Source organism: Rhinoderma darwinii, chromosome 4 (genome assembly GCF_050947455.1).
Source record: "Rhinoderma darwinii isolate aRhiDar2 chromosome 4, aRhiDar2.hap1, whole genome shotgun sequence".
Taxonomy (NCBI): domain Eukaryota; kingdom Metazoa; phylum Chordata; class Amphibia; order Anura; family Rhinodermatidae; genus Rhinoderma; species Rhinoderma darwinii.
The window spans coordinates 349,215,417-349,359,595 of NC_134690.1; the positions used below are offsets into that span (position 1 = coordinate 349,215,417).

A 144,179-nucleotide genomic window follows, 5' to 3' on the forward strand; every position below is an offset into this window, starting at 1 on the left:
AAATTCACACTTATATTTTTCAAATGAGTTGCAAAATGACTAGAAAATATAGTCAATACATTGACAAGGTTAGAAATAATGATTTTTATTTCAAATAATAATTTTCTCCTTCAAACTTTGCTTTCATCAAAGAATGCTCCATTTGCAGCAATTACAGCATTGCAGACCTTTGGCATTCTATCTGTTAATTTTCTGAGGTAATCGGGAGAAATTTCACCCCATGCTTCCAGAAGCCCCTCCCACAAGTTGGATTGGCTTGATGGGCACTTCTTGCATACCATACGGTCAAGCTGCTCCCACAACAGCTCTATGGGGTTGAGATCTGGTGACTGCGCTGGCCACTCCATTACAGATAGAATACCAGCTGCCTGCTTCTTCCCTAAATAGTTCTTGCATCATTTGGAGGTGTGCTTTGGGTCATTGTCCTGTTGTAGGACGAAATTGGCTCCAATCAAGCGCTGTCCACAGGGTATGGCATGGCATTGCGAAATGGAGTGATAGCCTTCCTTATTCAAAATCCCTTTTACCTTGTACAAATCTCCCACTTTACCAGCACCAAAGCAACCCCAGACCATCACATTACCTCCACCATGCTTGACAGATGGCGTCAGGCACTCTTCCAGCATCTTTTCAGTTGTTCTGCATCTCACAAATGTTCTTCTGTGTGATCCAAACACCTCAAACTTCGATTCGTCTGTCCATAACACTTTTTTCCAATCTTCCTCTGTCCAATGTCTGTGTGCTTTTGCCCATATTAATCTTTTCCTTTTATTAGCCAGTCTCAGATATGGCTTTTTCTTTGCCACTCTGCCCTGAAGGCCAGCATCCCGGAGTCACCTCTTCATTGTAGACGTTGACACTGGCGTTTTGCTGGTACTATTTAAAGAAGCTGCCAGTTGAGGACCTGTGAGGCGTCTATTTCTCAAACTAGAGACTCTAATGTGCTTGTCTTGTTGCTCAGTTGTGCAGCGGGGCCTCCCACTTCTCTTTCTACTCTGGTTAGAGCCTGTTTGTGCTGTCCTCTGAAGGGAGTAGTACACACCGGTGTAGGAAATCTTCAGTTTCTTGGCAATTTCTCGAATGGAATAGCCTTCATTTCTAAGAACAAGATAGACTGTCGAGTTTCACATGAAAGCTCTCTTTTTCTAGCCATTCTGAGAATTTAATCGAACCCACAAATGTAATGCTCCAGATTCTCAACTAGCTCAAAGGAAGATCAATTTTATAGCTCCTCTAAACAACAAAACAGTTTACAGCGGTACTAACATAATTGCACAAGGGTTTTCAAGTGTTTTCTAATCATCCATTAGCCTTCTAACACAGTTAGCAAACACAATGTACCATTAGAACACTGGAGTGATGGTTGCTGGAAATGGGCCTCTATACACCTATGTAGATATTGCATTAAAAACCAGACGTTTGCAGCTAGAATAGTCATTTAGAACATTAACAATGTATAGAGTGTATTTCTGATTAATTTAATGTTATCTTCATTGAAAAAAACTGTGCTTTTCTTGCAAAAATAAGGAAATTTCTAAGTGACCCTAAACTTTTGAACAGTAGTGTATCTGCTTGTAAGACAGGCAGTTATACCACACATAATAATCACTAATTAACATCCCCCATATGTCTACTTTAGATTGGCATCGTTTTTTGAACATCTTTTTATTTAGTGTGAGGGTAGTCAGTGTGCAGGCAGTATGTGAGGGTAGTCAGTGTGCAGGCAGTTAGTGTGGGGGTAGTCAGTGTGCAGGCAGTTAGTGTGGGGGTAGTCAGTGTGCAGGCAGTTAGTGTGGGGGTAGTCAGTGTGCAGGCAGTTAGTGTGAAGGTAGTCGGTGTGCAGGTAGTCAGTGTTCAGGCAGACAGAGTTGGCGTAGTTAGTCTGCAGGCAGTCAGCGAGAAGGTAGTTAGTGTGCAGGTAGGAATTGTGAGGGTAGTCAGTGTGCAGCCAGTCAGTTTGAGGGTAGTCAGCGTGCAGGCAATCAGTGCGCAAGCAGTCAGTTAGCGTGAGGGTAGTAAGTGTGCAGGCAGTTAGTGTGAGGGTAGTCAGTGTGCAGGCAGTCAGTTAGTGTGAGGGTAGTCAGTGTGCAGGCAGTCAGTTAGTGTGAGGGCAGTCAGTGTGAAGTGTGAGGGTAGTCGGTGTGCAGGCAGTCAGTGTATAGGCAGTCGGTGTGTAGGCAGTCGGTGTGCAGGCAGTCGGTGTGCAGGCAATCAGTGTGCAGTTGGTGTGCAGGCAGTCGGTGTGCAGGCAGTCGGTGTGCAGTTAGTGTGAGGGTAGTCAGTGTGCAGGTATGCCATGACTAAGAATGCAGCTAGCGTTTGAAACGCGTAGGCTTCCTCAATCCTTTCATCTCTCTCCCAGCACTCGAGGACATCACCCAGATTGACCTCTTTTAAACATCCTCATTAAACTTGGAACAAGTTCCTTTTTATCTGCAGCTACGCTGGATCCAACCCACCTGTTTCTCCTGTGTGCAGGTAGTCAGTGTGCAGTTAGTGTGAGGGTAGTCGGTGTGCAGGTAGTCAGTGTGCAGGCAATCAGTGTGCAGTTAGTGTGAGGATAGTCAGTGTGCAGGCAGTCAGTGTGCAGGCACTTAGTGTAAGGGTAGTTAGTGTGCAGTTAGTGTGAGGGTAGTCAGTGTGCAGGCAGTCAGTGTGCAGTTAGTGTGATGGTAGTCGGTGTGCATGTAGTCAGTGTGCAGGCAATCAGTGTGCAGGCAGTCAGTGTGCAGGCACTTAGTGTAAGGGTAGTTAGTGTGCAGGTAGTGTGAGGGTAGTCAGTGTGTAGGCAGTTAGTGTGAGGGTAGTCAGTGTGTAGACAGTTATTGTGAGGCTAGTCAGTGTGTAGACAGTTAGTGTGAGGGTAGTCAGTGTTCAGGCAGTTAGTGTGAGGGTAGTCAGTGTGTAGACAGTTAGTGTGAGGGTAGTCAGTGTGCAGGCAGTTAGTGTGAGGGTAGTCAGTATGTAGGCAGTTAGTGTGAGGGTAGTCAGTGTGCAGGCAGTTAGTGTGAGGGTAGTCAGTGTGTAGACAGTTAGTGTGAGGGTAGTCAGTGTGCAGGCAGTTAGTGTGAGGGTAGTCAGTATGTAGGCAGTTAGTGTGAGGGTAGTCAGTGTGCAGGCAGTTAGTGTGAGGGTAGTCAGTGTGCAGGCAGTTAGTGTGAGGGTAGTCAGTGTGTAGACAGTTAGTGTGAGGGTAGTCAGTGTGCAGGCAGTTAGTGTGAGGGTAGTCAGTGTGCAGGCAGTTAGTGTGAGGGTAGTCAGTGTGGAGGCAGTTAGTGTGAGGGTAGTCAGTGTGCAGTCAGTTAGTGTGAGGGTAGTCAGTATGCAGGCAGTTAGTGTGAGGGTAGTCAGTATGCAGGGAGTTAGTGTGAGGGTAGTCAGTGTGCAGGCAGTTAGTGTGAGGGTAGTCAGTGTGCAGGCAGATAGTGTGAGGGTAGTCAGTGTGCAGGCAGTTAGTGTGAGGGTAGTCAGTGTGCAGGCAGTTAGTGTGAGGGTAGTCAGTGTGCAGGCAGTTAGTGTGAGGGTAGTCAGTGTGTAGACAGTTAGTGTGAGGGTAGTCAGTGTGCAGGCAGTTAGTGTGAGGGTAGTCAGTGTGCAGGGAGTTAGTGTGAGGGTAGTCAGTGTGCAGGCAGTTAGTGTGAGGGTAGTCAGTGTGCAGACAGTTAGGCATCATTTACACGAGCGTAATATACGCGAGTGCGACGCGCGTTCTTTTCACGCGTGTCGTACGCACCTATATTAGTCTATGGGGCAGTGCAGGCAGTGCGTGAATTTTGCGCAGCGTGAGTGCGTTGCGTAAAACTCACGACATGTCCTTTCTTTGTGCGCTGTTCGCGCATCACGCACACATTGAAGTCAATGGGTGCGTGAAAACCACGCATGCCGCACGGAAGCACTTCCGTGCGAACTGCGTGATTCGCGCAACAGCTGTCAAACTCTGAATGTAAACAGAAAAGCACCACGTGCTTTTCTGTTTACAAACATCCAAACGGAGTGTCATAATGATGGCGGCTGCGAGAAAATCTTGCAGCCGCGCATCATACGCTGATGACACACGGAGCTAAGTGCCTTTTGCGCACGCAAAACGCCGCATTTTTTTCATGCGCAAAACGCACATGCTCGTGTAAATCAGGCCTTAGTGTGAGGGTAGTCAGTGTGCAGGCAGTTAGTGTGAGGGTAGTCAGTGTGCAGGCAGTTAGTGTGAGGGTAGTCAGTGTGCAGGCAGTTAGTGTGAGGGTAGTCAGTGTGAAGGCAGTTAGTGTGAGGGTAGTCAGTGTGCAGGCAGTTAGTGTGAGGGTAGTCAGTGTGCAGGCAGTTAGTGTGAGGGTAGTCAGTATGCAGGCAGTTAGTGTGAGGGTAGTCAGTGTGCAGGCAGTTAGTGTGAGGGTAGTCAGTGTGCAGGCAGTTAGTGTGAGGGTAGTCAGTGTGCAGGCAGTTAGTGTGAGGGTAGTCAGTGTGTAGACAGTTAGTGTGAGGGTAGTCAGTGTGCAGGCAGTTAGTGTGAGGGTAGTCAGTGTGCAGGCAGTTAGTGTGAGGGTAGTCAGTGTGCAGGCAGTTAGTGTGAGGTAGTCAGTGTGCAGGCAGTTAGTGTGAGGGTAGTCAGTGTGCAGGCAGTTAGTGTGAGGGTAGTCAGTGTGCAGGCAGTTAGTGTGAGGGTAGTCAGTGTGCAGGCAGTTAGTGTGAGGGTAGTCAGTGTGCAGGCAGTTAGTGTGAGGGTAGTCAGTGTGCAGGCAGTTAGTGTGAGGGTAGTCAGTATGTAGGCAGTTAGTGTGAGGGTAGTCAGTGTGCAGGCAGTTAGTGTGAGGGTAGTCAGTGTGCAGGCAGTTAGTGTGAGGGTAGTCAGTGTGTAGACAGTTAGTGTGAGGGTAGTCAGTGTGCAGGCAGTTAGTGTGAGGGTAGTCAGTGTGCAGGCAGTTAGTGTGAGGGTAGTCAGTGTGCAGGCAGTTAGTGTGAGGGTAGTCAGTGTGCAGGCAGTTAGTGTGAGGGTAGTCAGTATGCAGGCAGTTAGTGTGAGGGTAGTCAGTATGCAGGCAGTTAGTGTGAGGGTAGTCAGTGTGCAGGCAGTTAGTGTGAGGGTAGTCAGTGTGCAGGCAGATAGTGTGAGGGTAGTCAGTGTGCAGGCAGTTAGTGTGAGGGTAGTCAGTGTGCAGGCAGTTAGTGTGAGGGTAGTCAGTGTGCAGGCAGTTAGTGTGAGGGTAGTCAGTGTGTAGACAGTTAGTGTGAGGGTAGTCAGTGTGCAGGCAGTTAGTGTGAGGGTAGTCAGTGTGCAGGGAGTTAGTGTGAGGGTAGTCAGTGTGCAGGCAGTTAGTGTGAGGGTAGTCAGTGTGCAGACAGTTAGGCATCATTTACACTAGCGTAATATACGCGAGTGCGACGCGCGTGCTTTTCACGCGTGTCGTACGCACCTATATTAGTCTATGGGGCAGTGCAGGCAGTGCGTGAATTTTGCGCAGCGTGAGTGCGTTGCGTAAAACTCACGACATGTCCTTTCTTTGTGCGCTGTTCGCTCATCACGCACACATTGAAGTCAATGGGTGCGTGAAAACCACGCATGCCGCACGGAAGCACTTCCGTGCGAACTGCGTGATTCGCGCAACAGCTGTCAAACTCTGAATGTAAACAGAAAAGCACCACGTGCTTTTCTGTTTACAAACATCCAAACGGAGTGTCATAATGATGGCGGCTGCGAGAAAATCTTGCAGCCGCGCATCATACGCTGATGACACACGGAGCTAAGTGCCTTTTGCGCACGCAAAACGCCGCATTTTTTTCATGCGCAAAACGCACATGCTCGTGTAAATCAGGCCTTAGTGTGAGGGTAGTCAGTGTGCAGGCAGTTAGTGTGAGGGTAGTCAGTGTGCAGGCAGTTAGTGTGAGGGTAGTCAGTGTGCAGGCAGTTAGTGTAAGGGTAGTCAGTGTGCAGGCAGTTAGTGTGAGGGTAGTCAGTGTGTAGACAGTTAGTGTGAGGGTAGTCAGTGTGCAGGCAGTTAGTGTGAGGGTAGTCAGTGTGCAGGCAGTTAGTGTGAGGGTAGTCAGTGTGCAGGCAGTTAGTGTGAGGGTAGTCAGTGTGCAGGCAGTTAGTGTGAGGGTAGTCAGTGTGCAGGCAGTTAGTGTGAGGGTAGTCAGTGTGCAGGCAGTTAGTGTGAGGGTAGTCAGTGTGCAGGCAGTTAGTGTGAGGGTAGTCAGTGTGCAGGCAGTTAGTGTGAGGGTAGTCAGTGTGTAGGCAGTTAGTGTGAGGGTAGTCAGTGTGCAGGCAGTTAGTGTGAGGGTAGTCAGTGTGCAGGCAGTTAGTGTGAGGGTAGTCAGTGTGTAGACAGTTAGTGTGAGGGTAGTCAGTGTGCAGGCAGTTAGTGTGAGGGTAGTCAGTGTGCAGGCAGTTAGTGTGAGGGTAGTCAGTGTGCAGGCAGTTAGTGTGAGGGTAGTCAGTGTGCAGGCAGTTAGTGTGAGGGTAGTCAGTATGCAGGCAGTTAGTGTGAGGGTAGTCAGTATGCAGGCAGTTAGTGTGAGGGTAGTCAGTGTGCAGGCAGTTAGTGTGAGGGTAGTCAGTGTGCAGGCAGTTAGTGTGAGGGTAGTCAGTGTGCAGGCAGTTAGTGTGAGGGTAGTCAGTATGCAGGCAGTTAGTGTGAGGGTAGTCAGTGTGCAGGCAGTTAGTGTGAGGGTAGTCAGTGTGCAGGCAGTTAGTGTGAGGGTAGTCAGTGTGCAGGCAGTTAGTGTGAGGGTAGTCAGTGTGCAGGCAGTTAGTGTGAGGGTAGTCAGTGTGCAGGCAGTTAGTGTGAGGGTAGTCAGTGTGCAGGCAGTTAGTGTGAGGGTAGTCAGTATGCAGGCAGTTAGTGTGAGGGTAGTCAGTGTGCAGGCAGTTAGTGTGAGGGTAGTCAGTGTGCAGGCAGTTAGTGTGAGGGTAGTCAGTGTGCAGGCAGTTAGTGTGAGGGTAGTCAGTGTGCAGGCAGTTAGTGTGAGGGTAGTCAGTGTGTAGACAGTTAGTGTGAGGGTAGTCAGTGTGCAGGCAGTTAGTGTGAGGGTAGTCAGTGTGCAGGCAGTTAGTGTGAGGGTAGTCAGTGTGCAGGCAGTTAGTGTGAGGGTAGTCAGTGTGCAGGCAGTTAGTGTGAGGGTAGTCAGTGTGCAGGCAGTTAGTGTGAGGGTAGTCAGTGTGCAGGCAGTTAGTGTGAGGGTAGTCAGTGTGCAGGCAGTTAGTGTGAGGGTAGTCAGTGTGCAGGCAGTTAGTGTGAGGGTAGTCAGTGTGCAGGCAGTTAGTGTGAGGGTAGTCAGTGTGTAGGCAGTTAGTGTGAGGGTAGTCAGTGTGCAGGCAGTTAGTGTGAGGGTAGTCAGTGTGCAGGCAGTTAGTGTGAGGGTAGTCAGTGTGTAGACAGTTAGTGTGAGGGTAGTCAGTGTGCAGGCAGTTAGTGTGAGGGTAGTCAGTGTGCAGGCAGTTAGTGTGAGGGTAGTCAGTGTGCAGGCAGTTAGTGTGAGGGTAGTCAGTATGCAGGCAGTTAGTGTGAGGGTAGTCAGTGTGCAGGCAGTTAGTGTGAGGGTAGTCAGTGTGCAGGCAGTTAGTGTGAGGGTAGTCAGTGTGCAGGCAGTTAGTGTGAGGGTAGTCAGTGTGCAGGCAGTTAGTGTGAGGGTAGTCAGTGTGCAGGCAGTTAGTGTGAGGGTAGTCAGTGTGCAGGCAGTTAGTGTGAGGGTAGTCAGTATGCAGGCAGTTAGTGTGAGGGTAGTCAGCATGCAGGCAGTCAGTATGCACATGTCCAGCTGATGAATGTGAGTGTTTCTAGCTCACTGTTGCCTAGTCTCCTGCAATCTGCCAGTGGCGCCACTGGCACATTTGACGTAGTCCTAACGCTACTGACATTCCTAGGGTTGGGCAGCCTGACCCTTGGGGGGGGGGGGGGGATTTATCAATCGGCCTATAACAGTCGTCTGATGTAGAAAGAGCGCAAAAATTGCAATTTGCAGGAAAAATTGACTTTTGCTGCATTTGCGACATTCACTGCACTTTACCAAAAAGTTGGCAGACCTTAATGGAAGGGGCGGAGCCTTCCGCAGCTCGACACATTTACAATAATTTATGTGGCGTAAATTACAGCGTAAATCTATGCCGGTTCATACCTGGTATAGATTTGACTTCCTGGGGTTTCACTATTTACATTCAACGTATTTTATTATATTTTTAAAGGACCAGCGGCAGGGACAAAAATCAGAAGTGGAATTTTCCTATATACTTCCCCTCCCTTTTAAGATCCACTCCTTGTCGCTTCTAAACCTGCACGAAAACTACACTGTGTGAATGAGGCCTAACACCTGCGTGACGCAGCCTGTGGGTATCCATCCTTGTGGAACCACAACTCCCAGCATGCACCTAACAAGCATTCCACACACAGAACTAGCGTAAACGTAAGGTTACCGAGAGGCCCCAGTCATTGCACGCTGAATTCTCTTCAGCTCATCTTATTGGTCCGGTGGCGATGACACTAGAAATCGATTGCTATTGGATGGCGTTGTTGACAGGTCGCTACTCATTGGCTGACGAAGAAAGACCTCCCCTTACCCTATGTGACGGCGCCCGTACAGTACGGTGCCCTTGGTGTGAACGGTGAGGTGCATGGGCAACTGATGACCATGGAGGAGGGAGACGGGCTGCGCCAGAGGAGGCCTATCCGACCGCAGGTTATCACCGACGAGACCCTGGTACAAGAGACGCAGAGCACCAGGTGGGCGTGGGTGATCCTGGGCATGGAGGGGGTAGATGAAGGTGCACGCATGTATTACTGTCCAGTGATCTGACAGAGGTGGGGTCATTGCACGTCACTTGATCGTGATATTATATTTGTGTATTATTCAAAATGGTATTTAAAGGGATATTCCTTGTTAAAGACCCGTTTGACATCGTGACCCTCACAGATCGCCAGAAAGAGGTGGGAATCCGACACAATAGATCAACGATATACAGTGAGGCATGCTTCAAACTCTCTTTCCTATCCAGGTTGAGATTCTTTGTGGCTGAAGTCTCCAGCTGTGACTAATAGGTTCAGTCCCGGACTGACAATCCCTTATTCATCTCTTGACTTGTCTGTGTTACATACTGGATTTTTTTTAAAGATGGAGTTCCTCTTTAAGCTGGCCATAACAGACTGCATGGATGGACAGATGCAGAAACAGTCCCTGAGAGACGGGACTCTGGCACCGTATTGAAAGAGACTGTATAAGGGGACTATATGGGCTCTCATTTAACAACATGTTTAATACTCATTTGCGCTACTTTCGTATTTATTTTTTGTTTGCGTTGTTACATTTTAATTTCCCAGGTGGCCATTCATTCAGGAATGCAGAGTTGCGCTAGTCACTGAGGCTTGCTGCTGTGTGAGCAGTGGGTATGGTATGTCATGTGGGGGTGACACATGAGGGGGTAGATGAGCAATGGCTGGAACATGCTGTCCATGCAGAAAATGAAACAATGACATTGACGCCCCCGCGTACTTGCCTTACATCATGTGTATTTAGGGTGTATAATCATTACATTGCAGGGCTCCATTCACACTGTCCTATCACAGACCCGTAATACAGCACCTATAGAAAGCTATGGAACAAAATAGTACCTCCGCATGCCTTCCGTTTTATAGAGGCATATACATTTTTTATTTTTTTTTCAATTCTGTAAAAAATACTCACGCTCCATTGCATGCTTTCTTATAGATGTATTCTACTATAAAAGTCGGTGGGTTATGGCGGTACGTAGCATGGCGAGACTATATATTTTGTGCGTACTTTTCGTTGATGGAGTGCGCGCTTTGATGTATGTGCCAACAGTAGCTTCGACCATGGAGTACAGAGGAATTGGTCATGTTGAATGTTTCGCCGCTTGTGATCATAGGGCTGTTGTGTAATAATGTTATAACTTACACAATAGTCAGTTATGTTGTAATCTATTACAATGTGTGTACAGTGCTGTTGGCAATGCTAGAGCTATCAATCATTCTGGAACAGAGGATCAGGCAACAGGAAGGCAAGAGTGAATAAGAAGGACTTTACTGCGCCCTCATTTCCACATAGAATTATCCTGGAAGGATTTATCGAGTTTCCAGTAACATTAGTGACTGAAAATATGATCGTATTTATTCACCTTTCAAAATCAAGACCCAGTGTTCAGCGCACGGAACGGAATAGGAGGGAGGAGCGCGGAGAAGTGGGTATGACCGGCCATTATCTATTGATAATGACCACTGTGGTTTAGAAGGATGCGATTAACACCCCCCCCCCCCCCCCCCTAAATCTGCCTCTGACTTTTTTGTCTTGCCTGGTCAGGCGTCCGCTAGATCCAGGTAGCGAATGAATGGGCATGTTCGCAGCTCTCTCATTTCTATGGGAGCCACGGTGATCGCCGCACGGGAAGAGCCAGAGGTGGGACCCGCAGGATATGCCATACATGTCTGCGATGGGAGTAGCCCCTTAATCCACATAAATAGCGAGTGAGTTCGTAGATACGTTATCGTTAGACCTGGTTTCTGCAATTTAATAGCATTACTAGAAGTTGGTATTGGGGCCAAAACCATATCTCTCGGTCATATCTTTAACCAGTTAAGTACACAGTGATTTTTTTTTTTTTTTTTTTCCCTCTGCATTCTGATAGCTAAACTTTTTATTTTTATTTTTTGTTGACGAAGTCACATTAAGGCTTGTATTTTGGGGCATGGTTGTCATTTTAGTTGGCATTGTTTTGGGATACATAGGCTTTTTTTTTTTTAGGGGGGGGATGGAAATAATTCAGTTTACTGTGCAATTTTTATATTTTCATTCAACCGTTTTAATGGGCAAACAATTAACTTATTTTCTTTTCTAAACTTCATTACATTTAGAATGTATTATAGCCTTTCAGAGTTAACCTAAAGGGCACCTAATAGGCCATGCCTGGGATAGGGCCTAAAAGGGACTTCGTGATGACCTGGGGAGTTGATATGACTTAAATAATTTTGTAAATAAAGCTTAAATAGGAACTACAATGTTATCAAACTTTTGATATGTCATAGAGATGTATCAAAAGTTTGGTTCGGTGGGGGTCCGGGTGCTGAGACACCCACCGTTGCTGAAACAAATCATTTAGCTGAGCACTTTGCTCCTTCGAGTGAAATCAGTGCTCATCGCCGGGCTGAAGACGGCTCACGTAGAACGTCTATTTAAGCCGTCATCAGCTTGAGTGAGAGCGCCGATCACAGCTGAAAGTGCAGGGCGCTCAGCTAACCGCTTCTGCACCTTTGTTTTAGCAACGTTGGGGTCTCAGCACTCAGACCCCCACTGATTCAAACTTTGGACATGTCTCTATGGCATATCAAAAGTTTGATGAAAATGCAGTTACTCTTTAATCCCTGTATTAATAAATTCTGCACCATTTTCAAGATATTTGTTTGCTGTCACTGAATCAAAACACCCTTGTTTACATTCAGAGACTGCTAACTGTACATACCTAGTCCTGCTTTCAGCTGAGAAATATATATATATCGGTCTAGGCAATGCTCTGAGAGCTAAACACAGCAGCTGCTGTTATCCCCGGGCTGACTTCATTTGAAAACGGATTGTTGAGGTGAGACAGCCTCTTTAAACATGTCAAATATATTGTCTGACCACCCGATCTCCGTCATTTGGCCGACCGCTATTCCTCGGGACCACCCTATACGCAGCAACGTTCGGTTTGGCCAAACGTGCGTGTATTCTCTATGAGGTAAAGGGAATAAGCCACTGCCTTGAAAATAAAGGATCAGGCATGTTGAAATTGAACATGCGTGATCCCTTTTTTTTCCTCTGCTTCTGCCAAACAAACGTTGGCTGAATCATTCAATACACATTAGACGGTAGGCCGGTCCTGCCGATTTATAGGTGGTTTCCGCCCAGGTAAATCTAGTGTAAATAGTCACCTTAAGAAGCCATTAAGGCTCTGTTCACATCACATCCGCCGGATGTATACTTGGAAGTATTTCCAGAAGGACGCTCTTTTAACATATGTTAAGTCAACAGGGCCTATGGATACGATCGGCGTATTCTCCAGGAGTTTTTCTGTCACTTATTCAGAATGTAGTATTTAAGCGTGATGTGAACACAGCCTTACCTTTGGTGACACAAATTATGTGACCATATGTAAAATGGGAAAGCAGTTGACGTACGTTTTGCTTTCTGAAGATATATTGGTGTGTCTGTGATTGACATTAAAATGTTATATTCTATAATATAAAATCTCCATCTTCTCTTCTATCTTCTGCAGCACATACAGTGGGAAAGTCTTCCGTGCCACCCTTATATGCCTGGCGCTGTCGCTCTTTATACCATCTCTCGCCGCCCTCTGTCTTCTGGAGAGCCCAATAGAGCCACAGTATCTGAAGTAAGTCCAAATGTGACCCGATTGTGGGGGTTTTCTCCCCTGTGAGAATCTTTCTCCAACTTCAGGAGGTCCCAGGCATTCATACACTGATCCTGGGATGTTTCTGTCTCTGAATTTTCTTTGTTATCCTTACACTTTTTCCTAAATTTAATATTTATAGTTTATTCAGAATAAACTTTAAGTACTTAAGGGACATTTTTTGAAAATATATATAACATATTTTTTGGACTATAAGACGCACTGGGCCATAAGACGTACCCATAAATTGTAGCATAAGAGAAGAGAAAAAAAGGTTTTGCCTTTAACTGTATATTTCCTGGATAATACTGAGACAATAGGGCACCACAATACCCCATAACCGTGCCAGCCGCAGTGCCCCATAACCGTGCCAGCCGCAGTGCCCCATAACAGTGCCAGCCGCAGTGCCCCATAACAGTGCCAGCCGCAGTGCCCCATAACAGTGCCAGCCGCAGTGCCCCATAACAGTGCCAGCCGCAGTGCCCCATAACAGTGCCAGCCGCAGTGCCCCAATACAAAACCAGCCACAGTGTCTCATAACAATGCCAGCCACAGAAATACAAGATTATTGTCAGCTATAGTGCTTCTACCTTCCCTTGAATTCAAAAAAGGCTGCCTGCCGGCAGAAATAAGCCCTGTTTTCCAACCATTATTAAAGAGTAAAAATAAAATAAAAAAGTCTTTATTCAATTTGCAACAAGGACAGACTACATGAAATTTAAAAGTTAATGTCCATTTCTGACAGCAATTAGCACAGTGCCAGATGTAAGAGCTCTGTCTAGAAAGGGTTAAGTACCACAACCACAGAGCGCTAGTTATTAGTTAGATTCAAAGGTGTCAATAGGACAATTATTAAAATAAAGGTAGAAGCCCCCCCGACATGTTTCGCTACGATGTAGCGTCCTCAGGGGTATTGGGGCCAATGACCAATGATACCCCTGAGGACGCTACATCGTAGCGAAACATGTCGGGGGGGCTTCTACCTTTATTTTAATAATTGTCCTATTGACACCTTTGAATCTAACTAATAACTAGCGCTCTGTGGTTGTGGTACTTAACCCTTTCTAGACAGAGCTCTTACGTCTGGCACTGTGCTAATTGCTGTCAGAAATGGACATTAACTTTTAAATTTCATGTAGTCTGTCCTTGTTGCAAATTGAATAAAGACTTTTTTATTTTATTTTTACTCTTTAATAATGGTTGGAAAACAGGGCTTATTTCTGCCGGCAGGCAGCCTTTTTTGAATTTAACTGTTGCACGCCCACCAACTATTGAGGTCCGCTCCATTGTATTTTCTACCTTCCCTTGAACTCGCCAGACATCAGAGATGTGGAGAGGCAGTGGTTAATAGTGTTGAATCTGCCCTTCTTGCGGCTCTGTACATAGGAGGGGGCGTGGCTAGAAGGTCCTTGCAGATCAGTACCTGCATAGATTTACTGTGTGTACAAATGTCTGTTATTTACTCACTGAACAGTCCGATTTGACAGAAGTCGGTGCGTAAAGCCTCTATTACACCGGCCGTGCATCTCCCCGTTTACACAGGGAGATGTGCTGCCGACAATGATAATATTTAACTTTTTTAAAATGATGCGATCGGCAGATGAAGGAGCGTTTGCTCGTTTATCTGCTGCTCGCTTCCCTGTTTACACAGAGCAATTATTGGCAACGAGCGTTCTATGAATTCTCGTCTTCCCGATAATCGACCAGTGTAAAACCCCCTTTAGATGTGACTGTTCATTGAGCAGATAAGAGATCTTTTACACACCGCACAGGACATGCTGTTGCCATTACACTGCGCTGCAAGGAGCTTTGAAACTCGGAGCTCAGTCTCCGGCTTCTTCATACAGTGGCTGCTGTTCACCTTCTGGAGATAAGACGCGGCAGAAGATTACAGCACAGATTCTAACATGAAAGCAGTTTTTTACGTGCGTAAATCTGTCACGCTTGTGTGAATGTCGCCTAAGTTAAACTAAGGGTAGATATAAATGTGGATTGTCCCTCGTGTGTGAGAGGCGTTTACTGCTGAACAGAAAGATTTAGTTGTATCTCTAGGATTATCTTCGAGCTTTTTTTGTTAACCTCTTGGTAAATCTGAGGAGCAGCAATGAGAACTTTTTTATAATCTGGGATAAGACTTGCAGTTTTGGAAGAGGTGTCTGATCTTTACTCCCGGTAAGCTATTCATAGAACAAATAAGGACTCCAGGTTGAGGGATATTTTGCGAAGTCTCCGCACGGCTCATCTTGATGACACGCAGGTCAATCGCATTGCAGCACTGTCGTTCTGAGGAGTATCTAGTACATAGTATAGTGCAGTAACATCTCTTCTCACTACCCAGTCCGTATGTCAGGATAAAACTGACTAAAAAGTGTAAAGTTCTTGTTTGGTAACATATACAGACTTGTTCCGGTCATCTCCTCGTGACATACTTTCGCCATATTTTCTTGTTTAATGACTTTATGTTGTGTAAAACTTGTTACCTGGGTGAAAAGAAAGGAGCGGTAGAGAAGGAGTTCATGTTGGTATATTTAACCATAAAGAGTCCGGTTTCTTTGCTTTAGAAAGAAATACAAGTAATAAAATGTGGCCAAAGTTTGTGGGCATAATTTTACAGTGAAAAGGGTACCAAATGGTTAATTTTTCAGAAATTAACAATATAAAATAATTGTTTGAATCTATAGAACTACTGGGTATATAAACAGACCACCATATTCGTCTTCAAGGAGCAGTATACAAGACCACGACTAAGGCAACATTCACACAGGGTGGATATGCTGCGTAAAGGTACACAGCGGATCCGCCCTGGCGGCCGCAGAGAATTCCAGCTGAAAAACCGCAAATTGTGGTGCGGTTTCAGGGCCGGAATATCCGCTGCGGAAAACTACACGTTAAAAAAAAAAACAACACATACCCTCTCCTGCAGACCGGCCTCCTGGGATGACGTTTCATTGCGTGTGACCACTGTAGTCTGTGATTGGCTGCAGTTATCACATGGGATGAAACTGCATTCCAGGAGGCCGGCCTGGACGAAGAAGCACAGAAATCTGGGTAAGTATAAGATCATTTTTTTTGCTGAATTGCGTTTTTGCTGCGGAATTGCAGCTTTTCCGCCGAAAATAACGCAACATCTGCTATTTGTTGCGGGTTTTACCTCTCCGTTGAATTCAATGGGACAAACACGTGACACAAAAGTAGGGATTACGCAAATACAATTGACATCCTGTAAGGCCAGTAATATCATACGAGTGCTATAACCTTAACGTTAGATGTAGTATTATTTTGTACTGTATACTATGTGTTGTATATTTTAGCTTTCCAGTACCACCTCTGATGACCGGTGTTCTGGAGCCAAATTTGAAACTGAGAAAAGCTGAGCGATTGTATGAAGGCCAACTAGTGGGTCCCGAGTCACTAGCAAACATTGGAGGTAGGATAATATTTTTTATTTTATTATTTTTATAACATTTTTTGTGTGTTTTATAAATCACTCCTACAACTCAGGAAACCCAGACATGGGATTGGGATGATTACTTCATTGCATAGATTAAAGTGTAGGAAGGGTTATAAATGGAACCGCTTTTATAGCTGTGGGTATGTAAAGCGACAGGGAAGAGTACAGACGAGTCCTAAGAAAGAAGAGGTGTGGAACGGAAGAAATTAAAAAAACTACTAACAGAAGTATGTAAGCCGGTTTTAGGTCTAAGTAATACAGTTTGTAAGGTTGAAATAAGAAACAAGTTTGTGAAGTTCAACCTGTTATTCTACAATGTTCCAGAGATAGGTGCCGGTCCCTGTGGATATGCCATAAATGTCCAACATGGAGAACCCTTTTACACGGGGCCAGTGATAATCAAATGATAATCAAAAAGATGGCAAAAAACGAAACTCTGACCGCTATTAAAATAATTGCAAATGCATAGAATTGTGTACGTGTTTGGAGGTCAGAGGGAAATATTCAGTTTTAACCTTGCATGAACAACTGATTGATGACCAAATTTAAAGGGGTTGTCAATATTAAGCTACAATAGACAAAAAAAAAAGAAAACCTTTCATTTCCTTTTCACTAGGCTTTCTAAAAAGTTGTTTAGTTCATTACAATACAGCTCCTACTATGGCTTTAACACATCAGGATCGTGACGTGCATTCTTATGTGTGTAGTGACACTTTTCTCTAGATGTCCTGTTTACTGGCACTGCTGACGGACAAATTCTGAAAATTGAAGATGACAAAATCCACACCATAGCAAGACTCGGGAAGCCTCCTTGCGGTAAGGAATAAAATCTAGTTACAGCATATTTTGTAATGCAGCATGTTAAAGCTGATCTGTCAGGTCTCCTATACTACCCTCTAAAGATAGCATAGGATGGAGGGGGGACCCTGAGCTGCCAAGAGTCACATCTCCCCCCCCCCCCCCCTGCCTACATACTTCTGATTGACCGTTCCCCCTGTATATACTCATCCAGGGAAATCTATAATTCACTCACATGGGCGCATTCTTAGTCCTGGCAGCATTTAAATACTTAAGTGAATAAAATCATAAAAAAATCTATCTCTGGGATCAGCCTCTCCCGTCTATCTTATGGTGGCCTCTGATAGGAGAGCATAACAGACCTGATAGGTCCGCTTTAAAGAGTAACTCAGTTCGTAAAACTTTTGACATGTCATCGTAACATGTCAGGAGTTTAGATTAGTGGGGATCTGGGTGCTGAAACCCCCATCAATCACTAACACTAAAAGGCAGAAGCACACAGCCAAGCGCTCTGCCCCTTTGGCTGTAACGGGATAAGTCCAGCTCACCTCGGCTCTTCTCGGAAAGAGGGAATTAGCTGAAGACCGGCTCATAGACTTCTGAGGTGAGCCGAACTTATCCCATTACAGCCAAAGGGGCAGAGCGCTTGGCTGAGCGCTTCTGCCCTTTTCATGTTGGTGATCAATTGGGGTCTCCGCATCTGGAGCCCCACAGATCTAAACCTCTGATATGAAAAGTTTAGTCTAGTGTTTTTAATCTCCAGTCCTCCAGGTCCCCCCAAGAAGTTGTGTTTTTAGGGTGCCCTTAGTACACCATAGGTAATATAGTTATGGTCAGTGGATCTGGAATTGCCACAGTTCTCTCTATGAGATATCCTTAAATCATGAACTGTTGGGGGTACATGAGGACTAAAGTTGAGAAACACTTGTGTAGTACAACCCTTTTATATCTTCCATTCACTTTCTATTCCACCTGTACAAAAGTTCTCATTCATTCCTTCTCTGATTTATTTTTTTAGTTTTTTAATTTACACTATACACTGAAATTATTTTTCAATCTGTTTTTATTTTCTTACTGTATATTTTCTTGTTTTATTTTCTGTACATGGTTATGCGGGCTCCCATGTTCCTTGAGCTTCTGTGAAGGGCAGTCCAGGATTTGCATTACAGCAGTCACATGGACATAAAAAAATAAAATAACCTTTTGACTTCTATAGGAGAGTGTCGTGAGCGTGCTCGGTGACATGTACAGGGAAGGAGAGCTGTCCCCATCACCTATTGTCAATGGAGTGATCCTATTTTTTTCCTTGAACTTTTATCATTAAGGTGTTACCTTTTTTTGTTTTTTTTTTTGTAATCTTGCCCTCTGATGATAAAGAGATGATCACTGAAATTACATTTTCCGGCTTTTTAAAAAAATATAGATAGTTTCAAAATCAAAAATCTAAATGGAAAAAAAAAAATAACCAGAATGTATTTCGTACAAATTACTGCTGTGTTTAAGGAGAGAATTTTTTTTTTATCAGTATTTTATGTCCTTGTTGTTATTTATGCGTTTCCCTAAAGAGCTCATTTTAAGTGTAAAGGGGAAATCTTCCCGTCGGACATAAGGTGCTCAAGAAGGATTTGTCTGTGTAAAGGATCTGTTTGGTGTTTCCATCGTGTATTGCAGACAGGTTTAAACAAGTCATTGCCTGAGGTTATTCTGCTGCACCGTCAGCCGCTCTGTGGGTAAAGCGGTGGTTTTGATAGATGATTGACAGCTCATTGTGCAAAACTAAGTTCGATAAATTACTTTTTATTTGTTAAATAATCCCATCAATATAATTAGAGGTTTTGGAAAATATTCTGTCTATTATTGTGTTCCTGTAATCCTGATGTTCTTGTGGAGTGATAGACAGGAGTAAAACTAAAAACCATACAATAGTAATACCATGTATGCTGAAGAGAACAGCAGCCTATATGTCACACACATTGCATACCTGCACCAGACTGTTAGAAATTATTTAAAGAGGACCTGTCACTAGGTCATATAAGTTCAACTGGTTAAGTGACCTGAATAGCGCTGTCTCCCTGATTCCAGCGCTGTGTTTTGTTCTTTTATACCCCCGTTCCAGACATCTGTCCCACTGTTGTGTTGGCTCTCTCTAAGCTAGTTTGCTGTAGTTAGCCAAAGAGGTAGAGCTAGCTTCCCTGGCTCTGATGCGGACCAATCAGTGCAAGGCAGCTTGAGGGTAGTTCATGCCCTGTTGGCTAACTACAGCAAATTAGCATAGGGGGAGCCAATGCAACAGTGAGTCCTATCTCTGGAACGGAGGGGGGGGGGGGGTCTAGGGAAAAAAAAGCGCTGGAATCAGGGATGCTGGAATTCAGGGTAGCGAACCAGTTCAACTTATATGACCTAGTGCCAGGTCTTCTTTAAAGCTGGATCGGCACTATGCTGATATCGGTGCTGTATCCGCAAAACCTACTAGCTGGGCGTTGTGAATAGAAGTGTATGTCGGCATCATATGTCAGCATCATACACTGATATTCACAACGCCCAGCTAGTAAAACAAGTAAACACGCCCAGATGTTACAAACACAATACACGCCCAGTTGCTAAAAACACAATACACGCCCAGTTGCTAAAAACACAATACACGCCCAGTTGTCCATTAGAAAGGCTCATTTGCATATATATAAAATAGCTCATAACTTGGCCAAAAATGATCGTTTTTAAAAAAAAAAACGTTCCTGTTATCTACATTGCAGCGCCGATCACATGCAATAGGAGATAGGGGTTTGAGAATCTGGTGACAGAGACTCTTTAAGACTGAAATATCCCATTCTGGATAAATCTCCCATTTTTAGAATAATTTTTTATTTTTGGTGCTCACTTGTTGCTTTTGCCTTATTTGTACTTTACACTTGTTTTTATTTTTAGGAACCAGAGACAATGAACCAAACTGTGGAAGACCACTTGGACTCCGAGTTGGCCCTAATGGGACACTTTTTGTTGTGGATGCTTACCAAGGAATATTTGAAGTGAATCCTGCTACAGGTTTGTGATGTGAGAGTATGTTGGGACCTGTGGTGGTAACAATAAATTCTTAAAATAAATTGCCTTCTTATTTAGGTGCGGTGAAACAGCTTGTATCTTCCCAGACTCCAGTTCAGGGGAAGAAAATGGCCTTTGTTAATGATCTTGCAGTGACCAGGGATGGCAGGAAGATCTACTTCAGTGACTCCAGCACTAAATGGCAGAGACGGGATTACCCTTATCTAGTCATGGAGGGCACAGATGATGGACGGCAAGTATTGCATTGATCTGTGACACAAATGTGAGGTGAACTGGAACAACATATAACTTTAGTAGTGCGTTTAATGCCAAAAATAGCAGCGTGCCCAGCGTTGTTTGTGGGTCAATAGGAACCTTATGTCATTTTTTTTTTTTTTTTTTCTTGGCCTAATCTCAAGGTTGTTTTTTTTGCGGAAACGTTGTGTTCCCTAACCAGAAATGCATTCACAATAAGATGATGATGATGGTCCTCCTTTTTTTTTAAATCACAATAGCTATATAATATACCCTGATCAAGCAATATTAGTAGTTGTAGTTACACCCACTATAAAGTCCCCTAGAAGTTTTGGTTGTGTGGTCAATTCGCAATGTATGCAAAGCAGGGCTTCCTATGTGGCCGAAAAGCATCTCCTGCCAGGTTCCATGACTCCATTATGGTGTCCTAATTCAAAGAGGTTGTACAGGATTAGAAGAACATGGTTGCTTTCTTCCAAAAACAGCGCCACCTCTGTCCATAGATTGTGTATGGTATTGCTGCTCCGCTCCATTGTGAATAAGGCTGAGCTGCAATACCACACACAACCTGTGCACAGATGTGGCGCTGTGTTTGGAAGTAAGCAGCCATGTGTTTCTAATCCTGTATAACTCCTTTAAAATTGATTCTTCAGGATATATACGGTCTACGACGGCCATTGTACCGAACGTCTCTTCATGTAAAAATTGCAGTGGCCCTCAAGTCTACACTTGGGGCCACCCTCACAGTCTGTGCAACATTGTGCACAGATGGACATTAAGAGAGGGGGCATGTACGGAACCTGCAGTCGGTGCCGTAGGGGGGACCTTTTTTTTGTTTTTAAATGCATTTTGATTCATTTTATTTAGTGAGCCACCTGGGCACACAAATGTAGTAGGAAGGACCACAACAGGCTATAAAGAAGGCCTTAGAGACTACTGCCATCGATACATCACTGCTAATGATACCTTAAAATGTATCTATTTTACCATTTTAAGGGGTCCAAACAAATAACACAAAGATTTAAGTAATGTCCGCAACTGTAGTGCTGGGGGATCTGAGTAAGAAGAGTGGCATGGAGGGTGCGGAGACCTTGTATAAAGTTGTGTAGAGACATCAATGTAAGCAGCTTCATCCTTTGTAGTCCTAAAGTCCAGCATGTGACAACTTGTATATAGCGCAGGCGTACAGTATGTAAAGATTAGGCACAATTGTGTTTGCTATAAGGAAGACTGTTCAGATGGGTGTTTTCTGACACTGGTGAAGCCCTGTCCATTCATCTACATGACAGTCATGGGATTACGTTAATCTTTCAATTATGTTCCTTTGTAGTTTACTGGAGTATGACACATTGACAAAGGAAGTGAAGGTTTTGATGGGAGGATTGCGATTTGCCAATGGCGTGCAGCTCTCTCCTGCGGAGGATTTTGTGCTTGTTGCAGAAACCACAATGGCACGAGTAAGGAGGTAAGTGCTGCCGACGTGGTGTTTACCGCACTTACTCTCACATCACCCTGTGCCAATAACTTCACACAAAGAAACATAGAACTTTATTTATACAGCTAGCTTGGAACCTGAAAGAAAACAGTCATTGTCTTCCACGTCCTAATTGTAAACACTTGTGTGTGGTTACGTAAAATGAATGAGTAGCTGTACTTTCGCAAGACGTTTGATATGTCCCCTTCGGCTGCGATCGGCTCTCCTCATCAGACTGGATACGGGCTTACATAGAAGGCTTATGAGCCAGTCTTTAGCCTAATAAGGACCGCCGGTCACAGCCGAAGGAGCAAAGCGCTCAGCTGAACGTTTCTGCCCCTTCGTTACAGCGATCATGGGGATCTTGTCGCCCAGATCGCCACCAATCACGACTTCTGATATGTCTGTATGACATATCAAAAGTTTTGCGAAAGTGCAGTTACTCTTTAAGTACAGAATAGAGTGGGGGAGTTGCCCACAGCAACCTAACAGGTGACTTCTTAATTTCTATCATTTTAAAAATGTTAAATTGAATCCAATTGGTTGCTAGGGGCAATATTTTATTTCTTTGTTTTGTCTTTTGTTCTAGTTTTCAGAAATAAGCCACACTTATTTTTTGTTTTTGTTTTTTTTGCAACGTACTGTATAAAGTTTCACGACCAAAATAATAATTCTCTTCTAACATTTGGACAGACTTTTTTTTAATCTTCTTTGTTTGTGAGCTTGGCAGCCATGTTTTTCTCATGCTGGCCTTTTCTATAACCAAGTTCATTGCTTAGAGCCGCGTGAATAAATGAGCGGGCATGACGCGCCACACAAGGAATACAGGACTTCCTCTATCTACATAATTTTGTAGGCAAAAGGATATAGTGCTTCCCATAGCAAGGTGACAACCACTTTACAGTTATTCCTAAGCACAGATGTAAAATGCTGTCACACCGGCTGTTGCTGTGCCCATTAGTACCAGCAGACAAACACGTACACACACATTACAGGAGCCCCCCCTCTTAGGGATCATGACCCTGCCCCCCTTCCTCAACAGGCAGTTAAAAAAAGCCACCTCCTAGTATTTACAGCAAGGCTCCTCCCTGATTTACCTGCCTCTTACATGCTCCCACAGTGCGCCCCCTGCTGGCAGACAGCAGCCTATTGGTATCCACAACGCAGTAATAATATGACAACCACTGTGTGTTTTCTCTGTCTGGCAGCAGTGGCCTGTGACTGTTTCTGTAGAGAGCGATGAAGCTTCATCTAGTGACGGCATTCAGCTCCATAAATTCGGCACTGGATTTTTGTCTTTATTTTTTTTGTTTTTGTCGTTATGGCAACTTGGTTTATGTGGCCTTGCTATGCAGCCTTTGTAAGTGCAGATTCATTGATTTTAATACAGAGAAAGCCAATTTAAATCCAATTAGTTATTCCTTAGTATAACATTAGTGTAAAATTGTTCTCGAGAGCAACCTGAGAACTCTCAGGACTGTGGGAAGTTGAATATTCCGGCTCTTATCATGGCGTCATCCTTTCTTCCCCTAGATCGTTAGTCTTTCGGGAAACATCAGCTTGTATTAATAGCAGTGCATATTCTCTCAGTACATTGCTGACACAGACTGCCCGAAGTGTGGAAATGAGGAGTAGCATCAATTCTCCAAAATATTTAATTTATTTACCCAACATTGTCTGTCTCTCCCTCTCTCTCTGTGTCTCTCTCCCTGTGTGTGTGTGTGTGTGTGTGTGTGTGTGTGTCTGTCTGTTTCTCTGTGTGTGTGTGTGTGTCTCTCTCTGTGTGTCTCTCTCTCTCTCTCTCTCGGTGTCTCTCTCGGTGTCTCTCTCTCTCGGTGTCTCTCTCTCTCGGTGTCTCTCTCTCTCGGTGTCTCTGTCTCTCTCTCGGTGTCTCTGTCTGTCTCTCTGTCTCTCTCTCTGTCTCTCTGTCTCTCTCTCTGTCTCTCTCTGTGTGTGTGTGTGTCTCTCTCTCTCTCTGTCTCTGTCTCTCTCTCTGTGTCTCTGTCTGTCTCTCTCTCTCTCTCTCTCTCTCTCTCTGTGTCTGTCTCTCTCTCTGTGTCTCTCTCTCATCCTGTTGAGAGATTGATTTCTATGGGTCTCAAACTGATGGTAAAGTGCATGAGTCTTCATCAAGTCTGTCGTGATGTTCCATTATAATGTATATTCGTCTTATTCTGTCTAGGTATTATGTGTCTGGCCTTACAAAAGGCGGTGTAGACATGTTTGTGGACAACTTGCCTGGATTTCCCGATAATATCCGTCTCAGTAGTACAGGAGGATACTGGGTGGCCATGTCTGCTGTAAGACTTAACCCTGGATTTTCAATGATGGATTTCTTAGCGGATAAACCATGGATTAAGAAAATGGTTTTTAAGGTATGTATAAAAACCGGTGAAATGAACCTCTGTATAGAGTGGTATAGCATCAACCGATTCATGTCATTCGGCTCCATTTTTGGATCATGAGAGGATATCTGAGAGCCTGGAGAAAACCCACACAAGAAGATTGAGAATAAAAACCAGTGGGCACTTTTCCCTGAGCCCGCCATAAAACACTCTCTGTGACCGAGTGTTAATGATATGTTTTTTTCTGAGAAGCAGCAGCACTGTAAAGTTAAACGTAGTTGATTATGGTCTTCAGACCTGGCACGTTTAGGGCAACATGATCTTAGTTATCGGTTGCCTTTAATCCAAGAGTCCATGTGGCGAGACCGCAACAGACTTCAGCAGTAAGAGGATGCGAGTACGTAGAAATAGGAAGACCCTCAACCTCAATCTGAGATCCAAAATAGTAGAAAAGTCAACAGCATCCTGTTTATTGTGCCCAAATAGTCCTACAGAAGATGAGCAACGTTTCGAACTGTTACAATGTTCTCAAGCAAAAGAATCTCGAAATGGAATAACAAAAGAATTCCAATATTTTTCAACGTCTCTATAGAATGGTATTCGTTTTGTTGCAATGCTTTCTGTATATTATGGTCTATATTATAAGTGAGAATAGGACATGCAGATGTATTTCTGCACCTTCATATCTGTGCAAGACGCATTCAAAGGAAAAATGTCCAGAAGTATACAAGGGTCACACACGCAGTCTTGGTTCGGTTTTATCGATGATATTTATTTTTTTTAGTCAAAGTCAGACGTGGACGTATTAAATCAGAAGTATCAAATTACTTTTTTTGTTCAGTGAGCGACAAAATGTGAAGAATACGGCTGGATTCACACGAGCACATTACGTCTGTAATGGACGGACGTATTTCGGCCGCAAGTCCCGGACCGAACACACTGCAGGGAGCCGGGCTCCTAGCATCATAGTTATGTACGACGCTAGGAGTCCCTGCCTCTCCGTGGAACTACTGTCCCGTACTGAAAACATGATTACAGTACGGGACAGTAGTCTGGCAGCGAGGCAGGGACTCCTAGCATCGTACATAACTATGATGCTAGGAGCCCGGCTCCCTGCAGTGTGTTCGGTCCGGTACTTGCGGCCGAAATACGTCCGTCCATTACGGACGTAACATGGTCGTGTGAATCCAGCCTAAAGGTTATTTACTAAGTTACAGTTCTTCTTATTTATGCACATTTTACTACAAAGTGGCCAACTGCCTTTAAAGAGGCTCTGTCACCAGATGATCAAATCCCAATCTCCTATTGCATGTGATCGGCGCTGCAATGTAGATAACCGTAACGTTTTTGTTTTTTTTTAAACGATCAGTTTTGGCCAAGTTATGAGCAATTTTATATTTATGCAAATTAGCCTTTCTAATGGACAACTGGGCGTGTTCTCTCTTATTTGCAACTTGGCGTGTATTGTGTTTGTAACATCAGGGCGTGTTTACTTGTTTTACTAGCTGGGCGTTGTGAATAGAAGTGTATGATGCTGACGAATCAGCATCATTCACTTCTCATCGTTACCACCCAGATTCTGGCAGTGCACAGACACACAGCGTGATCTCGCGAGATCACGCTCTGACGTCACTTCCTCCCACAGGAACTTCATCGCGTCGGACGAGCGAGGACACGCTGTGTGTCTTTGCACTGCCAGAAGCTGGGTGGTAACGATGAGAAGTGAATGATGCTGATTCGTCAGCATCATACACTTCTATTCACAACACCCAGCTAGTAAAACAAGTAAACACACCCAGATGTTACAAACACAATACATGCCCAGTTGGAAATAAGAGAAAACACGCCCAGTTGTCCCTTAGAAAGGCTCATTTGCATAAATATAAAATTGCTCATAACTTGGCCAAAAATGATCGTTTTTAAAAAAAACAAAACGTTACTGTAATCTACATTGCAGCGCCGATCACATGCAATAGGAGATAGGGATTTGATCATCTGGTGACAGAGCCTCTTTAAAGAGGCTCTGTCACCAGATTTTGCAACCCCTATCTGCTATTGCAGCAGATAGGCGCTGCAATGTAGATTACAGTAACGTTTTTATTTTTAAAAAACGAGCATTTTTGGCCAAGTTATGACCATTTTCGTATTTATTCAAATGAGGCTTGCAAAAGTACAACTGGGCGTGTTGAAAAGTAAAAGTACAACTGGGCGTGTATTATGTGCGTACATCGGGGCGTGTTTACTACTTTTAATAGCTGGGCGTTCTGAAGAGAAGTATCATCCACTTCTCTTCACAACGCCCAGCTTCTGGCAGTGCAGATCTGTGACGTCACTCACAGGTCCTGCATCGTGTCGGCACCAGAGGCTACAGATGATTCTGCAGCAGCATCGGCGTTTGCAGGTAAGTCGATGTAGCTACTTACCTGCAAACGCTGATGCTGCTGCAGAATCAACTGTAGCCTCTGGTGCCGACACGATGCAGGACCTGTGAGTGACGTCACAGTGCTGCACTGCCAGAAGCTGGGCGTTGTGAAGAGAAGTGGATGATACTTCTCTTCAGAACGCCCCGCTATTAAAAGTAGTAAACACGCCCCGATGTACGCACATAATACACGCCCAGTTGTACTTTTACTTTTCAACACGCCCAGTTGTACTTTTGCAAGCCTCATTTGCATAAATACGAAAATGGTCATAACTTGGCCAAAAATGCTTGTTTTTTAAAAATAAAAACGTTACTGTAATCTACATTGCAGCGCCTATCTGCTGCAATAGCAGATAGGAGTTGCAAAATCTGGTGACAGAGCCTCTTTAATGAAAAGTTTTGTACGTTATTTTTTGACATAGTGTTTTTGTGCTCTATTTTGATCTGTAGATCTTCAGCCAAGACACAGTGATGAAGTTTGTCCCCAGGTATAGCCTTGTCTTAGAGCTAGGAGAGAAGGGATCTTACAAGAGAAGTTTCCATGATCCTAACGGAGAGGTGGCAACCTTCATAAGCGAAGCGCACGAGCATGATGGATACTTGTACTTGGGATCTTTCCGGTCACCATTTATATGTAAATTGAACCTTAAAGATGTTTGAAGCTTCCCTTATGTGTAATAGAGGGACATACACTGGACTTTCTTTCTGAACAAGAATGTCATCATGTCGGCTGCCCCAGAAAATTCTCGGCTCTGGATTATAGAGGCTCACTCTAATTTTGGGATATATTTTGAATGATAGAGTAACATGTTGAGTCTTTAGGTTTAAGAGAAGCCTGATGGTATATTTTTAGTTTTTTCATCTGTTTTGGGTAATCTGTAATGAAAATCTTGCCTTGCTTTACTCTTTATAGAAACTGTATACAGTAAGGCATTTTCTGCAGACATACAATAGTATAGATATGCTTGCAGGGAGATCTGGTATTTTTGTGTATTTGTAACATAGACAATGCAGTGTGTAATTTAAATTGTAATCCATTGCGTTCCATCACAAATGGCAGCAAATGTCATCCAAAAATACAAATACTCAAAATTTATTTATAGCCTAGAACCAGTGGATTTTTTTGCTACGATTTTTTTTTTTTATATATACTAATGCTCAGTGACCTTTTTTTGAGCCCATTCTAGTATGAAACGAAATAGTAGGCAACCAAAAGCATGAAATGCAGATTTGATTTTTTTTTTTGTGTGAAGAAAACACCCATATAGAATTGCTTCCTTTTTTGTTTTATATGTATGTATGCATATGTGTAATATATATATATATATATATATATATATATATTATATAATGTATGCATGGGTAATTGCATGAATCTATAGGGTTTGTGCACGCAGCAAAAACTGCTAAAAATAATACATGCTACATTGTATTGCAATAACCTATATAGTAATCCAACCCATTTACAAACAGTGAGGGGTCAAGTGTGTGTGACAGCAATGTGGGATAATTGGCAAGTTGCAGCTGGGTGCCAACTTACCATGATTTTGCTGCAAAAAATATCCTACTGTTTTATGTCTCCAGCTCCTTTGTTTCCATGGTTATGGACTATAAACAACACCTATGTTTAATCTGATCCTGCAGTCCGGTATTACTCCGCTCCCTCTGCCCTTCTCTACTTGCACCTTAAAGACAGCAGAAGTGGGAACGGTTGGAAGAAACTCATGGCTGCAGGATCAGACTACACGTAACCATGGAAACGTATAGGTCTGCATAGCAGCTGTATACAGAAAACATTAGGGTATTTTAAATCAAGAGCATTTGAAAAGTCGATGGATTATTCATTTTAGATCCATTGGAGCAATAAAAATGAAATAAAATTAAAAGCCTAAAATTTTTTTTTTTTTATTTGAATACAAGCACAAATACGATGGCACAAATTAGGTAATGAGAGACCTATTGACAATGTTAGAGAAAAAAATTGAATGCACAGTGCTGCTGAAACAAACTAAATCTACCTTGTGTTAATGATACGATTGGGAAATGCCACTTATTATAGTTTATTTTTTCAGCCATAGACTAGATGGAATAGATTTAACTCCTGTTGTTCGAACACTTGGGCCCCCTCTATTAGTCAGGCTGCATTTCCCTTTGTGGCTGCTGCAGGAGAAATGTGTGTTCTGACCTCCGCTCTGCCCAGCTGATCAGGGCCTTCAGAAGCCTGACCCGCCTCAATCATCTGATCACCCAGGGTGGCTTTGTTTTGGAAAGGGATGTCTTGTTCAGAATCTTTACATTGTTAATGGGGGAATCTCTTCATGGCATGCCGGTAACATCTTTAACCTCTTTTATGTATATAAAATAACACCATGAGTTGGCAAAGACCAAGATTGTCAAGGATCATTTAAAAAAAAAAGAAAAAAAAAAAAAAAAGGCCATTTGTGCGTTCTCTACATTATGAAAATACAGACTTCATGGGTTAAACCATGTCGCTCACACTCTATGTAGCCATGCATTACTACACAAGACTGTTAATTTACCATGACATAACTTATGGCACTAAGGGACATACTATACTCGCTGGCAATCTTTGGTCATTGTTTTTTCTTTTTTCCCTCATGATCCTCCGCTTGTTAGAGGCAAATTCAAAGAATAAGAAAAAAACTGCAATGATATCATCTTTACATTGTTAATCTAATAAAATGTAAATTTTTTTTTTTTTAATGCTTGTTGATCTGTTCTTTGTATCTAATGAATAGATGGTTGAGGGCAGATTGGTGTTGATATTGCATGGATTACATTTTAAATATTCATAGACTTCTCCAATGCTCACCATGATGATGCCCTGGCTTCAAGTTATGCTCATTCTCTTCAACAGCGCCACACCTGTCCATGGGTTGTGTCTGATATTGCAGCACGACTCTATTGAAGTGAACGGAGATGTGCTGCAATGCCATAAACAGCGTGTGGACAGATGTGGCACTGTTTTAGGAAGAAAGCAGTCCTATGTTTCTAATCCTGTAAAGCCCATTTAAAGTAAAAGCCGTTTTTATTCTACAATATGTCTGTTGACAGTGTCTATTAATATGTTTGTAAGTAATGTATTACTATAAATGACTTCCCCTGACATCACAGTAAATTTATTGAATTTCCATACTAATGTCCTTTAAGGAGTGACGCAACTCGTTTGCCTTTAGCGTGCATGTATGTGGCACTCTCCATTCATTCCTATGAGCGTTACGGAAACAAGGGTCAGGTGACGAGTGTTCTGGATATAGATGCTCTGGGACCTGCACCTTTGAGACATTTTATGGCATTGCAACGGGATATGCCATAAGTTGGGAGTATCCTTTTTTAAAAAGGATTTACACCCAAAACATAAAATTTACCCTGTATTACTAAATCAAAAGGTAGAGCAATAGCCAAAGTTTTTAGGTTTATACACTTAGAGATATTGCCAATTTTTTTTATTTATTATTTTTAAATTTTCTTTTCATACCTTTTTAAAGTCTGAAGAGGAATTGGCAAATTATCTGCTTCATAATTCGTGTAGTAGTGACTGGGTCTGTAAGGTTGTATTCACATGGTGCGGTTTTGCAGCGCAACCAAAAACACATGCGTTTTTTCCGCAGTTTCCATGCTAACTCGCAGAAGAGCAACTCTCGCTAACTCTTAAAAAAACACATGCATTTTTGCAGTGCAGTTTTTAGCTGTGCGGCAAAACCACACCGCGTGAATACACCATAAGGGCTGATTCAGACGTGCGTGGCGTTTTAGCGCACGCAAAACACGCGGTGTTTTGCCTGCGCAAAAGCCACTTACCTGCTCCGTGAGGCAGCATCATATGATGCGCGGCTGTGCGCTTTTCACGCAGCCGCCATCATTCTGACACGCCATTCGGATGTTTGTAAACAGAAAAGCATGTGGTGCTTTTCTGTTTACATTCATCCTTTTGACAGCTGGTGCGCGAAGCAGGCAGTTTGCACGGAAGTGCTTCCGTGCGACCTGCGTGGTTTTCACGCACCCATTGACTTCAATGGGTGCGTGATGCGCGAAATACGCGGAGATATTGAACATGTCGCGCTTTTTGCACAGCGGACAAACGCTGCGCAAAAAGCACGGACTGTCTGTACTGCCCCATAGACTAGTATTGGTCTTTGCGTGGCGCGTGAAAACCACGCGGCCCGCACGGACCCAATACACGTTCGTGTGAATCCCCCCTAAGGTACACCATCAATATTTGCAGCAAGACTTATATAGAAAGTAGGAATATTTCCCATAAGAGATACATTATTTTATATAGTGGAAATAAAAAGTCTACACACCCCTGTTAAAATGCCAGGTTTTTGTCATGTTACAAAATCAGTCCAAGATGAATAATTTCAGAACTTTTTCCTCCTTTAATGTGACCTGTAATCTGTACAATTGTATTGAAAATAAAACTGAAATCTTTTAGGGTGGAAAAATAAAGCACTAAAATAATGTGGTTGCATAAATATGTACACCGTTAAACGAATACTTTATGACAGTATTCAGTCTTTTTGGGTAGAAGTCTATTAGCATGGCACATCTTGACTTGGAAATTGTTGCCCACTCTTCCTTGCAAAAGCGCTCCAAAGCTATCAGATTGTGAGGGCATCTCCTGTGTACAGCCCTCTTCAGATCACTCCACAGATTGTCAATGGGATTCAGGTCTGGGCTCTGGCTGGGCCATTCCAAAACTTTGATCTTCTGGTGAAGCCACACAGCCCGCTGCAGGTGTAGTGCCACACAACGCCCCTTGTAGGTAGTGCCGTACAGCCCCCCTTGTAGGCCACAGCACCGGGGATTCCGCTTCAGGAGTAGGACTATATGGAAAGGGACTTCTCCTGGAGCGGAATCCCTGGCCACAGCTTCGGCAATGCTGTGGCCAGGAATTGGGGATTCCACTCCTACAGGGAGCAAAAAAAAAATACCCTCCTCCTCCTCATATGCACTTTGCACTGAGAAGTGAGCGAACAAGCGGCAGAAAGCACGGCCGTCGCTCGGATCACATCCAAGTGACAGCCGTGCTTTACTCGGCCCCATAGAATTCTATGGGGGCCGGGGGAACGGCCAAAAATAGGGCGTGCTCCATTTTTTTGATGGCCTGGTTTACCGGGCCATCAAAAAATCGGCCGTGTGAATTGCCCCATTAGGAGTCTATTGTTCCTACTGCGGCTGTTCAAAAAACGTCCGTCACATGGCTGGGAATCCCTGTTGTGTGAATAGGGCCTTAGAAAAGGCTTCCATCTTGCCACCCTACCCCACAGCTCAGACGTGAAGAATATGGGAGATTGTTGTCACATGCACTACACAACCAGTACCTGCCAGAAAGTCCTGCAGCTCCTTTAACCCCTTCCCATCGTAAACAACTTTCAGATTTTCGTTTTTTCCTCCCCACATTCCAGAAGCCATAACGTCTTTATTTTTCCGTCGATCTAGTACTATGAGGGCTTGATTTTTGCGGGACGAGTTGTAGTTTTTCGTAGCACCATTTATTTTGCCGTATAATGTACTAGGAAACGGGAAAAAAATTATTTGTGGGGTAGAAAATGAAAAAAACGATTCCTCCATGGTTTTTTGCGCGCCGTTTTTACAGAATTTACTGTGCAATTAAAACAACATGTTAACTTTATTCTGTGGGTCAATACGATTACGGCGATACCAAATATATATAGTTTTTTTCTATATTTTACTACTTTTACATGTAAAAAGCTAAGTGTAAAAAAGAAAATTTATTTTGCATCCCCGATTTCCGAGAGCCATAAGTTTTTTTTATTTTTCCGTCGATTAAGTGGTGTGAGGGCTTATTTTTTGCGGGATTAGCTGTAGTTTTTAATAATACTATTTTCGTGTACATGCGACGGTTTGATCACTTTTTATTTCATTTTTTGAGAAATAGACATTCTGGCGTTTACAATTTTATTTATTTTTTTACGGCGTTCACCGTGCAGGTTAAATAATGATATATTGCAATAGTTCAGACTTTTACGGACGCGGCGATACCAATTATGTTTATTTATTTTTTTTACTATGCTCTAGGGGGAAAATGGGAAAAGGGTTTTTTTTTTTAACTTTTAATTGTTAGTTTTTTTTTGTGTAAAACAAAAAACGAATTTTAACTTTTTTTTTTTATTAGTCCCCCTAGGGGACTTCAACCAGCGATCATTAGAGCGCTTGCACAGTATATTGACTGATATAATACTAATGTATTGCAGTATATTGTGATTCTGACAGGCATCTATTAAGCCCTGCCGGAGGCAAGGTTTAATAGGTGTACAAAGATGGTGGACCTGGGGGCGTTCATTAAGCCCCCAGGCAGCCATAGCAACCATCGCCCCCCTGCGATTGCATTGCGGGGGGTGCGATGAGCTGTTAGAGGGGGTCGACCCCCTCTTTCTGATAATTTAAATGCTGCGGTCGGTATTGACCGCAGCATTTAACGAGTTAAACTAGCGGGATCGCGCTCGAGCTGTCCAGTTCTTGATAATTTCACGGTTGTGCTAAATGTAATCCACTTCTTGATGACAGTCTTCACTCTGTTCCCTGGTATATCTAATGCCTTGGCAATTCTTTGGTACCCTTCTCCTGACTGATGCCTTTCAACAATCGATCCCTTTGATGTGTTGTAAGCTCTTTACGGACTATGGCTTTTGCTGTCACATGCAACAAAGAAAATGGCAGGAAAATCCTAATAGACGGGCTGAACTTTATATGGGGTTACTCAGAATCACTTTAACCCCTTCCCTCTTTAGCCACTTTTGACCTTCCTGACAGAGCCTCATTTTTCAAATCTGACGTGTCACTTTTTGTGGTAATAACTCCGGAATGCTTTCACCTATCCAAGCGATTCTGAGATTGTTTTCTCGTGACACATTGGACTTTAAGTTACTGGCAAAATTTGCTCGATATGTTCAGTATTTTAATTGTGAAAAACACCAAAAATTAGCGAAAAATTGCAAAAATTTGCATTTTTCTCAATTTAAATGTATCTGCTTGTAAGACAGGCAGTTATAACACACAAAATTGTTGCTAATTAACATCACCCATATGTCTACTTTAGATTGGCATCGTTTTTTGAACGTCCTTTTATTTTTCTATGACATCACAAGGCTTAGAACTTTAGCAGCAATTTCTCACATTTTCAAGAAAATTTCAAAAGGCGATTTTTACAGGGGCCAGTTCAGTTGTGAAGTGGCTTTGAGGGCCTTATATATTAGTAATATGTGGAGGACCACCTATCACACAGTGATATAAGCAATAGATCACCTTACCTTATATATTAGAAACCCCCAAAAAGTCACCCCATTTTAAAAACTTCACCCCTCAAAGTATTCAAAACAGCATTTATAAAATGTCTTAACCCTTTACACATTTCACAGGAATTAAAGCAAAGTAGAGGTGAAATGTACAAATTTCATATTTTTTTTGCAGAAATAAATTTTTAATACAAATTTTTTTTTTATAACACAAAGTTTTACCAGAGAAATTCAACTCAATATTTGTTGCCCAGTTTCTGCAGTTTTAGGAAATATCCCACATGTGGCCGTAGTGTGCTACTGGACTGATGCACCGGCCTCAGAAGCAAAGGAGCACCTAGTGGATTTTGGGGCCTTATTTTTGTTAGAATATATTTTAGGCACCATGTCAGGTTTGAAGGGCTCTTGCGGTGCCAAAACAGTGGAAATCCCCCAAAAGTGACCCCATTTGGGAAACTACACACCTCAAGGAAATTATCTAGGGGTATAGTGAGTATTTTGACCGCACAGGTTTTTTACAGAAATTATTAGAAGTAGGCCGTGAAAATGAAAATCTACATTTTACCAAAGAAAATGTAGGTATAGTGATTTTTTTTTTCTCATTTCGACAAGGACTAAAGGAGAAAAAGCACCGCAAAATCTGTAAAGAAATTTCTCCCGAGTAAAACAATACCCCACATGTGGTAATAAACGGCTGTTTGGACACACGGCGAGGCTGAGAAGGGAAAGAGCACTATTTGGCTTTTGAAGCTCAAATTTAGCAGGAATGGTTTGCGGAGGACATGTCACATTTACAAAGCCCCTGAGAGGACAAAACAGTGGAAACCCCCCACAAGTGACCCCATTTTGGAAACTACAACCATTGAGGAAATTATCTAGGGGTATAGTGAGCGTTTTGACCCCACAGGGTTTTTGCATGAATTATTGGAAGTAGGCCCTGAAAATAACAATCAAAATTTTTTCTCTTTTCCACAAGGACTGAAGGAGAAAAATCACCGTAAAATTTGTAAAACAATTTCTCCCGAGTAAAACAATACCCCACATGTGGTAATAACCGGCTGTTTGGACACACGGCAGGGCTTAGAAGGGAAAGAGCCATGCGGAGGCCATGTCACATTTGCAAAGCCCCTCAGGGGACAAAACAATGAAAACGCCCATTTAGGAAACTACACCTCTTGAGGAATTCATCTAGGGGTGTAGTAAGCATTTTGACCCCACAGATGTTTCATAGAATTTATTAGAATTGGGCAGTGAAAATAAAAACAATCCTTTTTCTTCAATAAGACGTAGCTTTAGCGCAAATTTTTTCATTTTCTCAACAAATAAAGGAAAAAAAGAACCCAACATTTGTAAAGCAATTTCTCCCGAGAACGGCAATACCCCATATGTGGTCATAAACTGCTGTTTGGGCAAACGGCAGGGCTCAGAAGGAAAGGACCGCCATTTGGAGTGCAGATGTTGCTGGATTGGTTTCTGGGTGCCTGTGAGCCTAAAACAGTGGAAACCCCCCAGAAGTGACCCAATTTTGGAAACTACGCCCCTCAATGCATTTACCTAGGGGTGTAGTAAGCATTTTAACCCTGCAGGTGTTTTGTAGAAATTAGTGTGCACTAGATGTTGCAGAGTGAAAATGTTTTTTTTTTTTCCATAGATATGCCAATATGTGGTGCCCGGCTTGTGCCACCATAACAAGCCAGCTCTCTAATTATTACGCTGGGTTTCCTGGTTTTAGAATCACCCTACATGGGGCACTAATCTTTTTCCTGGACATTCGACCAGGCTCAGGAGTGAAAGCGTACCATGTCAAATTGAGGCCTAATTTGGCGATTTACAAAGTGTTGGTTCACAACTGCAGAGGCTCAGATGTGAAATAATAAAAAGAAACCCCTGAGAAGTGACCCCATTATGGAAACTGCAACCCTCAAGGCATTTATTAAGGGGTGTAGTGAGCATTTTCACTCAACAGGTCTTTTCCATAAATGAATGCGCTGCGGATGGTGCAAATTTAAAATTTATATGTTTCCCTAGATATACCATTCAGTGGCAAATATGTCATGCCCAGCTTATGACGCTGGAGACACACCCCCCAAAAATTGTTAAAAGGGTTCTCCTGGGTATGACGATGCCATATATGTGGAAGTAAACTGCTGTTTGGGCAAGCTGTAGGGTTCAGAGCAGAGGGAGCGCCATTTGGCTTTTGGAGAGCAGATTTTGCTTGGTAGTAGTTTTGTTTGAGTATTGCTGGTGTTTCCGTTTATAATGTGGGGGTACATGTAAGTTGGGCAGAGTATATAAGGGGCATAGTCAGGTGGTATAATAATGCGGTAAAAAAATAATAACATGATCCATAGATGTGTGTTACGCTGTGAAGCAATCCTTTCTGCACAGGCCTGTGTCGCACTGATATATGCCGTCCTTTCTTATGCCCCTTTTGGTCCACACTCCGCATCTTTGCAGTTTGGGGAATTTTGCTGGGAAGTGTTGTCCTGGTATAATGCGGGCACCCTCGCTTCTATTAGATATGTTTGGGCCCTTTCCTTCCTGGTTCCCTAATTTTAGGTCCTAGATAAATCGCCTCTTGAAACTGAAGAAACGTTCCCCTCGGGCCGGCACAACCGCATATTTTTTTTATTTCCTGACTTATTGGGGCCTTAACTAATTTTATTTTTTCATAGACATAGTGGTATGAGGGCTGGTCTGTTGTGGGACGAGCTGTAGTTATTATTGGTACCATTTTGGGGTACATGCAACTTTTTGATCACCTTTTTATCCTATTTTTTGGGATGCCAGGTAAACAAAAAAACGCAATTCTGGCACAGCTTTTTTAGTTTTTTTTATACAGCGTTCACCATGCGTTATAAATAACATTTTAACATAATTCTGTGGGCCAGTACAATTCCGGCGATACCTAATTTATAGGACTTTTTTATGTTTTACAACTTTTTGCACAATGAAATTACTTTTGTAAAAAGAATGTATTTTTTCTGTCGCCAAGTTGTGAGAACCATAATTTTTTTATTTTTTTGTCGACGGAGCTGTATGAGGGCTTGTTTTTTGCGGGACGAGCTATAGTTTTTATAGGTACCATTTTTGGATACGTGCGACTTTTTGATCACTTTTTATTCCAATATTTGTAGGGCAAAGTGACCAAAAAACAGAAACTCTGGTAAAGTTTTTTATGTTTTTTTTTTACGCTTTTTACCGCATGCAATAAATATAATATTTGATACCTCAGGTCGTTACGGTCGAGGTGATACCAAATACGTATGGTTTATTATTATTTTTCAGTAATAAAGGACTTGATAAGAGTAAAAGGGGGATTGTGTTTTATTTTATTACTTCAAACTTATTGTTTTGAAACTTTTATTTTTTTCACTTTTTTTATGCTTTTTTTTACACTTTTTCTCAAGTCCCACTAGGGGACTTGAAGGTCCCACTGTCAGATTTATTTTTTTCTAATACATTGCACTACCTATGTAGTGCAATGTATTAGATCTGTCAGTCATTCACTGACAGCAAGCCGATTAGGCTTCGCCTCCCGGCGGGGCCTAAATCAGCTTCCGTAATGGCAGAGCAGGAGACCATTGTGTCTCCTGTTGCCATAGTAGGAGTCGCCAGTCCTGATTGCCTGTCAGGGCTGGCGATCTGCTAGTAACCGCTGCGATGCAGCAATCGCTTTCAATTGCTGCATCGAAGGGGTTAATGGCAGGGATCAGAGCTAGCTAAGTTTCCTGCCATTACAGGTGGATGTCAGCTGTAACATACAGCAGACTTCCATCGCTGATGACGCCGAATCAGCTCCTGACCCGGCTCCATCTTGCCGGCAGCTACGGAAGCAGATCAGGCTCCGCCGCCGGGCGGATCTTGACCGGCTTCTGTGCTAGGCAGACCGGGAGGCCAGTATTAGGCCTCCGGTTGCCATTGCAGCCACCGGAACTACGGCAATTTCATTGCTGGGGTTCCGATGAGCTGCAAACACCTTAAGTGCAGCGATCGCGTTTGAGCGCTGCACTTAAGGGGTTAATGGCGGGGATCTAAGCTAATTTCGGTCCCCGCCATTACAGCCGGATGTCAGCTGTCAGATACAGCTGAGATCCGGCGATTATGGCACCGACTCTGAGCCGGTGCCAAACATTTGTCGTAAGTATACGACATTTTGCGGGAAGCACTGGCTTTCCATGACGTATACTTACGACAAATGTCGGGAAGGGGTTAAATAATAGCAGCTGTGTAGTGACTACTATTTAACATGAGTTTAAGGGTTTGTACACACTGCTTATTTTCAGCAATTTTTTGGGCCGGAAATGCCCCCCCCCCAAAAAACGGCTGAAAAGATGGAATCTGAATGCCTACAAACATCTGCCCATTGATTTCAATGGGAAAAACAGCTGTTTGTAAAAACGGCGCGTAAAAAAACCTCCCCGCAAAAAGATGTGAATGTCACTAATTGAGCAGTTTTTGGAGCCGTTTTTCATTGTCTCAATAGAAAAACAGCTCCAACAACGGCTGTAAAAAAAACGCTTGATGCATAAAAAACGGCTGAAAATCAGAGGCCATATTCCCTTGAAAACCGCTCCATATTTTACGTCCGTTTGACGTGTGAACATACACTGAATGTGATTGGCTAATTCTGAACACAACCACATCCCCAATTATAAGAGGGTGTTCACATTTCTGCAATTACATTATTGTAGTTTTGCTAATTTTATTTTTGCCCTCTAAATGATTTCAGTTTGTTTTTCAATAGAATTTTACAGACTACAGGTCACATTAAGGCCTTATTCAGACGAACGGGAAATACGTCCGTGCAACGCGCGTGATTTTCACGCACGTCGCACGGACCTATATTAGTCTATGGGGCCGTGCAGACATGTGCGTGATTTTTACTCAGCGTGAGTTCGCTGAAAAAAAGTCACGACATGTCCGTTCTTTGGGCGTTTTTCGCGCGTCTCGCATTGAAGTCAATGGGTGTGTGAAAATCACGCAAGCACTTCCGTGGGACGCGTGTGATTCGCGCAACAGCAGTCAAAAGGATGAATGAAAAGAGAAAAGCACCACGTGCTTTTCTGTTTACAAACATCCAAATGGAGTGTTATAATGCGAAAAGCACGCAGCCACGCATCATACGCTGCTGACACACGGAGCTGTTAAGTGCCCTTTGCGCAGGCAAAACGCCACGTTTTTTGCCTGCGCAAAAACGGCACGCCCGTGTGAATCCAGCCTTAGGGTGAAAAATGTTCTGAAATTATTAATTTTGTACTGATTTTTTGACATAACGAAAACCTGGCATTTTAACAGGGGTGTGTAGACGTTTTATATCCACTGTATGTAACATGTCTTTTATATACTGTATGTAGTGGCAGGATTGCCGGTAGTTTCCCTATACTAGTTTTCTATACTTCACTAAAGACCCTGTCAGAAGCAATAACTATTCGTTTCTCCATGTTAGAACACGTACCTTTCTGTTCTAATTCAAAGGAGCAGATTCAGAAAATAAAGCCAGACCAGATCATGGCATAACATACATACACACACACACAAATATCCCAGCAATCACTCTCATGCACACGACCGTATTTTTGTCCACCTGTAAATACTGGTGTAAATACGGGTCCTTGGTCACACGTATTCGACCCGTATTGCACCAGTATTTACGGGCACGTTTTTGGCTGCAGAATTGCACTGCACTAATCGGCAGTCCTTCGCCTCTATCAGTGCAGGATAGAGAGACGGGAAAGCCCTTTCCGTAATAAAAGTAAAAGAAATTCATACTTACCCGGTCTTGGTGACGCGTCCCTCTCTTGATATCCAGTCCGACCTCCCTGGATGACGCGGCAGTCCATGTGACCGCTGCAGTCAGTGATTGGCCTGTGATTGGCTGCAGCGGTCACATGGGCTGGAACGTCATCCCAGGAGACCGGACTGGAGGAAAAAGCAGGGAGTTCTGGGTAAGTATGAACGTCTTTTTTTTTTTTTTCTTTTTTTACAGCTTCATCTATATTGTGATCGGTAGCCACTGTCCAGGGTGCTGAAACAGTTACTGACGATCGTTTAACTCTTTCAGCACCCTGGACAGTGACTATTTACTGACGTCGCCTAGCAACGCTCCCGTAATTACGGGTGCACACACGTAGTCACCCATAATTACGGGAGCCCCATAGACCCCCCCCCCCCCTTCCATTGATCCTATTTTGTCACATATTGCAATTAAAATGGAGAAATCTGTGAAGAAATCTTCTGTGTCCCAGGAGATCAGTCTCCCCCTCCTCCTCACAATATTGTGTCTAGCTGTAAGGCAATTGGCTGCAGAAGGAGACCAGGAATAATAAGCCCATCACCCTCCGCAGAAAATTAACCCCTCTCTGTTCTCAGAAGCAATTCTATTAGACTGTTTTGGCATACTTCCCAACCGTCCCGATTCCGGCGGGACAGTCCCGGTTTCTCACCGCTGTCCCAGCCGGTCTTCAAAATGTCCCGCTGGGCGCTGCATCAAAACAGCTGATCGGTCAGGTGACTGGACGGGTCCACTCCCGTCCTGGCATCGACACCAATGAGAACGCCGCTGCAAGACTCCTGCCTTCTTCTGACGGTGAGTGAAAGCAGAGCGGAGAGTGGCAACAGTAGGGCCGGCTTCCTCTACCGATCTCCGCACAAAGTATAAGGGGCTGTGTGTTGCGCTACCTACAGGGGGGCTGTGTGTTGCGCTACCTACAGGGGGGCTGTGTGTTGCGCTATCTACAGGGGGCTGTATCTGGCGTTCTGTACAGGGGGCTGTGTCTGGCGCTATGTATAGGGGGGCTGTGTCTGGAGCTATCTACAGGGGGCTATGTGTAGAGCTATCTACAGGGGGGCTGTATCTGGCGCTATATACAGGGGGGCTGTATCTGGAGCTATCTACAGGGGGGCTGTGTGTGGAGCTATCTACAGGGGGGCTGTGTGTGGAGCTATCTACAGGGGGCTGTGTGTGGAGCTATCTACAGGGGGGCTGTATCTGGAGCTATCTACAGGGGGGCTGTGTGTGGAGCTATCTACAGGGGGGCTGTGTGGAGCTATCTACAGGGGGCTGTGTGTGGAGCTATCTACAGGGGGGGCTGTGTGTGGAGTTATCTACAGGGGGACTATCTGGAGCTATCTACAGGGGTCTGTGTGTGGCACTATGTACAGGGGGGCTGTATCTGGAGCTAGCTACAGGGGGGCTGTGTGTGGAGCTATCTACAGGGGGCTGTGTGTGGAGCAATCTACAGGGGGGCTGTGTGTGGAGCTATCTACAGGGGGACTGTATCTGGAGCTATCTACAGGGGGGATGTGTGTGGAGCTATCTACAGGGGGGCTGTGTGTGGAGCTATCTACAGGGGGGGCTGTGTGTGGAGCTATCTACAGGGGGGCGGTGTGTGGAGCTATCTACAGGGGGGCTGTGTGTGGAGCTATCTACAGGGGGCTGTGTGTGGCACGATCTACAGGGGGGCTGTGTGTGGACCGATCTACAGGGCGGCTGTGTGTGGAGCGATCTACAGGGGGGCTCTGGTGGATGATTTTTCCATTGACCGGTAGCAGAGTTACACAACTGGGAAAAAAAAAATCCCCATCATGTAACTCTGCTACCTGTCAATTGAAAAGTCATCCACCACAGGGTCTCCCTCTTGACTTTCATTGTTCTCATCCTTTTGGTTTGTCCTGCAGCTGGTGCCGTGATGAGCAAATGTTATACCCAAGATAGGAAAAGTAACATAAAGACGACATAACCGGATCCATAATATCTGTGATATCCAGACAGTCTAGAGATCCGCAGTGACAATGTGCGCGTGTTATTTGCAGAAGGATCTGGCCGTGATTTTGTGTGTTTATGCCGGATAATAGGCGTGGTTAGGGCGTGGCTTAAAATGTCCCTCTTTTCCGAATTCAAAAGTTGGGAGGTATGGTTTTGGGAACATGCAGAAAATCCTGCAGACTGAGTGCGCACGTTTATCTCCTGTTTACTTTTATCGGTCATTTCTAGGTTAAATGTTCAAGGTAATGTTTGCATATTGGCAATAGCAGCATAAGGGTGCAGTCACACGTGGCAGTTTTTTTTATGCAGGAATTTCTGCAACTGAAAATCAGTTCCATTCATCCTAATGGGCTGGTAGTAAGTAGACATATCGAGAGTGCCGTCTGATTGCACGTGGTAGGGTATGTGCACACACACTAATTACGTCCGTAATTGACGGACGTATTTCGGCCGCAAGTCCCGGACCGAACACAGTGCAGGGAGCCGGGCTCCTAGAATCATAGTTATGTACAACGCTAGGAGTCCCTGCCTCGCTGCAGGACAACTGTCCCGTACTGTAATCATGTTTTCAGTACGGGACAGTTGTCCTGCAGCGAGGCAGGGACTCCTAGCATCGTACATAAGTATGATGCTAGGAGCCCGGCTCCCTGCACTGTGTTCGGTCCGGTACTTGCGGCCGAAATACGTCCGTCAATTACGGACGTAATTAGTGTGTGTGCACCCTCTACTCTGGTGTGCAGTGTCAGAAAATATAGTATAGCTTAGGCTAAACAATAGAGAAATGGGGTTATTGATCCTCACTTTATTTTAAATAAAAGAAAAATATTAAAAATAAAAAGTATAAAAAAAGGATTAAAATAATAGAAAAATACGAAATAAGGGTGTTTCACATCAACGTTCGTTTCGGCTGAGGGGTTCCGTCGGAGGTTTCCATCGGGTTAACCCCCAAGCGGAAAGGCAAACTGAAACCTCAGCTTCCGTTTCCCTCACCATTGAACTCAATGGTGACGGAAAACTAGCTAATGGTTTCCGGCTGTCACCGTTGTGACAGGGTTCCGTCGTTTTGACGGATTCAATAGCGCAGTCGACTGCGCTATTGATTCCGTCCGAAACAACGGAACCCTGTCACAACTTATAGGTCTCTCCTGAATCCAATTCTTGTTCTTCCATGTAAAATCTGCCGCAGACCTGCACTGTGGGAACAAGGCCTATGACTCTTTAGAATAAATCTTTAGAATAAGATCTCATGCACACAGGTTTATTAGGCTCCATACAACCTCTGAGTATTACAGTGTGTAATGTGTCACCGATAGCATTCTGTGGGGCCATACTGTTCCATCATATGTCTCCTATTTCATAAGAAGGCTTACGAATTCCCACTGAAAAAAATTAATGGCATGCTTTATCAGATTCTATTATACGGAGGTTTTCCATATTGCTCATCGCAGTGGCACATGCAGTGCCTACCTCTCTGTAGTAGGGAGTTGTAGGGAATCTGAGTACCGCTATACAGGCTTCATGCACCCCGCTCTGCCATGTGCATCAGGCCTAAAAGTTACGAACTGTTGTGGTGACAAAATTGCACCGAGTCACAAAGTGATTTAAGTGATGTTCAGATACAGTATGTCATAGAGATGTGTGATCTCAGACGCATTAGTATTAATGGATTTCTGTTCACACTGGTGTCAGGGTCTGTTTCATCCTCCCTGATGGCCAGAGAAGTGTATTTCTTTCCTGTAAACCTGAGGACCCATTATACATATTTGGGATCTGTCATAACCGTCATGGTTCCGGTGTAAACGGCATTTTTCAGAGTCTCCGTCTTAGGTTTCTATACGCATACAGTTGTACCCGTCATGCAAAAAAAAAGGTATCTACGACGTATATCGCCCGACAAAGGCCAAAAGGATACTCTTTTGTCATTCGTCGTGTAAATTGAAGCCTGTGGGTACGACGTTGGGGGACGATCGTTAAAGGCTATCTATATCTTTGAAATGGGTTGTTTTTGTTTTTAAATAAAAAGGTCAGTCAGAGTGATTGGTGCAACGTTATAATTAGTTTTTATTAAAATTTCTATTTACTTTTTGAGATACAGCTGCTCTGTATCATGTATATAGAGCAGCTGTATCTAGCGCTGAATCCTGTACCCGTCAGGTCTGCGGGACTGACAGGTTTAGTGAAAGCGGGTCCTGCGTTTCTGACACGCGAGATCCACCGGTTATCCATCACATCTAAGTTCATAACTTAGATGTGATCGATGACAAGTGGCTCCTGCGTGTGAGAGACAGGTCCGTGGGACTGACGGATTCAGGTCTTAGTGAATGATACAGCTGCTCTGTATAGAGAATACAGAGCAGCTGTAACTCCAAAAAGTTTATTCTTTTTTTTAATAAAAAAACAGTAACACCTTTTTAGTAAAAAAAATTAAAAATCCCTTTCGAAATGAGTACATAGCCTTTAAGGGTTGGAAAATCCCTTTTTAAGGGTGAATTTACATGGTGCAAATTTGTAGCAGAAATTTCTGTGACTGTTCCATTCATCTGAATAGGCTTGCAGAAATCCATGAACATTTTGCATAAATAAATAAATACGTGCAGATGAATGGAATCGATTTTTTAGTCGCATAAATTTCTGCAACAAATCTTCCGCATAATTAAACATACCCTTAGGCGCTCTCTGAAAATCCCTATGTTCTATAAATCAGAATCATGGACCTGGGACCATGTATATCTGACGTATCAAAAAAATCAATGCACGATGGGAAATGTTTGTCCATATATAGGCATCTTTTCTTTGCATTTGAATATGTTGCTAGCCTAGTGATACCCAACTGGCAGGCCTTAGGCCCCAGGCAAAGGACTTTGGTGCAGCTGCCATCCTCATGATAATGATCAGGTATGAGCGTTCATGTACACATCGTGCTCTGCCCAAACATAAGGAATAGAAGAGCTTCTCCGTTGTACCACTGTTATGGGGGCACTGTGGTATCTTTCCCCTCTCCTAAACTTATAAGGTATGTGATCCCTATGTTTGTGTATGGGCTTTTAATATTCCCTTATTTGTGGTCCCTGTTCCCTCCATATGTATTTTGCCAAAAAACAAAATATATACCTAGTACAGCTGTGTAAAAGGCCATACGTTTGTGTGCCTACCCCTAGAACTGGCCCTGGTTGAATGTGTAGTGCTGCTGGAGTCAAAGGCCACATTTGAGGACCCCAAAATATGTTGAATTGGTCACCACCGTGTTAGCCACTGAAAACTACATTACAAAATACATTGGGGCAGATTTACTATGCTAAGATTGAAACCATAACAAACCTAGAGCGGGCAGTCTGAAGATGCCCCAAATTTAGCACAGTGGTTCATTCTGTATGAGAAATTTGGCACATCTTGCTAGACACCTTTCTCTTCCTTATACCAAGTCTTGTTGGCTTAGTTTTCGTTTGAAACCCGTTGGTGCATTTTGGCTCATTTTGATCCACGCTTCTTTATAAAAGTGTTTAGTGAGGTGCAAACATCTTTTCTTGAATTAGTATAAAATGTGCCAAAATTTGGTACATACTCTGCCCCATTGTTGCTTACAACTTCAGTCAGCCCCTTCTTCATTCCTCCCCAAGAACTTTACAGAATTATTTTTCTTTCTGCCTGCTGCCCAGTACCCAAACCAGTTATCATTTGTTGACCAGGCATCTTCACATGAAATATGCCTTTTGGATAGCAAAGGAGGTTTCTTTTGCTTTTCTTTATCCCTTTCAAGACCTAGGCCTTCAGATGCCTGAATGTCCATAGCAAAATGTCACCCTATGGATTATCGCCTGCTAAACCTACACTCATTATTAAAATATCACAAAATGTAACATTTAGGCCCCATGCACACGAACGTAAAAACGCCCATAATCACGGGCCCATAGACTTCTATTGGCCACGGATACCTTCCCGTATGCTTACGGGAAGGTGCCCGGGCCGTTAAAAAATATAGAACATGTCCTATTTTAGGCCGTAATTACGGCACGGGCAGGCGCATTGAAGTCTATGGGGCTCCCGTAATTACGGGTGACTACATGTGCGCACCCGTAATTACGGGAGCGTTGCTAGGCTACGTCAGTAAATAGTCCCGGATCATAAGGATATGCCTTTTTTCAACAATATTTACAGGTTTTGTTTTTATTATGTTTTTTTACATCCGGCTTGTCATCGAACAGCAGATAGAATAATGCATTGGTCTTAAAGGAAGTTACTGTGGTCTTGAATTATTGGTGTAGCTGGATCCAGACTACAATCTAGAACAGACACTTTCTCGTAGTGCATCCAGCTGATCTTCCATACCTCAGAGTAGCAGGTGACCACCTAAACAAGGAATATAGAAGAAAGTCTTCACAATATAATAAAATATTAGGTTACCATTTTAATGCATACATCATAGAGGAGGGGTTTCCTGGAGTTGTTTTCTCTGCAAAAAAAATATATTTTTCCTGTGACCCTCATCAATCACTAGAACTAAAGTGCCATTATACACCTTCATACGCCTTCATTAAAGCGCCATGCCCCTTCGTCTTCTCTGAATTTGTTGTCAGACTCTACCATTCACTGCAATGCTACTGCATGAGCATTACAGTCCCATTGTAGTATAAGGAGCACAGTGGCCACTTCCTTTTAATGATTATTGGAGGTCACTTATAACATCTTCTAACATGTCTCAGTAATAGGTGAAAAGATGTCTAAGGGTATGATCACACGGCCTATTTTCAGTCGTAATTCGGACGTTTTACGCCTCGAATTACGCCTGAAAAAATGGCTCTATTACGCCTACAAACATCTGCCCATAGCTTTCAATGGGTTTTATGATGTTCTGTTTCCCACGAGGTGTATTTTTACGCGTCGCTGTCAAAAGACGGCGCGTAAAAAGACGCCCGCGTCAAAGAAGTGCATGTCACTTCTTGTGACGTTTTTCATTGACTCCATTGAAAAACAGCTCCAATAACGACCGTAAAAAACACAGCAAAAAACGCTAGTAGTTACAAAAACGTCTGAAAATCAGGAGCTTTTTTCATGCAAAAACAGCTCCGTAATTTCAGACGTATTTTGCATGTCTCAGTAATAGGTGAAAAGGTGTCGGACAGGTCTCAATAATAGGTGAGAAGGTGTCGAACATGTCTCAGTAATACGTGAGAAGGTGTCGGACATGTCTCAGTAATACGCGAGAAGGTGTCAGACATGTCTCAGTAATACGCGAGAAGGTGTCAGACATGTCTCAGTAATACGTGAGAAGGTGTCGGACATGTCTCAGTAATACGTGAGAAGGTGTCGGACATGTCTCAGTAATACGTGAGAAGGTGTCGGACATGTCTCAGTAATACGTGAGAAGGTGTCGGACATGTCTCAGTAATACGCGAGAAGGTGTCAGACATGTCTCAGTAATAGGTCAGAAGGTGTCTAAAGTTGAACCTTCGCTATAAAAATGTACCCACACACATGGTGGATTTATTGTGGAGTTTTCCACAGCAAAATCTGTGCGTGTTACATGCAGCTTTTGCTTTGGATTGACAGCGAATTTTACATCCTACTACATTGAAACGGGTCAAATCCGCTGTACACAACTGTAATAGAAGGAGCATGCTGTGAATTTTCAAATCCACAGCACGCTCTGATATCTATGTGGAAAAAGTTCCACGGCATGTGGATGAGATTTGCTCTGTTTTCACCCACATTGCTGGTACTGTAATCCACATAAACAATCCAAAGCATTCTTGTCCCGCGTGCAGGATGCCTAACAGTCGAGTGGCAGTATAACGGATGCTGTAGTGGCACAGCTTCTGCCATACTGGCATTGGCTCATGCAAATGTATCCTCAGACAGTGTATCCCTACTAACTAGTCTGTCATATAACTGTCCAGCTTAAAACTGGATTGGCACCAAGCAGACAGCAGAGAAGTGTAAAACACCCTGGCATTAGTCAAGCTATGGCATTTCTAAACTGGACCATTAAATGTGTCAATGAAAACATGGCAACTGGATTTACACTTTTCTCAAAAATGGAGCAGATTTGTCTGTCACACAGTAATACAATTTCTGATATATATTTTGGAAGAAACTCCACAGCACTCCAATAAAGCAATAAGATGTGGTTTATTCAGTCAACACAACGATGCAACATTTCCGTCCTACCATGGGACCTTTTTGAAGCATAGTGATACTTTATATACTACAAGTGTTGTATGTGTCTCATTTACATAATGAGTAATCATTAAAAGATTGTGCATTCTGATATTGTATATATATATATATATATTAATTTTTTTGTACAGTATCTGAATGCACATTCTTTTAATGACTTCATTATGTAAATGAGACACATACTTTATATACTATGTGTGTGTTGTTGTATCACTATGCTTGAAAAAGGTCCCATAGTAGTAAGGAAACATTGCATCGTTGTGTTGACTGAATAAACCACATCCTATTGCTGTATTGGAGTGCTCCTGGATTTCTTCCAAAATATTCTAGAATCCTCGGATCGGGATTACCCACTTGGACCCGCTACCATTTTGGATTTTGACTTTGAGTGCTGCTAGTCTCTGTGTGTGTGTGTGTGTGTGTGTGTGTGTGTGTGTGTGTGTGTATATATGATACATCATTTTCTTACCCTTTTCATGGGCTCTTTTTGGAAGTCACACTTGTCCAATATATATTCAGTGTTCTTCTTACAGACTGTTCTTGCTAATTTTGCCCATAACATATATTTTATGCCTTTCACAACCTATGAAAAAAATATTCAGTGAGCTTGAGGCTAGAAGAAGAAATATCACAAGGACAGGGTGTATATCGGCACAGAAGGAATAACGTTCCACAATTCTCACCTGTATCATGGCTTTCTGGATCTCTGACTCTTTGTAAAGAAAGAGATCATTGGACATGTTATTAAAAGCATAGACAGTTATCCGCATGGCTTTCTTTACTTCTGGGTCATTGGTGCTGGCATTTCTGGGAAATCCAGGGTCCACAGTGGCTGTGCGGTAGTCTAGAACACAAACATTTTTTTAGGGAATACAGAAAAATACTCCTAGTCAACTTCATTATAAGACCATGACCATCCAGCATTGTGAAAACAAATATCTGGAAGCTGATCTATATTTATTTTTGCTATTAAACACTAAATTGAATGCATAACTATTCATCCCCTTCAGGTCAGCATTTAGCAGACATTTCTCTGGCAGCAATGACAGCATTGTGTCTGTGTGGATAGGTCTCCATCAGGTTTGAATACTGCAATTTATTCCTATTTTCCTCTGTAAAACTGTTCAAGCTCTACGAAAATACCATGAATTAGGCCCCACGCACACGACCGTAAAAAATCTCCATAATTGCGGAGTTCTCTTGGCTGCAGACACCTTTCCGTATCGATACGGAAGGGTGTCCGTGCCCTAGAACTGTGCCGTGAATTATGGAGCATGTCCTACTTTTTGTATTTTATAGGCCATGCTCCCATACTTTGTATGGGAGAACGGTCCAAAAATGCGGGATGTGGCCCGCCGTGCCCGCAATCGTGGGCCGTGATTACGGGCACGGCCGGCCCCATGCACACACACACACGCAGCACGCATTTTCGGGCCGTTCTCCCATACAAAGTATGGGAGCATGGCCCGTAAAATACAAAAAGTAGGACATGCTCCATAATGCACAGTACAGTTCTACGGCACGGATAGAACTGAACGGGTCCGGAATTGTGGACCGAATTGCGGTCCGCAATTATGGAGATTTTTTACAGTCGTGTGCATGGGGCCTAAGAGAGATGGATTCTGTCTTGGCAACTCCAGGACATTAGTATTACTGTATTAAGCCACTCCTTAGTTGCTTTGGCTATATGTTTGATTTTGTTAATTATTAATTAGATTCATTAATAGGCAACCACACCTTTTTGCATTTTTCAGCTGGTTGTGCGGCACAATTGTGGTACAACGACCGCGGCAGTGCGCCATCCACTTTCCCATTCCCATCGAACATAAAAAATAAAAGTATAGTCATCTCACCGCTCCTCTTCACTTCTTCCCTCCGGGTCCCCTCAGGCTCTCTCAGCATTCCGCGGGGCTCACACAAGGTGCTGACGCCAAGCAGCGTCAGGGCCTTATAGGAGATGCAGTACTCAATTTCCTGAGTGCTGTGTCACATATAATACCCTGACGCTGCTCACCATGGGCCCCTACCGTTCTACTCCCCACAGAATGAAATCTACGCCAGTTAGGATCTGGCATACATTTCCGAGTTTTCTGGTGTAAATTATAAAAAAAATTGGTCAGCTGCTGTGTCCCCACTTCCTTTTTGAAGCCACACCCCTGTTTATAAAAGTGACAAGGGTGGCTTAAAATGCCCAAAAGTTAAATATTTTCAACATAAAACTCGACTTTCGGGCCCTTTTCTGATTTTTTTGAGAAAACAGAAAACTGATGTAGAAAGGTTGGTAAATCCCCACCCAAGTCTTCTTCAAAGTCACAGTTCTCCTGCATGCTGCAGCAGGGTTTCATTAAGGGTACGAACACACACAGCGCAAACACTGCGGATTTTCCGCAACGGATTCATTGCGGAAAATACACAGCGTATTACAGTAGCAGCAGTGTGGGTGAGATTTCAACAACTCTCGTCCCCACAATGCGGAAAAATGCTGCCGAAAAAAACCGCACATAAATTGAAATGCGGTGCGGTTTCTTCAACCGTAGCATAGAAATTAATGCTGCATAATCGCACCTCTTCTTCTGCGGGTTTTCCCATTGAATACAATGGGGTGCTTAAGCCCGCAACAAAGTGGTGTGTGTTGCGACATTTTCGGCGGAGTCATAGCGATTCTGCCGCAAAAATCGCAAGTAAGAAAAAAATAAAGTTATGCTTGCCCAGAGTTCCCTGCTTCTTCTCCAGTACGGCCTCCTGGGATGACGTTTCATTCCATGTGACCTCTGCAGCCAATCACATGGCTTGCAGCGTCATGCCAGGAGGCCGGACTGCACGTAGAGAAGAGGGTAAGTATGAAAGTTTTTTTTGTTTTTTTTTCTGGCGCTGCTTTACGCAGCGGAAACTCCACCGGAAAATCGCACCATAATGTGGTGCAATTTTTCGGACGCCATTCCCTGCGGTGTTCGGGGCGAATACAAATCCACCCTGAACATGCGGTGTGTGTTTCTATCCCAAGGGGGAAGATTCACATGCGGCAGATTTTGTTTCAGAAAGTTCTACGATTGAAAATCAGTTCCATTCATCTGAATGTGGTTGTTTCTAGAGTAGGTGCATGAATTTCTGTAAGCCCCATTCAGATGAATGGAACTGATTTTCAGTTGCAGAAATCTGCAACAAAATCCACCACGTGTGAGTCCACCCTAGGGGCATGTTCCCACAGGCTAGATACGCTGCAGATTTTCTAAAACAGAAAATGTGTAGCAGTTTAATAAAAGAAAAAATACACGCAGGTAAATCAGTCACAGAAATCCACAGCAAATAATGCTTTTTGGTTGTGCATATTGCAGCGTAAGGCTGGATTCACACGAGCACATTACGTCCGTAATGGACGGAACGTATTTCGGCCGCTAATCCCGGACCAAACACACTGCAGGGAGCCGGACTCCTAGCATCATAGTTATGTACTGCCTCGCTGCCGGACAACTGTCCCGTACTGTAATCATGTTTTCAGTACGGGACAGTAGTTCCACGGAGAGGCAGGGACTCCTAGCATCGTACATAACTATGATGCTAGGAGCCCGGCTCCCTGCAGTGTGTCTGGTCCGGGACTTGCGGGCGAAATTAGTTCCGTCCTTTACGGACGTAATGTGCTCGTGTGAATCCAGCCTAAATGCAATGTAGTTGTGGAAATCATTGCAGGTTACCAGCAGATTTAGTGTCAACCATTGATTGTCATAAACTTTGTGTACCTGCGGACGCTGTACAAACCGAAACAAAACTCAACTTACATATTTTACATTAGGAATGTATGCTCCCCATTCAAGTCTAATGCCCAAACACGCAGCGTCTCCATTCAGCATACAAAGTATAAATTGACACCCTGCAGATTTTAAAGCTGCACCACAGAACACTTTCTTCCACAGCGTGTGGCTGAGATTTGCAGAAATCTCATCCATTTTGATGTTCTGTAAGCATAGTCTGTCTGTGGGAACATACCCTTAGGGTATGTTCACACGCAGTGTTTTCAGACGTAATTCGGGCATTTTACGCCTCGAATTACACCTGAAAAACGCCCCTAATACACCTACAAACATCTGCCCATTGCTTTCAATGGGTTTTATGGTGTTCTGTTCCCGCGAGCCTTAATTTTACGCGTCGCTGCCAAAATACGGCGCGTAAAAAGACGCCCGCGAAAAAGAAGTGCATGTCACTTCTGAAGTTTTTGGAGGCGTTTTTCATGGACTCCATTGAAAAACAGCTCCAATAACGGGGCTACAAAAACGTCTGAAAATCAGGAGCTGTTTTCGCCTGAAAACAGCTCCGTATTTTCAGAGGTTTCTGGTCACTGCGTGTGAACATACCCTAATAGTCCCATCCTTATCCTCTCACTAAAAACGACCACTTTATGAGAAATTTTCTATTATTATGGTTTTAGAAATTGTCGATTGTGCATTTAAAACAGCTCTGACCCGTCAAGGCATGGACTTCAGAAGACCTCTGAAGGTGTCCTCTGGTATCTGAAACCAAGATGTTAGCAGCAGATTCTTTGATTCCTGTAAGTTGCAAGGTGAATGAGACATACTTTTCCAGAACATCCTACAGATGTTCTATCGGATTGAGATCTGGGGAATTTGGAACCCAAGTCAACATCTTGAACTCTGTCATGTTCCTTAAACCATTCCTGAACAATTTTTGCAGTGTGGCAGGGCGCATTGTCCTGCTGAAAGAGGCCACTGCCATTTGGGAAATACCATTGCCATGAAGGGTCGTACATCTGCAGCAATATTTAGATAGATGTTACGTGTAAAAGTAAGACTTTGCGCACATCGCGTCTGAGCCTTTCATTAAACGTATGCGTCGGGTGTATTGACCGACATATACCTTCTTTCGGAGGGCTCTGGTAAGTGATGCACATGCGCCCGGCCGTCCACATGATTTAAATGAAAACATGATTCATAGGGCCAGACCGCCTTCATCCATTGCACCATGGTCCAGTTTTGATGCTTAGGTGCCTATTGTAGACGCATTTAGCAATGGACAGGGGTCAGCATGGGCACTCTAACCAGTCTGTAACTATGTAGCCCCAGAAGACGCAAGCTGCGATGCACTGTGTTCTGATACCTTTCTATGTCAGCCAGCATTAACTTTTTCAGCAATTTGTGCTACATTAGTTCTTTCGTGGGAACAGACCAGACAGGCTACCCTTCACTCCCCACGTGCATCAATGAACCATAGGTGCCCATGATCCTGTTGCCGATTCACCGGTTGTTCTTCCTTGGACCACTTTTTGTAGGTACTAACCACTACATAACGGGAACGCCCCACAAGACCTGCCATTTTGGAGATGCTGTGACCCAGTCTAGTTATCACAATTTGGTTCTTGTCAAAGTCACTCAGATCCTTACGCTTGTCAACACATCAACTTTAAGAACTGACTGTTCACTTGCTGTCTAATATATCCTAATCCTTGACAAGAGCCATTGGAACAAAATATTTAATGTTATTCACGGATCGTGTACATTTCATTACTTATCTTGTACTCGTGTATTCCTGCCCATTCTATTTAAATACATTTTTAAAACTTATCACAAGTTATTTTAGTCATATCTAGAGTACATCTAAATCTAGTCAGAATGGTTTTATTTTTTTTAAAATACAAAATGAACTTTTTGATCAAAGCATTGATTAAAAAAACAACATTTCCCATACATTAAACTAGTAACCATAGCGATACAGATTTTTTTACATGCTTAGATTGTCCACCAAAAAAACAAACTAAATCAAGGTGTTTCGAACTTGTCATATTGTCAGATACATGTCATCATTGCACCGTTAGGATTCAATTTCCATAATCATCAAAATGTTAAAACATATCCAAAGACCAAGTAAAGTAAAAAAGTTCTATCAAACATGGCTGGTTAATTGTAACACATTTGAATTGGTTAAGACTTTCAGAGGTCCCTCTCTTTGCTGTAAATGGCACCAGGACGATGCGTCACTACATAAAGTATTTATAGAGGGGCTGTGTCACGTATCACATGGTTGAAAGCATACTCCTGGTTGGCTGTTTGGTTTTGTGATTTCTCATAGTTAACTCTCAGAGATCGCTGAACCTATGAATGGAAAGATGTCCCTGTGAAACTCGAACCCGAAGAGTTAGTTCACTCAGCTATTCCAGCAATATTACCATTAACCGCTTCACAACTCTTGACCGCCTGGAGTATTTGGACTAGTTCACACTGAGTATTCTGGCGCGGTTTCTGACGCGGAAACTGCGTCAGAAACCGTGCCAAAAAATGTTCGAAATTCAATGGGAGGTGGAGGAGTTTTTTCCCCACGAGTGGGAAAAAGTGCTCGCGCCAAAAAAAGCGTCATGCGCTTTATTCCCTCGGTTCCATCTCTGACCTCCCGTTAAAAGCAATAGGAGGCAGAGAAAGTGTTTTTTCGCTGCGTTTTTTTGACCGCGTTACTCAATGGCCGTGGCCTAAATACGCCGCAAAAACAAAAGTGCAGGCAGGGCAAAATCTGCCTCAAAAGGAAATTTAATGCAGATTTTTCTGCCTGCAAAAAAAACTCAGTGTGAACAGGGCCTTACGGTTTACTCCTTAACCACCAGGGAAAGCGATTGATAGGCCCTCCATTCATTTTTTCAAGGGGCCCTAAAACGGTCGCTGTCAACTAGGGATTTCATGTCTTTATAAGGCTACATTCACATGAATGTGGCCAACCTCAGACGTGAAAAGCTGCGATATTTCACGTCCGAGGTGCACCCGTGCGGGACAGGTTATCACGCATCCCCCATAGACGAGAGTCTATGGAGGGATGTGTGAAAACACAAGAAAATAGGATATGTCCTATTTTTTCACGGACCCTTCACACGCTCCATTGAACAACCGTCGTGTGAACGGCCCAATTGAATTACATAGGTCCATGTGACGGCCGTTGTTCTAACGGCCGTCACACGGAGGAGATGCACGCTCGTCTGAATGAGCCTTTATAGTGAGTACTATAGAAAGCGCTACATTTGTACTCTTCCCTCTGTAATATTGTAGTATTATGCCTTTTAGATTATTTATATTCTTGTTCTGATTAGGGAATGGGGGAAATAGAATAGAATAAAAGAACATCAAGGTCTTTATCTTTTTTATGGCATGTAATAAATGAAGGCAGTGGCATCATGTGCTTTGCAAGAATATGAAAACAGAGATAACTTTGTAGCTCCGCTGGCAGAGCTGTGTAAACCGTGGCGGTTTATCAGTATGTCACAACCTATCTCTGGAACTGAAAATCTGTCTGCGTAGATATCTGGTACCACTCCAAGCCCCAGAGTATTACTAATATACAGATCACACCTGCCTCTCTCATAAAGAGTATCAATATACAAAGTAAAGAATTGTCCTGAAGGTTAGTAAAAAAAATAAATATCTAAATATATATAATAGCATAAAGCAAAAAACAGATGGACACAGAGTACAGTCCTGATTTGTCTTGATAAAGAATAATCATATACGATCATATAGTAAAGGGAAAGTCCTAGTGTGTTACCTGCAATAAAGTCAATTTTATATACATTTACAACTGTTTATAAATGGTTTGTACATGATTTTGCTAATATGAAATATTGGGGGTTGGAGGGTCAGAGCTCTGTATGAGACAAATGGAGCTCAACTCCTTATCATTTCTATCATTAATTGATCATTTATTATGTACACTTAAATAACAGCGTTTCTCATGATATTTACACTTTAAAAGTAACCCACATTTTCCATTTGCGGTCAGGTTCACTAGCAAACTGGCAATGAACGGAATTACCACGCATTGTCTGATTCACACTTTGTAATATAGGACCCCTTGCCACAGAGGAAACCACATCGTGTTACAATAAACATTACCATTAACTGGAAGAATGAATTTCAGAATATGATACCAGATCTATGCAACACTCTGGATCTATAATCTGAAATTCCAGTTCAGTGTAGAAAACTGAAGAAGAAAAAGTTACTATGGCCAAAATTGGTCATAGACATTGCAAAGATCTTTTGGTTAACAGATATGTCTTTAATTTCCTCTACCAAATATGTTATTTTAGTAGACAGAGGGGCATAAATGTTTGGCATACACTTCATTTCTGATCTGCTTATCTTTGTGGGAAAAATAGGACACAGGAAAAAAAAAAAAAAAAAAATACTGGCAGGAATAATTCCAACCTGTCTCATCCATGATTTTCCCAAAAGGAAACATTGAAGGAATGTCTAATCCACCCACACTTTAAATATCTATGGCCAGCTTTTCAGGTCTTCCCTTTCCTAAAACTGTGTAAAATAATACTGCACTTCAATAAACAAATATCCATAAAGTGCTTCAATATTAATGTCATACAGCGCCTAAAAAATACAGCCATGAAGTATCAAATAATAAAACCATTCAATGCCGATTGACATCATAAAGCCATACAGAGTTTAATAAAAAAAAAAAAATAAAAAAAATAAAAAAAAGAAGGATAGCAATAGAATAGTAAATAACACAGCTAAACAGTGCACACATTTACCACTATACAGTGTTTGTTGTTGCACAAGATTTTAGTAATTTTCAGGATTTCAAGTTACTGCATGTAAAGGACCAATTTAGGAAATTCCTTGTAGCTCTGGGGGCCAATGGTATCTATGGGCTGTTTCACTTCTTTAAAAAAAAAGGACCGGTCACCCCTATTTTGCTATGAAAGAAATAAAGTAGCTTGTACAGATCCTACAACATAGGTGTCACCCATTTTAAAAATTTTTACAACATTGTTATATTGGGGAGGTCAGGGTCCCTTTTAAAAAACTTGACATGTCATAGGGACATGTCAGAAGTTGATAGGTCGGGGTTCGAGCACTGCGATCCCCACCAACCGCTAAAACAAAGTGTCAGAAGCACTCGGGTGAGCGCTGTGCCACTTAGTTCCTGATCGGCTTCCCTTGGAAAGCTGAGCGAGCGAGTGTACAGACTCATAGACTTTCTATTAAGCCTGTACACCGCTCCGAGGAAAACCGAGAAGAGGCTATCAGAAATTAAGTGGCACAGTGCTTACCCGAGCGCTTCTGCTGCTTCGTTTTAGCGATCGGTTGGGGTCCCAAGCCGCAATTGGTTCGGCACTGGCTAGACCATGCTTCAGAGTCTATGGAAACTCACCTTTCATCCACAATGGAGGTATGGACTTTACCGGTTGGATTCCCAGGTCAAGGTCCCCAAAAAAGTCAACAACTGGTGGAGTGGCGCTGTAGAGGAGTCCGGAACGTAGCCAGGGCTCGTCAATGGATTAGCAGTCAGGAGGTAGAAACAGAACCATGTCAGGAGTCAGGCCAGAAGTAGAAACACAGGAACCAAGCGACAAATCCAAAGGGAGAGACAGGAGCATAATCCAGGAACAAGGCCGAAGACCAGGTCAGGATCAGTTTTCAGGAATGGAGTCAATTAGCAATAGCTAATTAAAAGATGTACCTTGATCTGCAGGCAAGGCATGGCAGGGTGATTTATTTTTTTAAATACGATGCCAGGCCTAACATCATCAGTGGGTGCCCGTTGCTTCGGCATCCTGACCCTGTTAGCCGTAGTGTAGAGGGAGCCGCAGCCGGATCTAGCAGGGCCGGACAAAACCAGAGGAGGAGGCAAGCCACTTCATGGTAACCATCGGCAGGAGTCGTGGCTGCTTGCCGGGACTCCTTGTTGGTGCCAGGCGAGGTGAATAACAATAGTGTGGAGACAATACCCGACGAGTGTGGGTTCAACCTACATGTTCACCCAAAATGCATCAACAAACTTTTTTTTTTTTCTCAGCATAGGGATTCATGATATTGTTTTTTTTTTTTTAATATTGGAAATCACTGGTAGACGTATACAGTTTTGTTTGCACAGTTCACATTTGCTTTCACAAGAGACAAAAAAATTGGCAAAAATATATTCACCTCCATGTAAAATTCAAAGAAAGATAAAAACAAAAGCTCTAAAGTATATAGTTGGAGTCCATCTTTTGCAGTATATGTTTTTTTCTGCCCCAAAAGTTACGTTTTAAAACGTGGTGTTAATGTAGCCTCATTCACTTCCAGCTTTTATATACAATTGTAATAAACAGGGTTTTCTATTTTGAATTGCAGAGTGTTTTCCAGACTCATTCCAGCGCTGACAATCCGAACACTGCATCCGAGGAAAGTAACATCAATAACATTGTTTAAAAGGGTTTTCTACCTTATATTTTTTTCCCAAACAGGCTGAATATGTTATAAATTACCACAAGGAGATGTACTCAGTTATGTGAACCTCAAGAACGTCACCATGTCGAGTGGTGGCTGCAGCGGTTACATGTTAAGATGACACGTTATCGCTGAAGACAAGCAAAGACTAGTAGGAGACCAAGGACTTGAAAACCCTTTTAAATTAAAGAAAGGGTTTTTGTACCAAAAATATAATCTTCAGAACACATGCACAGTATATACACTATGTGGACAAAAATATTGGGACACCTACACGTTACACCTACAGGAGCTTTTATGAGATCCTATTCTAAATATATTGGCATTAATAAAGAGTTGGTCCCCCCTTCGCAGTTAAAACAGCTTCGACTTTTCTAGGCAGGCTTCCTACACGATTTTGGAGTGTGTCTGTGGGAATTTTTGCCCATTGATCCAGAAGAGCATTTGCATGGCCGGCATTAGGGGGAGAGGCAACCTGGGCAAATGCCCAGGGCCTCCATCCCCACAGGTGTCCTGCCATAGTTGTAAAAATGTCAGCAACCTACCACCTGCAGGCCCTCCTCTCCGGTCCTGGTCGCTCCCCCACATACAACATGACTCAATCGTATCCGTGTCCTTAGGGACGCAAATACAATTGACCACACTGGCAAGGCAATAAAACCAGCGGTTCTCTTCCCTGCCATTAGGAAGGACAGCGCGCGAACAGGGACAGTTGAGTGTAACACTATCAACAGGGAACACGGTGAGTGGAACTATCTACGCTGGTTTTGACGCTACAAGTAGTGCTTAACATTTATCCACTAAGCCTAGCCTTTTATATTAGAGCTTGTAATATAAAGGGCTCAGCTGGTGTATACATGCAGACCCATACTTGTGCCGTAAAAACTAGATGGCAGCGGGAGTATTACGAAAATATATGGAGGTAATATTTAACCGGTTAAGGACTATGCTGTTTTACAGTTAAATGACCAGAGAAAATGTCACAATTTTGCTATGCGCTTCTTAAGATGATTAGAACTTTGCAGGTGAATAAAGTTGATCTTGAATTTTACACTCTTTTTAAGGGACAAATAGGGCTTTGTTTTAATGGCATTTGTCATCATTGTTTCATAACGAGACCTGGGTATTACTGCAGAATACACTGGGGTGGCTTGGGCAGGTCTTGTTGACCAGTAAGACCTTATGGAGGGCTTTTTTACAATACCCATATTGAGGGTGAGCCCCAATTTTTATTTTTATTTTAATTCTTGAAAATTGGTGGGCATCTAATCTCTGGCATGGGTGGATGAAGGTTTCTGCCTTATATACGGAGCGGCATATAAATTTGTTTAGTGGACAATCATATTTAGGAGGTCGTCGGTAATAAATAAATGGAAGTAATCCATTTGGACAAAACTTGCATTGTCCACGGTTATGCCAGGAGTGGCAGTAAATCAGTGGATTTTAAGCCCAAAATATGGAGCAGGTGCCCATATGAGAGCCTGAACTGGAGGGACCAGGCTGTCCTGTGCTACAGCGCCCCTAGGTCCTGCGCTTTTATCTTCTTCAGTTTCAACTGCGTCAGGGATAATGTCCTGTGAAGAGGAACCTGAATCGTAAAACAGGTTCCATTTCTGACGCCATCTCTGATGTGGTCTCAGACTCTGACCACAGCATGGCGTATGCCTCCTCGGCGCTAAATAACTAATGTAACTAACACATTAAAAAAGTATATATATTTTTTTTATAACAGATAGATCTATCTATCTATCTAGAGAAAAAAATTCTTCCATTGAGGAAGTGAAACGTTGCATCTGTTGGGTGAATAAACTTCACTTTTTTCCTTGATCGCTGCTTCCGTGCTCTTATCTTCTTGTTATACACCATGTGGGGAGAAGTCACTCCTACCATCTGAAGCTTAGCACCGACCATTCATTTGGTATATTGCACTAGTGCTGCTCCTACCTGCCTTACGATTGTGTGTGTGTGTGTGTGTGTGTGTGTGTGTGTGTATGTGTATATATATATATATATATAAAAAAAAAAAAAAAAAAAAAAAAATCGAACAGACTATCTACACTACCGCTAACAAAAAATAAATCGCTATTGATATATATAAAATTATATATTCCCTACCTACCTATTCTAATATCCTAGTAAAGATAGAAAAAGTAGCTGGATAGAACAAAAGATAGATGGATAGTGTAATGGCAGGGGGGTAGGGAAACAGACAGCGAGCCCCAATCCACCCACCACCCAGTCCCCGCCCACCCGCAACGACCCGCCCCAGGCGACGGGGGTACAACTGGGCGACGGTCCCTACGCTCAGTAGGTGCACGACAGACAAACAGACAAGGGGACACAAGCAAAGGGAAATGGGGCAGTTGCCCACGGCAACACCGTGAGCAACAAGAGAGGTGAACGAGCCGAGTCAAACCAGGAATGTACGAGGTACCAAACGCAGAGCAGGAGAGTAGTCAGTAAGCCAGGGTCAATATGAAGCAAGGTCAAATAGCTAGGAGCTGCAGCAAGGCCAGGAAACCACACGAGAAGACTCACAAGCAAAGGAGGAACAGGAAAAGCAGGTATAAATAGACAGAGGGCGGGAGCTAGCTCCGTCTGGCCAGGCTGCGATAGGCTCTCCCACTCCTAAGCCTGCCATCCTGAGTGGTGGAAGATGGAGTCAGTCTCAGAGACATAGAACCAGGTGCAGACTGATTACCCATGGGCGTATACACAGAAGTTGTGCCTGGCAGATCCTTTAGGGCAGATTCACACGAACGTTGCGTTTTTGCGCGCGCAAACAACGCAGCGTTTTGCGAGCGCAAAAACCATTTGACAGCTGCGTGTGTCATGCGTATCTGATGCGCGGCTGCGTGATTTTCGCACAGCCAGCATCATAGAGATGAGGCTTGTCAACGCCCGTCACTGTCCAAGGTGCTGAAAGAGCTAAATCTTTCAGCACCCTCGACAGTGAATGCCGAACACAACAGCGAAAAACCTGTAAAAAAAAAAGATAAAGTTCCTACTTACCGAGAACTTCCCGGCCGTTGCCTTGGTGACGCGTCCTTGGTGACGCGTCCTTGGTGACGCGCCTCTCTTGACATCGGGCCCCACCTCCCTGGATGACGCAGCAGTCCAAGTGACCGCTGCAGCCTGTGATTGGCTGCAGCCTGTGCTTGGCCTGTGATTGGCTGGAGCTGTCACTTGAACTGAAGTGTCATCCCGGGAGGTCGGACTGCAGGAAGGAGACAGGAGTAATCGGTAAGTTAGAACTTCGGGTTTTTTTTACAGGTTAATGTATTTTGGGATCGCAAGTCACTGTCCATGGTGCTGAAACAGTTTAACTCTTTCAGCACCATGGACAGTGACTATCTCCTGACGTCGCGTACCGATAATTTTTTTGCCGGGATCGGCCAAAACGAGTTTGGCCGAACCCGGTGAAGTTCGGTACGCTTGTCCGGCTTCGCTCATCGCAAAGACACTCCGTTTGGATGTTCGGAAACAGAAAAGCACGTGGTGCTTTTCGGTTTTCATTCATCCTTTTCACTGCTGTTGCGCGAATCACGCTCGTCCCACGGAAGTGCTTCCGTGTGGTGCGCGTGATTTTCACGCACCCATTGACTTCAATGGGTGCGTGATGCGCGAAATACGCAGAGTTATTGAACCTGTCGCGCTTTTTGCGCAGCAGACAAACGCTGCGCAAAAAGCACGGACTGTCTGTACTGCCCCATAGACTTGTATTGGTCCATGCGTGCCGCGTGAAAACCACGCGGCCCGCATGGACCGAATACACGCTCGTGTGAATCCCCCCTTACAGATAGATTGTATAGATAGATAGAAACCTAACTGTACAGAGAATGTATTGGTGTGTAACACTGTATTTTTTTTGTAACTGTATTCTTCTGGCAGCAATTCTCTCTAAGGGTATGTGCACACGTAGTGACCAAAAACGTCTGAAAATCCAGAGCTGTTTTCAAGGGAAAACAGACCCTGCTTTTCAGCCGTTTTTTGACCAACTCGCATTTTTCGCAGCGTTTTCGCGCCGTTTTTTACGTCCGTTTTTTGGAGCTGTTTTCATTGGAGTCTATGAGAAAACAGCTCCAAAAACGTCCAAAGAAGTGTCCTGCACTTCTTTTGACGAGGCTGTATTTTTACGCGTCGTCGTTTGACAGCTGTCAAACGACGACGCGTAAATAACAGGTTGTCTGCACAGTACATCGGCAAACCCATTCAAATGAATGGGCAGATGTTTGCCGACGTATTGTAGCCTTATTTTCAGACGTAAAACGAGGCATAATACGCCTCGTTTACGTCTGAAAATAGGTCGTGTGAACCTAGCCTAAGTCTCTTCTTCTGCTCACACTGAAACAATGTGTGAGGAGAAGAAAAGAGGCAGGAGATTTGCTGCCAGAACTTTAAAAATAAAAAACAAATGTGATTGCTGTGATTTTCAGAGCGATCACATGTTCAGGGACCAACAGATTGGTCCCTGATACTCTGCCCACTGCCCAGAGCTGTTGGTAACAACGTGAGCACAGGGCTGTGTGCACGTGATCGCGTGCATACTATATTTTACATATAAATGTATGTGATCGATACGATTGGTTCTTATAGTGATCACATGTTCAGAGACCAAAAGATTGGCCCCTGATACTCTGCCCAGGGCTGTTATCAACATCCAGGGCACAGGGCTGTGTGCACGCAATCGCGCGTGCGCGCTCTGGTGTGCCGCCATAATTAGTCTATATGGCGGACTTCGGAGACCCTGAAAGTTGGCCTTAAAAACACAGCCAGCAGTTTGGGAACCTGTTAATTACTTTCTGGTGAAAATATTTGGCCCTGGTATAAGGGTATCATTTAATAACTGTATATGTATATATTTTTTTGGGGTGTGCATGAGGGGGTGGGGGGCATATGCTTTTTGGCTGGCAATATTTCTGGATGTGTTAAAAAAAAAAAAAAAAGCGCTGCAGCTTTCTGCACACCACCTTATAAATTTACTGTGTTGTTGATACAATAATTCAGCACTTGGGGCCCCATTTTTTATTTTGTCCAGGGCCACACTTTGTCTAAAACTGGCCTTGATAATGAAGCATACAATTGTCCAAAACGCCTTTGTAAGCTGAAGCATTAAGATTGCCCTTCACTAGAACTAAGGGGCCTAAGCCAACCCCTGAAAACAACAACTACTATTATCCCTCCTCCACCAAACTTTACAGTTGGCACAATGCAGTCAGGCTGGAAACGTTCTTCTGCCATTCGCCAAACCCAGACTCGTCAATCAGATTGCTAGATAGAGAGGTGTAATTTATCACTCCACAGAACATGTTTCCACAGCTCCAGAGTCCAGTGGCGGTGTGCTCAGGGCCAATTCTAGCTTTTCTGCTGCCTGAGGCGAAACTTGAAACGGCACTGCCCAGATCTTGATTGACATCCCCTGTCTGTTCTACAACACTAGCAGTCTCCTCTAACTCTTGCGGATGCACTGTTGCCTTGTACTCCGCTGGCATTCGAGGTGCAGCGATGGAGCTGGGCAGAGTACACCTCACCGCATGCTGCCTGCCCATGGAGTACAAGGCAATGGCACATTCAAGAATGTTGGAGGAGACTAGAAGTGATGTAGAACAGCCAGGAAGATGTCAATCAGGCATGGAAAGGTGGGTTTGGAGTCAGTACTGTGTGACTCTTTTGAATAGTGGCACTGCCGCATTAGCCTTTAACCCCTTCCCGCCGCAGCCCTTTTTAAGATTTTCCTTTTCGTTTTTTCCTCCCCACCTTCCAAAAGCCATAACGTCTTTATTTTTCCATCGATATAGTCCTATGAGGGCTTTATTTTTGCGGGACGAGTTGTAGTTTTTTGTAGCATGGTTTATGTTGCCATATAGTGTACTAGGAAACGGGAAAAAAAATATTTGTGGGGTAGAAAATGAAAAAAAACCAGCGATTCCTACATGTTTTTTTGTGTGCTGTTTTTACGGAATTCACTGTGCAATTAAAACAACATGTTAACTTTATTCTGTGGGTCAATACGATTACGGCGATACCAAATATATATATATTTTTCTATATTTTACTACTTTTACAAGTAAAAACCGAAGTGTAAAAAAGAAAAGTTATGTTGTGTCGCCAAATTCTGAGAGCCATAACTTTTTTATTTTTCCGTCAATTAAGTGGTATGAGGGCTTATTTTTTGCGGGATAAGCTGTAGTTTTAAATAATACCATTTTGGTGTACATGCGATGTTTTGATCACTTTTTACTGTTTACAATTTATTTTTTTTACGGCGTTCACAGTGCAGGCTAAATAATGATATATTGTAATAGTTCAGACTTTTACAGATGCAGCGATACCAATTATGTTTATTTATTTTTACTATGCTCTAGTGGGAAAAGGTTTTTTTTTTTTACTTTTAATTTAAAAAAAAAATTTTTTACATTAAAAAAAACCCAAAAACTTTATTTAACTCATTTTTACTTTTTTTATTATTCCCCCTAGGGAACTTCAACCAGAAATCATTAGAGCGCTTGCACGATATGCTGCAATACTAATGTATTGCAGTATATCGTGATTCTGACAGGCAACTAGGTGCACAAAGATGGAGGACCTGGGGGGCTTCATTAGGGATGCACAAAGATGATGGACCTGGGGGGCTTCATTAGGCCCCCAGGCAGCCATAGCAGCCATCGCCCCCTGCGATTGCGTTGCAGGGGGTGCGATGAGCTGTTAGAGGGGGTTGCCCCCTCTTTCTAATGATTTAAATGCTGCGGTCGCTATTGACCATAGCATTTAACGAATTAAACTAGCGGGATCGCGCTCGAGCTCGATGCCGCTAGTTACTCTGAAGTGTCGGCTGTAACAAACAGCCGACACCGGCATCGTATGGAGTAGGTTCACTCCGTGAGCCCGTTCCATACTTTCCCTTCCCAACTTTGGTGTATGTATACGTAAAATGTCGGGAAGGGGTCAAAGAGTAATTAGCGTACAGTGCGCCATTTTAAACGTTGATTTTATAGATTTTGCTGCAACTGAAAAAAATAAAACATACAGGGGAACGTCGCTGCAGATCATACAGGGACTACAGTGCTGATTAGACGCAAAATAAACATTTACATTGATTGACTCACAGGTGACGTCTTTTCATATTCTAGTCGTTCTTTTTCTCCTTTCTTCTCTATCCGGTCCAGATTTCTATGATGACTTCTCACGGCCATGGTTCATTTCTACAGTTTGCTGCTCAGATGTCTACAGCTTCTCACTTTTAAAACATTTGCGCACCTATAAACGAAGATAAAATTCTCATGGTGCCACATTACGCCCCTAAATATAATAGTTCCATACACTGGGTCCCTGATTATAATAGCACCATACACGGTGACACACACACACGGCGCCCCCTGGAGATAGTAGCCCCCTATACAGCCCCCTGGAGGAAGTGGCCCCCACAGAGTCCCCTGTATATGAGGCTCCCTGTAGATAGTGCCCCCATAGAGTCCCCTGTAGATAATGCCACTCACAATGTTAAATGAACAAAAAAAAAAAATGTACATACTCATCTGATCCCACTCCTCTAGCAACACAGGCCTGTTCTCTTCTGACCAAGTCTGCTGGAGCTGAATGACGTAAGTGGCGCTATGACGTCAACGTGCCACTTGCTTCATTGAAAAGCGCCGAATGACAGGGTAAGGAACTAATCGCTTTCCCTACCAGAGCTAGTGATCCGTTTAAATGTATCTGCCTCCTGTAGACGCATATACAGTTATAGTGCAGGAGGGGGTGGCACTATAGAAGTTCACCTCGTCTAATGTACGGTGCGGCGCTGGTCGTGCTTTACACCACTCCATCCAAAGCTTGGCATTGTGCTTGGTGATGTTAGGCTTGCAATGCACTGCTCAGCCATGAAAACCCATGCTACGAAGCCAGCGCACAGTTTTTGTGTGGATGTTATTGCCAGATGAGGTTTGAAACTCTGTATTGAGTCAGCAGAGCGTTGGCGACTTTTATGCACTATGCGTCTCAGCACTCGGCGACCCCGCTCTGTAAATTTATGTGGTCTGTCACTGCGTGGATGAGTTGCTGTGGTTCCTCAACGCTTCCACTTTGCAATAATACGACTCACAGTTGATCGTGGAATATCTAGGAGGGAAGAAATTTCACAAACTGACTTATTGCAACAGTGTCATTCTATTATACGCTACAATCGTATTCTTTCACAAATGTTTATAAAGGCAGACTGCATGGCTAGGTGCCTGCTCTTATACTCCTGTGGCAATGGGACTGATTGAAACGCCTGAATTCAATTACTAAGAGGTGTGTCCCAATACTTTTGTCTATATAATGTATATGGACTAAAAATATCACAGACTGTGGCCTATTTTCATTTCCCGAGTGAGGTCAAAGTAACATATTTATCTTACATGTTCATCTACACTCACACTGTCCAACCCATCACAGTTTTGTATATATGAATAACACAATCACCTAAACATCCTGTTAGAGAATGACACAGGCAAAACATGAAAACCTTTTATTGATGAAGGGTCATTAATTATAGAATAGTTCTAGAATTATCTATAACCATTGTTTAGAGGGCACCCCAGGACCTCACTGATCACACATTGATAGTCTATACCAAGGACAGGCCCTCAATGTCAAAACCTGCAAAACTCTTTCGGCTGGGTTCACACGACCTATTTTCAGACGTAATGGAGGCGTTTTACGCCTCGAATTACGTCTGAAAAAATGGCTCCAATACGTCGGCAAACATCTGTCCATTACTTGGGCTTTACGATGTTCTGTGCAGACGAGCTGTCATTTTACACGTCGCTGTCAAAAGACGGCGCGTAAAATTACAGCCTCGTCAAAAGAAGTGCAGGACACTTCTTTGGACGTAATTGGAGCCGTTTTTCATTGACTCCAATAAAGAACAGCTCCAAATTACGGCCGTAAAAGACGCGCCGCAAAACGCAAGTACATGCAATTACGTCTGAAATTCAGGAGCTTTTTTCTCCTGAAAATAGCTCCGTAATTTCAGACGTAATTGCAGTTATCGAGTGCACATACCCTTAAATTAAAACTATTAGGGTATGTTCACACGATTAACAAAATACGTCTGAAAATACGGAGCGGTTTTCAAGGGAAAACAGCTCCTAATTTTCAGAGCAATTCGCGTTTTTTGCGGCGTTTTCGCTGCATTTTTTACGGACGTTTTTGGAGCCGTTTTCAATAGTCTATGAAAAAACGGCTCCAAAAACGTCCCAAGAAGTGTCCTGCACTTCTTTTGACGAGCCGTCATTTTACGCGCCATACTTTGACAGCGACGCATAAAATAAAGGCTCGTGGGAACAGAACATCGTAAAACCCGTTGCAGTCAATAGGCAGATGTTTGCAGGCGTAATGGAGCCATATTTTCAGGCGTAATTCGAGGCGTAAAACGCCTGAATTACGTCTGAAAATAGGTTGTGTGAACATACCCTAACTGCATATTCCCTATGTCGGTACAGGCATATCTTTTTGCAGAACATATCCAAGAGAGATCAGACAATTTACTTCAGGCACATGTAGGAAGTTAGCATAGAGCAGAATCCTTTTCACCCCTTCCCGACCGACCACTGTCTTTTGATGGCGTGCGATAAAGTTCTGGAATCTACAGCGATGTCTTTTGGCGTCGCTGTGAAAAAGGCTTATGAGCGCTCCAGCAAGCGCTCACGCTCTAAGAAGAGCTGCTACTAACAGCTCATGTACTAAGAGATGCCTCCTGAATACTGCTGGAATCAGAGGAAACTCAGACCCCGTCTGTCTTAGGCTGGGTTCACACACCCTATTTACGGACGTAATTCGGGCGTTTTAACCTCGAATTACGTCCAAAAATACGGCTCCAATGCGCTGGCAAACATCTGCCCATTCATTTAAATGGGGTTTACGATGTTCTGTGCCGACGGTCATTTTTTTTACGCGCCGCTGTCAAAAGATGGCGCGTAAAAAAGACGCCTGTGTCAAAGAAGTGCCTGTCACTTCTTGGGACGTAATTGGAGCCGTTTTCCATTGACTCCATAGAAAAACAGCTCCAATTACGTCCGTAATGGATGCAGCGAAAAACGCTGGCAACATGCCACTACGTCTGAAATTCAGGAGCTGTTTTCTCCTGAAAACAGCTCAGTGATTTCAGCCGTAATGGACGCAGCCATGTGAACATACCCTAACCATTTGATCGCCGCACCGCAGGTCAATTTAGGAACCCTTAGTTCCCATGTAGCGTAAACACTGCCGAATTTCCGCAACAGAATTCTGTGCGGAAATTCCGCAGCATTTACAGTAGCAGCAAAGTGGCACAATTGAATTGATTCATATTTTCTAAAGCCACAGCGAAAACGTACATAAATTGACCTGCGGTGTCAATTTATAATGCGTTGTCATCGCTTACCTGTTGCGGGTTTGCTCTATTGAATTCATTGGTGATGTAAAACCTGGAACAAATAGCCAAGTGTTGTCATTGTCATAGCGACGCTATTTTGTTTTTCTTCCAGGCCGGCCTCCTGGGATGACGTTTCATCCCATGTAACTGCTGCACATAGGCTGAAGGCCGGACTGCACGGCAATGGAAGGACGCGTCACAATGACTACGGCCTGGGTAAGTGTGAAAGTTTTTTTTCTAGCGCTGCTTTCCGCAGCGGAAATTGTGATGCGGTTTTTCGGGCGGAATGTGCTGTGGGTTGTAGGTCGGATATGCTGCATAGTTTTACGCAGCGGATCCGACCTGTGGGAACTCGGGCTAAATCAACTGCGATCTGCTACAACAATCATCTGGATGCTATATGCAGAGAGGGCCTGTGTATAAAACTAGTGCAAATGAAAACTGGAGAAATGCTTTCGTTTTAAAGGCTAGAAAATAAAAAGCAGTGATCTGATTGCAACTTCCCCAGTTTTCCTTTGTATTAGGCTTTATTCACACGAACGTGGCATTTTTGCGGACGCAAAAACGCGGCATTTTGTGTGCGCAAAAGCCACTTAACAGCTCCGTGGCGCAGCAGCATATGATGCGCGGCTGCGTGCTTTTCGCGCAGCCGCCATCATTATGACACTCCATTCGGATGTTTGTAAACAGAAAAGCACGTGGTGCTTTTCTGTTTTCATTCATCCTTTTGACAGCTGTTGCGCGAATCACGCTGTTCGCACGGAAGTGCTTCCGTGCGACATGCGTAGTTTTCACGCACCCATTGACTTCAATGGGTGCGTGATGCGCGAAAAACGCCCAAAGAATGGACATGTCGTGACTTTTTTTCAGCGGACTCACGCTGAGTAAAAATCACGGACATGTCAGCACGGCCCCATAGACTAATATAGGTCCGTGCAACGCGCGTACAAATCACGCGCGTTGCACGGACGTAATTCACGTTCGTCTGAATAAAGCCTTACTTCTCATGGCAGTAGTTCCTTTGCATATACATATGTATATGTAGCAGAGCTGTTTATTTTCTATAAACTGTCCGGTGCCCACCCCCAAGCCTGCAGGAGTTGAATAGAGCAGTGGTCTAGCATGCGCTCTGTCGCTCTATTCAAAATCACTGACGGAAACTGCCGGGCGGGTGCCATTGTCCATCAGTGCTATAGCGTTTAAATAGAGCGGCAGAGCACATGCTCGACCACCGTTCCATTCAACTCCTCCTGGCCGCAGGCTTGCAGCTGGGGTACACGGGATACCTCTTTTGGTGGGTTCCCAGCATTTAGACTCCCACCTATCCGTTAGTTATTATCACCTATCCACCGGATAGGTGATAGTTTGTAGTAACCGGAATACCTCTTCAAGGCCAGGATCAAACATGCTGTTTTGATGCAGCTTTTAGCGCACTTTTTTTTTAGCCAAAACCAGAAATGGATCAAGAAGGAAGTAAAGGTACAAAGAAAAGACTGAGGCATCTCCTTTCTTATGTGTCCACTCCTGTGTTTGGCTAAAAAAAATCTGTGTGGTTTACAGGCCGTAGTGTTAGGCTGGGTTCACATGAGCATGTTACGTCCGTAATGGACGGAACGTATTTCAGCCGCAAGTCCCGGACCGATCACACTGCAGGGAGCCGGGCTCCTAGCATCATAGTTATGTACGACGCTATGAGTCCCTGCCACTCCGTGGAACTGCTGTCCCGTACTGAAAACATGATTACAGTACGGGACAGTTGTGAGGCAGGGACTCCTAGCATCGTACATAACTATAATACTAGGAGCCCGGCTCCCTGCAGTGTGTTCGGTCCGGGACTTGCGGCCGAAATACGTTCCGTCCATTACGGACGTAACATGCTCGTGTGAACCCAGCCTTAGAATAAAGGATTTGAGGCTTAGTAATATGGCTAGCAAATTGGCACAATCGCATTAATAAATGTTACCTATTGTGTTATCTATTCCACAGGATTGCTTGTTTACCCATGAGTCGAATTTACACTCAAAACTTTCAGTGTGCAAAAGAAACAGGTAAATCGTCATTTCCAGCTCTGCTACATCTATAAGGATACATCTTATTTTTTTTTTTATAGCTCTTCTATTATCACCATTCTCATTTTCCTCGTGTTGTCAGACTAATATCTTTATTACAATGTTGTACTTGTTTGATTATGGATAATGGTAGAAAATGACATTTTCTCAAAGGAATCAAAATCTAATACAAAGTATAAAGTAATGCTAAGTAAATGACACTAACAAAAACAAATACAAATTTTACTTATAAAAACATTCACGCAACAGTTTGCGTAGCCAGCCAATATATTATAATATAGCGAAGGTAATACTCATACGTCTTGATGTGATAAAGTCCTATAGAGGAGAATCATACACGTATATGTACTGGCTGTGTACTCACCACTGAATGTCCCAGCTGAACCACTCACTGCCAGGATTGAGAGGATTACAAAGCTCCAGGGAGCCGCCATGTTGTCTTGTAGTTCACAGGAGCTGCTGAGGAGAAGGCTGCAGTCTGGGGGGGTATAGAAGGTTCTCACAGGAAGATAAGTTTGTGTGGAAACTTACTGGTTAGTAAGAAATGGTTTGTACTGTACTCTTCCTGTTACTTGCAATGCTCAGCCCTGCTAACCACTCAGACCACTGATAATACAGGCTCCAGATACTTATGAGCACTCATTTACATAATTAGACCATTAGATAAGATGTGTAAGAGATAAACTAGAACATCTTGGTCTACACACGACGTATAAATGCAATATATAGTCATCATGTCCCCTAATTATGTGACTTAACGACTACTATATGGCAGTTACATTTTCTGCAGCTTTCTAATAGAAATGACACAATTGTGTACTAACCACTTCCTGACCAGGTATGGCTGACTTTTATCAGACCTCTGTTACGCACGTTTATAGAGAATTGCCTTTTTTTATAGTGCTCAAATAATACTATATTACATTTACATTTCATGAGTTGTAATTCGCTTTTGCCATTCTTTTGTACTGTTTTTCCACCTCTGACCACTAGAGGCTGCTATTTTTCTGCTGATTTGCTACACCACCAGAGGTCCAATCATGAGGCCCTCTGCATCTCCTTTTGAACTACTTTGCATTGGTGGATTGTTATTTTCAGCTATTTTAGAGATTTATACTTATTTACCATGTATGTTCTGTATGCTTCATGTTGGCCTGAGGATTTCAACAGTGTTTGTCCTGTATCATAACACATCCATTTCAGTCCAATTATTTTAACTCAGAAACCCTTATTAACCCCTTAATGACTATGCCATTTTTGACGTTTTTTTCCATCGTCACATTCCAAAAGCTATAACTTTTTCTTATTTTGGCGTCGACATAGCTGTAGAAGGACTTCATTTTTTACGGGACAAGTTGTGTTTTTTTAATAGCACCATTTTGGGGTACATAATTTATTGATTAACTTTTATTAACGGTATTTTGGGGGTTGATAGGAAAAACCCTGCAATTTCGTCACACTTTTTTGCATCCTAAATTTACGTCGTTTACCGTGTAGTATAAATAACACAATAACTTTTAGCGGCTTGTTTTTACGATTGCAATGATACCAAATTTATATAGATTTTGTATGTTTTACTACTTTAAGGATATGTTCACACGCTAGCTGTCATTTACGGCTGAAATGACAGCCTGTTTTCAGAAGAAAACAGCTGCGTCGTTTCAGCCGTAAAAGCAGCTCCTCGTAATATACGAGGCGTCTGTGACGCTCGTATATCTTGAGCTGCTCTTCATTAAGTTCAATGAAGAACAGCTCAAATTACGTTGCAAAGAAGTGCCCTGCACTTCTTTGCCGAGGCAGACAATTTACGCGTCGTCGTTTGACAGCTGTCAAACGACGCGTAAATGACAGGTTGTCTGCACAGTACGTCGGCAAACCCATTCAAATGAATGGGCAGATGTTTGCCGACGTATTGTAGCCCTATTTTCAGGCGTAAAACGAGGCATAATACGCCTCGTTTACGCCTGAAAATAGGTCGTGTGAACCCAGCCTTACACAGTAAAATCTTCTTTTTCAAATTATTTGTTTTTGTGTCTCCATAACTTTATTTTTACTGGACGACTTGTAGTTTTTATTGGTACCATTTTGGAGTACATGCAACTTTTTGATCACTTTTTATCACATTTTTTTTAAGGCAGGATTCACAGAAAACAACAATTTTTGCATTGTCTTTTATTTTATTTTTTACGGCGTTTACCGAGCGGGTTAAATAATGTAATAACTTTATAGTTGGGGTAGTTATGAATGCGGCGATAGCAAATATGTGTAACTTTTTTTTTTTTTTTTTTTTTTTTTAATAAAGCAATTTGTATGGGGGAAAAAGTGGGTTTTTATATATATATTTTTTTTTTTTTTACCAGTCCCACTACTTCTGTATTGCAGTGTATTACTGTATGTCTGTGTAAAACTGACAGGCATTTGCTAGGCCATGCCTCTGGCATGGCCTTGCAGGCATTAACTGGGGCAGACCTGGGGGCCTTTATTAGGCCCCCCGGCTGCCATAGAAGACACCGAGATGCGGCCCTCGCTATTGAGTGCCGCATCTGAAAGGTTAACTGAGCGAGATTGATACTAATATCGATCTTGCCCGTTCCAGCAGGGATGCTCCCAGCCCTCAGCTACATCTGGTAGCTGAGAGCAGGGAGATTTAATGGCTCCCTGCTCTATTAATTTATTCCGATGCAGCGCCGTAAAAAGGCTACTGCATCGGAATAAAGCCCATTAGTTGCCGCCGTAAAAACACTATAGGGCGGTCACTAATGGGTTAAGGCCAGGATCACACATGCATTTTTTGCCTCAGTTTTTTTTTTTAAATCACACAGAATTGGATACAAAGGAAAAAAGATGCATCAGTCTTTTTTTTAGGCCCCATGCACACGACCGTATTTTTCATCCATCCGTAAATACAGATTCGTAGTAATTTATAGTCATTCGTAAATCATCCGCATATACGGAAGGGTGTCCGTATTGCATCCGTATTTACGGATCCACTAAAAACAGGGAGGAATCTAGGGTAATCCCCTGGCGTCGCATAGCAACGGTTCCTTAATTATGAATGGCTACAGATGCACATCCGTAGCCGTCCCTTATTATGGAAGTGCCCAAAGTCTTCTATGGAGAGTCCGTGCCGTAATAAAGGACATGTTCTATCATTTCTAAGGAACGGACACCCATCCGTAAAAATACGGAAAGGTGTCCGTAGCCCATAGAAATTAGTGTGTCCATAATTACGGATGAAAAATATGGTCGTGTGCATGGGGCCTTATACCTTTTCTACTTCTGGCTTTGGATAAAAAAAAAACTGAGCCAAACACTGCATCAAAACTGTATGTGTGATCCTGGCATAAATCTATAAACATAGAAACTTTAGGCCATGTTCACACGGCTAAATTGTCATTTGCTAAAATACGCTTGAAAATCGATTACAAGCAGCGTTTTATTGATTTTTGTGTTTGGCCCTGTTCACACAGCTTTTTGCAGGTGGAATTTTGATCTGCCTGCACGCCGTTTGCCGCGTTTCTCATGGCATTTTTCGCCCGCGACCATTGAGCACCGCGGACAAAAACACAACGATGAACGCTTTCTCTACCTCCCATTGAGGTCAATGGGAGGTCAGAGACGCAAACGCCCGAAGATAGAGCATATCGCTTCTTTTTCCAAAATCAATGGGAGGCGTTTTCGGACATTTTTTGGCGCATTTTCCTACGCGGTTTCCACAGCAAAATATTTGTCAAAAACTCTGTGTGAACTGGCCCATAGACCGCCCCGTTGTTCATACAGGGAGCAGTTTTCCTCGCACTCGCATTAAAAACTGCATCGCGGAAAAAAAAGAAATGACATGTCACATTGATTGGGGCAAATCTGCGTTTGGGTCCTAGGGGCACGTCCACAGAGGACTCAAAAATCCTCCAGAAAACCGTCTATGTATTTCACCGCAAATTTCTTTTTTCCTGTAGTTTTCACTTGGCGTGTCGCTTTTAATTGATGAGCCTTTGATGCTTTAATGTTTTATGGCTTTGTGAGTAGAATGAACATTTTTTTTTTTTTCAATTCATTTTATCAAATTGTGACATTATTACACTATTGTGGATATGTTCACCTGCTAACTAGGAACTGTGTATTGGGAGTAGCAGATTAGGCAGGAGCGCTTGCCTGCTGAAGGACGTACAAGGAGCCCAGCATAACATCGCTTTCCACAGGTTAGTTTTCGCTGGAAGCAGGATTGACAGTGCTCTTCTGAAGCAGTGAAGTATTTTATGCTGTGATTTATTTATAAAAGGCGGATTCTGACTTATTTACCTTTGCCTCCTCCACTGCTATAAATCTCTTGAACAGATAGTCATTTTTTATTTGTTTGTACATCATATTTGCCTACTTTCATGTTCATACCTCCCAACCGTCCTGAATTCAGCAGGACAGTGCCGGACTCCGGGCGGTGTCCCGGGTGGCCGGTGGTATGTCCCAGTCAACTGCATCTGCGTTCTCAGGATGCAGATACAGTTGAAGCAAGGAGTCGTCCGCTCCCTGCTTCAGCATTCAACTATGGAGTCCCCGGCCCAAACAACGCAACTCTTTGGCAAGGAACGCCTGTCTTGGGAAAGCCCTCGTCAATGTCTCCTCCAGGAGCAGAATCCCTGGCCATGGTATTACCGACGCTCTGCCCGTGGATTCCACTCCTGGTGAAGCCCCTGGCATCACTATCCATATATGGAAAGTGACATCAGGGGCTCCTCCTGGTGTGGAATTCCTGGCCAGAGCGTTGCCGACACTCTGACCTGGGACTCTGCTCCTGGAGAAGTTCCTGGCGTCCCTATCAATATATGGACAGTGACGTCAGGGGCTCCCTCCAGGAGCGGAATTCCCAGCCAGAGCATCGGCAATGCTCTGGCTGGGGATTCCACTCCAGGAGGGAACCCTGACATCACTGTCCATATATGGATAGTGACGTCAGGGGCTCCTCCAGGTGCGGGAGCCCCAATTACGCTATCCACAGTGGGCACTCTGGTAGTATGTGGGCACTGGCATCATCTATGTGGGCACTATTTACAGTGGACACTGGCACTATGTACAGGAGCATTGTGGCATTATACTGTATGGTGGCAGCTACGGGGGCATTATGTTTTATGGGGCATCTGTGTGGACAATATACTGTATAGCGGCATCTATGGGGGCATTATACAATGTGGGGGCAGCTATTTGGCGTTAATTATGTGGGAGGCACTATGGGGTATTCTGTGTGGGGGGCAGCTATAGTGGCATTATACTGTCTGGGGGTTCTATGGGGGTATCATACAGCGGGGAGGCACTATGAGTGCATAATACTGTGTGGGCTGAATGGGGTGTGTATGGGCGGGGTTAGAAGCTTGACATAAAAGGGAAAAAATGTGCGCTTTGGAATTTGAGTGAATTCTGCTTGTAAAAAACCTCCTATTGTGTTCAATGGGAAACCGCTCCGTTGTTTATTAGGGCAGAATTTTCAGAGAGCAGAATTGAAAACCGCCTCGCTAAAAAAAGTAGGAACATATCACTTCTGTGTATTCCACCCAGAAACATGGTCAGGTAGCCATACACAGATTAGCCCCATTGAATGTGGCTAATCTGCGCACAGAAATGAGGACGTTTTCGATGCAAAACAGCAGCAGAAATCAGAGGGTCATCGATGGATTTCTACCATGCATTCTCAAATGTAAGTGAACGCATGGTTGGATGTCCGTGTGCGTGAGTGGTCATATAGGTGAATAACCGTGTGTGTAAGTGGACACCGGGTTGGATGTCCGTGTGTGTGAGTTGGCAGCAGTGGTCAGGGCAGGCAGCAGACAAAATACTTGGTCAGGAACAAGTCGGGTCAATAACCGATATAACGGGACAGAAATACACTAAAGCTGGCATGTAGCGGGCTCCTGGTTATCTCGAAACGCTGCACAACAATGGAACAGATGTCACAAAGATGGTGCAACAAAATGGGTTTTATTCAGGCAGGACTTTTCTCACGCAGAGGTGGGCACTCTTAGGCTATGTTCACACAGGGCAGATATGCTTTGGCTGCGTAAAAGCACACAGGTTATTCGCCTTGTGCGCCGCAGGGGATTCCAGGCCGAAAAACCGCCAAATTGAAGTGCAATTTTTCAGCTGGAATGTCCACTGCGAAAATGCTTCACTGAAAAAATAAATGGATACTTACCATGGCGACCGTCCCTCTGACATCCTGACGTTCTGCAGCCCTGTGATGACGTTTCATCCCATGTGACCACTGCAGTCTGTGATTGGCTGCAGCGGTCACATGGGATGAAACATCATCCCAGGACGCCGGCCTTGACAAAGAATCACAGAATTCCGTGTAAGTATAAGATTTTTATTTTTGAGTTGCGTCTGCTATTTGTTGCGGGTTTTACTTTCCCATTGAATTCAAAGGGGGAAAACTCGTAACAAATAACCAGCATTTACGCAAATACAATTGACATTCTGCGGATTAAAAAAATGCACTGCAGGTCCATTTGAGCGTTTTTTACGCTCCGCATTTACGCAGTGTGTGGTTGAGATTTGTTCAAATCTCATCCACTTTGCTGCTACTGTACTATGCTGTGGATTTTCCGCAGTATTTAGGCTACGTGTCGACTGACCCAAACAAGGTTGCACAATACTATAAACAGTAGTTCGCTGTAATGAAATGTAAAGTAGTTAGCCTTTTTTCATGCCTCACCCACAACTGACCACTTTCTGCGACTTCCGCTCCTCTTGTCATATACTCTGAGCTTCTGCCCTGTTTGGCAATCTCTGCGGCTTCGTTTCTGGTACTGCAACCGGAGCTACACCGTACACTGGGTACGCCTGACCCAGTCTGCGCCAAAAACGTACATATTTTTGTGTTGTGGAGTTCCAACCTCTACAGGCGCCATGTCCTACATCTACATGTTACAAGCACACCACATGTCCGCACAGGCAGAAAGGGTAAATTATCCTTACATAGCAAGTCAACCCACCCAAAACAATAAACAACAAATAGGGAGAAAATGGCATAGGCTCCAACACACTGTACAACTTAAAGGGCAGTATCACCCCTTTACAGACCTCATAGCAGGGTAACTGTGGCCGGAAAACTTTAAAGCAGGGCAACGGGAGGCAGGGTAGGATGCCGATCAGAGGTTGGAGCAGGCTGGCAGCTGGCATAACGGCAGACTGTGATGGTTTTAATTTGGTATAGTGTTAGTTTGGCCAACCAATGACCACTTGCACAGGCCAGTAAGAGCTACTTGTGATTTTAGGCAATTTTGGCTTTTTTTTTTCTTCTATTTAATCCATATTCACTAAACATAATTGGACAAAGAAAGAAGAATGACTGTACTGTTCCCATCTAATTCTCATCCTAATTTAAATCCATTTGGTTGATGATAGTTCACTACTGATGAAGATGACATCCAGGCAAAAGCCCTTGTTTGTTTATTCTAAAAGCGACATGTGACACATTTAGTCGTATACTATGTTCCAGACTTAGCCGAGCATGAAAGTGGCATAAAGTAATTAAGTCTTCTATGGTTTGCTGAAGACGAATTAAGCCAAGTACATTTCTACAAAGTATAATAGAATGGCTATTTCATTGAGCAAGCAGTTTCTGAAGTCCCTTTTTGCTTGGCTGTATTTTGTGAAGACATAAACAATGACCTCTAATATAACAATCATTTCTTAAAGGGAATCTGTCCGCATGTAAAACCCTCCAATCTACTGTAATGGCAGGAAAGGTGGAAGGTGACGCTAACTCCGAATACGTAATTTTTATAGATCAATAAGCTTGCTGTAATGACTGGGTAGGGAGACAGACAGGTGAGCCCTAATCTACCCGCCACTCAGTCCCTGCCTACTTGCAACAACCCTTCCTAGGCGACGGGGTACAACTGGGCGACGGTCCCTACGCTCAGTAAGTGCACGACAGACAAATAGACAAGGGTACACAGAAGCTAGGGAAACGGGGCAGCTGTCCACGGAGACACCGTGAGCAACGAGAGTAGTGAACGGAGCCGAGTAAAACCAGGAGTGCACGAGGTACAAAACGCTGAGCAGGAGAGTGGTCAGTAAGCCAAGGTCAATAATAAGCAGAGGATCGGTAGTTCAAGCAGCAGCAGCAGAGCCAGGAAACAAGCACAGCAGAGTCACAGGCAAAGGAGGAACAGGAAAGGCAGGTATAAATAGATAGTGGGCGGGAGCTAGCTCCATCTGGTCAGGCTGTGATAGGCTCTCCCACTCCTAAGCCTGCCATCCTGAGTGGTGGAAGATGGGGTCAGTCTCACAGACATAGGAGCAGGTGCAGACTGATTACCCACGGGCGTCGACACAGAAGCTGTGTCTGGCAGATCCTTTACACTTGCCAGGTCTTTAATAGTTTTAAAGAGGATGGGTGGGAATCCTGGCAAATGAAAATGTTATCAATGCTGATATAGCCACCGGTCCCTTCTCATCCCTGCGTCCTAAATCATGGATGACACCACCGTTCTCTCAATACGCACATATCGATATATTTGTCAAAATGGTTACCATTGAATTAGAAAAATTGAAAGCTCACAAAATAAAAACTCAGAATAATCTCAGTATGATGGAACAAACCGCTTTGGCTGAACTCTGTAAAAATGAAGATATTACACTAAAACCCTCTGACAAGGGAAGCAATATTGTCATTATGGATAGGGCTGACTATTCATCGATGGTTTGTATACCACCACTTATATTACTATGGAAAAAAAATCCCAATACCAGCTTTCTAGTCGAACTACGACTTCTTTTGACTGATGCTAAATCACAAGGTCTAATTTCTATTGACTAGTTCAAAAGGTTGTTTAATCCCAGCCCCACCGTCTCGACCTTTTTATGCATTGCCTAAACTACATATATGTATTTGCCCCATGCCGGGTAGACCCATTGTGTCTGGCAATGACAACCTGACTCAGGGTATTGGCATGTACGTAGATGAGGTCCTTTTCATCCTTTGTCACAGCTCTTCCTTCATATTTGCGGGATACGAAGGACACTCACCAGGATCCAGGAGATTAATGTTACCACTATGCTAGCCAGCATCGATGTTGAATCTCTTTATACCAATATCCAGAATAATCTAGGTCTTGATGCCATACAACGCTTTTTAAGCACCAAAGGTATTCAGTTCCAGGCTCACAATAAATTTATTTTATCACTTCTTAAATTCCTACTCACACACAATTTTTTCTTATTTGATGGTAAATTCTACCATCAACTTAAAGGCACTGCCATGGGCACTGTTTGTGCACCCCCATATGCCAATTTGTTTTTACGGTGGTGGGAAGACGCTTTAGTTTTCACTGAGGATTTGCTTTTTTTCACATCTCACATTCTTTTCTGGGGGAGGTATATAGACGATATTCTTATTTTTTGGGACGGTGACAAGCACATTTTTTCTGACTTCATGGATATTCTGAATACCGACCGCATCGGCATGAAATTTACATTTGAAATACATGAAAAATAAATCAATATCCTTGATCTCAAAATCTCCTTGGATCCTGGTGGCAGTGTCCAAACAAATATATTCCGAAAATCCACTGCGACCAATAGTTTTCTACACTGGGAAAGTTTCCATCCACCTGCCCTCAAAAAGGGCATTCCGATTGGTCAATACATAAGAGCAAGAAGAAATTGCTCGGATGAGATACTTTGTATCTCAAGTTCATGGCACGAGGGTACCCTAAAAAAGTTCTACATAGAGCATATGCAAGAGCCAGGACCACCACAAGAGAAGATCTTCTATATGGCACTGGCAAGAAATCAATTACATCGTCGCATTTGTTAGATGTGTGGGGACTTTTGATGGGTGTTCCTCCCAAATCTATAGTATTCTTTGTAAATACTGGCCTATCTTACAGGCCGATTCAGATCTTAGAGAGGCAATCTCTATCTCTTAGTATTACATACCGTAGTGGGAAAAACCTCTGAGAATTCCTGGTCCACAGCCATTTTTTAACACCCTCCATTTCACGAAAGACCTGGCTCTCGTCCCTGGTTATAGACTCTCATCCTTGCGGGAGATGCTCCTTCTGTCCTTATATGTCTACCATGAAGAATTTCTCCAACCCGTTAGATGGCAAATCCTTTCAGATAAAAGAGTTTATCAACTGCCAGAGCAGTGGAGTAATATATGCTGCCAAATGTCCATGTCCCAAACTATATGTTGAAAAAAACTGTCCAACAATTACGAAGGAGGATCTCGAAACCTATAAGCACTATTAATACCAAAGAGGATACTCTCCTTTCTAGGCATGTTCGATCTTTCCACAATGGGATTACCACCTCCCTACAGTTCTGGGGCATCACTCAACTTAAACTAGGTCCAAGAGCTGGTAATCTGGACCAAAAACTGTTACAGAAAGAAGCAAGATGGATATACAGACTTAAATCTCTGACCCTACAGGACTAAAAGAGGGTTTTACCTTTGTTGCTTTCCTCTAAATGAACTATGTAATACTTCCTTCTCAGTTTTTTATTTTATACCATACTCTTGTCTTATTCCACCAGAAATATCTGGTATTAATACATATTCCAGAAATAGCTATACCTTATACCTTTTTAACCTTGGTCTGATTCACACGTTGATATAATTCTCCCATCCGGGAAATCTCATAATCCTTTCCATTATGCATTTACTAATGATGATTTCATCCTGGGATATACATATATTCCTTCTCCTACCCACCAATATCTGTGAATAGATAGATTATTGATTCTACCAGCAATCATCTGTCCAGATAGTCTCTAAATCAATTAGAAACCGTATCAAAATTGGTACTTCTACTAGAGCACAATATTACGATTATCATCGATCGAACTGTTAGTGCAGCTATACGGCATGAGAGTATTACCACATCAATAGGGATGTACTGTCTATATAAGTTTTGAGACTATGTGAATAACTATATCAGTAACATACTTATTATTTGATGTCTTGTCCAGTCTTATTCCTAAGTGTAATGTCATGCGCAGATACTTACACGGCATGAAAGTATTACCTCATCATTAGGGATGTACTGTATGTACAAGTTTCGATATTATGTGAACCACTGTATTAGTAACACACTTACCACTTGATTCTCTGCCTAGTTCCATTCGTAAGTGTTATGTCATGCGCAGACACTCTAATGCCCTTTCTTCAAACAGCCGTTTTCGGTATAGTACGCATGCGCCATTTGGCTCTTGTGATTGGCTGGAAGGCATGTCCATCACAGTGATTGTAGCTGTGACGCTCCTCAAGCGTTTTCATTGGTTTAGACCACACCACACCCCCATGTACGTCACCTCCGAGGTTTCAAAGGGAAGGAAATCTCGTTCTCGCTACCATTAGACCCCTGAGGACGCTACAGATGTAGCGAAACATGTCGGGGGGGCTTATGTTATAATTTTATTTCAGAGTTAGACCAGCCTTTAGACTGTTAGATTGATAGACTGCCCTATCAGCGGCATTTTCTATCATTGCCGCCGGCTGCTTACACTAGTGCTCAAACTCGATCACGTCTCTATACTTACCTCATTGCTGGTAAGGTCGGACCCCAAACCATCAGCTATTGATGGCCTATCCTGAGGATAGCCCATCAATTTTTAGTGGCTGGAAAACCCCTTTAACCCTATAATTACCAGCAGAAACCTAGCATGGTAAAAGCAACACTTAACGATATACTTCCTGACCAAAGGCTTTACCCACCAGGCCCATTTTCAAGTTTTAGCCATGTGCCAATTTAAAAGCAAATTGTTCTTCTATTACTCTTCCAACGTACATGTATTTGGTCTGGTTTCTTTCAGAACATGTTGGGCTTCCATATTTTGTAAAAAAAATAATAGATATATTTTAATTTCTAAAAAATTGGAAATTTAAGAAAAATGTGAATTTAGATCAGGGGGTCTCAAACTCAGCTGGGGAAGTGGGCCACATATAGAAAAAAATGTGAAGTTGACGGGCCGCATTACTTTTGAATTTCATACAATACAAAATTATCGTTAATCAATTACGGTAGTTATTTGAACTACTATAATAATACTACATTACTATAACAATGCTACATTACTATAACACTACTACATTATTATAACAATACTACATTGTGGCCGGGGATTCTGCTCCTGGACGGAGCGCTTCATGTCTCTGTCCATATATGGACAGTGAAATCAGGAGCAAACCCTGAAGCGGAATCCCTGACCACAACGTTGCTGACTTTGTGACCCGGGATTCCAATTTATGAGAAGTCAGTGACGTAACTGTCCATAAATAGACAGACGACAGGGGCTTCTCTTGGAGTGGAATCCCTGGTCACAGCGTCGGCAACTGGGGACTCCGCTTCAGGAGTTGCCCTTGATATCACTGTCCATATATGGACAGAGACCTCATGGGGAGCGCTCTAGGAGCGGAATCCCCGTCCACAGTGGGATTCCGCTCCTTCAGAGAGCTACAGTGGCGCTATCTACAAGGGGGCTGTGGGCTGTGTGGCATTACCTACAAGGTGGCTGTGTGGCACTACCTACAAGGGGGAATCTGTGAGTGGCGGGCTGATGGTTATTTTACTGTGAGTGGGGGGCTGATAGTCTTCAAGTGGTTTCCACCTCTGAGCCCCAATTGACATTAATAGGAGGCAGAAAATAACTGCGGCGCTCGTTTGGAGCTTTTTTGCCTGCGTCTTTTGCATTAGCTTCAATGGCTTAAAAAAACAAAAGGTCAAACAACGATGTCAATTCAAAATCTGCTTCAAACTTCCTGAAGGAATTTTGAGGCAGATTTTTTTTGCCTTACAAAAAACGCTGCGAGAACATACCCTAAGAGTGTAGTGCTTGGTTTTTAGCAGTTTTCTGTCATTCTTGGTAGGGGTGCCCTGAGGAAATTTTCCAGTGGTGCCTCGAGTCTGGGAAGGTTGGGAAACTATGTACTAAGCTACAGTATCATACCGGCCTACGCAAGGATCCCTTCATGGAACAGCTCAGTTTGTTGTGGGAACGGGGCCTAAGTGAGTAAAAAAAACATATTTTTTTTTGGGGGGCACTGTCTACAAGGGTGAAGTGGGGGACTGTATGGCACGATCTACTAGGAGGAGGTGGGGGATTGTGGCACTGTCTACGGGGAGGCTGTATGGCACAATCTACAGGGGGGCACTATATTCAGGGGGAGCTTTATACTATACTGTGTGGGGGCCACTAAGCGGACATTATACTGTGTAGGGGTACTACAGAGGGTAATATACTGTGTGGGTCACTTAGGGGGCATAATACTTTGTGGGCACAAGTCAGAGGACAAAATTGAAGGGGTTATAATATATTATTATACTGTATGGGGGCATTATACTTTTTTTTTATGGGGATTTTTTGTTTATGATGGGGTGGGGCGCTGAAATAGAACGCTGGCTAAACTGGCAGACGTCCATATACAATTCTTTACTACATTTTCAGTGTAAGTGATAAAGGCCGTGGATTGGCCGAAACGTCATTATTAAGTCGCTTCAACTCATTCATATAAAAACGCTGATTACATAAGAAATAATATATGATATACGGCTTTGTGAAAAAATAAATCTATTCAACTTGCAATACATTTTCTTGTTTTCTTATGAGTGCTGGGGTATTCGTGACTATATACATTGAGACTTCATCCCAAACCCTTTGCACCACACCATCAACATAGGTGTGCATCTCATATATATTTTTTCTGAAATATAATTTCACACGGGGCTCAACTATCCTAAGGCTGGCCCTGGATAGATAGATACATATGAGATAGATAGATCGATACAGGGGCGTAACTAGGAAAGACTGGGCCCCATAGCAAACTTTTGACTGGGGCCCCCCCCTCCCTTGGGTGTCACACAACCCCCCCCCCTTGTAGATGGTGCCTTTTTTACAGCCCCCCTCTGTAGATAGCGCCATACAGCCCCTCTGTAGATAGCGCCATACAGCCCCTCTGTAGATAGCGCCATACAGCCCCCCTGTAGATAGCGCCATACAGCCCCCCTGTAGATAGCGCCATACAGCCCCCCTGTAGATAGCGCCATACAGCCCCCCTGTAGATAGCGCCATACAGCCCCCCTGTAGATAGCGCCATACAGCCCCCCTGTAGATAGCGCCATACAGCCCCCCTGTAGATAGCGCCATACAGCCCCCCTGTAGATAGCGCCCTACAGCCCCCCTGTAGATAGCGCCCTACAGCCCCCCTGTAGATAGCGCCCTACAGCCCCCCTGTAGATAGCGCCCTACAGCCCCCCTGTAGATAGCGCCCTACAGCCCCCTGTAGATAGCGCCCTACAGCCCCCCTGTAGATAGCGCCCTACAGCCCCCCTGTAGATAGCGCCCTACAGCCCCCCTGTAGATAGCGCCCTACAGCCCCCCTGTAGATAGCGCCCTACAGCCCCCCTGTAGATAGCGTCCTACAGCCCCCCTGTAGATAGCGCCCTACAGCCCCCCTGTAGATAGCGCCCTACAGCCCCCCTGTAGAGAGCGCCCTACAGCCCCCCTGTAGAGAGCGCCCTACAGCCCCCCCTGTAGAGAGCGCCCTACAGCCCCCCCTGTAGAGAGCGCCCTACAGCCCCCCCTGTAGAGAGCGCCCTACAGCCCCCCCTGTAGAGAGCGCCCTACAGCCCCCCCTGTAGAGAGCGCCCTACAGCCCCCCCTGTAGAGAGCGCCCTACAGCCCCCCCTGTAGAGAACGCCCTACAGCCCCCCCTGTAGAGAACGCCCTACAGCCCCCCCTGTAGAGAACGCCCTACAGCCCCCCCTGTAGAGAACGCCCTACAGCCCCCCCTGTAGAGAACGCCCTACAGCCCCCCCTGTAGAGAACGCCCTACAGCCCCCCCTGTAGAGAACGCCCTACAGCCCCCCCTGTAGAGAACGCCCTACAGCCCCCCCTGTAGAGAACGCCCTACAGCCCCCCCTGTAGAGAACGCCCTACAGCCCCCCCTGTAGAGAACGCCCTACAGCCCCCCCTGTAGAGAACGCCCTACAGCCCCCCCTGTAGAGAACGCCCTACAGCCCCCCCTGTAGAGAACGCCCTACAGCCCCCCCTGTAGAGAACGCCCTACAGCCCCCCCTGTAGAGAACGCCCTACAGCCCCCCCTGTAGAGAACGCCCTACAGCCCCCCCTGTAGAGAACGCCCTACAGCCCCCCCTGTAGAGAACGCCCTACAGCCCCCCCTGTAGAGAACGCCCTACAGCCCCCCCTGTAGAGAACGCCCTACAGCCCCCCCTGTAGAGAACGCCCTACAGCCCCCCCTGTAGAGAACGCCCTACAGCCCCCCCTGTAGAGAACGCCCTACAGCCCCCCCTGTAGAGAACGCCCTACAGCCCCCCCTGTAGAGAACGCCCTACAGCCCCCCCTGTAGAGAACGCCCTACAGCCCCCCCTGTAGAGAACGCCCTACAGCCCCCCCTGTAGAGAACGCCCTACAGCCCCCCCTGTAGAGAACGCCCTACAGCCCCCCCTGTAGAGAACGCCCTACAGCCCCCCCTGTAGAGAACGCCCTACAGCCCCCCCTGTAGAGAACGCCCTACAGCCCCCCCTGTAGAGAACGCCCTACAGCCCCCCCTGTAGAGAACGCCCTACAGCCCCCCCTGTAGAGAACGCCCTACAGCCCCCCCTGTAGAGAACGCCCTACAGCCCCCCCTGTAGAGAACGCCCTACAGCCCCCCCTGTAGAGAACGCCCTACAGCCCCCCCTGTAGAGAACGCCCTACAGCCCCCCCTGTAGAGAACGCCCTACAGCCCCCCCTGTAGAGAACGCCCTACAGCCCCCCCTGTAGAGAACGCCCTACAGCCCCCCCTGTAGAGAACGCCCTACAGCCCCCCCTGTAGAGAACGCCCTACAGCCCCCCCTGTAGAGAACGCCCTACAGCCCCCCCTGTAGAGAACGCCCTACAGCCCCCCCTGTAGAGAACGCCCTACAGCCCCCCCTGTAGAGAACGCCCTACAGCCCCCCCTGTAGAGAACGCCCTACAGCCCCCCCTGTAGAGAACGCCCTACAGCCCCCCCTGTAGAGAACGCCCTACAGCCCCCCCTGTAGAGAACGCCCTACAGCCCCCCCTGTAGAGAACGCCCTACAGCCCCCCCTGTAGAGAACGCCCTACAGCCCCCCCTGTAGAGAACGCCCTACAGCCCCCCCTGTAGAGAACGCCCTACAGCCCCCCCTGTAGAGAACGCCCTACAGCCCCCCCTGTAGAGAACGCCCTACAGCCCCCCCTGTAGAGAACGCCCTACAGCCCCCCCTGTAGAGAACGCCCTACAGCCCCCCCTGTAGAGAACGCCCTACAGCCCCCCCTGTAGAGAACGCCCTACAGCCCCCCCTGTAGAGAACGCCCTACAGCCCCCCCTGTAGAGAACGCCCTACAGCCCCCCCTGTAGAGAACGCCCTACAGCCCCCCCTGTAGAGAACGCCCTACAGCCCCCCCTGTAGAGAACGCCCTACAGCCCCCCCTGTAGAGAACGCCCTACAGCCCCCCCTGTAGAGAACGCCCTACAGCCCCCCCTGTAGAGAACGCCCTACAGCCCCCCCTGTAGAGAACGCCCTACAGCCCCCCCTGTAGAGAACGCCCTACAGCCCCCCCTGTAGAGAACGCCCTACAGCCCCCCCTGTAGAGAACGCCCTACAGCCCCCCCTGTAGAGAACGCCCTACAGCCCCCCCTGTAGAGAACGCCCTACAGCCCCCCCTGTAGAGAACGCCCTACAGCCCCCCCTGTAGAGAACGCCCTACAGCCCCCCCTGTAGAGAACGCCCTACAGCCCCCCCTGTAGAGAACGCCCTACAGCCCCCCCTGTAGAGAACGCCCTACAGCCCCCCCTGTAGAGAACGCCCTACAGCCCCCCCTGTAGAGAACGCCCTACAGCCCCCCCTGTAGAGAACGCCCTACAGCCCCCCCTGTAGAGAACGCCCTACAGCCCCCCCTGTAGAGAACGCCCTACAGCCCCCCCTGTAGAGAACGCCCTACAGCCCCCCCTGTAGAGAACGCCCTACAGCCCCCCCTGTAGAGAACGCCCTACAGCCCCCCCTGTAGAGAACGCCCTACAGCCCCCCCTGTAGAGAACGCCCTACAGCCCCCCCTGTAGAGAACGCCCTACAGCCCCCCCTGTAGAGAACGCCCTACAGCCCCCCCTGTAGAGAACGCCCTACAGCCCCCCCTGTAGAGAACGCCCTACAGCCCCCCCTGTAGAGAACGCCCTACAGCCCCCCCTGTAGAGAACGCCCTACAGCCCCCCCTGTAGAGAACGCCCTACAGCCCCCCCTGTAGAGAACGCCCTACAGCCCCCCCTGTAGAGAACGCCCTACAGCCCCCCCTGTAGAGAACGCCCTACAGCCCCCCCTGTAGAGAACGCCCTACAGCCCCCCCTGTAGAGAACGCCCTACAGCCCCCCCTGTAGAGAACGCCCTACAGCCCCCCCTGTAGAGAACGCCCTACAGCCCCCCCTGTAGAGAACGCCCTACAGCCCCCCCTGTAGAGAACGCCCTACAGCCCCCCCTGTAGAGAACGCCCTACAGCCCCCCCTGTAGAGAACGCCCTACAGCCCCCCCTGTAGAGAACGCCCTACAGCCCCCCCTGTAGAGAACGCCCTACAGCCCCCCCTGTAGAGAACGCCCTACAGCCCCCCCTGTAGAGAACGCCCTACAGCCCCCCCTGTAGAGAACGCCCTACAGCCCCCCCTGTAGAGAACGCCCTACAGCCCCCCCTGTAGAGAACGCCCTACAGCCCCCCCTGTAGAGAACGCCCTACAGCCCCCCCTGTAGAGAACGCCCTACAGCCCCCCCTGTAGAGAACGCCCTACAGCCCCCCCTGTAGAGAACGCCCTACAGCCCCCCCTGTAGAGAACGCCCTACAGCCCCCCCTGTAGAGAACGCCCTACAGCCCCCCCTGTAGAGAACGCCCTACAGCCCCCCCTGTAGAGAACGCCCTACAGCCCCCCCTGTAGAGAACGCCCTACAGCCCCCCCTGTAGAGAACGCCCTACAGCCCCCCCTGTAGAGAACGCCCTACAGCCCCCCCTGTAGAGAACGCCCTACAGCCCCCCCTGTAGAGAACGCCCTACAGCCCCCCCTGTAGAGAACGCCCTACAGCCCCCCCTGTAGAGAACGCCCTACAGCCCCCCCTGTAGAGAACGCCCTACAGCCCCCCCTGTAGAGAACGCCCTACAGCCCCCCCTGTAGAGAACGCCCTACAGCCCCCCCTGTAGAGAACGCCCTACAGCCCCCCCTGTAGAGAACGCCCTACAGCCCCCCCTGTAGAGAACGCCCTACAGCCCCCCCTGTAGAGAACGCCCTACAGCCCCCCCTGTAGAGAACGCCCTACAGCCCCCCCTGTAGAGAACGCCCTACAGCCCCCCCTGTAGAGAACGCCCTACAGCCCCCCCTGTAGAGAACGCCCTACAGCCCCCCCTGTAGAGAACGCCCTACAGCCCCCCCTGTAGAGAACGCCCTACAGCCCCCCCTGTAGAGAACGCCCTACAGCCCCCCCTGTAGAGAACGCCCTACAGCCCCCCCTGTAGAGAACGCCCTACAGCCCCCCCTGTAGAGAACGCCCTACAGCCCCCCCTGTAGAGAACGCCCTACAGCCCCCCCTGTAGAGAACGCCCTACAGCCCCCCCTGTAGAGAACGCCCTACAGCCCCCCCTGTAGAGAACGCCCTACAGCCCCCCCTGTAGAGAACGCCCTACAGCCCCCCCTGTAGAGAACGCCCTACAGCCCCCCCTGTAGAGAACGCCCTACAGCCCCCCCTGTAGAGAACGCCCTACAGCCCCCCCTGTAGAGAACGCCCTACAGCCCCCCCTGTAGAGAACGCCCTACAGCCCCCCCTGTAGAGAACGCCCTACAGCCCCCCCTGTAGAGAACGCCCTACAGCCCCCCCTGTAGAGAACGCCCTACAGCCCCCCCTGTAGAGAACGCCCTACAGCCCCCCCTGTAGAGAACGCCCTACAGCCCCCCCTGTAGAGAACGCCCTACAGCCCCCCCTGTAGAGAACGCCCTACAGCCCCCCCTGTAGAGAACGCCCTACAGCCCCCCCTGTAGAGAACGCCCTACAGCCCCCCCTGTAGAGAACGCCCTACAGCCCCCCCTGTAGAGAACGCCCTACAGCCCCCCCTGTAGAGAACGCCCTACAGCCCCCCCTGTAGAGAACGCCCTACAGCCCCCCCTGTAGAGAACGCCCTACAGCCCCCCCTGTAGAGAACGCCCTACAGCCCCCCCTGTAGAGAACGCCCTACAGCCCCCCCTGTAGAGAACGCCCTACAGCCCCCCCTGTAGAGAACGCCCTACAGCCCCCCCTGTAGAGAACGCCCTACAGCCCCCCCTGTAGAGAACGCCCTACAGCCCCCCCTGTAGAGAACGCCCTACAGCCCCCCCTGTAGAGAACGCCCTACAGCCCCCCCTGTAGAGAACGCCCTACAGCCCCCCCTGTAGAGAACGCCCTACAGCCCCCCCTGTAGAGAACGCCCTACAGCCCCCCCTGTAGAGAACGCCCTACAGCCCCCCCTGTAGAGAACGCCCTACAGCCCCCCCTGTAGAGAACGCCCTACAGCCCCCCCTGTAGAGAACGCCCTACAGCCCCCCCTGTAGAGAACGCCCTACAGCCCCCCCTGTAGAGAACGCCCTACAGCCCCCCCTGTAGAGAACGCCCTACAGCCCCCCCTGTAGAGAACGCCCTACAGCCCCCCCTGTAGAGAACGCCCTACAGCCCCCCCTGTAGAGAACGCCCTACAGCCCCCCCTGTAGAGAACGCCCTACAGCCCCCCCTGTAGAGAACGCCCTACAGCCCCCCCTGTAGAGAACGCCCTACAGCCCCCCCTGTAGAGAACGCCCTACAGCCCCCCCTGTAGAGAACGCCCTACAGCCCCCCCTGTAGAGAACGCCCTACAGCCCCCCCTGTAGAGAACGCCCTACAGCCCCCCCTGTAGAGAACGCCCTACAGCCCCCCCTGTAGAGAACGCCCTACAGCCCCCCCTGTAGAGAACGCCCTACAGCCCCCCCTGTAGAGAACGCCCTACAGCCCCCCCTGTAGAGAACGCCCTACAGCCCCCCCTGTAGAGAACGCCCTACAGCCCCCCCTGTAGAGAACGCCCTACAGCCCCCCCTGTAGAGAACGCCCTACAGCCCCCCCTGTAGAGAACGCCCTACAGCCCCCCCTGTAGAGAACGCCCTACAGCCCCCCCTGTAGAGAACGCCCTACAGCCCCCCCTGTAGAGAACGCCCTACAGCCCCCCCTGTAGAGAACGCCCTACAGCCCCCCCTGTAGAGAACGCCCTACAGCCCCCCCTGTAGAGAACGCCCTACAGCCCCCCCTGTAGAGAACGCCCTACAGCCCCCCCTGTAGAGAACGCCCTACAGCCCCCCCTGTAGAGAACGCCCTACAGCCCCCCCTGTAGAGAACGCCCTACAGCCCCCCCTGTAGAGAACGCCCTACAGCCCCCCCTGTAGAGAACGCCCTACAGCCCCCCCTGTAGAGAACGCCCTACAGCCCCCCCTGTAGAGAACGCCCTACAGCCCCCCCTGTAGAGAACGCCCTACAGCCCCCCCTGTAGAGAACGCCCTACAGCCCCCCCTGTAGAGAACGCCCTACAGCCCCCCCTGTAGAGAACGCCCTACAGCCCCCCCTGTAGAGAACGCCCTACAGCCCCCCCTGTAGAGAACGCCCTACAGCCCCCCCTGTAGAGAACGCCCTACAGCCCCCCCTGTAGAGAACGCCCTACAGCCCCCCCTGTAGAGAACGCCCTACAGCCCCCCCTGTAGAGAACGCCCTACAGCCCCCCCTGTAGAGAACGCCCTACAGCCCCCCCTGTAGAGAACGCCCTACAGCCCCCCCTGTAGAGAACGCCCTACAGCCCCCCCTGTAGAGAACGCCCTACAGCCCCCCCTGTAGAGAACGCCCTACAGCCCCCCCTGTAGAGAACGCCCTACAGCCCCCCCTGTAGAGAACGCCCTACAGCCCCCCCTGTAGAGAACGCCCTACAGCCCCCCCTGTAGAGAACGCCCTACAGCCCCCCCTGTAGAGAACGCCCTACAGCCCCCCCTGTAGAGAACGCCCTACAGCCCCCCCTGTAGAGAACGCCCTACAGCCCCCCCTGTAGAGAACGCCCTACAGCCCCCCCTGTAGAGAACGCCCTACAGCCCCCCCTGTAGAGAACGCCCTACAGCCCCCCCTGTAGAGAACGCCCTACAGCCCCCCCTGTAGAGAACGCCCTACAGCCCCCCCTGTAGAGAACGCCCTACAGCCCCCCCTGTAGAGAACGCCCTACAGCCCCCCCTGTAGAGAACGCCCTACAGCCCCCCCTGTAGAGAACGCCCTACAGCCCCCCCTGTAGAGAACGCCCTACAGCCCCCCCTGTAGAGAACGCCCTACAGCCCCCCCTGTAGAGAACGCCCTACAGCCCCCCCTGTAGAGAACGCCCTACAGCCCCCCCTGTAGAGAACGCCCTACAGCCCCCCCTGTAGAGAACGCCCTACAGCCCCCCCTGTAGAGAACGCCCTACAGCCCCCCCTGTAGAGAACGCCCTACAGCCCCCCCTGTAGAGAACGCCCTACAGCCCCCCCTGTAGAGAACGCCCTACAGCCCCCCCTGTAGAGAACGCCCTACAGCCCCCCCTGTAGAGAACGCCCTACAGCCCCCCCTGTAGAGAACGCCCTACAGCCCCCCCTGTAGAGAACGCCCTACAGCCCCCCCTGTAGAGAACGCCCTACAGCCCCCCCTGTAGAGAACGCCCTACAGCCCCCCCTGTAGAGAACGCCCTACAGCCCCCCCTGTAGAGAACGCCCTACAGCCCCCCCTGTAGAGAACGCCCTACAGCCCCCCCTGTAGAGAACGCCCTACAGCCCCCCCTGTAGAGAACGCCCTACAGCCCCCCCTGTAGAGAACGCCCTACAGCCCCCCCTGTAGAGAACGCCCTACAGCCCCCCCTGTAGAGAACGCCCTACAGCCCCCCCTGTAGAGAACGCCCTACAGCCCCCCCTGTAGAGAACGCCCTACAGCCCCCCCTGTAGAGAACGCCCTACAGCCCCCCCTGTAGAGAACGCCCTACAGCCCCCCCTGTAGAGAACGCCCTACAGCCCCCCCTGTAGAGAACGCCCTACAGCCCCCCCTGTAGAGAACGCCCTACAGCCCCCCCTGTAGAGAACGCCCTACAGCCCCCCCTGTAGAGAACGCCCTACAGCCCCCCCTGTAGAGAACGCCCTACAGCCCCCCCTGTAGAGAACGCCCTACAGCCCCCCCTGTAGAGAACGCCCTACAGCCCCCCCTGTAGAGAACGCCCTACAGCCCCCCCTGTAGAGAACGCCCTACAGCCCCCCCTGTAGAGAACGCCCTACAGCCCCCCCTGTAGAGAACGCCCTACAGCCCCCCCTGTAGAGAACGCCCTACAGCCCCCCCTGTAGAGAACGCCCTACAGCCCCCCCTGTAGAGAACGCCCTACAGCCCCCCCTGTAGAGAACGCCCTACAGCCCCCCCTGTAGAGAACGCCCTACAGCCCCCCCTGTAGAGAACGCCCTACAGCCCCCCCTGTAGAGAACGCCCTACAGCCCCCCCTGTAGAGAACGCCCTACAGCCCCCCCTGTAGAGAACGCCCTACAGCCCCCCCTGTAGAGAACGCCCTACAGCCCCCCCTGTAGAGAACGCCCTACAGCCCCCCCTGTAGAGAACGCCCTACAGCCCCCCCTGTAGAGAACGCCCTACAGCCCCCCCTGTAGAGAACGCCCTACAGCCCCCCCTGTAGAGAACGCCCTACAGCCCCCCCTGTAGAGAACGCCCTACAGCCCCCCCTGTAGAGAACGCCCTACAGCCCCCCCTGTAGAGAACGCCCTACAGCCCCCCCTGTAGAGAACGCCCTACAGCCCCCCCTGTAGAGAACGCCCTACAGCCCCCCCTGTAGAGAACGCCCTACAGCCCCCCCTGTAGAGAACGCCCTACAGCCCCCCCTGTAGAGAACGCCCTACAGCCCCCCCTGTAGAGAACGCCCTACAGCCCCCCCTGTAGAGAACGCCCTACAGCCCCCCCTGTAGAGAACGCCCTACAGCCCCCCCTGTAGAGAACGCCCTACAGCCCCCCCTGTAGAGAACGCCCTACAGCCCCCCCTGTAGAGAACGCCCTACAGCCCCCCCTGTAGAGAACGCCCTACAGCCCCCCCTGTAGAGAACGCCCTACAGCCCCCCCTGTAGAGAACGCCCTACAGCCCCCCCTGTAGAGAACGCCCTACAGCCCCCCCTGTAGAGAACGCCCTACAGCCCCCCCTGTAGAGAACGCCCTACAGCCCCCCCTGTAGAGAACGCCCTACAGCCCCCCCTGTAGAGAACGCCCTACAGCCCCCCCTGTAGAGAACGCCCTACAGCCCCCCCTGTAGAGAACGCCCTACAGCCCCCCCTGTAGAGAACGCCCTACAGCCCCCCCTGTAGATGGCGCCCTACAGCCCCCCCCTGTAGAGAACGCCCTACAGCCCCCCCTGTAGATGGCGCCCTACAGCCCCCCCCTGTAGATGGCGCCATACAGCCCCCCCCTGTAGATGGCGCCATACAGCCCCCCCCTGTAGATGGCGCCATACAGCCCCCCCCTGTAGATGGCGCCATACAGCCCCCCCCTGTAGATGGCGCCATACAGCCCCCCCCTGTAGATATCTACAAAGGGGGCTGTATGGCGCCATCTACAGGGGGGGCTGTATGGCGCCATCTACAGCCCCCCCTGTAGGGAACGCCATACAGCCCCCCCCCTGTAGATGGCGCCATACAGCCCCCCCCTGTAGATATCTACAAAGGGGGCTGTATGGCGCCATCTACAGGGGGGGCTGTATGGCGCCATCTACAGCCCCCCCTGTAGGGAACGCCATACAGCCCCCCCCCTGTAGGGAACGCCATACAGCCCCCCCCCCTGTAGGGAACGCCATACAGCCCCCCCCCCTGTAGGGAACGCCATATAGCCCCCCCGGTCGGGAACGCCATACAGCCCCCCCCTGTAGGGAACGCTATACAGCCCCCCCCTGTAGGGAACGCCATACAGCGTCCCCAACCCCCCAAAAAAATGCGACCTACAGTGTGAAAAGACAAAAGACATGTATCCCCTCTCCACAGGATAATGTGGATCGCTGGCAGCGATAGGGAGAACGGGGGACCGAAAGTCCCCCAAGTTCTCCATGACTAACCTCTGACTTCCGGCGTCTGCGCAGCTCAATAAAAATGAAAGGAGCGCTGGTCACGCATGCGCACAAGCGCGACTGGCGCTCCATTCATTTCTACGGAGCTGCCGACACAGACCCCGGAAGTCCGAGGTTTGTGATGGAGAACTTCAGGGGACTTTCGGTCCCCCGTTCTCCCTATCGCTGCCAGCGATCACACATGTATCCCCTATCCTGAGGGAATACATGTCTTTTGTTTAATGGCAGAGCGGGGAGATACCTCCCTGCTCTGCCGTAGTGTTCAGTGGCATCCCGCTGTAGCAGCCATAGCGGCTGCTAGCGGAGCCTCCGGCCATGGTGGGGGCCTGTGCCGGCGGGCGACACGGGCCCCGTAGCAGCCGCTACGGCTGCTATAGCGGTAGTTACGCCACTGGATAGATACATACATACATATGAGAGAGATAGAAATCCATTTATTGGAAGGGAAAAAAAAGTGTGTGTGTTTTATTACATACTATTTTTTTTATTCTCCCTCCCTGACAGACTGCCAGGAGAGAGAGAAGTTACAGGTGTCGGGGGCGGTGTCGGGAGGGACTGCTGAGCGCCACTGACGGGGCATGTATTGTGATCATTGTGACAGGTTGTCCCAATGATCACATACCCAGAGACCACGCTAGAGACCCTTGATATCCGCTATCTGGAGACAGCTGTATCACAGAGCCAAATGCTGCCACAGAGCGGAAAAAAGTATAACTCTGCAGGACGTTCTAGAACGGCCCTGCAGAGTTAATTGCGGAAACTCGGTTGTTTATAGTCTATGGAAGGTCCGCAAGTGGTTAATCAGAATATGTTCAAATATCAGAAAGTATATAAATATATACGGACATAGGAAAACCCCTCTATTACAGGGAATGCAACCCCCCCCCCCCCCCCCCAAAAAAAAAAACTCCAACACACAAACCCACAGAAAAGGGCCATTATTAAATATACATAAGGTCAGTTCCATCATTTAGACCTTTTGGGGAAGCGGGTATACATTTTTACTATCCATAAAGCTTCCCTATTAAGTAGCAGTTTGTGCCAGTCACCTCCTCTTTTAGGTTTAGATACTTTTTCTATTGCAAAGACTTGAAAAGACCTAGTGTCCCCCTGATGTATATGTTAAATGTCTGGCAGCTCCAGATACATTGCGCTTACCAGGGTTGTGTATATCAGTCAGATGTTCACCGATGCGCTTCTTGAGATATCTAGTAGTACACCCTATATATTGCAAATTACATTTGCTGCACAGTATGATATACGCCACATGGGTGGTATCCGTGGCGGATTAAGTAGACCATAGGCCCTGGGCTGTTACCCAAACTTGGGCCCCCCTTCTCCACCGCCGCCCTGCAGCACCGTAACTATTGTTAACGCTACCTTTTTGTCTAAGCATTAACAAATGGGTGTTACGATTCCCCTTGTCAAAGGACTTTGTCCCTACATACTGACAGTATCACATTGTACAGGGACACATCCTCCCGACAAGGTGAATGTTAACACCTAGTTGTCTATCAGTGCTGTACTGCACAAAGACTTTTTGTGAAATACAAGGATTTCCTATAATAAACCGGTCAGGAGAGGTGACAGATTCCCTATAAATCCAGTGGCTCACAGGTGATGACTTCTCAGATTCTAGTAGTTTTTTTTTTTTTTGTGTTTTTTTTTCCTCTTTTCTTCTCCGTCCGGTCCAGACTTCATGATGACTTCTCCCGGCCATGACCCATTTCTCCAGAATTTGCCACTCAGATGTCTTCGACTCCTCACTTTCCCAACATTTCCACACCTATAAATGAAGATAAAATTATCATGGTGCCACACACTGTGCCCCTAAATATGATAGCATCATACACTGTGCCCCTGAATAAAATAGTACCAAACACTGCCCATGAATGTAATTGTCAAACACTGTAAAGTAAAGCACCACATACACACAGCCTCCTGTAGATAGTGCCACACACAGCCCCCTATAAATAGCATCACACACAACCCTACCTGTAGATAGCGCCACACAGACCCCTGTACATAGCACCACACCTACCATTCCCTCTTGTAAATAGTACCACACCGCCCCCTTGTATATAGTGCCACGCAGCCCCCATCCTTGTAAATAGTGGCACACAGCCCTCCTCTCGTGTATATAGTGCCACACCGCTCCCCTCTTGTATATAGTGCCACGCAGCCCCCCTCCCTTGTATATAGTGCCACGCAGCCCCCCTCCCTTGTATATAGTGCCACACAGCTCCCCCCTGGTATATAGTGCTACACAGCAATCCCCCCGTGTATAGTGTGCCGCATAGCCCCCCAAAAAAAGTATTGTACTTGCCTTGCCACGTTCCCGCGACAGACTGAGCACTGCAAAGCCTCCAGGCGGGATGCTTGCGCAGACCAGCGTGATGCAGTGAGGTCATCACGCCGGCATGCGAAGGTAGTCTTCCCAGCGCCTTATAGGCTGCAGGCATAACGTGGCCTGCAGCCTATAGTATTCATTTATATCTTCGTCTTGAGGACGCAGATACAAGTGAATGTAGCTGTAGCTAGCATCGGGACCCCCTCCGGTGCTAGCGATGCCACCAGGCATAAATGTTATTGGCCGGGCAGCCGTGGGCCCCCTGGGAGCCTTGAGCCCCCGAACCGCCCTTATAATCTTCCACTGGGTGGTATTGCAATTTATAAATGACCCAATATTAAATTGTTGTTGAGTTGAAGACGACTGGAAGCTAGTGATATTGGACATGGTTGGACATAAACCGCAGCGTGTGAACCCACACTTATAGTAGTATGTGTATTCAGAATCCTGACACTTCTGTAGCGTCTCTGTGATTTACAACACAGCACAGCGAGATCTCGCTGTGAATGACCGTTTACAGCGTAATCTCGCGAGACTACGCCTATGCTGTAAATCACAGACCGTGACATCGACCGTGATGTCAGGGGCTCCATCTAGGAGTGGAGTCACTGTCCAGATTGTTTCCGATGCTCTGACCGGGGATTCCACTCCTAGAGTGTTCCCCTGACGTCACTGTCCATATATGGACAGAGACATCAGGGACTCCCTCTAGGAGCGGAATCCCCGGCCAGGCGCTATCTACAGAGGGGTACAAGAAAACACATAGCATATCTTGCCGGATCACAGCCTATTAGTCACGCCCATACTATTAGATCAGACGGGCTGCCCTGCACGCCACACCAGACAATGGCACACTATTGTCCTCCAGCATTGCGAGACTTGGCTGCCTCCTGAACAAAGTTTACATGATGAACATGAGGTATTGGTTGGTATTTTGGCTAAAATACGCAAACTCGCAACCCATGTCAAGGGTCCTCATCGTCTTGCGAGTCCCTACACTAGAACTTTTTGTTCCTTATATTGAAGAAATTCACCAAAAAATGGGACATACTAATATACAAAAAAAAAAACACAAAAACTGGCTGTATTTACTAAATCGGCAGGTGAATGCCAGTTCTCAACAGCAGGCCGACAAATCACAAATGCTACATAGGCGGAAAGTGCTCAGGTACAATATGCTAGTGATATCCTCTCCCACTGGTCTTGAGGGGAGTGGCTGCTCAGTGTTATCACTGCACACACCAAAGCTGCAAAAAAGTCTGTCAGACTGTTAGGGATCTGCCAGGTACTTCATCTAGGTATACTCCTGGGATTAATCAATCCACACCTGAGGCCAGACCTGTTCGACTGACACCATCTCCCACCAACCAGGGTGGCAGGCTCAGGAGTGGGAGAGCCTATCGCGGCCTGGTCTGTCGGAGTTAGCTCCGCCCCCTGTCCTTTATTACCTGCCCTGTTCTCTCCCTCAGTGCTTGTAATTCTTTTGGATTCCTGGCCCCACTGCTGCTTGCTCCAGCCTGCTTCTGCCGTGCTTCTGCCTTGCTGCAGTTCTGCTTGACCTGCTTTGCTTTGCCCCTGGCTTGCTTCTGTCTCCTTGCCCGCTTGGGTGTACTCACTTCGTCCTGGTCCTGACTGTCCGTTCGCCGCTCCGTTTCCTCGTGGCGTTCCGTGGCTACTGCCCCTTCCCTTGCATGTTCCCTGTTTGTTTTCCTGTGCACTTAGACAGCGTAGGGACCGCCGCCCAGTTGTACCTCGTCGCCTAGGGCGAGTCGTTGCAAGTAGGCAGGGACAGGGCGGTGGGTAGATTAGGGCTCACTTTCCCTTCACCTCCTTCCGGCCATTACACAGACGCACGGCCCTGCATGCCAGACATTGGTGCACTATTGTCCCCCAGCATTATGAGACCTTGCTGCTTCCTGAAACGGGGGGGGGGGGGGGGGTTGGGGTGGTGGAGCTATCTGCAGGGGGTGGTGCTATCTACAGGCAGGATGGAAAGACGTTGGGGTCTCCCTACAGTGCAGGAATCCCCAGCCAGAGCGCTGTGGCTGGGGCTTCCGCTCCTAGAGGGTGCTTAGGTGGCGCTATCTACAGGGGGTTTTGCACTATCTACGGGGGGGGGGGTGTATTCCGGGGCTCTCAAAGCCCTGGCAGACATGAGTGCAGCACTGCTCACACTGAAGCAGCACTGCACTCATTAAACACTGTTCCAGGCTGCCAACGTTTATATACGTGACATCTGCAGTTGGAACGCATATAATGTAGCCGTGTGGCAGTCGTGAAGGGCTTAATACTGGGTCATTTATAAATTGAAATACTACCCATGGGGTGTATGTCATACGGTGCAGCATATATATATATATATATATATATATATATATATATATATATATATATATATATATTGCAATATATAGGGTGTACTACTAGATCTCTCAAGAAGCGCATCGGTGAACACCTGACTGATATACACAACCCTGGTAAGCGCAATGTATCTGGAGCTGCCAGACATTTCTTACATATACATCAGGGGGACACTAGGTCTTTTCAAGTCTTTGCAATAGAAAAAGTTTCTAAACCTAATAGAGGAGGTGACTGTCGCAAACTGCTACTTAATAGGGAAGCTTTATGGATACTTAAAATGTATACACGCTTCCCCAAAGGTCTAAATTATAGAACTGATCTTATGTATATTTATTAATGGTACAGTTCTAGATGTGAGTTTGAGTGTTTTTATTTGTTGTTTTTTTTGCAATTCCCTGTAATAGAGGGTTTTTCTTAAGTCTGCGTATATTTATATACTTTGATATTTGAACATATTCTGATTAAGTATTGCTTTGGCCATGTTATGTTACCTGCTGCTGGTAATGATAGGGTTAACTTTAACTAGTCACATGTGTTTTTCCCTTATGTGGTTGAAATATGAATACAGGGTATAGAGTAGTTAGCTATGACTAAGAACCTCAAGTTTGAAACGCGTAAGCGTCCTTCTTAGGAAAGTCCTTTTTTACTTGTTTTAACCAAATGAAATAAAAACTTTTTTGTTTTTATATTGGACTGAGTGCTGGATATTATCTCTATTTTGAATGACCAGTGCCAGGGTTGGGGCGTGGAGTAGGTGGCGGTGTAGGAAGCCATTAAGGAGCGGGCACAATTAAAAAAACAAAACAAAAAAAAAACCAATGATCTGCCTTTGAATTTTCTTGCGCAACTAATTTGATTGGTACGAGAAGTGCTTCCCTTTAGTGAAGTAAGGGAAGAGCTCCTTATGCTGAACTTCAGAAACCAAGGATGCATGTTTGTAATTTTTTAACATAATCTAGCTCTAGAATTTTTTCATTATATCTGCAACCGGAAGCTTTTCTCCCCTAGTCTTCTTCCAAAAATAGGCAAGACACACCCCCCCCCCCCGACACACACACACACACACACACACACACACACACACACACACACACACACACACACACTGGCTCTCGGACCTCCACAGATGAACAACCACAGGTCAGAGATTGGGAAGTTGGATCCCTTTTTAGACTGATGTGAATGATTCTGATTTGTGTATAGAGCTACAGAAGATTAGTTCTATAAAAAAAAAAACTTAAATGAAGGGTGCTTACAGCAATCAAAATGGGCCTACCATTATGGCGCTGGGTTTTGCCATTCAGGACAGCAGGTCTATGACTTTGAGCCAATTCTCCACCTTTTTGCTTGTTAACAAATGCAGTACCTCTGTAGAAGGGAGGCGCATGCTCCCATTCGTTCCCACCCCGTAACAAATGAGATGGCACAAACCAGGGCTGGGCTCCCTTTCTACAATGGCCCATAGCAGGCTCGTCACCTGTCTCCTGATAGTACATAAATTATAATATTTTATTAAATAAAAACACATAAATTTATAAAATAAAAAGAATTAATGACTCCTTTCCTTTAATAATGCTGTGGCTGCAATCTAAGGGGGGGGGGGGGGGGAATCCTTGAATAGTTTAAGCTAGCTCTTTTTAATCTCTTAGAATTGCATATTTATTTTCTTTAAACTCTATTTTAGGTTTTTGGAAATAATAAATTTCTCTTCATAGGCCTGGTGTATCCGCTTCCTCAAAGATCCTTCACCGATTTTATCCTCTTATGAAATGAATACTGGCACAACTGTAATTTCCAATTTAGAATTGTAATACAGATTCAGCATAGGTCAAAGCAAGTTTTTGCTGGATCTAATGACCCTTATATTGAATTGTTAATGAAATGCCTGCTGGGCTTTAATGCCGACACCAGTAATTGAGTTATCAAATGAATACTTAACTGATGAGAACAGCATGCATGCAAAGGTCTCTGGCTGCTATAGGATTGAGGTACGCATCTAAAATCAAATCGGATTTTCTGTAGGGACATAGGTTAGTAGTAAGAAACCATATGACAATGCAATGTTTAAAGCATAATTAAGACCTTCTCATTGAATTGATAAGTCTAATTCTGAATAAATGTCACATAGGTATGTAGATATACACAGATTGCATAAAACACACTATGTGTAAACACTGTACTCGTGTTTAGATATCAACTCTCTCAGCAGGGCCAGGGGTAGGTGTCTTGGCTGCTCTCCTGGCATGTCAATTTTAGTAAATACTTGCATTCTTCATAAAAGAACAATGCTGGAGTATCTGCATTGTGCTGTTCCCCTGCTATTCCTCCTGCAAATGTATGAATAAATTGACAACTGGGCGTTCCCTTGTCATTGGGGGCAAGTTCCTACACATACTTAAACTGTTAGCACTTATTGAACAGTGTCAGACGGTGTAGGAACATACATTCTGTAACAGTCCTGGACACTGGTATATCACTGTTCTGCTTCATAAAGGGGGTAATGAATAGAAGGCCCTCTTATGACATCTCTATACATCTCTTTTGATAGAATTTCTGTACTGCCCACTTTATCATCTGTGATTGCAACACTAGTATTTAATAGTGTGTCTACATTTACCACGATATTTCTATATTGGCACTTTTACTTTGTGTTTTTTCTTTATTTTTTTAAAATAAAACTCCCGTTTTTCATTTTTGTTGCTGATTATTAAAGTATAGTAAAACCTATGCTCTTTTAGGCGTCCGTGTCAAATTCTGTAGCTGATTCAGAGTCCAGTAGCTGAAGCAATCTGGCAGGGGAGTGATTAATAGCAAGAATAGTCAAGTAACAGTCCAGGTTTGGTGCACAAAAAAATGGCAACAGATTGTAGTGTGAGGCAGAGACGTGGTCCGGAAACAATCCCAGTTCAGTACACATATGAGCAGCAACAGTTTGTAGAGTAAGGCAGAATGGAACTTCACTACAGACAAGAAGCTCAATAGTCTAGCAATCGGTAGGTTCAAGGGCCAGAATTTTATACTAAACAAAAAAGTGAGACCTATTATGATATCAAGGCAAAGAATCCAGAAAGGTATAAGACAAGCGAAACGAGACAAAAGATTTAGCAGTGGAGCTGTCCAGCAGCACCAGTTAGTTCACTGAGAAGAACTGCTGCTTAAAACACAGGAGTTTCTGGGTTCAAATACTGACAGTACTGCCCTTCTTCCAGGATGTCCTTGGGGCTGGTTTGATAGGATATCTTTGATTAAATTATTTTGTAAGCCTAGGAGCATAAATATTTTCATCTGGTTCCCAAGAATTCTTTTCAGGGCCATACCCCAACAACTGCATCAAGTCATGTAGCTTATTCCGATTAGATTCTGGAGTCGAAGATCTAGTCAACAGTATATTCATCCTTACCTTGCAATTTCACTAGTGGTAGAGGAGGCAAATTTGTCCCATAATAGAATTTTCCTGAAATGACTTAAAGAGGAAGCAATGAGAACAGGATGCATCTTCATAGTCTTAGGAAGCTTTAAACGAAAAGTGACTTCATTAATTACATCAAGCATTTTAAATGGTTCAATATACTTCTGGCCCAATTTTGGAGAAAGTATTTATATTTTGCACTTTGTCACCTACAGGAAAAGCAAGAGTTGCAATCAATAATTGCAAGGACCAGACTTTTAAAGTAAGCCAAAAGGGTGAGACAAATCTGACAATCAAGGCAAGAAATGCATGGAGGCCGGAATCAAGAGAACCCGGACAATAGATTCAGCAACAGAGCTTTTCAGCTGCACCAGTTAGTTCAGTGAGAAGAGCTGCTGCCTGCAGCACAGGAGGCTTTGGGTTCAAATCCTGATAGCCAGTGCTATAACTACTCCAATTTGTTTGCATATGTGTAATTTTTTGAACAGTTTGAGTGGCGTTACTATTTCTTCGATTAGGTTGCCTTGAAGGGGTAGCTGTAGTATATATCACGATAACATGAGAGGCGTGCCCCCTGTTGCATCAAGCAAAACAGCCGGTGGCAGCTGAGAAAGGGCAAAGGAGGAAGCAGGTTGAGCTTGTGTACTGCTATCTCTATTAAAGTAGATGGGAATTGTGGAAACGGTCAAGCGCAGTGACCTGCTTTCTCCCACTTCTCACTTTTTCAGACACTTTGCTTGACTCAATGGGGATGACCCATTGTTCTCCTAGTTATGGTCCCAGAGGTGGGACATCTGCATGTCAGACATTTGTGATGAATCTCATAAAAATATTAGGGCGCTATTCAACACCGCAACGGATGTTGTGTATGAGTGCGTAATCCTACAAGTCCTAGATAGTTTTGCTTCATTCCTAGGCAATCCTAATTATCTGATGAAGGTCTTATGTGACCGGAAATGTTCATAAATATATGTGGATTGCAAAATAAAAATCACACTTTTTCAATAAGTACCGGAGTTCCGAGTTTTTCATTTATGCTATTAAGGAGTATAGTCCTACTTGAGCACCATCATTCCTCGGAGTGCCGTATATTTCCTATACATAGAATCTCATAAAAATTATATAACTGTAAATGGTTGGAATTATTCTGTAGTGCCTACTATCCCTATACTTTTGAAATAACAATTTGTTATGGCAATAGCGGAGCTGCAGGAAAAAAAGAAAATTTGTATTTGGAAAAACAAAGCAAGGCCTTCCTAAAATAAAAGGTATTTACATAACTCACTTTCATGACCTACATGTTCGTAAAAAAACAAGTTGGTTACTTTTTGGCTGCTTTCACATGGTCGTAATATGGGTGCATTTTATTGCTGCAATACCTGGACCTCCAACCGTTCAATTAAACTGAACTTAAATCGCGACCATAAGGACTGGCCTTCTGTTGGATGGTACCATCTGTGGGTGCACCCCAAATAACAGTGCCATACGCTAGCCAACTTCTGTATACTGTAGTGCCTAAGTAGAAGTGCCACATAATACCTATGTAAATACCAATACAGTGCTCCAACTGTACTAAAATACAGTGACTAACAGCTCCATGCATAAAGTAATCTAATAACATTGCTATATAATTGATAATAATATTTGTTGTGCCAAGCCTTGGGTGTCAGGTAATTTGAAGCACCCCCTTCAGCAGTGGCAGTTGATGTGCCCTATGGGACTTCACAGATTGCCCACCCTTAAGGCTGTCCTTGATAACCATAGAACTAGAACCATCACCAAGTTTGATTCCTTTTGAACTGCTCGAGGTCTGGGTCTTTATTACGGCCATGATAAATTGTCCTTACACTACCTATCAGAAACCGGAACAAATAAAATCTTAGGTGCTTCTATGTTTTTAATATTTTATTTAGAACCCCTTTATCAGTGTAGTGATCTGTTGCTCCCAGGGAATATGGCATCTATCCTCCAGTTGCACACAAATAATGTAGGGGTTTATGACTTTGCTAGGCAACAGTCAATGAAGTCCATTAGGGCCTGTTCACAGTGGCAGATCTGTCAGATTACTGGAAACCATAGCGCAGTATGCTGAACTATTGTTTCCAATAAAACCACTGACACCCCAACGGAAAGCTGATGGAACCCATTAAAATCAATGGTTTTCGTCAGCCGTCGGTGGTGTTCGTGGTTCAAATTAACCGTTGCTTACAGTATTCCCTTGTTTTGCTCCCCTCACTGAGCGGAACAACCGAATGGCCCGATGCAGATGTGAACAGGGCCTTACCTGAGGATTTTTACATTTCCTGTTTTGCTTTGGAGTATAAAACAACAACAAGTAAAATAGAAAGTAGATAACCAAAAAATATTTATTTTCCACTGCTCTGTATAATTTCCCAATGTTATGTAATAGTTGAACCATAACAGAACTGTGGAAAATTACTTGATGTTCGGTCGCTAAATACCTGCGGGGGGAGATCTTACTCTTCATAGTTTTTGCAAGCAGCTTTTTCACTGCTATGCATTTTACAAATGTTAAGATTTAGTCTGTGTTCTCATCCGCCTTTGTCACAGAGTGTGGGAGGTGATGTGGCATTTCCATAGCTTTTAGGCGTTAAATGAAAGTGGAAAAACTGAAGCTGAAGCCATTATTAGGTATGATTCCTGTCATTAAATGAACAGAACACAAGGTAATACACATCACAAGGAAATAATGTCAATGTTTCCATCAAAGCAACAAATGTATTTATGTTAAGCATTTTAAGAAAATACCCCTTTTTCAAATATACAATAGAATAAAAGTATCTGTCCCTGGATTTTACAGGGGTTGTACAGGATATGTCTGCTGTTGCATCTCCGCTCAATTGATGTGAATAGATCTGAGCTTCAATACCACACACAACCCATGCACAGGTTTGGCGCGGTTTCTGGAAGAAAGCAGCCATGTTTTTCTTATCCTGCGCAATCCCTTTATTCTGTAGCTCTAGTTTGTCTAGCGTACAGAATTTTTTAGGGAATTGATTAACAACACCATTATCTGTTATTCTGTATTTGCAATTACTCTTTGACTATGTAGTCTGTAAATTAAATGTAGACTCCAAACTGGCATAAACCAGCCTGTAGTCGTCTGACTCCTCTCTAATTCTCAGTTTTCTCTAAGCTAGTCGGTCGAGCCGAGCTGCTATAATATCTGCCGTACACTGCAGACATAAAGGCGGAGATTCCTGCTCTCCTATCTTTATTACATATATTGAATCCGCAGCAACATGGAGGAGATTATACAGCAGTAATGAACAGCGTAGTTGAGAATCCAGCACTGGGATGAGATATAACTCTTACCAAGAAGCTACAGCATCATATGTGTTTCGCTGACCCTCTCACTCTGCCTGCTCCATCTTCTCCCTCCCTTCTCCATAGACTTCTATGGGCAGCTGTAACCTAATCCCTCAGTGAGCTGTGGTCTTTCTCCGCAAGAGAAAAAAAACGTAAATTGAGAGTGAGAAAACAGTTGGGGGCGGGAGTCAGTGGAGAAAGAGACATTTATTGAAAAGTTAGTGATCATTTAAGTCTGTTTGGCATTTCAACCACATCCATTTCTAGAAGTTTAGAAAAAGTCAAGCAAACAGTCATGCAATCCCAATATTTAAATATTAGCTGTAGAATACGTCTCATGGAAGAGGTCGGTGACTTTTAAAAAGGTTGTCTGCTATAGAAGTACCTATTAGGAAATTCTCAGTTAATAGAGGGGAGTTTCCTGTTTAGGAGCCCCATCTATTCGTTAGAATAGAGAGTGGATACAAATACGTTTCTCACTCTGGAGAACAAGGTATGTCAGACTATGGACATCTTTAACATGGAAAATTTGATTTTTCTTACACCTGTTAGTGGCTACCTGAACTCAATATATAGTTGTATATGTTTCCGTCCGAGGTACACGTCGGTAGTCCACTGGACGTATTCCTCAGACGGAAGGCTTTAGGGTTTATTCAGACGAACGTATAATACGTCAGTGCTATGCGCGGGATTTTCACGCGCGTCGCACGGACCTATGTTAGTCAATGGGGCCGTTCAGACTGTCCGTGATTTTCACGTAGCGTATGTCTGCTGCGTAAAACTCACGACATGTCCTATATTTGCCAGTTTTTCGCAAATCACACACCCATTGAAGTCAATGGGTGCGTGAAAACTGCGCACGGCATACAGACGCACTTCAGTGTGCCGCGCGTGATGCGCGCTACAGCAGTCAAAACTATGAATGAAAACAGGAAAGCACCACGTGCTTTTCTGATAACAAACATAAAAAGTGTCCTAATGATGGCGGCTGCGTGAAAATCACGCAGCCACGCATCATATGATGCTGACACACAGTGCTTTTATGGACCTTTTGCGCGTGCAAAACGCACACGCTCGTGTGAATCCGGCCTTACTTGCATTGCAATCCTTCCCTTGTCTTATGTTGCAAATGTCTCTGACTAACAATGCCTGCTATGTATGTACAAAACAAAACGTGCCTTACCTGTCTATATTAACTACCAGCTGAGTTTTTTTTACAAATTAATGTAAAAACGTTCTGTGAGTGTGCAACGCATGATTTCCTTTTTTTTTTTATTTTTTAACACATTAAGTATACAATTTCTGAAACTTAAACTTTTATACCAATTTTCTTTTTGGCAAAAACAGATATTTTCTACTCCTACATTCCGATCAGCAATTATCTACCAGCAAAACATTCATAACCGATTATCTGTTGAATAAATGAATAGGATTTAAACTCTGTCCCCATTGTATCTTGTGCTGAGAAATGTCAGAGTACCTAATTTGAGATCTTGACATTTCACAGTATTCACTTGATTGGGATGTAACTAGGACAGCTACTTCTCCCTTAGAAATATCAACCTTTTAACTATACTTTGCTTTTAAGTTATTTAAAGATCGGGATGCATCTATATTATTCAAATTCTTTTTTCACTATGTGGTGGTAATATGTAGTCATGGTGTGAATGTATTATTTGGCCCTCTTTATAGTGGTATTTTTTGGTAATATCTGTCTTGGTATAGTGGGTTTTGCTCAGTAACTGTTTGAGACCATTTTCTAAGCTCCGTTCTGATCAAGTCCAAGTGAATATACTTTTACTTCATAGCTCAGAACAGAGCTTAGAAAATTGCTCAGGAGCCACTGCCAGCCAAGCCATTTTTACAGTTCACTGACGGATTCGGCTCAGAACGGCATTCTGCAGCTTCTATGTACTATGAAACAGTAGTACAGAAGCAGTGCAGTTTCTTAGAATAAAAGTCCATTATAAAGGTTGTTTTATACCCAGATAATTGCATTTCAGAAAAAAAACATTTAAAAATGCACAAACATCTGTCCGGCACATGCTTATGCATTTTTACTCTTTACATTTTGTCTGTTTCCTCTGTATTTTGTAATGTTGTAATAAAGTGATTTCATTCATATTAGAGGTGCAGTTTGATATACGTGTTTCCTTGCTTTCTACAGTTTTTCACTTTAGTAAGTGCTACATGCCTCAGTAAATGAGGCACATCTCTGACCACCCACCAGAAAGTCAAATATATGCCCGCTAAGAACTGGCTTAGATTTGCACTATAATTTATGCTGGTTTCTAGTGTAAATTAATTATAGTAAATTTGTCAGGCCACAGGTGACCCCCCCCCCCCACATCCTCCAGCTAAGCGCCACCCACTTTTTGGTAAAGTAGCATGAGCGGCGTAAATGCAACAAAAGTTACAATTCTTTTGAGCAAATTGTGACTTTTGCAACTTTTTTTTTTACACCAGACAACTGGATAACAACATTTCATAAATTCCTCCAATGTACGGTGTTCATGTAATAAACGACTAGATCATATCGCTAGTCCAAACATGGAGTAAGCCTGCAAACACTCAAACTGGCAGCGCTCACAAGATAAAATAGTTGGTTTTTCAGCTATAAAATTTTACGGAATCACACTGCAGAAAGTTCTGGCTTGTTGTATAACCATTGTTCAGCTTCTCTGCCAAAAGGAATTAGTCAGCATCATTCACAGGACGAGCAAAATGAGAAAATCAGCTTGGAGCAAAATCTCATATTGCCTAGGAGGTGACTTGGTGAGAGAATATGTACAGCTCAGTTCTTAGGGTTTTTTTTTTCTGTGTACCTGGCAGCTGACTTACGATTTGTTCCCAGTAATTTTTTGTTTGCTCAGTTCCAGCTTAAAATATTTATTTTCATCTAAAAAGCTTTAGAAAAGTACAGTATCAACAACACACATAGTGTCTCTGCCCTTGTACTGTGCTCACAATGCATTTAATGAAGAGCTGAATAAGGAGTGTGTTTAAAAAATAAATAATATATACTAGTACTTCTCAATGAATTAGAATATCATCAAAAAGTAAATTTATTACACATTGGACCAACACCAGCAGATGACATGGCTCCCCAAACCATTACTGACTGAGGAAACTTCACACTGGACCGCAAGCAACTTGGATTGATGCCTCTCCACTCTTCCTCCAGACTCTGGGACCTTGATTTCCTAATGAAATCCAAAATTTACTTTAATCTGAAAACAGGACTTTGGACACTGAGCAACAGTGTTGGTCCACTGTGTTATATCAAGTCCAGAGTCAACGCAGTCGTCTACCAGGAAATTTTAGAGCACTTCATGCTTCCCTCTGCTGAAAAGCTTTATGGAGATGCTGATTTCATTTTCCAGCAGGAATATAAATATATTGTGACAACCTGGGAGACAACTTAGCTCACAGGATCGCCATCTCCAGGGTGAGATGGTTGGCACACATAGAAAGTTCACTCCAACACGTTGGATAAGGGTTTAAACCAGCCGCAGCCAGCTTTGTCTTCAACACAGAAAGCAGTTTTACAACAAAACTATACAAAATCAACCCTAGGCTGTCCAGCCTCTAACTAATACATTCAGTGACCCTCAGTAAGAGACCCTGAGCCTTATGCCCAGTACCCCCAAACATACACAGCTTTACCATACATTGTGGTGACTCTCACAGGCTAACATGCCTGTCTTCCCCAGATTGAGAGTCCTGTGTGAATATTATATGCCTGATTTAAGGAGCCATCTCAGGTGAAGCCTAACTAAGCTCATCAGACAGCCCAAGACACGGACGGTCTGTATGGAGTGAAAGCCCGCCCTTCTCCTTCACACTCCAGCAAACTAGGCCCTATTCCGGGCTTTACACCCAAGCAACAGCAGAGAAAACCCTCTCTACTGTACATGCTCCCTGGTTGTTTGAAAGGTAGCTGCACTGCTACAATATATATGTATGTATATATATATATACACACACACACACACACACACACACACACTAGTCCTCAATAAATTAGAATATCATCAAAAAGTTATAAATACATTTTATATATATATATATATATATATATATATATATATATTATACACAAATATAGTTATGATTTAGGGAAATCCATGTAATATTTAAAAATGTTTGTAATCGTAGAGCCTGAAAAGCAAAGAAAGCTCAATATCAAAATTTAAACCATATTGGGCCAGGAAAATTAGAGTACAAATACACTTACTCTCAACCCTGGACATCCTGATAATAAAATATTCTCCTCTTAATTCTGGGGTGACCATTTAAATTCCCATCAAGCAAGAATCCTTAAAGTCACTGCAGTGCTTTTCTGCTTTGCGGTGGAGCCTTTTTGAATTTTATCAAAGTGCTCAGGGGCATCGCCTGATATATACATTCCTCAACATTGAAATTGAAATACTAATGCTATTGGAATCACTGCAATTGTGCAATTTCCAAAAGGCTGCTGTAGACTGTCGGGAGTAAGTGTGCAAATAAAACTGCAACCCCAAATCCGTCACAACTCTGATCGACAGAATCCAAGGCTACTCTGAGGTGTTCGCCAGAGCCCACCGCAATGCGGGATAGTTTTTGCTGCACAGAACCCAGGTTGTTCTAACAGAGTTCAGTGTTGGATAAGGGGTGCAATGCAGGCTATACCTGAACAGGTAACCAGACAGCCAGAGGGTAAACAGATAATCCAAAACAGAGCAAGTGGAAATCAGTTACAGCAGAGGTCAGAGCCGGCCGGGAGCAGATAATCAAAATCGGTAAACAAGGGGTTAACGAGAGTCAAGCCAAGGTCAGTTTCCAAGAAGTCTAGGGCACAGAGTAAGTGAGATGATCACCACACCTAAGAAGGAGAAAAATTCACAAGCAAAGAAAGAGGGAGGAGGCCAGGTATAAATACCCCACCCTACACGTGACAGGAAGAAGACAGAGAAGTGGGATAGGCTCAGGAAGTAAACAGAACCGCCCAGAAGCTAGATCAGTAGTCATGACGATCTTAAAGACACAGACGCTTCCTAACAACCAATAAGGGCAAGCTGTAAGGTTATGCAAGTCGAGGAAGTAGCAGGTGTAGCTCAGATTTGCAAATGATCACATTTCCTCTACCTAGCTCCAATCTGTGGCATGTGGGAGGGGCATAAAAGCCAGATTGAAAGCAAAGTTTTTTAGCCACATGAAACCTCAAAATTCGGTACAATTGGTTTGGGATGATTGTGCGATGTCTCCTGTTTCTCAACGTGCCAGTTCTGGCCACTAGTCGCAAACTGAGAGGGACAGAATCCTTGAACTAAGCGACCTTGGTATATCATTCTGGCAGATCGCTTTGTGCCTAGGCCGGGATGTCAGCACTGTTCAACGTTGCTTGTCTCAGAGGTTGGAAGAACAACAACAAACATGAATGACAGAAAGAGGGGCGCAGAGGCGAACCTCTGCACAGACAGATGGTCTGATTGGAAGAATGGCACGTAGTGTTCCATCCTGTACTGCAAGTAAAATTGGACATCACATCTCAAGTCTAAGGGGGCAATCAGTACCGACATAAACCACCAGAAGGCGTGTGCATGACATTGGACTATGAGCCAGATGTCCAGCTACAGGTGTTTCATTGACCAAACGCCACCGCTCTCAAAGGCTATCGTGGTGCATAGCAAGAGGGCAATGGAGACTGGAATGGAGGTCTTTCCTCTTCAGCGATGAGTCCTGCTTTTGTTTCGGACGCAATGATAGCCGGAGATTGGTATGGAGACCACGTGGGCAATGCCGTGAAGAGGCCTTCACAAGAGAACATCACACTGGTCCTACACCCAGGATTATGGTGTGGGGTGGCATAATGTACAGTAGCCGGACCCCTAAAGTCTTCATTTCAGGTACACTAACAGCTTGGTACTGCCATTTCTCCAAAGTGTCCCAGAAGCCGTTTTTCAACAAGACAACGCCAGGCCATATGTTGCTTGTACTACTGTGAGCAGCCTACGTGGCCTAAACAAGCTACCATGGCATGCAGCGTCTCTGGACTTGTCTCCCATTTAGCACATCTGGGACATCTTTGATCGGCAATTGCAAAGGGAGCTGCCAGCAACCAATTTTGATGATTTGCGTGCCCAAGTGCATTGAATGTGGCATAACATTCCTCAGACAAGCATTAAAGGGTTATTCCCAAGTTGATAAATGTAGCTATAAGCTCCCCCATGTAAAAATAAGAAGTTTTCTAATTACCTGTCCGTCGCCCAGCGATGTCGTTTTCCTGCGATTCTTGATTGAAGTCCAGGTCGGTCCCTCTTTGTATCTTGCGCGTTGCCTAGGTTCCCGGCCACCGCTATTTACCTTTAGCGGTGGCCGCGCATGCGTAATGACATCCTCTCCTTCCCGAGGAGAGGATGTAATTTATCTTGTGAACGCGCATCTCGGCGCATGCGCCGTAGATGCAGGGCGAGATGCAGGGCGAGACACCAGTCGACACAACAGTCGCACGGTATGTATATAAATATATATATATATATATGTGTGTGTGTTTGTGTATGTGTGTGTTTGTGTATATATGTGTGTTTGGGTATGTCTTTGTCTGTTTTTGTTTTTATATGTGTGTTTGTGTATATGTGTGTGTGTTTGTGTATATATGGGTGTGTTTGTGTATATGTGTTTGTGTATATGTGTGTGTATGGGTGTGTGTTTGTGTGTTTGTGTGCGTGTTTGTGTATATATGGGTGTGTTTGTGTATATGTTTGTGTGTGTGTGTTTGTGTGTGTATATGTGTGTGTTTGTGTATATATGGGTCTGTTTGTGTACATGTGTGTGTTTGTGTATATGTGTGTGTTTGTGTATATGTGTGTGTTTGTGTATATGTGTGTGTTTGTATATATGTGTTAGTTTGTGTATATGTGTGTGTATATGTGTGTGTTTGTCTCTTTATGTGTGTTTGTGTATATCTTGTTGTGTTTGTGTATAACTGTGTATATGTGTGTGTGTTTGTCTGTTTATGTGTGTGTGTGTGTATATATATCTTGTTGTGTTTGTGTATATATGTGTGTGTTTGTGTATATGTTTGTGTGCGCGTGTATATATGTGTGTAGGTGAGTAGAAGTATTGGTATTGTTCACATTGATAACTGTTTTTTTATGTTGTTGCAGATTTTGATGTACCGATTGGACTACATCTTTGATTCGTTGGACTACTGTGTAGATCTACGTTTTTTCAAATTTTAATAAATTGGTTAACGAGGGTTTTGTTGGGGATTTCTTATTTCAATTAAAAAGAATTGTCTTTGTGTTTTTTTTTAAACTTTATTAGTGCCTAGATAATGGCAGTTGGCTGATTGACAGCGTCCATTATTAAGGCGGTACTTAGTGTTAGCCGGTGCAGAGGCTAGCACTAACCACCCATTATTACCCCGGTACCCACCACCACCAGGGGTGCCGGGAAGAGCTTGGTACGATCCAGTACCCGACCATCTGTTGTGATGGTCGGGTAATGGGGCGGCCGTAGGCTGATATTATGAGGCTGGGAAGGGCCAAAAACAGTGGACCGTCCCACCCTTGTAATGCTAGGCTGCTGCTGCTGTGTTGTGTCGGGCTGGTTATAAAAATGGGGGGGACCCCCACGTCGTTTTTTTTTTTTAATTTAACAAATTTAACAATGGACGGGTCCCCCACATTTTTAATAACCAGCCATATACAAGGCCACAGCAGTCTGGCATTACATGGGTAGGAAGGGCCACTGGTTTTGTCCATTACCAGGCTAATAACACTGTGTTGTATGTGGCTGGTTATGATAAATTGGGTGGAACCCCATATCTTTTTAAAAAAAAATAAAAAATTAATAAATAAATAATTTAAAAAAATGACGTGGGGTCCCCCCCACTTTTATAACCAGCCAGATACAACACAACAGCAGCCTAGCATTACAAGGGTGGGAAGGTTCACTGTTTTTGGACCTTCCCAGCCTCATAATACCAGCCTGCGGCCGCCCCAGGGCTCGACCATCACAACAGATGGTCGGGTACTGGATCGTACCTGGCTCTTCCCGGCACCCCTGGTGGTGGTGGGTACCGGGGTAATAATGGTGGTTAGTGTTAGCCTCTGCACCGGCTAACACTAAGCCTCGCCTTAGTAATGGCTGTTGTCACTCAGACAGCGACCATTACTAAAGTGGTAGTAATAAAATTTGAAAAGAAAAGACAAAGATAGAGATAAAATATTTTATTGAAATAAAGCACCCCCAACACAACCCTCATTAACCATTTTATTGTAGAAAAAAAAACCATCATCTAAGTAGTCCTCGAAACCGACGTAGTCCAAACACCAAACCTGTAAAAAAATAAAACATGTCGTAGGCTTAGATTCAGTTTAATGTGTGATACTGACTGTTATACCATGTATAGAAGCCTGCCGCGAAGTTGACTTAGATACAGGGCGCCAGCAGACAGTATCAAACATGGCCATACAGACATATATACAAACAAACAAACAAACAAACAAACAAACATACATGCAAACATACATACATACATATATACAAACATACCTACATGCATACATATATACAAGCATGCACATATATACATGCAAATATACATACATGCAAACATACACACATATATACATACATACATGCAAACTATCATACATACATACATACATACATGCATACACACATGAAAACATACATATATACATACAAACAAACATGCAAAGATAGATACATACATACATACATACATACATATATACAAGCATGCACAAATATACATGCAAACATAAATACATGCAAACATAATTACATACATGCACATATATATATATATATATATATAAACATACATGCAAAAATAAAAACATGCAAACATAGATACATGCACATATATACATACATACATGCCAACATACATACATGCCAACATACATACATACATACATGCAAACATACATACATGTAAACATACATACATACATACATACATACATACATACATGCAAATATATACATGCAAACATAATTACATACATGCACATACATATAAACATACATGCAAACATACATGCAAAAATAAATACATGCAAACATACATGCATGCACATATATACATACATACATACATGCCAACATACATACATGCCAACATACATACATGAAAACATACATACATGCAAACATACATACATGCCAACATACATACATGCAAACATACATACATGCCAACATACATACATGCAAACATACATACATGCAAACATACATACATACATGCAAACATACATACATGCCAACATACATACATGCAAACATAAATACATGCAAACATAATTACATACATGCACATACATATAAACATACATGCAAACATACATGCAAACATAAATACATGCAAACATAATTACATACATGCGCATACATATAAACATACATGCAAACATACATGCAAAAATAAATACATGCAAACATACATACATGCACATATATACATACATACATGCCAACATACATACATGCCAACATACATACATGCAAACATACATGCAAACATACATACATGCCAACATACATACATGCAAACATACATACATGCAAACATACATACATACATGCAAATATATACATGCAAATATACATACAAACATGCACATATATACATACATGCCAACATACATGCAAACATACATGACAACATACATACATACATACATACATACATACATACAGTGAAGGAAATAAGTATTTGATCCCTTGCTGATTTTGTACGTTTGCCCACTGTCAATGACATGAACAGTCTAGAATTTTTAGGCTAGGTTAATTTTACCAGTGAGAGATAGATTACATAAAAAAAAAAAAAGAAAATCACATAGTCAAAATTATATATATTTATTTGCATTGTGCACAGAGAAATAAGTATTTGATCCCCTACCAACCGTTAAGAGTTCAGCCTCCTCTAGACCAGTTACACGCTCCAAATCAACTTGGTGCCTGCATTAAAGACAGCTGTCTTAAAGAGGCTCTGTCACCAGATTTTGCAACCCCTATCTCCTATTGCAACAGATCGGCGCTGCAATGGAGATAAGAGTAACGGACGAGCGAGGACACATCGGCACCAGAGGCTACAGTTGATTCTGCAGCAGCATCGGCATTTGCAGGTAAGTCGATGTAGCTACTTACCTGCAAACGCTGATGCTGCTGCAGAATCAACTGTAGCCTCTGGTGCCGATGTGGCCGACACGATGCAGGACCTGGGGCAGGAAGTGAGTGACGTCACAGCGTGATCTCTCGAGAACACGCTGTGTGTCTGCACTGCAAGAAGCTGGGCGTTGCGAAGACAAGTGGATGATACTTCTCGTCACAACGCCCAGCTAGTAAAAGTAGTAAACACACCCAGATGTAACACACACAATACACGCCCAGTTGTACTTTAACTGTAAACACGCCCAGTTGTACTTTAGAAAGCCTCATTTACATAAATATAAAAATGGTCATAACTTGGCCAAAAATGCTCGTTTAAAAAAAACAAAAAACTTTACTCTTATCTCCATTGCAGCGCCGATCTGCTGCAATAGGAGATAGGGGTTGCAAAATCTGGTGACAGAGCCTCTTTAAATGGTCACCTGTATAAAAGACTCCTGTCCACAGACTCAATTAATCAGTCTGACTCTAACCTCTACAACATGGGCAAGACCAAAGAGCTTTCTAAGGATGTCAGGGACAAGATCATAGATCTGCACAAGGCTGGAATGGGCTACAAAACCATAAGTAAGACGCTGGGTGAGAAGGAGACAACTGTTGGTGCAATAGTAAGAAAATGGAAGACATACAAAATGACTGTCAATCGACATCGATCTGGGGCTCCATGCAAAATCTCACCTCGTGGGGTATCCTTGATCCTGAGGAAGGTGAGAGCTCAGCCGAAAACTACATGGGGGGAACTTGTTAATGATCTCAAGGCAGCTGGGACCACAGTCACCAAGAAAACCATTGGTAACACATTACGCCGTAATGGATTAAAATCCTGCAGTGCCCGCAAGGTCCCCCTGCTCAAGAAGGCACATGTACAGGCCCATCTGAAGTTTGCAAATGAACATCTGGGTGATTCTGAGAGTGATTGGGAGAAGGTGCTGTGGTCAGATGAGACTAAAATTGAGCTCTTTTGCATTATCTCAACTCAACTGTTTGGAGGAAAAGAAATGTTGCCTATGACCCAAAGAACACCGTCCCCACTGTCAAGCATGGAGGTGGAAACATTATGTTTTGGTGGTGTTTCTCTGCTAAGGGACAGGACTACTTCACCGCATCAATGGAAGAATGGATGGAGCCATGTACCGTCAAATCCTGAGTGACAACCTCCTTCCTTCCACCAGGACATTAAAAATGGCTCGTGGCTGGGTCTTCCAGCACGACAATGACCCGAAACATACAGCCAAGGCAACAAAGGAGTGGCTCAAAAAGAAGCACATTAAGGTCATGGAGTGGCCTAGCCAGTCTCCAGACCTTAATCCCATCGAAAACTTATGGAGGGAGCTGAAGATCCGAGTTGCCAAGCGACAGCCTCGAAATCGTAATGATTTACAGATGATCTGCAAAGAGGAGTGGGCCAAAATTCCATCTAACATGTGTGCAAACCTCATCATCAACTACAAAAAACGTCTGACTGTTGTGCTTGCCAACAAGGGTTTTGCCACCAAGTATTAAGACTTGTTTGCCAAAGGGATCAAATACTTATTTCTCTGTGCACAATGCAAATAAATATATATAATTTTGACTATGTGATTTTCTTTTGTTTTATAATCTATCTCTCACTGGTAAAATTAACCTAGCCTAAAAATTCTAGACTGTTCATGTCTATGACAGTGGGCAAACTTACAAAATCAGCAACATACATACATGCCAACATACATACATGCAAACATACATGCACATATACACATACATACATGAGAACATACGTACATGACAACATACATACATGACAACATACATACATGCAAACATACATGCACATATACACATACATACATACATGAGAACATACATGAGAACATACATACATGACAACATACATACATGACAACATACATACATGCAAACATACATGCACATATACACATACATACATGACAACATACATACATGCAAACATACATACATAAATGAACTCACCTAAGACGTTCCCACGAAGATTTGAACGGTCCCGTCACTTTTCTTCTTACTGCTCCCATTCACAATAACAGAGCGGTGGGCGCAGATGACGTAATCGCGTGTGCCTGATATGATTACGTCATCTGCGCCACAACGCATTGTTACTATGAATGCGAGCGGCGCCAAGTAGAAGGAAGATGGCAAGTGACGGGACCGTTCAGAGCGCCGTTAGAACGTCTTAGGTGAGTTTATTTTTTTAAAATATATTTTTAGTTGTTCGCTGGGTGCTGATGCAGCACCGATGCGGCGGATAAAAAAAATTACATGTAGTGACAGGGTGGGTGATAGAAAAGTGGCTTGCCGAAACTGGGTGAAGGTAGTGTAGTGTAGTGTAGTTTACATTCACGGTAAGTTCGTCTCAACCGGGCTTACCGTGCCCGCTTGAGACGAACATTCTCCCGATGTTGCTAGAACTACAGTATCTAGCAACGTCGGGAGCGCGCACTCTGCAGAGCAGAGCGGCTTGATTGACATCGAGCCGCTCACGCCCCTTTTTTGAAAAGATAACCAGCACTTGCTGAGTTATCAAGTGTAAAAAAAAGGTACTTAGGAAATTTATTTTTAAAAAATGTAAACAGCAAATTATTTCCTGCATAGAATGTCTAAAAAAAAAATTTTGACTCAACTTGGGAATAACCCTTTAATAACCTCATTCATAGCATGCCAAGGCATGTAAATGCGTGATTTTCTGCACATGTCGCTCATACTCGATAAATAAATCAAGAGTGTATATCCCACCTTGTTAGACAAGTAACACAGGATTTAATGATAAAATGTTTTCCCTTAGTGTATCCTGGAAATGCATGTTTCTATTAAAGGAGATTCCCCCTCCAGAAATTGGCATGTTTTGCATCTCCCACACAGAAAAAATCCTTGTGTGTGTGGATTTAGGATTTCTTTTATTTCGACTTTGAGTTTCACTGTGGGAGCAACCTTGTTACCCATAGATGCTTCTTTTCTAAAAACTAAGTAATAACCAGCGGGTTGTGGACCCACTGTGCTACTCAACTGGTTTGTCTTTGGGCCACCTCTAAGGACGTTATCTAAGTAGCCTCCACGGTATTCACCCTTTAAGCCCCGTACAGTGATCTGGACTACATCCAGTAGCAGCTGGCCCTAAGGACCAGGAGGCAATGGTAAACTACACTGTGGGTTCAGGCACAGGAAGATGATACTGTGGGAGGCAGGTATAGGTCAGAGGTCACAGTACGTAGCAGGTAGCGGGTCTCCGGCTTGAAGCAGGATACAGGTTGCCAACAGATAATAGGCCACAGGCGCATATTGGGTAGCAAAATACAGACATGTAGCTATTAGCAGTATAGGGACTGGTAGCAGGTACTGGGATACAGAGTGCTAAAAGCATACGAATGGAACCTTCTCAGGAACAAACAAAAGTTGCTCAGGCATCAGGCGACCAGGGAGAGTGCCTTAAATATGAACTGAGCATCAGGGATTGGTTGGGAATGATGTGCGCGCTGGCCCTTTAAGAAACATCCAGTGAGCGCGTGCATGCGCCCTATCAGACGTGCGTGCAGAGCAAGCAGAGATGAGTGTGCGGCTACGGGAAGCAGAGGCAACAGGGTGCTGGAGGAAGAGGTGAATAACCTGATGGCGGGGACTGCGAGTAGGAGCGACACCTGCCGCCATCGTTACACAGAATATGGCCCATGTGGTAAGAGCTTGCCAAATATGCAGTCCTATCTTAAAATGTGCCAATCTTCGTTTACTAGTTTTTGGAACAGGGTGGCTTTCTGACTGTATGTAGTAATGATAGGTAGTTGGTTTTTCTTTTTGAGTTTTAAATTCCACCTCTATTTGGATGTGTAAAGACTCCTTAGATGTTATAGCTACATTATTTTGATTCTAATTCTATATAATTTGTATCCTTTTTGTACAAACATATTGGATAATCTATCAGTTTCCCGATTGTAATCCCCTATCTTGAAGCAATTGTGTATTATCCTTGAGAATTGGCTTTTTGGAATATTAAGAAGCCATCTTGGAAGATGGCAGCTGTTGAAAGCAATAAATCCATTTGTGGTAGCTTTTAGTTAAAATAGGATTATTTTCAACATAAGCGGTCACATCCCAAAAATTTATACTCGTGTGACTAATTGTAAAAGTTACATTAAAAAAAGGAACTAATTGCAGTTAATATGGATGAGAAAAGCATTTAGAGAGCCTTCGTACCCCTTCCAAATAAAATGGATATCATCAATGAAACAATGCCATAGGACCAGGTCCACAGCCAGCTCGTCATTGGGGAAGATATTTAGCTCCTCTTACTTGCCCATATATAGATTAGTGTAACGTGGTGCAAACCTGGTCCCGATAGCAGTTCCCTTATTTTTGAAGGTAAAAATCTTCACCATATTTAAAATAATTGTGTTTAAAAGAAACTGATGCAGTAACACACTCAATTACCCTAACTCTTACTTCCTTGTCTAATGAGCTCACAGATGACCGAAGTGTAGCTATATACATTTGTTTTTTCTGCAGTCATATTGGTACCCTCATTTAAGTGGTTGCCCCACAATTAAGTATTACATTATTTTTTTAGATCACACAAACATAATTTTTTTTAAATTGGAATAAATTGAAAAAATGCTCCTACGTGTAGATATTGCAGTTACATAGATGTAATGGCGCCTCCTGGCGTCTGTTAATTCAATGTCAGTTGGCCATTTAATGTGTCAAACATACTCAGTAGCTCAGTCCCACCGCCTGGATCCTCTTGTACACGGGCGAGGGTGTGATTCCTGATATTAGTCAGGCCAGCCAACAAAAATCTTTGCACTAGAGGGAACTTCTCATCGAGACTGAATACCTTAGGTGCACACTCTGAGAGGGAATCAAAAGTACACCATGGGGGGGGGGGAGGCATAAAATGTATGTAGCACTAATATACAGACACAGGAGTCTTTTTTTTTTTTAATTACTCCAATTAAACAATTGTTATGCCTTGAGTCATTTAACCGAGAATTTTAATATTTAACTGGGAAAATATCTTTAACATTTTCCGCAGACTTTAATAATTCTGTTTTCAATTTGAATTCTTCTTAATAAACCCCCCCCCCCAGATAATACAATATTGTTAGGACCCCATTGCAAAACTCACAATGTTGCTCCTTTCCCACTGAGAGTTCTTCAAAATTTTACTAATTTTAAAGTTAAACGTACACCATAGGTTCATTCACACATAAAGTTAAATGATAAAAATTTGCCCCAACACTAGTGGCAGCTAACTGCATCTGGAATTATACAGCTGCTATCTGAACCCAATCAGAGCTGAAAAATATTAATGTCATATTGGTGACAGCTGCAATGAAAAGACTATGATTGAGTGATGTGGAACAGGAGACACAGTGGATTGCTGGGCCCCTAGTATACACGGGTCCCATATCTGTTGCGTGGCCTCCCCCTATGGTAGGTAGCACTAGTTAGAGATAGATACAAATTATATTTAAGAACATAAAATTCATGCTTAAAGAAGAATTATCGGTACCTTGAGTAAATAAATCTTAGTTCCTCAATATGCACAATTAGGCACGGCAACAACATTAATAGATTAACTAGTTGCATCTATTTAGCTTTCCAACGCTTTTTTGGAGAATTAATAGTCATGGTAATGCTGGAAGCTGTAGCTGCTTTTCTCCACCTGTGGGAGGGCCAGCTTGCTTATGTGCCTGTATCTAACCCTGTACAATCGATAGTGTAACATTAACAGGATCTCTTCACTGGGGTGCAAGAATTAAGAAAATGTATTATTTCTCAAACTGGTGAACTAAGCTCTTTCTGAGAGAAGCAGGATATAGGGTCCCATGACAGGTACATCACCCATGTTGCATTAGGATTGGTTGATGCAGCATAAGTCACAACGGAGCATAGAAAATCCTGTTTAGGAGTTGGGAAAGGAAAAAAAAAAGACTTGGTCCACAAATCCAATGGTTTACAGTGATTTATTTCTGCTAGGAATCATTTTTCAAGAATGAACATGAAGTTTTGCATAACCGCACACGCCACTTCACGGCGACCTCTTATAAGTAGGTCCCTGCTCTAAAAATAGGTACAGCAAATCCGAAGCACCAGAGCAACAGTAAACAAGGCCATGCATGGTGCTTGGGGCACAAGGCAGTGGGTCAGAACAAAGTATATCGGGAGCAGAACTGTGGGAATAATTGTGTCATAGACATGACACAGAGCGCTGTAGCATGGAGCTATGGAGAAGGCAGAAAAGTAGTGTTGTCTGCTATGGGGTCACTGGCTCCTGAAAAAAACTGAAAATTGTTTTGACAGTCATACTATTTTATTAGTAAAGAAAACTGATGGTAACATTTCTACTCTCCCGGCATAGTGTATGTCCTAATGCCACCTTCCTGCTATGAAATGTTTTCTATTTTTCAATGTAAACAAGTTGTAACTATTGCTAAAACTTATATGCAGCTAGTTTGCCTTTATACTTTTTTTCTGTTAAATTTTACACATATTTTGTAGATCTTTATGTTTATCAGAAATTTATACTGTGGTAATAATTACTATTTCTGAAAGTAGGTATAATTCATTTGGACTGCAGCGTAATAAGCTCCATTGATATAAATTATAGATGATGATAATAATTAAATTCCTTCATTAAAATAAATGTTATATTAATATATAAAAAAAGACTCTGTAAATCTCCTAGTATAATCTGGTATCTATTTATAATACATAATAAACGTATGAAGAAGGTTCTGTTTAAAAATGTATGCAAAATCAAATTACATTGTAGTTGTACTTTCTTGAACTTACGGCATCTGAAGTTGCTGCGGTTTTCTAAGTCAAGCAAGGTTATTCAAAGTAAATAAAAATCTGTCATTTGAATGAAATGTCTGCTGCTTGCAAGCTTCACTGCACATGTTATCTTACTGAAGTCCAGAAAGCTGACACGGCTTCCAAGTAAGAGGCTCAATGTTCTGTGAAAGTGTATTAAAAATGCATCCGGTCATTTGCTGCATGATCTGGATCTGGATCATGAGAATAAAAAGTTGACCCATAATACCAAAGGAAAATAAACGGCAAAGGCTGGGATCACATTTGCGTTGTGCTATTCCGTTGTTCTGTTCCGTCAGAGGCGCAGAACAAGGGAATAACGGAACCAACAGTTCTGTTGCACAGCGGACACCACTGGTTGCCGATGGAACCCATTGACTTTAATAGGTTTCGTTGACTTCCTGTCGAGGTGTCCGTGATTTTACCGGACATAATAACGCAGCATGCTGCACTATTGTCTCCGGTAATCCCTGCAGGATCTGCGATGGAGGCCCCTAACGGAGCCTCCGACGCAGATGTAAAATAGGCCAAACACCTTTTAGGGCACAGTGGCTCAATGCACATCTAACCAGAAAGGGCATGTATGACCAGTGGCGGATTAAGTAGACCATGGGCCCTGGGCTGTTACCCAAACTTGGGCCCCCCTTCCTCACCGCCGCCCTGCCGCGCCGTAACTATTTTTAACACTACCTTTTTGGGCAAGCATTAACAGTGTTACAATTTCCCTTGTCACAGCGCGGTGTCCCTACATACTGACAGTATCACACTGTGCAGGGACACAACCTCCTGACACGGGGAATTGTCTATCAGTCCTGGACTGCAGAAAGACTTTTTGTGAAATACAAGGATTTCCTATAATAAACATGTCAGGAAAGGTGACAGATTCTCTATAAATCTAGTGACTCACAGGTGACGACGTCTCAGATTCTAGTAGTTTTTTTCCTCTTTTCTTCTCCATCCGGTCCAGCGCTCATGACGACTTCTCCCGGCCATGACTCATTTCTGCAGAATTTGCCACTCAGACGTATCCTCACTTTTCCATCATTTCCACACCTATAAACGAAAATAAAGTTATCATGGTGCCACATACCGTACCCCTAAATATAATAGCACCAAACACTGCGCGCCTGAATATAATACCACACACTGTAAAACACCACATACACACAGCCCCCTGTACATAGTGCCACACACAGCCCCTGTAGATATTACACACCCCCATAGATATCGCCATACACAGCCCCCTCTATATATCTCACATCCCCCTCGTAGAGAGCGTTACACACAGCCCCATATAGATAGTGCCATACAGCCCCCCTGTAGAGAGCACCACACAGCCCTCCCCCTCTTGTAAATAGCACCAAAAAGCCCCCCCCCTATAAAGAGCGCCACACACATACCACTGTGGATAGCACTACACAGCCCCCCTTGTATATAGTGCCTCACAGCGCTCCCCCTTGTATATAGTGCCTCACAGCGCTCCCCCTTGTATATAGTGCCTCACAGCGCTCCCCCTTGTATATAGTACCTCACAGCGCTCACTCTTGTATATAGTGCCTCACAGCGCTCCCCCTTGTATATAGTGCCTCACAGCGCTCCCCCTTGTATATAGTGCCACAAGGTTATGTACACATTTAAAAACTTTATATTATAATTATATATATATATATATATATATATATATATATATATATATAGTATGTGTATCAGTGTGATTGATTGATTTTATTAAAAAATATTTTACTTTTTGAGATACAGCTGCTTTGTATCCTGTATCCGTCAGGTCAGCAGGACTGACAGGATCAGTGACACGCAGGATCCACCTCAAATCTATCACATTTAAGATTATAATTTAGCGCAGGGCCCGTTTCACTGATCCCGTCAGTCCTGCTGACCTGACGGATACAGGATACAAAGCAGCTATATCTCAAAAAGTGAAAATATTTTTTAATAAAACGTAATTACAAAGTTGCCCCAAACACACATTTTTATTAAAAAAAAATAAAACCGACGTGATTTTTGCGACGTTTTTTTCCGTAGACATTGCAGGTTTTTTGCTATTTTAGAATTTTTATTCATAAAGTTTGAAAATAATAGTAAAAAAATAAGCTTTTTTACGTTTCAGCTATTTTTTTTTGGTAATAACATAGTTTTACCCTAAAATAGACCTTTTATTTGTAATCGTCATTGTCTACCGTAAATTTTAATATATTACATGTCTATATTAGGGTAATTGGGTCAGCACTAGCGTTACAACAATGATTGGCGGGGGGAACGTTTTTTTTGGGGTGGGTATTTTATGTGTATTTATTATTTAATTTTTTTTTGCACTTTACTATTTTTTATTACTATGGTCTGTTCCTCAAAGGTCAAAAAAGACCTTTGGGGAACTTTATATATATTTTTTCTTTGTTTTACACCATGTTTTTCCACTGTAACTGGGGCTGCACAGCAGCCCCAGTTACAGGGGAAATCAGCCCTCTCACAGTGACGATTCCGGTCACATGATCACCGGGAGGAATAGAGACAGCGCCGCTGCTGCTGTCTCTATTCCTTTACACAGCGTTCATTGAGCGCTGTGTAAAAGAGATCAGAGAAGACAGAAGCAGCGAAAGCTGCTCCTATCTTCTTCTCAGGGTCCCCAGCAGTCACTGACAGCCGGAGACCCGACATTCAGCTGCCCGATCGCGCGGGCAGCAAGTTAAAACCCGAGCCGTAGAAAGTCTATGGCTCGGGTTTTAAGGACCCGTCCCTGACCGCTGGCGGTAAAGATACAGCCAGTGGTCGGGAACCAGTTGGGCAGGAGGATAAGCCTGTACTGACCTCAGCGCCGGCTCTTCTCTTGCTGCTTTGGAGTAACAGAACAGCCGTCCGTCGCTGTTCTGTTACTCAATGGCGGCGGCCCGCACTTGTCAGGGAGGCGTGTCCTACCCCTTTCCCGGCCAATTCCCTGCTCCTCCTCATCTTCGGCAGTTAGCAGCGCTAGCGCGCTGAATAGATTTAGGAGATGATGTGCGGTTCGGGCTGCCATGGGCCCCCTGGAAGCCTCGGGCCCCGGGCGGCCGCCCGAAATGCCTATATGATAATCCGCCACTGTGTATGACACAAGCTTCTTTTTAGAGTGTTGATTTAAAACGTGCAACGTTGGTTAACTGATGTGTCTCTCAGCCTAATGGGGTGAAAGATAACAAATGTTTAGGACCGCAACTCCTTCAGGCACTATAGTGCAGTGGCTGCGACCACATGGTGCCTCTTTGCCAATCAGACAGGTACAGGAGATCCTATGATTCCTTTACTAGGACCAAAGAATCAATAAACAACTGAAATACCTTGATTCATATGGGCTATAGCAGCCAATACCTATTCACCAATCAAAAAGCAAAGAGATTAGAAGAATAATACAGTATTCTCCTGTTATGAAAACTGTATTATCTTGGTTTTTTTTCATCTCATTTGTAATGTAAAAAGTTGGCAAAGAAAACTTCAAATAAACAGTACATTTTCTAAATTGACTTGGCAAAGGAAGCAAACAAACAGCATCATTTATATCAAATGTGACAGAAATGGAGATAAACAGGTAAGGAAAATAAGATGCATTTAATATCCAGACCTGGTTGATATGTACAGAATTACTGTCCTTGTAAATAAGTAATGTAATAACCATGGCTGAATAGAGGGTGTCAATTTTCAGTACACATTGGGAAAGATTTATTAGGATGAACAAATTTAGGAGTCGACACATGAGAGCGGATGAGAGACAAATGTAGCTAAGTGTCAGGATTGTAAGACAGCACAAGCAGGAAGGGTCACAGACAAAAGAACCAAGAATGGAGCAGTGGGTCAGAGCCAGGAACATTGCACTAAGACACTCAAGCAGGAGTGTTTAGAAACATGAAGTTTATATCCCCCATTAGGATTATGTCATTAGGAGGCGCCGGCTGTGGCAGCAAGGCGGTGCAGTTGGCCTATAGATAAAGAGCGGTGGGGAAAGAAGAACCCTCACTGTCGATAGCGATAAGGTCAGTAACATTTGTGCATGATTACATGCAGCACAGAAGTTTAAAAAAAATAAATAAATTGCGGCAAATTAATTAAAATAGTACACGTGGCAAGGGTTTCAGGACCAGACTTATTTTCGTTTTTATGCTTTTGATTTTTCCTCCCCGCCTTCAAAAAGTCATAACTTGTACTTTCTAATGTTACCATTTAATATTATGTGCGAAGTACCGGTAAGCTGGAAAAAAATTCGAACTGGGGTGGAACTGGAAAGAAACAGCAGTTCCGCCATTTTCTTATGTGTTTCTTTTTTACGGTGTTCAATGTACGGTGAAAATGACACATTGCCTTTGTTCCGTGGGTCAGTACAATCACGGTGATACCAAATTTATATAGTTTTTGTTATGTTTTAGTACCTAGTACATGCCAAAGGCAGGTCTTAATAGAAATCTTCCTATAGCAGGGCTGGGAGCGTTCATAAGGCTCCCAGCTGCTATAGTACACCGGCTCCCGCAATCTCGTCGCGTGGGTGACGGTGACTGGCCCAGAAGCAAAGGGGGCAGTAAAATCCCATCAGATGCCGGTGGTCAATTCTGAACATGTGGACACCGGCACCTGAGCGGTTAAATGCTTGCAATCAGAAATGTTTCTCATCGCAAGCATTGCCGCTGGGTCCCTGCTGTGTAACACAGCAGAGACCCGGCAGCTATGGCGCCCGCTCTGCATCTTTAAATATCCTTTCCTGACGTAAATAGGCATATTAGTGACGGGAAAGGGATAATATACTTGGCGAAACTTACAAGGTATGTTAAAAACATTTCTTTATCTTACACCATCTCTTGAATAATGTACACAAAAAAAAAAAAGGCATGTAACTGTCAAGGTAGGTGCAAAAAGGGATAAAACATAATAAATTTGGTGCACACCATGTACTCCACTTTTTGTGCAATTTGGGATGCAATTCTAGTGCATTATTAGCTATGACTTTATTAGCTATATTTTTACATTTTGATATTCAACTTTTTAAATATTTCTATAAAAAATGTGGGCACATAATCAAGGCATTGTTTATTGTGATTACATTCTTGACAGGTAACTTGCCAGTTATCGAGTCCGATACAGAATAAAACTGATATTGCACTTAAAACAACCTTTAGCCTCGAGGCAATAGCATCCAGAGTAATTATTCATTGTAAGCCCTAAAGCATTACAAGTTATATTTATAAAGTGTACAATTCCTACTTGCTTATGTTAAACTCAGAAATGTAATGCTATAGATAAGCAAAAATGTATATAAATTAATAGCTGGCCCTAGAATCAGTTACAAAACTTTGTATAAGTGCATTAATACAGCCAATCTATATCCTATACACCAGTTAACTTTTATGAAGGTTTGACTTTTAGGCTTTCGGTTTCTAAAACAACCTAAGGTTTTTTATTCAATATATACTATAGTCAATATTTAATAGGGTTAACATCAAATTTAGATGATGTCATTTGAAAAGCTGAGCTTTTGTCATAAAAATAACCATGTAGCAGTATGCAAACACCAGTGGCGTAGCTATAGGGGTCGCAGCGGTCGCAATGTCCCATGGCCCACCGCACCATGTCTATCCACAATTACTGTAGTAACTGGGGCCTATGTAGTAAACTACAGAGGCTCCTGTTACTACAGTAACAATATACTTACCCTTCTCGCTCCTGAGTCCGAGCACAGCGCTAAGTCCTAAAGCCTTTCAGTGTCTGAAGAGGATGTGACTCATTGGATGGTAAGTATATGTATACTGTCTGCTGGGTCCTGTATCTAAGCCTATCATGTGTGATACTGTCTGTCAAGCCAATGTATTTAATTCTATTATGTGTGATACTGTCTGCTGAGCTGCTGTATCATAGGCCTTCTTCACACTGCATTTATTTGACACGTTTTTGCAGCGTTTTACGCACACCGAAAACGTGTCGAAAATGCATGCTTAAAGTGTTCCTGTAAAGATAAAAAAACTTTTTATATGTGTTTTTTTTAACATAATAAGATACTTTTCAATATATTATATTTACCTTACTGCAAGCATTAGCCTCCTATGCTGTAGTCTTCTTCCCTCTCTTGCTGCTCCTCCGTCTGTTCTACTTCACCAGTCCCCGCTCGTTGTTAGTTGAAATCTGTAGCCAGCAACATCAGACGCTCGGCCATGAAGAGAAGGAGGGGGGCTCAAGAAGAACTTTTACACCAGGGCCCATGAGCCTTTAGCTACGCCCCTGGCACACTTCATTAATTTCAATATATTACAGTAGGAGGAGACTTCAATTTTTGCATCACCTCCTCCCTGCTGGTAGAATAAAAGATAGGTATATAGCTAAAATATTTTACCCGAATAGAGAATTACAAGCTGTTTTGTGTGCCTGTAAAAAGAATTTGCTAATTAATAAAGTTCTGTGATTACAGCAGACAGCAGTTTCAAGCAAGCAGTCTATACAGTGTGATGAGGGAAGGGGAGACAGGGAGGAGTGGCAAGTGTAACGGGAGTTAACAGGCTTGTTGAGATAGTGACCATGACCGGGTTGCAGCTTTACTGTATCTGTAGCATTGTAGACAATAAAGCAACTTCCTGTTAGTGAATTAGGAGTCAGGAGAGGTCTGCAGCACAAATAGCTAAGCATTGAAGGTATGCTTTAAGTAAGTCCTCTACCTTTACTAAAGTTCCACCAGTTTCACAGAAACAAATCAAGGGCATTTTAAGAATTAGAAATTTCAAAATGTATACTGCCAACTGTATCATGAATTAAATAAAAACTTTGCTGAGGTATATGTTATTTATACACTCTGTACTATAAACACATATCTCAAACACACAAAAGGTATATTTTACTAAGGTAACCTCTAAAAGTCAAACCTCCATGGGTATGTACTGTAGCTTTCATCCTACAATAAGGTGGCGCTAAACAAAAATGCCTCGTAACCTTTGTTTAAACCAAGTTCTACCATCAAGAAAATGTCCATTTAACTTATTACTGCTGGCAGCATTTTCACTGACACCTCTTATTTAACTACTTGGTATTCATATTCTTTTACCTGCTGTCTTCTGTACTCAAAGGAAATAGATTCTGACATATTTTCAGTACACTAAACTGCCATCTGCTTTCCGGGCTACTGCTTGTGAAGGTCTCTATGATAGTCTCCTGATTGGAATCATCACAGCCTAATACATTACCCAGGCCCACATTCATTCCCTTTTGTAGATTAGCTGTCATTACCATAGATGTGTATAGGGAACATTAAATAGAGCCATGAATAGATAATTTAGTCGGCTGTCTTATTTTAATATATGATGTAAATATATGATGTTTAACAGTCATCTCTAGCCTACAGCTGTTTGCATATTTATGTGAATGCTCTATAACCATACCATAAATTTTCTTCACTTTGGGACGACTTTAAAATCTTTTTCCTCTGCAAAAGAACATAAGCAGGTGCCATACTTTGCCTAAAATAAGTGTTTTTTTTGCCATAATTTATGTTAACATCTGTTTCGCCTTAAAAGCCTTTCTGAGGGTGGAGGCAAGATTAAGATAAAATAGTCCAAAATGTAAAATATCAAAGTGTTAAATTAATTATATCTGCAGGATCTATCTCAAGAGCCGTCCTACCTGCATTGCAAATAATAAAAGTAAACGTAGCCGCGTTGCGACCTGGAAGTTGATGTAACCACGACTCGAGACTCTAAAGAAATCCAGCAGATTTAGTTTATTGCGAGTGTTGTGGTTGGGCAACTTGCGGGTCGCAACCCGACCACAATCACTTTTATTACTTGTAACTCAGGCAGCGGGACACAGCTATCTTTGGCTTGCTTGTATTTTAGTCTTAAAATTTGTGAGAAGAATAATTATAAATATTTATAAAAGCTATATCTGGGAACACTTCATGTTACGAGGATAGGCAGCGGACCAGTTATAATCTCCATCTGATGTGTGGTGCCTAAACTGTGGTGAGGAGTGTAAGTTGAGCCATTGTCTTCACCCTTAGCTCCCTCCACAGAGGTATGGTTTTTGCTGTAGGGTACTCAATAGGCCAAGATCCCCAGGATAGTCTCGAATTGGTAGAAACTTCACAACGGGAACCTGTAGGAAAAAGCAAGGTCAATGCGAATCCTGAGGTCAGAATCAGGATTTCTCAATCAAGAGGGAGGACAGAAAGACGAACAAGGAATAGAAAAATGGGTCAGAGACAGGAAGATCCAGGAATGTCAAGAAACAGGGCTAGGGGCAAGCACAAGGCACAAAGACATTTTCAAAATTTAAATCCCCTATTAGAGTGAAGTCATCAGGAAGAGCCAGTTGTCGCAGCTATGCAATGCAGCAGCCTTTGATACATACAGAACAGTTGGGAAAGAGCAGAGCAGAGTGGTGTAGGTACCCGGCAAGGTAAGTTGCATAGAACATGCAGAAGTTTCATATGTGAGGCTTTAAATGTATGGCAAGAATGGTCTTAAAAATATAAATTATAGGGTCTTGTACAGCCTTTGAAGGTGTAAGGAGCATGATAAGCCTGTAAAATGAAAATAAAGTTGGCTAAAATACAAAACAAAAGGCTGTTTGCCAAAGACTAAGGAAAATCCCATAAAAATTGTTTTAGATATAAATTCCAAAAAGTCAATGTCAGAGCATGAAGGATGACTAGAAAATGATAATGCCGAGTTGGTCACTGTGGAGAAAAACAAGGCAGAGTTATTTATTTAGGTATTTAGCTCTGTGTGTGCACAGTGATGCACATAGTATCAATGGATTTGTACAAAGCAAATTTGAAGCTCATACTCAAAAAGAGATCTAGACCCAGGTAAGTAAAGACCTGTAAGCCTAATCTCTATGAAATTAAAGATATTTGAGGTAATGTTTAGATACTGCATACAGGAGTATGTAACAGAAATATTATAAGCAATTACCACCAATAAAACTAAAACTTGTCAAATGTGTATGAGGAGAATAAAAACTTGTCATGGGGCAGCCATTGATATAGTATTTGTCACGATCACAGGGAATATGGACCCACTAATCCGCTCCGCCGTAGCGGAGAGGCAGCTGGCCTAGTCACAGTCTATACAAGAGTCTCTAGCAGTTTGTAACACAAGAGTACCTGAGATAGTCCAGACAGTTGCCGAGGCTTCAGCACGGATGGAGGAGGGTGCAGCAGGTTGCGCCAGACGTGGTGGATAACACTAGACGTGGCTAGAGATGAGCGAACCGGGACAACCGAACCCGGTTTCGGTCTGAACATCGTGAAAAGTTCGGTTCGCAGCGAATCCGAACTTCACCGTGTTCGGCCGAACACGTTTTGACCGAACCCGGCTACATTTAGGCGCCTGCCACATGTTAGATCTAAAATGGAGGTTTCAAAATATCACCTGACATCAGGCTACCCCATAATGCCTTGCAAACGGCTCTCCCAGCCAATCGGGAGGTAGCATAGGGGCGGGCTCAAGCCTGCAATAATAGTCTATGCACGGAGCTCAGCGGCCATTTTACAGACAGGAGCTGTAGGGATAGCATCTCTGTGCAGTAAGGGAAAGCTTTAGGAATCTAAAAGCCAGGAATCCAGCAATCGAAGGGGCTCATCCACTACAGCGGGAGTCTACTCTCAACATCCAAATTGCAATACAAATTCTCCATTTGCCAAGCCAGTGTGTGAATATGCTTTTATAAGGGGCTCATCCCCGTTGCATGGGTTAACATCCAACTTGCAATACAGGGATTATATATTTAAAAAAATATATATATTTTAAAAACTGGATATTTTTTAGGAAAGCTCTCCTCAATGAGAAGAGAAGGCAGGTAAGTGCTGGTAAGCTGATTTATTTGAGCAACATAGGATGGGCAACGCGTTTCAACGCAGGACATGCGTCTTCGTCAGGCCGAGAAATAGGTATAATAGAACAGCAAGACATACACAAAGGTGTATTTTTTTTTAATTTTTTTTAATTTTCTCTCTGCACTTGGGCGCGCTCTGCCGCTCGTGCTGTCCTCGTCTGCCTACTTCTACACTGCCTCCTCTGAACTTCGGTAAGCCCCCTGCTCTATTGACTTCTCCATGTTTAGAACTCATAAATTTCATTATGTCCACTTTGCTCTTTCCTTCCGTGGGTAATATATTTTGCTCCTTAAATACTCTGTTCTGCATTTTGTGGATTACTTTTGAATCTCCATTTCTGCTGTTATTACCTGTTTTACATATATACCTACATGTGTATCTCTGTATGTATTTTCTTATGTTACCAATGTTTTTACAATTTTGCCAATTAACCTAATGACGTCTGTCACACCTATTTTTATTTACCTGCTTGATTGCTATGTGTTTTGGCGGTTTTTTTAACCCCTCCCCTACCCCCTTTGTGTATTTAAACTGTATGTCTTGCTGTTCTATTATACCTATTTCTCGGCCTGACGAAGACGCATGTCCTGCGTTGAAACGCGTTGCCCATCCTATGTTGCTCAAATAAATCAGCTTACCAGCACTTACCTGCCTTTTCTTCTCATTGAGGAGCGCTTTCCTAAAAAATATCCAGTTTTTAAAATATATATATTTTGAAAAATATATAATCCCTATTTTCCTGCGGCTCAATTCTCTTGATGCCGGTACCTGGATACGGAAAGCTGCAACCTGGTTACTAAAACGGCCTTTTACATTAAGCTGTACCTGCCAGTACTAGCTTTTATGGTTCATCTTGCACCAGTTGGCGCTGTGTATATTTTTCTCGCTTCAGATACAACTTGCAATACAGGCAGGCAGCTGTAGTACTACAACGCCCAGCATTCCCTGAGTGCACAGGGGCTGATAGAAATTCTCATTCATTGGCATTTGCCAAGCCAGTGTGTGAATAAGCTTTTATAAGGGGCTCATCCCCGTTGCATGGGTTAACATCCAACTTGCAATACAGGCAGCCTTTGTAGTACTACAACCCCCAGCATTCCCTGACTGACTGGCACCTTATGAGTCACTGATTTTCCGCCAGTCCGAATAACAATTTAAAAGGGCCTCATTTCTGTCTAAGGGTTTAATTCAACGTGCTATTTAAGTACAGCCGGTGCCTTTGGTGCTATTATACAAGTCACAGCATACACTGACTGCCACCTATTCACAGTCACTCATTTTCAGCCAGTCCCAATAATATTTTATAAGGGCCTCATTCCTCTAGTAGGGGAAGGGGTTTTGATTCAACTTGCTGCAATCTAGCAGTGAAATGTCTGGTAAAAAAAAGGTTGTGAAAGGACGGTGTAGAGGAAAAAATATCCATGCCATGTCCTCTTCCAGTCCAAATGTTGGATCTGTTGGTGCCAGTACCAGCATTTTTGGCACAAGACATGTGCCCAGTTCTACTAGTAGCAGCAGCCATGTGCCTGCTGGTAGTAGTAGCAGTATCAGCAAGCAAGAGTTGTCCATCTCCTCCGGTGGGCGGGTTATTTCAGACAATACGGCCATTGTGGACTGGTTGGCTGGCTCGCGGTCATCTCAGCAGGAAGATTCTGACGATCTGGCTTCAAGCCGGGTTTCGTTGGATTCCAGATCCTCTACAGTTCCTTGGCACAGTGACAGTAGTAATATGAGTATTTCGAGCGTTTCCATTCCATCATCTATGTCTTCACTCCCCCTTCCTAGCGGGAAGCCATCTTTCCTGAGAGTCCTAAGAGACATCTCCTCGGGTGCGAAGGAAGATACTGAACAACATAGTGATGATGATTTGTTTTCTGCGAGTCAGCCAACGGAGTGTGTTGCGGCGGTGGAGGTGGAAGCGGTGTCCGAGACGCATAGCTGTGGTAGTGGGGGTGTTGGTGGTAGCCGTGGTGGCAGACGCAGTAATGAGGGGGGGCATGGAGCCCGCCATGATGTCACATCACAACACAGTGACAGAAGTGGCGGGGATGATGAGGAGGGCTATGATGATGTTGTTTTAGACAGGACGTGGGAACCAGGTGACGAGGTGATGACGGCGTCAGAGGAGGAGGGTAGTAGTGGCGGCACTGGCAGTGATAAACAGCCAAGCCGAGGTAGGGGCAGAAGTAAATCTGCAAAACGTTGCAGCGGTAGGGTCAGCTCAGGAGCCGGTGACGGCGACACTGCTGCTACTGGTGTAGGCTCCCGAAAAAAGCCTGCCAGACAAGGGGCAAGCTCGGGTGGTGGTGGTGGTGGACGTTGTACTACCTCTTTACGGTACTCTGCCGTGTGGCAATTTTTCTGTACCTTCCCGGAGGACGAAAACATGGCACAGTGCCGTATCTGCAAGCAGAAAGTAAGGCGTAGGCAGGGCAGCAATGTAGGAACTACCGCTCTACGTAAACACATGGAGCGGCATCACAAGGCCATGTGGGACAATCGATATGCCCCACCATCATGTACATCTAATGAAGACCCCTCTGCCGCTGCTGCTGCCTCTTCTGCTTCTCCGAGTCCCTGTCATCTAAGTAGTTGCCAGGCCTTATCCACCATCTCGTTGTCATCATCATCACTGTCATCTAGTGCTCCTCCTACGTCCCGTCAGTTATCCATTACGGAATCGTTGTCCAATAAGCAACAATATATACCCAGTCATCCACTTGTCGTGCGGCTTAATTCACACCTGGCTAAGTTGTTGGTGGTGCAGTCGCTGCCGTACCACCTGGTCGACTCCGCCGGCTTCAAGCAATTGATGCCGTGCGTTCAGCCTAGGTGGCGAATACCTAGCTGCCATTACTTCTCCAAAACAGCTGTCCCTGCCTTGCACAAGCACGTGGAGGAAAAGGTGGGCCAGTCCTTGCAATTATCCATGTGCAGCAGGGTACATGCCACCGTCGACACGTGGAGCAGCAACTATGGGCAGGGACAGTACATGTCTTTCACGGCCCACTGGGTCAATATTTTGCAGTCCGATGCACCACCGCAGCAATGCCAGGCATTACCACCTCCACGCTTGTATCTTTCTGGTTCAACTCCGGACACCATGCGCCTACCATCCTCCTCCTCCTACTCCTCCTCCTTGCCCTCCTCAATGGAGGTCTTCCCGTCCCCGACAGGACACAGCGTATCTTCCACTCCTCCTCCCTCCTCTTTTCATAGGTGCAAGGTGAAGCGCCACAACGCTGTCTTACACCTGCTGAGCCTGGGCGAGAAAAGCCACACAGGGCAGGAGCTGCTGCTGTGCATCAAGGAGGAAATCGCACTCTGGCTGTCTCCTCTGAAACTCACACTGGGCAATGTTGTCTCTGATAACGGGAAGAACGTTGTGGCTGCACTGCGTCTAGGTCACCTGACACACGCTCCTTGCATGGCACATGTGATCAATCTGGTCATAACGTGCTTCTTAAAATCATATGTTGGTTTGAAGGGTGTGCTGGCCATGTCCAGGAGGGTTTGCGTTCGCTTTAGACGTTCGTATGCATTTAAGCACGCCCTCCTGGACTTGCAGCGTCAAAACAATCTCCCAGAACACAGCCTGATTTGCGACGTTCCAACATGCTGGAATTCCACCCTGCACATGTTGGACCGTCTGTACGAACAGCGGAAAGCTGTGAATGATTTCCTGATGCAGCAGACGGGCAGCGTTTGGAGCCAGTGTAATTTCGAGCTCAGGCACTGGCAGCTGGTTAGAGACGCATGTCATGTTTTGAGGCCCTTTGAAGAGGCCACACGATTTGTGAGCCGTGACGCTAGCGGAATGAACGATGTTATGCCGCTGATATTCATTCTGGAGCAAACGCTCACAGCGATGATTCAGCAAAGGATGGAGGAAGGATCACATCTGGCTATGGATGTTGAGGAGGAGGAGGAGGATGAGGATGAGGAAGCAGGACCTGAAGAGGAGCTGGATTTGGAGATGGAATCACAGGAAGGGATAGGGGACGAGGCAGCCGCACAACATGACAGTGATGATGATGACGAGTCTGACGACGACCTTGATGATGGACAACCATGGCAGTATGGGGCGGAGATGGAACCAACCGGGCCCTCTGAAACGCTGGCCAGGATGGCGAGCTGTATGCTTCATTACTTGCGCGCTGACTGTCGTATTGTTAGCATGAAGCAAAGAGATGAGTACTGGATAGCCACACTTTTAAACCCTCGGTATAAAGCCAGAATGGGGAGGCAAAATTGGCTTATTATCGAGAGAAGCTATGCAGCCAGCTTGTCATGGCTTTCAAACGGCAAACACCTGCTGCAAACATGTCTGACCGGGGGGGCCACTCTCCGCTCCCCACTGTCTCATCGTTCCACTGCCTTTGGCAGAGCTACCTCTGCAATAGGCGGCAGCAGCGGCAGCAGCAGCAGCAGACAATTCAGTTTGGAAAATATGATGACAACATTTTTACATCCAATATCCCGACCTGACACACATCGTAGTCACCAAAGGGATGTTCACCATCACCAGCACCTAAACAACCAGGTTCACTTGTACCTGGACTGTGCCCTTTCTCCGTCAGAAATCCTGATCCCAGACCCCATGGACTTCTGGGTCAGCAGATTGGATCATTGGCAAGAACTGGCCCAGTTTACCATGGCTGTACTGTCTTGTCCACCCTCCAGCGTAGTGTCAGAGAGGGTATTCAGCACGGCAGGGGGCTTCGTCACCCCTAAGCGAACAAGATTGTCCGCCAACAGCTTGGAAAATCTCACGTTTCTGAAAATGAATCAAGCGTGGATCGGTGAGGATTTTAAAACCCCTGTGCCTGATGCCACTGATTAGATCTGACATTGCTGCTGCCGCTGCCGCCTACTACTGCCGCCTGCTACTACGGGATTCTGTCCTGTCCACTCTTTTTTTAATGTGCCGCTGTTGGTGCTGCTACTACTTCTACCACCAATCCACCCCCAGTGCCGTCTGATACAAGCAGGCCTGCCCCACCACAGGGCTTTGTCTGTGACTGTCCAGTCTGTTTTAATGTGCTGCTACTACTACTACCACCACCCGTGCTGTCCGTTGGCTACCTCTACTACCACCAATACACCTCCACTGCCGTCTGCTACAAGCAGGCCTGAGGCCTGCCCCACCACAGGGCTTTGTCCTGTGACTGTCCAGTCTGTTTTAATGTGCTGGTACTACTACTACCACCCTTGCTTTCCGTTGGCTACCTCGACTAACAACAATACACCTCCACTGCCGTCTGCTACAAGCCACAGTCTTTTTTTAATGTCCTCTTTTTATTTTAGGGATTGTAAAATTCTGCCAAAGTTTATTTTTCACATGTTTTGTTCCAAAGGAAGCCTTGGCTTGATCTTCCATGTTGTCTGTGTCTGCCTAGTAACCAACGCCGGTCGTCATACACAGCACCATCCGCAGTACCTCTGACAAGTCTCAGAAAAACAACCACAGGGCTTTGTCCTGTCCATTCTTTTTTAATGTGCTGCTGTGCTGTTGATTCAGCTACTACTACCACCACCACCCGTGCTGTCAGTAGTCCACCTCCACCACTACTACCAGTCAACCACCACTAATCCACCTCCACTGCTCTCTGCTACAAGCTGGCCTACACAACCACCGGGATTCTGTCCTGTCCAGTCTGTTTTCATTTGCTGCTGTTGGATCTGCTACTACAACTTCTACCACCAATCCACCATCCCTGCTGCCGTCTGATACTGCCAGATGATCCTAAAAAAGGAATAATTTTTGTTCTTTTATAGCTTCTTCACTTTCCAGATGCAAAACCTGTTGCTACTCCCAAAAAGGGTTAATTTTTTGAGGGCTTTGAAAAAGCAATGGCTAAGTAATGACTTCTTCTTTTACCACCATATATGTATGAACCCCGGCAGGCATCTGCCACCATAAAGGGTACATTTTTTGAGGGCTTGTGAAAAGCCATTGCTTGTTGTTGCTTTTACATCCATGTATGGATGAACCACGGCAGGCATCTGCCAATAAAAAGGGTAAATTTTTTGAGGGCTTGTGAAAAGCCATTGCTTGTTGCTTTTACATCCATGTATTGATGAACCCCGGCAGGCATCTGCCAATAAAAAGGGTACATTTTTGGAGGGCTTGTGAAAAGCCATTGCTTGTTGCTTTTACATCCATGTATGGATGAACCCCGGCATGCATCTGCCAATAAAAAGGGTAAATTTTTGGAGGGCTTGTGAAAAGCCATTGCTTGTTGCTTTTACATCCATGTATGGATGAACCCCGGCAGGCATCTGCCAATAAAAAGGGTAAATTTTTGGAGGGCTTGTGAAAAGCCATTGCTTGTTGCTTTTACATCCATGTATGGATGAACCCCGGCAGGCATCTGCCAATAAAAAGGGTAAATTTTTGGAGGGCTTGTCAAAAGCCATTGCTTGTTGCTTTTACATCCATGTATGGATGAACCCCGGTAGGCATCTGCCAATAAAAAGGGTAAATTTTTGGAGGGCTTGTCAAAAGCCATTGCTTGTTGTTTTTACATCCATGTATGGATGAACCCCGGCAGGCATCTGCCAATAAAAAGGGTACATTTTTGGAGGGCTTGTGAAAAGCCATTGCTTGTTGCTTTTACATCCATGTATGGATCAACCCCGGCAGGCATCTGCCAATAAAAAGGGTAAATTTTTGGAGGGCTTGTCAAAAGCCATTGCTTGTTGCTTTTACATCCATGTATGGATGAACCCCGGCAGGCATCTGCCAATAAAAAGGGTACATTTTTGGAGGGCTTGTGAAAAGCCATTGCTTGTTGCTTTTACATCCATGTATGGATGAACCCCGGCATGCATCTGCCAATAAAAAGGGTAAATTTTTGGAGGGCTTGTGAAAAGCCATTGCTTGTTGCTTTTACATCCATGTATGGATGAACCCCGGCAGGCATCTGCCAATAAAAAGGGTAAATTTTTGGAGGGCTTGTGAAAAGCCATTGCTTGTTGCTTTTACATCCATGTATGGATGAACCCCGGCAGGCATCTGCCAATAAAAAGGGTAAATTTTTGGAGGGCTTGTCAAAAGCCATTGCTTGTTGCTTTTACATCCATGTATGGATGAACCCCGGTAGGCATCTGCCAATAAAAAGGGTAAATTTTTGGAGGGCTTGTCAAAAGCCATTGCTTGTTGTTTTTACATCCATGTATGGATGAACCCCGGCAGGCATCTGCCAATAAAAAGGGTACATTTTTGGAGGGCTTGTGAAAAGCCATTGCTTGTTGCTTTTACATCCATGTATGGATCAACCCCGGCAGGCATCTGCCAATAAAAAGGGTAAATTTTTGGAGGGCTTGTCAAAAGCCATTGCTTGTTGCTTTTACATCCATGTATGGATGAACCCCGGCAGGCATCTGCCAATAAAAAGTGTAAATATTTGGAGGGCTTGTGAAAAGCCATTGCTTGTTGTTTTACATCCATGTATGGATGAACCCCGGCAGGCATCTACCACCATAAAGGGTAAATTTTTTGAGGGCTTGTCAAAAGCCATTGTTTCTTCTTTTACCACCTTATATGTATGAACCCTGGCAGGCATCTGCCGCCAAAAATGGTTAATTTTTGTACCTTTTTTAACAATGCATTAAGCATACAACATGCACAAGTGCAGTGGTTTCTGTTAGTTAACACCGTCTCCCATCCATTTTCCTATAGCCATACATGTTGGCGTAACTTTGACACTAACTTTGCCTTAAAGACAGCTCAAAAGTACTTGGATACACTCATGGGTGACCTAAGAGTGTTATATAGGGTTTCTAGGGCTTTTAAACAGTGTTATACATGATTTTTAGGGGCTTTCTTGAATTACAGGTTCGGTCAGAACTAGTTCGGTCTGAATCGAACTTTTTCATGAAATTCGGCGAACCAGCCGAACCGAACTTTTCATAAGTTCGCTCATCTCTAGACGTGGCAGAGGACGGTCATGGCAGATGACACTGGATGTGGCAGAAGACACTGGACGTGGCAGAAGAGACTGGACGTGGCAGACGACACTGGACATGGCAGACGACACTGGACATGGCAAACTACACTGGACGTGGCAAACTACACTGGACGTGGCAAATGACAGCAGGTGCAGTAGGACACGACTCCAACTTTAATAGGCTCAGGAACAAGAAAACAGCACGGGATACAGGATACAGACAGCAGGGCACGGGTAACAACAGGAACGGGAAAACACTAAGGTACCATTTACAAGACTGACATGGGACACACTAACAAAGCTCAGGCAAGGATCAGAAGGGCAGGGCACTTTTTATAGTCCAGGGAATCATGGGCAGTTGATAATGATTATTCAATTTGTGCGCGCGCTGGCCCTTTAAGACCGGGCACGAGTGTGCATGCGCACCCTATGGGACACAGTGGACCGGCGCGGAAGTGAGCACTGGCATCTCCTAGGAAGGAGATGCGAGCCAGCACTCACAGATCCATGGCTGCGGCCGCCGGGGGGTGAGTAAACCCGGTGGTCCGCGGCCATGGAAGCTACAGTATCCCCGGTTCCCTCTTCTTGGGACCACAGCGAGAGAGGAACTTCTTAATAAGAGCAGGGGCACTGAGGTTCTCTTCCGGCTCCCAGGACCTCGCCTCAATATCAAACCCTCTCCAATCCACCAAATAGAAAGTCCTTACTTCTACCATTTTGCAGTCCAGGATCTCCCTCACCTTAAACACATCAGATGAACCACTGGGAGCAATTGTGGGACTTGGAGTCTTACTGTAGCGATTCAGGACCACAGGAGGGACACATGAAAGGAGTTGGGGATTCTGAGGGTAGGAGGGAGCCGAAGCTTATAGGAGACAGGGTTAATCTGTTGCAATATCTCAAAAGATCCGAGGAACCTGGAGCAAACTTGTATGAAGGCACCTTTAAACGAATGTTCCGTGAGGACAGACAGACTTTGGTACCTGGAAGATACTGAGGCCGCTCTCTTCTCCTTATATCCGCTTTTCGCTTCATGCGATCTACTGCCAGCAAAATAGAGGACCGGGTCTGTTGCTAGATTTGCCGGGTCTGTATCCAGAAATGTCAGCAGCGGGTACCTGAGATGTAGCCGACACAGGATGAGGGACTCTAGGAAGTTGACTACACACAATGTAGAATGGTGTGGAAGTGGTGGACTCACTTGTGTGGTTAACTCGGGCCATGGAAGAAGCTGTACCAGCAGTTATCATGCTGCAAGAAGATGAAGTGGCGGAGATAATTCTCCATGATCTGGTTAATCCTCTCAACTTGCCCATTGGACTGGGTGTGATAGGCTGAGGAAAAGTCCAATCTCACATCCAGGAGCTCACAGAGGGCTCTCCAGAATTTTGAGGTAAATTCAACCTCTGATCGGACACAATGTGAAGGGGCAAGCCATGCAAACGGAAGATGTGCTGAATGAAGAGACTCGCCAGTTGGGGAGCAGAAGGTACGCCGGTCAGCGGGATAAAATGTGCCATATTTGAAAACCGGTCCACCTCCAACCAGACAGTATTGCATCCTGCTGATGGAGGAAGGTCAGTGACAAAGTCCATCGCAATGTGCTGCCAGGGGACATTGGGTACAGGCAGAGGTTGGCGCAGGCCGGCAGGCTTGGAGTGAGCAACCTTGTTAGAAGCACACACCGTGCATGAAGAGACAAAGTCCACAACATCTTTGGGTAGCGTGGGCCACCAGAAGTGATGAGTAATGAGGTCTCGGGTCTTACGAACACCAGCGTGCCCAACCAGTTTAGAGCTGTGTCCCCAGCGGAGAATTCTTCTCCTGTCTGCCAACCAAACAAAAGTCCTCTCCAGAGGGATGTCTCTAACCTGTAAAGGATTGGCAGTGACGATGCAGGATGGGTCTATGATACTTTGAAGGGACTCCATGGTTTCAACCGTCTCAAATTACCTGGACAGGGCATTGGCCCTCACATTCTTGTCAACGGGACGGTAGTGGAGGACAAATTGGAAACGGGTGAAGAACAGTGACCACCTGGTTTGACGGGGCTTCAGCCGTTAGGCCAACTGGAGATAGGTAAAGTTCTTGTGGTCCGTGTAGATCAGGATGGTGTGAGATGCACTCTCTAGCAGATGTCTTCACTCCTCCAGAGCCAATTGTATGGCCAGTAGCTCTTGATCCCCAATAGAGTAGTTGCGCTGTGCAGAAGAAAAAAGTCTCGAGTAATAGGCACATACTGCTGCCTTTCCTTTGGACCTTCTCTGGAACAGAAGTGCACCTGCAACAGAAGAAGAGTCCACCTCCAATGAGAACTGCCGAGACACGTCAGGATGATGAAGGATCGAGGCTGAAGTGAAGGCTCTCTTGAGGCTAATAAATGCAGATTCTGCCTCTGGAGTCCACACCTTGCGTTCACACCCTTCTTGGTAAGGGTAGAGAGGGGAGCAGTCAGTGATGAAAAGTTTGGGATAAATTGCCGTTTGAAATTGGTGAATCCCAGGAAACGCTGTATGGCCCTTAGGCCTTGAGGACGTGGCCATTCCAGGTCGGACTTTAGTTTCTCAGGATCCATCTTGAGACCTTGATCCGAGATTATGTAGCCCAGGAAGGGCAGAGAATTATTTTCAAAGACGCACATCTCTAACTTGGCATATAAACAATTCTCCCTTAATCGCAGTAGAACCTGACGGACACGCCTCCGATGAGTCGTCGGATCTGGGGAGAAAATCAAAATATCGAGACATAGAGGAGATCTCGGAAGATATCATTGACTAATTCCAGAAAGACGTTACACAGTCCGAAGGGCATCACCAGGTATTCTTAGTGCACGTCTCGGGTGTTGAACGCCGTCTTCCACTCGTCCCCTTGATGGATTCGGATTGAATTATAAGCCTCATGCAAATCTAATTTTGAAAAAATCCTGGCTACTTGTATACGGTCAAACAGTTCGGATATAATTGGCCATGGGTATTTGTTCTTGATAGTTATCTGGTTGGGACCACGGTAGTCAATGCAGGGTCGAAGAGATCCGTTTCTCTTCTTCACGAAGAAGAGCCCCTTCCCGGCCGGGGAGGAAGACTTTCGTATAAAACCCCTCTCCAAATTCTCCTTGATATAGGCTGATATGGATAGAGTCTCTGGCAAGGAAAGAGGATATACCCGTCCACGGGGAAGAGAAGCATTTGGAAGCAGTTCAATGGGCAGTCATAATTCCGATGTGGAGGCAGCGTCTCATCCTCTTGCCAGCTGAAGACATCCGCAAAACTAGCATACTGAGAAGGTAGATCGGAGAGTGACTGAGGCTATCAGGGCGAAACAGGGCGAACTTGTGACAGGAAACGGCTATGCCATCTGGGACCCCATTGAAGAACCTATCCAGATCTCGAGTCAAGAACTGGAGCATGTAGGAAGCCATGGCAGGCCCAGCAGGATAGGATTGATAGCTTTGTTACAAGGAAAGCGATCTGTTCCGAGTGAAGAGCCCCGACTTGTAGTGTCAATGGTTCTGTGATGAACACAATTGGATCGGGCAATGGTAGACCATTCACAGATGCAACAGCCAGAGGCCTCTCCAGTAGAACTGTGGGTAGATGTAAGCGATCCACTAGATCCTGCTAGATGAAATTAGCAGCTCCTTCGGAGTCAAGATAGGCAGAGGAGGGATGTGACGTCTCTCCGGAGACAATGGCCACAGGAATTG

The 144,179-nt window shown here is 44.8% G+C and overlaps 2 protein-coding genes and 1 long non-coding RNA gene across 3 annotated transcripts; 2 read left to right on the forward strand and 1 right to left on the reverse strand.

Moving 5' to 3' along the window:
• The first annotated feature begins 8,517 nt into the window (after positions 1–8,517).
• Positions 8,518–29,290, forward strand: APMAP (adipocyte plasma membrane associated protein). The gene is made up of 9 exons (XM_075862933.1): positions 8,518–8,705; positions 12,245–12,361; positions 15,691–15,806; positions 16,554–16,646; positions 19,554–19,670; positions 19,746–19,920; positions 21,253–21,387; positions 23,579–23,771; positions 26,614–29,290. Exons 1-9 carry the CDS (start codon positions 8,608–8,610, stop codon positions 26,821–26,823), a joined length of 1,254 nt encoding a protein of 417 aa, XP_075719048.1. The 5' UTR covers positions 8,518–8,607; the 3' UTR covers positions 26,824–29,290.
• A 16,082-nt stretch (positions 29,291–45,372) lies between these two features.
• CST7 (cystatin F) lies at positions 45,373–70,984 on the reverse strand. The gene is made up of 4 exons (XM_075864488.1): positions 70,429–70,984; positions 48,069–48,229; positions 47,855–47,968; positions 45,373–45,558 (listed from the first exon to the last, which is right to left on the reverse strand). Exons 1-4 carry the CDS (start codon positions 70,496–70,498, stop codon positions 45,436–45,438), a joined length of 468 nt encoding a protein of 155 aa, XP_075720603.1. The 5' UTR covers positions 70,499–70,984; the 3' UTR covers positions 45,373–45,435.
• On the forward strand, positions 68,049–103,343 carry LOC142761296 (uncharacterized). The gene is made up of 3 exons (XR_012883592.1): positions 68,049–68,211; positions 69,982–70,043; positions 102,550–103,343. It is a non-coding gene; the product is annotated as an uncharacterized LOC142761296 (long non-coding RNA).
• Positions 103,344–144,179: the final 40,836 nt, after the last annotated feature.

Excerpts from the sequence above, each read along its gene's own strand:
- APMAP (XM_075862933.1), top strand. The coding sequence starts at position 8,608 with ATGACCATGGAGGAGGGAGACGGGCTGCGCCAGAGGAGGCCTATCCGA. Across the intron at positions 8,706-12,244 it reads CAAGAGACGCAGAGCACCAG|CACATACAGTGGGAAAGTCT; the intron begins GTGGGCGTGGGT and ends TATCTTCTGCAG. Across the intron at positions 12,362-15,690 it reads ATAGAGCCACAGTATCTGAA|CTTTCCAGTACCACCTCTGA; the intron begins GTAAGTCCAAAT and ends TGTATATTTTAG.
- CST7 (XM_075864488.1), bottom strand. The coding sequence starts at position 70,498 with ATGGCGGCTCCCTGGAGCTTTGTAATCCTCTCAATCCTGGCAGTGAGT. Across the intron at positions 47,969-48,068 it reads TCCAGAAAGCCATGATACAG|GTTGTGAAAGGCATAAAATA; the intron begins GTGAGAATTGTG and ends TTTTTTTCATAG. Across the intron at positions 45,559-47,854 it reads AAAAAGAGCCCATGAAAAGG|GTGGTCACCTGCTACTCTGA; the intron begins GTAAGAAAATGA and ends TTCCTTGTTTAG.